This window comes from Chanodichthys erythropterus, chromosome 18 (genome assembly GCF_024489055.1).
Source record: "Chanodichthys erythropterus isolate Z2021 chromosome 18, ASM2448905v1, whole genome shotgun sequence".
Lineage (NCBI taxonomy): Eukaryota > Metazoa > Chordata > Actinopteri > Cypriniformes > Xenocyprididae > Chanodichthys > Chanodichthys erythropterus.
Genome location: NC_090238.1, coordinates 26787702 through 26931880, shown reverse-complemented (window position 1 = coordinate 26931880; position 144179 = coordinate 26787702). Strand labels below are relative to the sequence as shown.

Below are 144179 nucleotides of genomic sequence, written 5' to 3'. Positions count from 1 at the left end.
CCTGCTCACCAGGTTCTTGAAGAGTGCAGTGATCTCTCGTGTGAACACAGCCAGGTTCAGGAAGCCTGTGGAGATCTCGTTATTATCCTGCGTCAGGTGACTGTTCCCCAGATTCTCCAGAACCTCTATGTACTGCTCCTTATTCTCCACATGATCTGGGAACACAAAATCACACAATCAACATCTAGACAATCCTGTCACTGACCTTTATACAGATAGATAACAGAATACACAAGAAATCAATGTGAAAATATGTTTGCAGCCTACTTCTTTTCCATAATGTGACATTTTCATGTGAAACAGTATATTCATTAAAAAAACAAAAAACAAAAACAATTGTAGGGTGGGACTTGATTTTATCCATCAGGAATTGACTGGATTGGAAAAGTCTCTTTACCGTTGTCCAACACATGTACTGTCAAAGTATGTACTGCATCTTGACCATTAAAGATGTGCGTACACTACCTTTCAAAAGTTTGAGGTTGGTAAGAATTTTTAATGTTTTTGAAAGTCTCTTATTCTAACCAAGGCTGCATTTATTTGATCAAAAATACAGTCAAAACTATAACATTGTGAAATATTATTATACATTAAAGTAACTGCATAATTTGTTAATCACTTCTGGTCAATTTAATGCAAGCACAAACACTAATTCTGAACTCTGTCCTTTTTAGTCGTGAAATTTTAACCTTTATCCATGTTCTGAAACCGTGTGACCTCACCGCATGATCAAATGAATAGAGGAAAACAGGATTTTGAGATACAGAGCAGTGAAAATGATACCAGCTGAAGCACAGTGAGCTCCTGGCAAGAATACTAAAAACACCACAGTCAGACTCAGACTGCACTACAGATCAAGGAACTCTCAGCTCTACGGCTATAAAATAAATGGGTACATTAGATAAGAGCCAAAGCAAAGCCATCTTCACTTATGATGGTCACAAGCATTTGTGGGAACACTTACTGGTCTTTCCAAGGGAATCTCCCTGAAATTAGCATACATGATGTTCACATTTTTCCTAAATTGAAATTGTTGTTGCAGGAAAAACACTCCTATCAAACAATCATTGCCCTCTCATTCTAGGGGTTGGTTTAGGGCTTTAATTAGTTGATAGGGAAGTTGTTCCAGGAAAAACAAAAGATGTTGATCCAGGAACACATCCTACTTGTTTACATCACACTGTAGGAACAGTAAATTATACAGTGGCTTTGCAGTTAGTGCACATGCTCCAGACACAATGGTTCGATGCTAAAGTGGGAGATGCAGGTTCAATCAAGCTTGCATTGTATCCTGATCCCATTTGACCTGAATAATTTCCTTTCTACTGTTAAACGGACACCACAAAAAATAAACAGGACAAATCGGCATGCCAGCATATTGATTTTCTACATCAGGAAATCACTCTGAATAGTCTGGGAATGTAATATAAGTTCATTAATAAATAGACTTGCATAATCTGGTTTTGGGTTGAAGTAAAAATGTTTTTCAAAACTAGACAGGATGAATTTAGCAGCGCTTTCAGAAAAAATAACAAAAATCAAGGGGGGTTTTTGTAGTTGGTTAATCGAACATCTAGCTGACACTTCCTCTTCTGTGGACTTCAATCAGCAGTGTTTTTCCAGTGAGTCAGTCCGGCTCAAACAATACTGCACTTTACTTGCAGCCGCCAACTCTCAGAGAACCTACTTTCAGTTTTATCCTCTCCAAACAGTCATCTGTGAGCACTTTCAGACATACAATTTTCACTTGTATTGTTAATTCATTTCTTGACATGAATAAGACCCTGATCTATTCCAGAGACGGTAGGTGAAGCCCAAATTAACATTGAAGCAGATCCTGTTCCAGGTTTTTAAAGAAAATTGACCCCTAGATCAACACTTTAAAGTGCCTGCCACATCTTTGTTAGTGAGAGCGTGTTTTCAGCAACATTTAGTCCATGGCCAACGGCTCTGTTTTAAACTGTGACACTGTTAGGTTACACACAGCTGCACATATAGACTAAATATACAGCTTTCTAAAAAACCTACAGAGAGTCTCCTGTCATTCCTGCAGTGAATTCATTCAGAAAAATCACTACAAAAACCGGTAGAAATTTGTCAACCGGTAGAGATTTTGGACTATCGCCTCTATCGTGGTTATGCTCAAGTGAAGTTGCTGTGCTGTGTGTGTGGTCATGAAAGCTTATCGCCTCCTTGTGTTTTCAAGCATTGTGGTTTAAAAACAAGTGATTTTAAAGCGTTGAAGGGCAATAGCCAGCGAACTCATTTTGCTATATGCACACGCTGTCTGAGAGATGTGCGCATGTGAAGCCTCTGCTCAGTAAGCGCGCTGCGTAATTTCATTGCAAACAAAAGAAAGAAAAGCTATTAATGTGTTTAAAAATCTAGACCCATTGAGTAATGACATTAGGAGGATTATTAAGAGTCACTGGCACATCATTCAAAGTGATCCTCAGTTATTAAATGTATTTAATGACCCACCATTCTTTGTCTCTTCTAGGAGTTCTAGTCTGAGGGATAAGCTTGTTCATGCAGATACTCATGTCTCTTCTCCATCCACCCCAGTTGATGCCCAGGGTAATTTTTCATGCTATAATTGTACTTCTTGCACTAAATATGTCAAATGTCAATCATTTACACATCCTCGTACACAAAAAAACATACAAGATTAAACAATTGATAACCTGTAAGAGTACATATGTGATCTATATTATCATTTGTCCATGTTCACTGCTATATGTCGGTAAAACCACATGTGCATTACGCACAAGAATGGTTGAACACACAAGTGCAATTCGAAGACAGGATGATACATCTATCGTGTGCACAATTTACTTTTTTTTCCTGCATGTTATGTGCAGGGCTCCGTACTTGTCTTTCGTAAACTTGACTTTTTTTTTTATTTATTTAGTTAAGCTAGTATTCATTTTTTGTAATATTGACATTGGTGACAAGAATTATGAAATGTCTACGGATTTTGATATTATAAAAATTTATTTATAGCAAAAATGACGATATTGTGATATATGTCGTTATCGTGAAATGAAATTACTCCTATCATGATATAAGATTTTGGTCATATCGCCCACCCCTACAAGGAAATTCAAATTAAAACTTTGTTTAAAGGTGCTAAAGATGATGTTTTGTTTTATACATTTTTGCAATATTACTTGAAACTGTCTTTACTAACTGATAAAAGACTATTTATTAGATCCACACTCCACAGGAGACAGGAATAACAACTGCAGATTATGAGTTACCTGCGGTGAGTCCGATATAATGAATCCACGATACAGCGAATGCCGGTGGTAAACAAACACTCGTGTTCCAATACTCATGCACGAGTTTTGGGAGGCGTTCCCCCGAAATGAGCTGTGAAGGAGGGGGGCTGTTCTTACGCATTCCCTCATTTCAAAAACTCAGTAACAGTCTTTGGATTCTCAGTCGACGAAAAGATCCTCTTTAGCACCTTTAACAGGTTTATTCAAATCTTTGCAACATCACTAATAAAACAGATGTTTTCCTTGATATATCGACCCAAAAATCACCACAGATTCTGGACTCAAACACTGGTTTCTAACCGGGATGAGTAAAACCTGTTTGATGCTGCACAAATCTGATATATGCACTGAATAACTCTGAATCACTGATATGAAAACAACATTCACAACTTTTCACCCACAAACAACTATATCCTGGCAAAACGAGAGGTATGAGGTGAATCATGAGGTTCAGGTTAGGACTCATTCCAAAACTAGTAAGTTTAGCTCCACCACAAACATACAGGGGCAGGAAACTGAGGCCCCTCACTAGTAATGTTACCGGAATGAGACATCTGACTTCAGTTAAAAGAAAGAGAGAGAGAGAGAGAGAGAGAGAGAGAGAGAGAGAGAGAGAGAGAGAGAGAGCGAGAGAGAGAGAGAGAGACAATGAGGGGGAGATGAATGATAAAATGTGTGGGTCTCCTTTGCGTTTAACTGAACTGTGACTCACAGAATTGAGAAATGGGGCATGAGCCCTCAGAAATAAGAAGCAGGCAGATCTAAGACATGCTTCCCAGAAACCCAGAAACCATGATCATTCCAGTCAGGACTTTTGTAAGCACCACACAACATTATTAATTATGTACTGGCCAGGTTTGTGGAGCAATTTCTTATTTAAAAGAGGAGCAGCAGATGTAAACACACAGATATTCCCCTGTTATTTTAGTGGTAAAGACACTGGTCAAAACATGTGATATAGTTTCATTGTAAATGCAGCCAAACTGCTTACAGAGGTGTAACCAGTAAGCCACATGCATCATGCACGATGGACAGAATAAGGTACTGAAACTGTATGTGTTTAACACAGTGTAGGGTCATTAGGAGACCGTAGGAGAACTCTAAGGTTAAAAACTGTGAAGCAAGTTTCAATGGCTGTTATTTTCTATTTCTATTTGAACAAAAAACAGGAAAACAAACAATCTGATTTTTTTTGAGAGATTAGTGGTTGTGAAGACAATGCAAATCTGGGCCACAGTTTCTGTCATCTTTCATTTGTGTGACAGAGAGAGTGAGAGAGAGACTGAGAGAGAGACTAAGAATGAGCTCACTGCATTTTTTAGGCTTAATGTGTTTAAGAGTTTTTTTCCAAAATCTTGCTAGCTTTTAAACATACTTCAACATCTAATGTAATTTAATTAAAGGGTTAGTTCACCCAAAAATAAAAATTCTGTCATTAATTACTCACCATCATGTCATTCCAAATCAGTAAGACCTTCATTCATCTTCGGAACACAAACTAAGATATTTTTGATGAAATCTGAGGGGTTTTTTTTTATCCCCCATAGAAAGTAACAGATTCAAGGTCCAGAAAGGTATTAAAGACATCGTTAAAATAGTCAACGTGACTGCAGTGGTTCAACCTTAATGTTAAGGCAAAAACAAAACAAAAATTAGGACTTTATTCAACAATTGAAAATAAAAATTCTGTCATTTATTACTCACCATCATGTCGTTTCACACCCGTAAGACCTTCGTTAATCTTCAGAACACAAATTAAGATATTTTAGTTGAAATCCGATGGCTCAGTGAGGCCTAAAGGTACTAAAAACATATTTAAATCAGTTAATGTGAGTACAGTGGCTCAATATTAATATTATAAAGTGACGAGAATACTTTTGGTGCGGCAAAAAAACTAAATAACGACTTTAGTGATGGCCGATTTCAAAACTGCTTCAGGAAGCTTCGGAGCATTGTGAATCTGTGTGTCAAATCTGCTGTTCGGAGCGCCAAAGTCACGTGATTTCAGCAGTTTGGCAGTTTGACCCACGGTCCGATTCATGATTCGACACACTGATTTATTATGCTCCGATGCTTCATGAAGCAGTGTTTTGAAATCGGTCATCACTAAATAAGTCGTTATTTTGTTTTTTTGCTGCAGCAAAAATATTCTCGTCGCTTTATAATATTAATATTGAACCACTGTACTCACATGAACTGATTTAAATATGTTTTTAGTACCTTTATGGATCTTGACAGAGGAAGTGACATTGCTCCCTATGGAGGCCTCACGGAGCCATCGGATTTCAAATAAAATATCTTAACTTATCTTCCAAAGATTAACGGAGGTCTTACGGGTGTGGAACGACATGAGGGTAAGTAATAAATGACAGAATTTTCATTTTTGGGTGAACTAACCCTTTAAGGTTGAACCACTGTAGTCACGTTGACTATTTTAACAAATAATTTAGATTTTTTCTACTACTTGAATGTGGTATTTGCGATGCTTTCGATGTGGGCCTTACAGGTGTGGAACGACATGAGTGTGAGTAATGACAGAAATGTCATTTTTGGCTGAATTGATCCTTTATGCATGTTTATGCCATCATGAGCATGTTGAACAACTGGACAAATACAATAAATTTCCTTGAGTGGGATCCCTGAAGAATATTCAGCTCTGGAATCCTCAACTGAATTGACAGAAACTAGGAGTTTTGGGCCTTCACATATTGTTATGGGAGCCTTGGAGTCAAAAGGGTAAAGAACCACTGTACTAGACAAAACAATTAAACAAACAAAAGAAACGCCAAGAACATAAGAATGCACTCACTGATTCCAGAGCTGTGGATGGCCTTCACAATTTTCTTCATCCTCTGTAGGGACATCTGGTCCTGCTCTAAAGACTGGTGCAAGACAACAGAGAGATGAGAATAGACATTAGAATTACAAATTTATCACTGGCATCAACACCAACTACACTCTTCAAATTAATCATTAACAAAAACATAAACATGTTTATCTTGTTGCAGGGCAACACTTGACCGTTCTAACAGGACAAACATCAGAATAGTTGTCAAGCAGTCTTTCTATCACGACAGGCTGCTGTGATGATTCAGAACTGGTGAGTTGTGAAGCACAGGTGAATCAAGCCTTACGAAAGAGACAACAACATCTCTTAATGACTCAGAACAGACACTATTTACAGAAAAGAATTAGTGTAAGAGACAGAAAGAGACACACCTCCGTGGGAATCTATGTTGAGTTCAGATATCAGTGGTTTATTGAGATTTGATTACACCTGGTCACTGTTTTTACTGATGGGGTTGTTATCTGATTTGTTAAAACAGTTCCATTTACATTTGGCTACGTAATTGTGTCTCTGCAATATACGGATATAAAAATTGCATTTACAATTATTGTCCAGTTTAATTTGAAATGCATTTTAAACCACCTCCTGAAGTAGTTTGAGTGATCGGATTTTAATCTGGAAAGTGTTTCAGAGAGCATTTACACCTGGTCTTTTCACGATCGGATAGCCATCCGATCAGAGAAAATGCATGAAGTGACCAGGTGTAAACCCATAATGAAGGAGTTACAACCATCTTGAGTTTATGACCTTAAAACATACTGACGTCTGCTGCTGTCTGTAAGAGATTGTTTAGTCTGATCAATGTTTAATAAATCAGAGTCAAGACAAAACATTCTGCTGTTCTGTTCTGTTTTATTTCTTTCTGTAGTTTTTTGGGCAACATCCCAGACACATGGACTTATGGGATACAGTGATGTATAACAGAATCTCACAAGCTAAACACCAGACAGGTTCATGTTTTTAGACGCAGACAGACAGGTGGCACACACATGACTTCTTGTTTACATCAGTATCAGAATCTTTCCTCAATCTAAATTCTTATTTTTCTTTTTTCTTTTTTTTTTTAAGAAATAGAAAATGCTTGTTTGTACATGCACAAAGATGTCTGGACATGCAGGTTCTTCCAAAGAATCATCTTATGTCTTGCTATGCTTTTTTTACTTCCTTGTGTTATTTTTCCGTTTACTTGGAATTAGTTTCATTTTCCAGTTTTCCCTGGTATGAGGAAAAACCTGAGCAATGCTTCACCTTTCACCCCCAAAACTCTTTATCAGCTGTTCTTTAAACAACACTGATGAAACAGAGGGAGAACAAAACACTTAATCAAAGGACACTTCCCACGTACACACATCTAGTGCCATCCAAAAAGAAGCTATACATTTAGAGAACGTAGTAAACACATTTGAAAGTTCCCTATTGAACATGTTTGTGGTCATCTCAGGATAACAGTTTTCATCACCATTATATCTAAGACTTCAAAATATATAGAGGATATAAACACCACATGGCATGATAGATGTCAAATGAACATTAGAAGACTTCTTTCAACAGCTCATGAAACTAAATAATTAGCTTTGATTTACTGTCCGAACAAACTAAATCACTAAAACGATTCACTGGTTTCTTTAAGGCCCGGTGAAGCGTTTGCCTTTTTTTGCAGTTACATTTTTAGTAAATTTGTTGTAGAATTAGTATTTTTTGAGTTATTTATTTAAGGTTAATTTGTGTTCAGTTTAATGCTGCAAGTCAAATCAAGCTCTTATTAAACATCTGATCATAATGTAGTGTAATAATGTAATAACTTCAGAGTACTAGCTACTGTTCTTTAGTGTAGTGAAATAAGTTTTCAAAAAAGAAGTTTGATCATAATTTTGTCTTCTTCACCACTAATTCTAATGAATAATGGAATTATGAATGTCAGTACAAAAAATATTAAATGTCTGCATTAAATGAAGTCCCAAACGTAAGGACAATCATCGTCCTGTAAATCATCATTACAAGTATATATTAGAAGCAGTCACTACGCCATCCCAGCGACAATTCTTCCGGCATCCCTTCTCCTCCTTTATTTCTCTTATTCTTCCTCTGCGCAGTGCTGTTAAGGGGGTTTAGCTCAGAGTTTGAGCCTCCTTCAAGGACAGTAAGCCAAGTTTGTTTACCATTAACTATTAAGACTGAATGGACAGGTGAACTCCCTAGCCCAGGGGTGTCCAAACTTGGTCCAGGAGGGCAACTGCCCTGCATAGTTTAGCTCCAACTTGCCTTAAAGGGATAGTTCACCCCAAAATGAAAATTATCCCATGATTTACTCACCAGATCTTAGGTGTACATGACTTTCTTTCAGACAAACACAATCCATTCATCATAAAAATAATCCATACGGCCCTAGGGGATTAATAAAATCCTTCTGAAGCAAAACGATGGGTTATTGTAAGAAAAATATCCATATTTAAAACTTAACTATAATAACTAGCTTTCGGCAGATGGCTGTACGCATCAATTTGCGGCAGAAGAGTAGCACCTGACCCAACACATGACGTAATAATGAGCAAAGTAAAACACCGGTCACGAATTATAAGTCTAAAATGAGAATTTTTAAAGAGAAATATCAGATATTCAATATAATAGAAGAGGCGCTGAAGTTTGTTCAACAGCCCTATTTGTTTAAAACGCAAGAGGTGTCTAAGCTCACGATACTCCTACATAATACATCGCGTCACGGGTTACTCTTATGGCACAAGTCGACTTGCACAGTATGTGTATAGTCGTCTGCCGGAAGCTAGTTATTTTAGTTGATAAAGTTTTAAATATGGGTATTTCTCATACAAAAACCCATCACTTTGCTTCATAAGGCCTTTATTAACCCCCTTAATAAAGCCGTATAGACTATTTTTATGATAGATGGATGCATTTTTTGGGCTTCAAAACAGGCCCTCCATTCACTACCATTATAAACCTTTGAAGAACCAGGATAATTCTAAATATATCTCTGATTGTGTTTGTCTTACAAAAGATATACACACCTATAATGGCTTGAGAGTGAGTAAATCAAGGGATAATTTTCAATTATGGGTGAACTAACCCTTTTAAATACTTGCCTGTAAGTTTCTAGTATGCCTACTAAGACCATGATTAGCTGGTTCAGGTGTGTTTAATTGACCCTTCACCTTGAGTTTGATTGACAGGTGATCTAACCAATCATAACGCCGAATACGCCATTTTGTCCGACAAGGCAGTCAGGAGTTGGAAGACTAACCTCGGTGGATTTGAACTTGAAAAATTTTGCTTATGTACGTCTTTCCGTGTTTTAAACAACATTCATTCTCATGTTCATTCATGTTTATTTGATGCTATAAATGAACTAATAAGAGATGATCGATTTATGAGCCGCTTGAGCTGAGGCACTACAGCAATCTGTCACGACACATTAAAGAGCCACAAAACGTTTTTTAATTGTTCGAATTTCTTAAAAAATTACACAATTTGAAAGCTGGGACTTTGTTTAATATCATAAGTAACCTGCTCTGTCTTGTCTGTCGACGTGTTGTCAGTGTCCTCTTTGCTCCGCAATGTATTTTTCACTGTGTGTGGCGTGACAGCGCCATGGCTTGTCGGACAAAGCAACAGTAACTAAGGGGGGGCGGGTCTTTGCGAAGGGTCAATTGGGGTTGGAGCTGAACTCTGCAGGACAGTGACCCTCCAAGAGCAAGATTGGACACCCTGTGTCCTCGCCAAACCTCTGGTCACTGTAGCCTCAGTGAACTGATGACACTAGATATGTGATCCTGTTAGCAGCTGAGGACGTCATCTATACTATGCTCAAAGGGAGTGAGGATGGCCATAAATAAATGTATTAGTCACATCAAATCTGCTGACTGCTGGTATCACTGTTCATGTGGGTGTGCGCTTACAGCTGATGCATACTTGCAGTGTATGGCACCAAACAAACACACATGCACACACACATATAAATACAAACATAAACAAAGACAAAGAAAGTGTCATGTTTTAACCCAATAATTATTCTGTAATCAGAAGTGTGTGCTGCAAATTCATCTGTTCTTTTATGTTCCAGGGGTTTCTGTCTATCTGTGGCCTCCTCCTCCAGATCAATCAACATGCTGCCAGCCTTAGCCAGAGTTTCAGCAAATGGAAACATAAACAAACTTTGTCTCTCAAACCCAAACAAGCCTTCAAACGCTGACCTTGATGAAAACGCACTCAGTTACACACACATGTATTGCACCTAGGCGTTAAACACCACTTTGAAGCTGCAGAAAAGACTGTAATACACTCACAACTTGATACATTTGCACAAGTAATCTAGACATACACAGAATATCCGCACCAGAGGATGAGATGACTGAATTTATAATCCTGGGGAAAAATAAAAATACTACCAAACAAACATCTCTGACTCATTCAAGGAAAGATAGTGACTTCCCGTTATCACTTAGTGTGCTAATCATAAAGAATTGAACGAAGGATATTCCCACAATTAATTCCACTTAATTTGTTTCATAACTACATGTGTTGCTCAAGTGCTGCTTGAAGGCATAGTTCACTCCAAATTTTCATCATTTACATCCAAACGATATTAGTTTACTCATCCTTGTGTCATTCCAAACTCGTTTGACACAACTGGTTTCATCTAATAGGATGTCTAAGCTGCTTTTTTTCCCACACAATGAAAGTGAATGATGATCATGATTGTCCCTTGTCCCTACCTACTTTCACTGAATGAAAAAAAGCAGCTTGGACGTCCTGCTAAATATTTCCTTTTGTGTTCCACATAAGAAAGCAAGCCATGCGGGATTAAATCAAGGGGAGTGAGTAAAGTACATCATTTTCATTTTTAGGGGAACTACTCCATTAACCAACAGCCCTGGATGTGGATGGATGTCCTGCAAGACTTTCAGGACAAAGCAATCTCTCTAGACCAGTGCTTCCAAACTTTTTTGACTTGAAACCCCCTGTTGTGCAACACAATATTCAAAGGTACCCCACTATAAGATATCTTTTATTATCTGCTGTAATTATGTCAAAACGGCTTGTTTTCATTTTTCTTTATAAACAGAAACTAGGAGTTCTGACATTAAATGAATTAACCATGATTAATTTTGTAATTTCAGAAGTTTTAAGAACTTAATGTTCTACAATAAAAACAATAGTTATTGACTATTGACAAAATCAAGCTGTCAATTTACAGCTTGATTTTGTGATTTTTTTTTTAGCATTTTAATTTAGATTATTTTATATATATTAATAATAATTAGGGGTGTATCGATACCCTCATGTCACGATTCGATACATATCACAATACTGAACTCACAATACAATCTTATTGGGATACTCCAAGACATATGGTAAATGGTTAACAAAAAATTTACTTCTGATCAAAAGACTAAATTTGGTATTATACTGGAGGTGGATGCACAGGTCAGTGGCGACACCAGAATAAAAATATTCATGATTCTGAAGCTGAAAATACAGAATTATTTTAGACAGAGTATACTTGCACGATGTCACTGACTAGATATATTTAAAATAATGTAAACCACTGTTTGGCATTATCAGGACCCACAAATATTCTCCATTGCATTATTATACATTATATATAGTAGTTTAATGTAGCTAGTACTGACACTAAAACTCTATAAACTTGAATTTTTTCCTCACACACTAATTTTCATTTTGGGTGAGCTATACACAATACATATTGTCACTATCCACAAATGCTCTTGCATTTTTATATTGCGATATATTGTGACAATATATTGATACACCACTAATAATAATGTTTTAATTTAATAGTTTTTTAAGTCATCCAGTGGCCCACTGGTAGTTCCCTTTCATGGGAACTGTCGACGATATGTCATATGACTTAGCGTCTCGTTCCCTTATTCAGGGAACCAGGGTTACACAAGTAGCCCGAGATGTTCCCTTTCATGGGAACTATCGACGCTAAGTCATATGACGTAGCGTCTCGTTCCCTTATTCAGGGAACCAGGGTTACACAAGTAACCCGAGACGTTTTCTGAGGGCCCCTAGTGGGTCCAGGCCCCATGGTTGAGAACCACTGCTCTAGAGAACTGCAGCTCCAGAAAACTCCTTAAAATATTTCCAATGAAAAAGGCAGTAATAAATGAAAGGCTTCCACTGTACAGACATGCCCAGCATTATCACTTGCTGGCAGAGTTTCTCTATTCTCCATTAATATCCACACAAATGCCTATAGATGAGCTGGCAGCTAAAGACCCACATTAGGTTTATAAGACCTCATAACAAGTACTGAGTCTGTTATCGACTTCTCTTTAATTATCTATATTAACACTATTCCTCAATGAAATGTTGCAGCTGTGAAGAACAGTGGGGTTATTTTGTATTTGTGCCCCCATCATTCCAGTATTACTGCAACAACTCCTCATTATAAAAGCATCCTGAGTTTATAACCCTGAAAACTAGAAAACATCCTGTCTTTTCCTTGTTGTGACTCCTGTGCAGTCCCCACAGCTAACCACAACACGAACCCATAAAATGTGCAATGAGACATTCAAACCACTAGTGTTAAAAAAGATTCACTAGCAACAGTTCAATAAATGGCAAAAGATCAGTTCTGTTGTTCACACAGGTGTCCTAGAAGAGTAACCACAAGTATATGTATATGAACCAATAACTCAGTCTTACTTTCCTCAGGTAAATTATTGTTATTGATTCAAACGGTCGCCCTGACTGAAAACAACGTAATAATTAAAAGATGGACCATTTTATTGCCCTATACGTATCTGCAGACTACTATGTAACCAACATTTCAGTAAGTTTAGCTAAATTCAAAATAATACTATCTTTCTCATATTAGAAGAACTTGAAATCTGTGCAAGTAAAATGACTCTTGTGTCAGAGATTTTCACATATATTGAAGGACAGGGATTCACTCAGGTGTTGCCCACCTGCACACAGGTAAACACCCTTACCTCTTCGAGCGCGGCCACGGTGCTCCGACAGTCGCTCATTTTAGACTGAAATCCAGAGCTTCCCGGAGACGATAGGTCCTCTTTAGCCAAAGAAACGAAATCCGAAATACTTATCTTTTCCGGCATGTTTTTAACTGCACCAACAGAGGAGCTTAAAATCCCAGCAAACGTAGTGAAAACAAACACCTCAAGATCAAGCAAAGTGCATCTCCATAAAGTCCTTTAAATCCACAAGTAAGAGTGATTGCCGGGGAAATAAAGGTTGTTTCATATCTGCAACGAAGTGCGAATCGTCGGTCTTCTCTGTGTTCCGCCGTGAGAGAGAGTTGGTGAAGTTTCACTGCGCCTTCGGTCTACTTTCTTTCTCTTCTCTTGTGCCGCGCGAGCGTTCAATAGCGCGTGCCGCGTCCAGATTGTGAGCGAGAGGGGAGGGAGTCATTCCATCATCACGTGGGAATGTTTGTATTCACTGACGAAATGAAAAGAGCGCGGGGAGAAAGAATGGATTAGATTCATTTTGTGGCTGTTAGAATGAAACATAAATTCATGAATGCAATGCTTTTTGGTCAAAAAAGCACTCTTAGTAGAACTTAAGAGTGCTTTTTTTGACCCACTTAAGTAGGAGGTAAATACATCCCAGGTGAAAAAATACTGTAGTAGTAAATACTATAGTGTTTTTGAACCATACTATAGTCAATTGTAGTATGCTGTAGTATTTACAACACTTTGTTAATGAATGCTATGAATACCATTAACTATAGTGAACTGTAATAAATACTGTAGTATACTTTAGTATACTAATGTACCCTATAGGTGTAGAAAACTCAGTAATGGGTAAAGTACAGTACTGGGTAAAGTAATTTGTTTATATTACTATAGTTGTTATATTACCACAGCAATAGAATTACCACAACAAATTAATTCAAGTACTTTACTATAGTATGTTTCAAAAACACTTTATAAATTACTATAGTATTTTATGTCATTTAATAATTACTTCTGTTGTCTTTGAAAAATGGTTAGTGTACATATATATATTATCTGCAAGTATAGTTTTTTTTTTTTTTTTAAATATACCTTTAAAGGGTTAGTTCACCCAAAAATGAAAATTCTGTCATTTATTACTCACCCTCATGCCGTTTCACACCCGTAAGACCTTCGTTAATCTTCGGAACACAAATTAAGATGTTTTAGTTGAAATCCGATGGCTCTGTGAGGCCTGCATAGGGAGAAATGACACTTCCTCTCTCAAGATCCATAAAGGTACTAAAAACATATTTAAATCAGTTCATGTGAGTACAGTGGTTCAATATTAATATTATAAAGCGATGAGAATATTTCTGGTGCACCAAAAAAAAACAAAATAACGACTTATTTAGTGATGGCCGATTTCAAAACAATGCTTCAGGAAGATTCGGAGCACAAATGAATCAGAGTGTCAAATCGGCGGTTCGGAGCGCCAAAGTCACATGATTTCAGCAGTTTGACACGTGATCAGAATCATGATTCGACACGCTGATTCATAATGCTCCAATGCTTCCTGAAGCAGTGTTTTGAAATCAGCCATCACTAAATAAGTCGTTATTTTGTTTTTTTTTGGTGCACCATTATATTCTCATTGCTTTATAATATTAATATTGAGCCACTGTACTCACATGAACTGATTTAAATATGTTTTTAGTACCTTTATGGATCTTGAGAGAGGAAGTGTCATTGCTCCCTATGCAGGCCTCACAGAGCCATCGGATTTCAACTAAAATATCTTAATTTGTGTTCCGAAGATTAACGAAGGTCTTACGGGTGTGAAACGGCATGAGGGTGAGTAATAAATGACAGAATTTTCATTTTTGGGTGAACTGAGTGCACAATCAAGTGCACTTCTTTTTCACAAATATGACAGGTTTTTGGTGAATTACATAAATCTGAACATGTTTTATTTGCTTTCCGGTATGTAGGTTTTTGTCTTTTGTTTCTTTTTGTAATTTGGTTGTATAGACAGTTGTTTAGTGCATTGTGCACTTTTTAAAGCAGAACTTAAATGGTGTGTGGCACCACTGAAAAGGATTGTGCGTGTGCACTTTCCCCTCTTATTCAGGTGACAATGCAGATAAGCAATTTCCTTACACACTACATATGCATGAATGAACAAGCTTCATCTGTTTCATTCTAAAGTTTAAATGAAACCCACCCCTGAAGAGAAAAAGAAAAAAAAAAAAAAGAAAGAAATCAAAAGATTGCTTCACTAACACAATCGGCACCCTTTTCCCAATCAATTGCAGCCTTAATATTTGAAAAGACAGATTGAATAGTGCTACTTTGTTGCTTCAGAGGCTTTGTGCTTATGTTCCATGGTGTGCTAAATAACAGCCATTATTTATAAGACACACACTGAGAATTGTTTCATTCAGGTATCATAGAGGCATGCTGGTTCTTCTCTTAGCCTTTGAAAAGCTGCACACCTTAGCCTCTAACAATACAGTATACTATTACATTTGATCTAATGTGCTGGACAGGTATCAGCTCTGACTTTATCCCCCTAGGTATGTACAAAAATTCCACAGAGTATAATTTGATTATTGGCTTAAATAAATCAGTCTCTTTTGGACAGCATTTTGTTTATCATAGTTGCAAATCAAAGCATGAAAAGACACTTCAGACCATTTAAAGAGTCATAAGGCCTGTTACATCAGACTCCACATGAAAACAGAATTCCTATGTGTGTTTGTTTTCTGCTTTCTGTCTTATAAAAATAAGTAAAAATGTAAGGATTGAGTTGAAATAAAGTAAAGCTGATGAATCAGACAAAAATATCCATGTCTCCATCTAAAATGGAGTGATTTATACAATGAACAGGTAAAATTATCTCCTGGTCAAACTTGGTTCAGACTTACATGCAAGTAACTAAACATGCCATTAATCATTCAAAAGATAACTAAATCCAACTAAATTAAGTTAACTTGGTTTGGTGACCTTAATTTCTGCAGAGTACACCTCATCTCCCCAAATGCAATGCATTCCCTCACTCACACACAGTGTTTTCTTTATATTCTGTATAGCTTCATGAGTTATTGTTGATGTAATGGAGGTTTTGTGGCCAAACAATACTCTCTTTCTCCCCCTAGCTGTGGCCCCTCTTTGTGTGGCTGCTTCTGAAAGGGTTTGTGCAGAAATGTTGAATTTAACTGGGTGAATGTCATTCTGGGGGAGAAGAAGGAAAGTGGGTGAAAGAGTGAAAGGAAGTATGATGCAAAGTTTGAAAAAAAGCCTTTTTTAAAAGGCTTCCACAGCAGGTTCATCAGGCGAGGTCTAGTCTGGACCACCCTTTTTAATTATCCCATTTTTGTGTCCCGCATCTCCACCTCACTGCTATATTTTAAAATTGCAGTGGCCACAATGTGCTGCATGTTTACTAGCCTTTGTCTGTCCACCATTGTGATGTTTCTTCAACAACAGCCAATCGAATGAGTCTGGGGGCTGGATCTAGAAGGGGGCAGAATCTGTTGAACGAAAAATGAGGCGTGTTCCAGGAAAGGTTACGGCTCAGACCAGAAGGATTCCCAGCAGACAGCAGCCCCTCCCATCCACACTGCCAAGATCTGTTGATTCTAGAACAGGAGAAGGATCATTTATCCTGTCTTGTCAGCCCAGGGAGGCCACGTTTACAGTAAAACACTGCAAAAGAGAGAAGATATAGCGAATAGAGGAATAGAAAGCTAACAGTTCCAACAAAAATGGGATGAAGACATGAAAAAAACACTCCCTACACAGAATTACCACCCAGCCTAGTCATAAAATAAGACGCAGATCCTCCCTTAAAGTCCTGTTTCATCACAGTGTGTTTATAAACCAGTTTAGTAGCAATTCTTGTATTTAATGACAGACTGGTGTAAACAGTTACCGTTTTACTTCATGGTTATAAATGTGTTTTCTGTGAGGGTGTGACAGTCTATCTGGGGAAATTCAAAATCCTCCTCTGGAAACCTTGCTGTTTGATGCAGACTAGTTTTCCTTTTTAATTAGGGTTGTACTGACTTCACAGGAATTTTATTATTATAATAAATCGCAGCTAGGGATGGTAACTTTTTTTTTTTTTTTTTTTTTTGGATAAACTAAAGTAGAGATTACACTGGTTTTTGGGCCAAATGAAAAGAGGTGAACATCTAAGTAAAAAGTGAGCACAAAAATCAATTGTGTTAATATGAAATCTTAGTCAAAATCTTTGTGTGATCTCCCATGACACAGCTAAAGTGAATTGAAAAGCAGAAGCAGGACAGAACCTGCCTGAATGAAACCGACAAGAGATTTTATCATCGCCTCATAACACATATTACACGGCTTTAATGTAATGTGTGCTTAAGCGGCAGGCTGTGACGCATGAATACGTCCAAATGTGACAAAATTTAATTTTTCCTATAATGATTTCATTAAAACACTACCATTCAAGGCTTAATTCACACTACCACTAACCACTCACCAAGACTGCATTTATTTGAACAAATAATACAGCAAAACAGTAATATTCTTAAATATTATTTCAAAATAACCTTTTTCTATTTTAAAGGGTTAGTTCACCCAAAAATGAAAATAATGTCATTTATTACTTAGCTTCATGCCGTTCCACACCCGTAAGACCTTCGGAACACAAATTAAGATATTAGTTGAAATCCGGAGCAATGACACTTCCTCTCTCAAGATCCATTAATGTACTAAAAGCATATTTAAATCGGTTCATGAGAGTAAAGTGGTTCAATATTAATATTATAAAGCGACGAGAATATTTTTGGAGCGCCAAAAAACAAAAACAAAGTAACGACTTATTTAGTGATGGCCGATTTCAAAACAATGCTTCAGGAAGATTCGGAGCACAAATGAATCAGTGTATCGAATCTGCTGTTCGGAGCGCCAAAGTCACGTGATTTCAGCCGTTGGCAGTTTGCGATCTGAATCATGATTCGATACACTGATTCATTTGTGCTCTGAAATGAATCTTCCTGATTTAAATATGTTTTTAGCACCTTTATGGATCTTGAGAGAGGAAGTGTCATTGCTCCCTATGGAAGCCTCACGGAGCCATCAGATTTTAACTAAAATATATTAATTTGTGTTCCGAAGATTAACGAAGATCTTAGGGGTGTGGAACTTCAAAACTAAAACGAAACTTTTTTTTTAACCTAACAATTGAACTTACATCAGTGCTATAAAAACTGCATAAATTGACAGAAACCATCTTTGGGGAGAAAATATATTTGAAGTGTAATTTAATTGTTTAGTTTAGTCCCTTTAAATTACATGGAGAGGGTTTATGAGCTATACAGGGGGCGATCGAGACACTTTGGCTTCACTTTTCAGAACTTATTCTGATTTGGTGATCAAGAAACATTTCTTATCATAAATGTCCGAAACAGTTGTGCTGCTTTGTGAAAACTGTTTTTTCAGGATTCTTTAAAGTATAAAGTTCAAACGAAATTTGAAAATGAAATATTTTGTAACATTACAAACATCACATTCTTGCTGAATAAAAATTATTGATTTCTTTTATATGTATAGACCCTTTTCACAGACAGTGATGACACATACTCTTACTGATCCTAAACTTTTAAACTGTAGTATATGTTCTAAAAACTAACCATGTTTCCTGATGGAGTTGGTTGATAGCGACTGCGTAAGCATGTAACATTTTGTAACCATATAACATTTTCAGACAACTTGGAATGAAGACAGACTGCATGGTCATTTGTCAGTCAGATTTATCGGTCTGTTTTTTGTCAGTCTTGATGTTTGTGTCATTTTCACTGACTCATATTGTTAATGCACCTGCATAAATCCATTTGGAATTTTGTTTTGTGCAACACGTGCACAACCATAACTTTTAACAGAAAATGCTTGCACACAAAATACTACTTTGAGCTTTACACTAGGGCTTTATTCATTGAAACACCACAATATCACATATTAAGTGCTGACTGTTAAACAGACGGACTTTATATAAAAATGACACATCCTGAGACAACTGCCAATTTCCTTCAAATACAAAACCTATAAATACAAAATTATTATTCTGTACAATTTAAAACATAATGCTTATCTAAAAACATCTCAAACAACTATAAACTACAATCAAATGCACAAAACTGCCAACTTTTAGTACACACTTCAGCACTCATGCATATACAGATGCACATTTTTCAAGTTTAAGGACAGGACAGATGTCCACATTTGGGACAGTTGCAAACCCCAGGTAAAACTTTTGTACAGACTTCAAAAGGCATGTTCAAGTTAATCAAATATCAAATCTGTTTAACTGCTCTAAAACCCAACCCAACCCCTTGACAAATGCTGAACCAACTCAACTTATCAGTTTCTTGAATGCAGTCTCACTGAAAAATGTTTGCTGCAGAAGAATTATTTAAATGTAGAGCTGGGTGTGGGAATCTAGTTGTAAAATATTTAAGCTTTTCCATATTGTTTTCCCAACACATATGTGCTCTGCATTTAAGAAGGGTGTTTTCAATGAGTGTATTTCTACTCACACCAGACTGAAAAAGTTAACTTCAGCTTTGTCTCTGCAGCTATAAAACCTACCATTCAGGTGGGGCAAGAATCCCAACTCCTAAAGGAAAAAAAAAAAAAAAAAAAAACCTAGAAAACAAAGTTCACTTTGTATTTCCAGCAGTTCAGTGTTCAAACAGTATCAAAGGTTTCTGCCAGATCCCATTAAAAGGTCCCTAAACTACTCAGAGAGAACTCAATTACCATAATTTCAGGAAAAACTGATTCTACAGGCATCAAAAAGACTAGAAAAAGCACCAATTTAAATCGCTTTGAATTAATCATTTGGAAATGTAAAAATCAGCTGCCAAATCTGGACATTCCCTGAGGTTTTAATAAACAGACGTGTCAGCGGTACAACCTTCTTTCTTGAGGCATTATGTAGTACTACATAATCATTATTCAGTGCCATAGGAAAGCCCACTGTTACAATATCAAAATATTACCACACGGTGTCTAAAACTAAAAGATGGAGGTAGAATGAACAGACAAACACCCATTTCTTAAAATCTGAGGATCTAAATTGCTGTTTTAGAAGAGTTTTCAGATCTCTGGTTCAGTCCGATTATGAAGCTGATGCCCTCCACACAAGCTCTTAAATCTTCAGTCTAAAACAATGTCTACATTTTATCTGCAGAAGCACCTTTGTTTGCCAACACCTGAAAAAAATGGTCACACAGCCCTCTACTGGCAATGTTTGACAGTACTACAATAATTATAGCTCTGGAAAAGCTTTAAAATTACCTGAGTTCCATACATCTTATTCAAAAATTACTAATAAACAGTAAGTCCTAGCTCATATCTAGACAAGGCAAATACATAGGTCTGATTTTCTTTGGTCAGTACAAAAGTAATAATGACCAAAAACAATCCCAATGTGCGAACATTTAACTTATAAAATTGAAATAATTAAAATCACATGACAAATCAATTTTTGTTTTCTCAAAAACTAAACTATACAAGCAAAATACCTTACTGTAGGTAATATGGCTGACAGAAATAATTAAAAAAAAATATGGCTTCATAGTGTACTAAATCTAACACATGAATCTCCTCTAGAGGGCGCTTGGTGACAATATTGTCTGATTCTAATAACTATAGTAGTTAAAATATTATGACACTGCCTCATCCCAAATTGACTCGGTCTTCATCAGAAACAGATCCAATTAAGCCAATTCAGTAGTGCATTTTATACAAACTTCAATCTGTCATAATGTGAAGGAGTGTTTTAAAACTTCATAGGATCTGTGTCTGAATTAAACTAATTACAATTGAACTTGCACACTATCAATTATTGTTTTGTTACACTGTATGCCTCATGTTTTGAGCAGATCTCCCAGATCATATGTGTCAAAGAAGTCAGATACGCCTTCTCCATCCTCCAGACCCCAGAGGTAGTCGTCGTGGCTGAGCTGAGGTGAGAAACTAACAAAAGAGGTGTCGGATGTGAAGGCCATCCCAGGTAGCTGGTCTTCGGTGATCTGCAGAAGGCTGGGAGGAAGATCCAGAATCCCTTCTACATCGAGCAGGGAGGTGCCTGTCGTTGATGGCTGAGGCTTTGACGGCAAACCTATACAAAGAAATGGACTCCATTCAGCTTGTGATTTGATAGCTAGGATTTAGATACATAGCTCTTTATTGAAACAAACCCTTGTACACAATGTCCCCACTAGCACTTATTTAACTAGTTCCAAAACAATTTTCAAAGCTTTGCTTTGAAAGTGATAAGTAGTAGTAAGTTCCTGGTAACTGTCTCACCTTCAACTGGCTGAGGTTTGGCAGGTGGGAAGACAGAGGGTGTGGTGGCACTAGGGGTTTGTGGGTAATCTTTTCTGGGTGTGGCATTCTTGACGGGACTAGCATCCTCTAAACATTCTTCAGGACACAAGTACACCTCAATTGGGCCGTTCTTGCTTTTCAAATAAATCTGCAGCGAGCCCTAGTGAAGAAAAAAAGGCTGAAATTTTCCTGTAGCCAGTAATAACAATGTTTTAAACAGCTAGTGGGTAATACATAATCACAATTCTTTGTTACAACTTTTTAAATCTAATTCTGTCATGACAACCCAGAGTGTTTGGCATGGTAATGAGTATGACACCGTTTAATATTTGGTCTTGGTGGAATAGATCTGTTACGCTGCTGCTGCAGAGCAAGTACGGGACTTGCTACTGCCAATACATAAACGACACACTGCTGTGAGCAAGTAAGGTAATTAATGTATGCTACAATATAACATACATTAATTACCCATAGCAGATCTATACAGGTGGAGCTGGGGAAGGTGGAAGGTTTCTGAAAGTGTACTGCTAAGGCAAATATTGACCAAGTATTTGAAGGTTGAGCAGTGAACTCATTGGCTACTGATACAACAGAAACCAATCAGCTGTGCCCTATAGAGAATGATGTGATTGCAAGCAGGTTGAGTTAAGGACCTATTAGCAGAGCTGGGAAGTAATGGATTACATGTAATCTGGATACTCATAATTACATTAAATTACTTTTTAAAATACTCGTAATCAGACTACAGTTACTTTTTTATGGATTACATAATTACATATTATTTACACAAATGGCAGTAAGTTGTTCACAATTCATTGATTCTCCTAATTTTTCCTTTTTGTAACATTTATATTTTTTCATAATAAACCTGCCACTTATATACGTTCATGATTCTTAAGAGTTTTTCCAGCTGTGAGGGGGAAATATAGATGAAATTATATATATATATATATATATATATATATATATATATATATATATATATATATATATATATTTTTTTTTTTTTTTTTTTTCATCTATATTTCCCCCTCACAGCTGGAAAAACTAAGAATCATGAAATTATATTATATATATATATATATATATAAAATGAAATAATGATATATCATAATATAGATAAAATATTTGATGCAACAGTGATATTGTGATATAACAGTGATGTTTTTCAATATTTGTTTTTGTAATGTTGCCGTTTTCTAAATTTACTTAATTTTAAGTAAATATGTTTGAAATCATAAGATGTGATTTGTTTTATTCAGTGTTACTATCAGCAAAAACTATCAGGTACATTAGTGTTAGTATTTTGAAGTATTAACTGTCCATACATTGCACTTTAAAAAGAATCTGTTGAGGCTCTTGTTGGTGAATAGAATAAATGTTAACACTTTAATTAATGTTTTAATAATGTATTAGTAAACGTTGAAATTAACATTAACACAGATTAATAAATGCTGTATAAGAGCAACTCGTTATTAGTTCATGTTAACTAATGAACCTTATTGTAAAGTGTTACCAAATATATTTTTTGGAATATATATTTTCTTTGTATCTGTCAAAATAGTACAAGATTATCCTACAATATGTGACATCAAATAAGGGTTAGCACAAAAGTAATCTAAATATAATCCAAAAGTAGTCAGATTACATTACTAAACACGTGTAATCTAAGATTATATTACTGATTACAAATTTTGTCATGTAATTTGTAATCAGTAACTGATTACAATTCATAAGTAATCTGCCCAGCAGTGATGCGCGGGTCAATGTATAAACAACCCGCACCCGACCGACGTTTTCAACTAACCCGCCCGCAACTCGGACCACAAAAAAAAAAGAAGAAAATATTGTACCCGACCCGCTTCCTGACCCGCATTTTTTTAAAAGCAGTAAATGCTCATTGTAGCGTCATTGGGCCATAGACGTAAGAATCCCCCATCAGCCTCCCTGGCCAATAATACCCGGCCTGTGGAGGAGAGAAATATTTCAGGACCTGACGTGGTGCCCTCAGAGGTGCAGCGGCGAGAGCAGGCAGTTCTTGAGGCGGCCCATCATTTTCCATTTCAGCTGTCAGATGCATATTATTGATGAATGCGATGTTTATGTTTCGACCCTGCTTAAAGAATTAGCCTAATCAGCAGGTCAACTGAGAGAAGGCCCACTTTTGGAAAAGTGTGAAAGCCCTTAGGAGCGCAAACCGTTCTTTTTCTGAATGTTGTAGTGTTATGTAATAAAGGCTTGATTTATTCATTTATTTCGTTTCATTTTCTTAACAATTAAGATGCTGCATGTGTTTATCCAGTCTAATCGAAGTGCGCGTCTCTCCCCCGACTTTCCCAACAAAAACCCCGCCCCCTCTTAGAAAATACATAAAACTGACATTACTGAGCTATATGCGTTTAAAAGTAACGTAGCCTATTAAAATTGTACAATTTCATTGCTCAGTTCAACGTGTTGGGAAATCGGGCATTTTGTCCCGCGTCAGCATTTATTCAAAAGTTAATAACGCTCAACATTCAAAAGGTAAATAAGGATTTCTCACTTGTATTAGTAGGCTTGGCTATTTCGCCACGTGAATGCCCAATTGAAGCTCTCACAAGCACAAAATGCAGGGATAGAATATGTTAATAAAGTATTTATTAACGCATTTTAGACGAACAAAAACAGGTAGGCTAAGCCAAAGACTGAGGCTACAATAACCATAAATAAATGTTCACAAATACCCATGAAAGTAAAACTGAAACCTTTATTAAGTAAAACTGAAAATTACAAAGGTTTAATTGGCATTTTTATTTCAAACGACCCGACCGACCGCGACCCGAATATCATTAAAAATATTTTTGGATGACTCGTAACCGCGGGTGACCGCGGATGACCGCAGGCACCCGCTCATTTTGGATCAACCCGCGCATCACTGCTGCCCAGCTCTGCCTATTTGCATGCGCCATCTAGAGTTTCATGACAGAACTTTGTATTTCTAAGTTTAATTTAATAATTCAATATTAAATTATTCAGGTTTCGGTTATAACTAAAATCACATAGGCAGATAAATGAAAAATACTATCAAAAACAATTTACTAGCAGAAAAAAACAGCATTTGTTGGTTTGGATGCTTGTGTAACCAACATAAACAAGCTCAGAGCAGCACTGGAACTTTGCAACAACGTTAGGTTTGGACTAAGACGAATACTGACCTCGGATGCTTCTGGAACTTCCAGCTTGGTTTCAGTTGGTGCTTTCACAGCAATCACAGTTTGATCTTTCAGGCTGGTTATGGTGCGAATGTCCTGATAGGTCACATATCCTAATGTGAGCTTGAGTTAAGGACAAACTGCTTTGGCATCTAATACAGCTTTTAAAAATGACTGACAGTTCAGTCACAAAAACTTTATTGCATTTCAAATTAACAACTACAAAAGTCTGACAATTAAGAGAAATGCAAAAATGTTGATCATGGATATCTATTAGGGCTGGACGATTAATCGAAAAGTAACCGAAACCGAAATTCTGAACCTCTAACCGACGTACTTTTCCCATGTTGGTCATTTCGGTTTTTTCCAGTCCAGTCAGTGGCATAAAAGCAAAACACGGAGATAAACGCCGGTTCAACACAGTGATGGCGCGTGAGCGGTGAGCCTTGCGTCTTCACTAAACTTTGTCAGTTGTGTTTGTTTTAAGGTTTGTACATTCTAGCGATTAGACGAGATGTATTATTATTCCGAGATACCGTGCTCGCGCAGCTGCATAGTGGCAGGAACACTCATACAAATAGTAGCTGCGCAAAATGTGAAGATCGCGCGCATAGAGAGGAACACAAAAACTAGTCAGCGCTGTCCTGTGATTTATCACTAAAGGAGCTTAGAAACTCAACTTCTTATAGCATATATTTTCTACTATACCAGTAGAAGTAACCATTTACAACCCACAGCTTCACAATGAACAGAGACGGTATGACTAATTCACACGCAATCACTTGTACTGGTACTGTGCCAATTTATCTTTATCTGATTTACAACGAGCAGAAATCTGTAAGAAATGTTACGAACCATAGATAAAATAACTGCTGACGGTGAGCTGTTATGTAAGATCATTCTTTCAATAGGAAAAAATATCCCACCTTTTAATAGTCAATCATATTTACAGTACAAACCTTGTCAGTGAACTATGAGGGCAAAAAAAAAACAAAACAAGAAACAAAATAAATCATTCATTAATCGTAATCGAGGTAAAATGTTCAATTAATCAAGGTTTTGATTTTAGGCCATAATCGTACAGCCCTAATATCTATGCCACATAAGGTGTTTGGCTGCAGGTACGCATGCGGTTTAAACAGCATGTATGAGTAAGCTCACAAACATGAAGGAGACAAACCACTCCTCAGTTCTTCAGTGATATATATATATATATATATATATATATATATATATATACACACACACACACACACAATGAAAGGATATCTTTGGTTGTCCTTGTTCTCTGTCAGTTCTCGTAGCCGTGTTGAGCTGGACTGAATGAGGTCATCCAGAGCTTTCTCCTGCCTGTCCAGCTCAGAAAGCTCTTTCTTAAGAGCGCTGGTCTTCTCCGAATTGCAGGATGAGCCCTCAAACACACCACTGACCCTAAAGCACACAACATATAGAGAACATACTTTTTGAAACTATGATAAAACCATGACATTATATAAAAAGCAGCTTTCTATTTTAATTTATTTTAAAAGGTCATTTATTCCTGTGATGACAAAGCTGAATTTTCAGCAGTGTTCAGCATCACATGATCCTTCAGAAATCATTCTGATACTAGTTGGCGCTCAGGAAACATTTCTTATTATCAATGCTGAAAACATTGAAATTAAAATGTTGAAAACAGCTGGTTAATATTTTTGTACAAACCATAATTTAACATTTTCTGATGACTCGAATGTTCAAAAGAACAGCATTTATTTGAAATAGAAACTTTTTGTATCATTTTAAAAGTTGACAGCACGTTGTCAAAAAGGAAAAGGGGACCATTTAGAATGGAATACAACACCATCTTAGAGCTCATGTCAAACATTTAATCAGAGTCTAATCAAATATGTGCATTTATCACTCTGGTTTACAGAACATTCAGTCTAACACACTCACAGCCACTGGATGTTGTTTTTGGATTTCTTGCGGATGAGCTGGACACCCTCCAGGACATTGGTGATGTCGTAGATGCGTCTCTTCTGAACCTCCAGAACCTCTGTGGCCCAGTTCAGATCCAGAACCCCATCAGCCGATTCACTCAGCAAGCCCACAAATTTCTTAGTCAGCAGGCCGAGCGAAGTGTCATAACGGGTACGTTCCCCTGGAGACTTGGGAGCTATAGAGAGAAAGACACAAAAGAGCCATTCTTTTAATTATACTGTGAGTATTACCAGCTGCAGTTCCTACTAGAAGAGCAAGAGATGCTTAAACAGGTGTGTTTACTTTTCAAACCATTATGATGAGAGGCCATAAAACAGGTAGAAACTTCCGGCCCCTCAGTCAACATATGGAAACTGTGGTCTTGGAATCAACAAATGGATGGAATCAACAAAGGTCCATTTGTCCTAACAGTGAATGCATCTACATTAGATGCAGATCATTCTGCTGTACTCACTTTTGGGGCTTGGTGCACTTGCGCATGCAGAGTTTCCCTTCCCTTTTGGTGTGCGGAATTCTGGGAGATAAAGTGGCTCTTCCAGATCTAGTCTCCTCTTGGCCTGAGACAGACAGACAAGAGAATGTTCATTAGATCTGCCTTAAAACTGCCTGTAGAAGATGTAGTTTCACCAAGTCATCTAAATGAACAGCTCCTAGTTCAGCATTCTGTCCTTGGTATTGCATTTGCTAAACTAAACTTTCAGTTAACAGGCAGGAGTAGGCTATGTTGAAAAGAACAGAAGAAAAATTGCTCCTCTTTCCTTAAGTGTCCAAAAGGATATCTTTTCACTTTATATCTATCATACATCAGCAGAGACAAGTCTGTTCTTTCACCAAAAGATCAAGTTGACATTTTGATCAAAAATTAAAGTAAAAAAAAAAAATGAATAGGATTACAGTGAGATCAATAACATGCATGTACACTTTAAATGGTTATTTGACTATAATGGATGATTAACAGGCAAGTAGGCAGCCCTTTGTCTGGAACAGGTCAGAATGATTTAGTGTTTACACTAAAAAGAAGAAATGATCATGTTTTCAACCACTTTTGAATGTGGCTTCAATGATCATGTTGCAAAGTGTCTTGGACCATTGCCTGCATTTAGCACTGTCTATTTCTATTTAACAGAACTACATTAACTGAGAACCTGATATTGTAAACTTCTGGTCAGAGGGTTTTAAATGATCTTTGAGCCTGACATGACCATCTGTATTAATTAAAACCTTTTACCATTAAAAACTTTTTAAAAAAGGACATGACCTAAACGTTTACACATTTCTGAAATCTTTAGCATTCCACACCTGGCAGATGGGCTTGTTTTAGCAACCCAACTCCACAAAGAACTGGTTTAAAGAAGCCAACTGACATGGAAACCCGCACCCACACATTCCTGTTTGATTTCCAATGCCATTCAGGACATTGCAGTTCGCTCAACACTGAATACATCTGCTCTGAGAACAGTTCACTTATCCTGTGTGTCTGAGCGTCTGCAAAAATGCTTGCACTGTCCTGACCTGAACAACATCTACACCTGTCACGGACATCTGGAGCTGCTGAGCAGGTGGTTGGGGGAGAGAAGGAGCACAATCTTTCTGTTTTTTCGGTTTCCCCTTTCGTTCTTTTAGCTTTTTTCAAATTTTGTAATGATTGTCTCCTATTATATATGCGCATACACACACACACACACACACACACACACACACACACACACACACACACACACACACACACACACTATTTTAGAATTTCTGCATTTTTGTGCTAGGGCTGTCAAATTAAAATTTGCATTTCAAATAGTCATCGAATTTAAAATAAAAATCCACATTCTAATACAAAACTAATAGCACTTTATTTTACAGTCCTGTTCCGCATGTACATACTATGTACTTATTATTGCTGTTATGATTGGACGCTTTTCTTATGCTTTCTATAATAAATGCTTACCATTTTCTCATTTTTGTTGTGTTTATTTTGTTACTGAGAAGAAAGTGCACGGCACATATTTACATATACGAACTGTCGATCTCAGTGTGGACGGTTGTCAGATATTCGTTTACAGTATTTCACTGGTCACGCATTTCGAACTTCGTTTTACTCCTAAACGAAGAACGAAAAAGAAGTTTGTTTGAAGTATACCGGAGCCTTAAACCTAACCACTGTAGTTACCTTATATTACCAGTACTTTCTTGGGTCAGTATACTGTAAGTACATGTACTGTAAAATAAAGTGTAATTCAAAAAAAGGTGCATTCAAATTTTAGGTTTGCATTAGGCAGCCTTATCATTGGCACATGAGATTGTGATGATGTAAGAGTTGTAACATTTTTCATAGCCTGTCCAGTTGGACCCACTTGATGTGCTGTTGTTCATTCAAAACTTGGCAGAAATAGGCAAGCTCAATGCAGAGAAGATCTTGGTTGTCAAAACCGTACCAAGCTGTTTACACAGAACGCAATTTCTATTGTTTTCTATGTAAACAAGCGCTAGACGGACATATTTGACCGTTGCACTCTCGTCTCGCAACAGAGAGCTACTTTAAAAAAAAAAGACTGTCTCAACTTTGAGGGGGTTTTCCCATAGACTGTAAAAAATATGGACGTAGTGTCCGTGACGTCACCCACAGATTTCTGAACAGCAGTTTTGACGCGTAAATGAGGCCGCGGCCATCTTAGCTGCGCGTCACCGCACGTCACTCCCGGATAACTGAAAATGGGCAAAGAGGCGGGGAGGTGGTTTGAGCTGATGTGACTGGTTGCTGAAACCACGCCCGTCTAGCTTGACGTGACCATGTTAGCAAGCAAAGGAGCTATCTATCTACAGTACAGTCCAAAAGTTGGTACCACTAAGATTTTTAATGTTTTTAAAAGAAGTTTCGTCTGCTCAACAAGGCTACATTTATTTAATTAAAAATACAGTAAAAACAGTAATATTGTGAAATATTATTACAATTTAAAATAACTGTTTTCTATTTGAATATATTTCACAAAGTAATTTATTCCTGTGATGCAAAGCTGAATTTTCAGCATCATTACTCCAGTCTTCAGTGTCACATGATCCATCAGAAATCATTCTAATATGCTGATCTGCTGCTCAAGAAACATTTAATGTGTACAATATTTTTTTTTCAGGATTATTTGATGAATAGAAAGTTCAAAAGAACAGCGTTTATCTGAAATCTAATCTTTTGTAACATTATAAACAGGGGTGCACATAACTTTTTTGGTCTGGTTCTCAAAGGAGTACCTGGAGATTTTGCTTGGTACTCACACTTTACACGACACATCCTAAAAGCTGTCCTAATCACTTTCCTCCTGACTGCTCTCCTCACTATGTTCTTTTCTCTCGTACATGGTAGATGATGATAATGACTTTTTTTTTTTTTTTTTTACTAACATTAATGACAGCAAAGGCTGCTGCCACTTTAAGAAGGAAAGCACGGACCAAATAACTGACACACATCCGGTTTCTTTCACAACACTTCACTTATGACATAACCGAGAGAATACTTGCCGAGACAGGTATTTTGACATAATTTTGTGTGTATGTTTCCTTTCAAGCGCAAGTAAACGCGAAAGCGGAATTAATTCGGTGTTCGAGCGCTGTCTGACTCTCATCATGCATGCATTTCGGGGGGCTGTGCGCACAGTTCGCGAGTCCCCAATTTTTCCTCTTCTTCCGCTTTTAAAGTCGTTTGAATGTGTTAATTGGCGAGACAAAACACGTCCAAATTACAATCTTTCACTCTATGATGGTTAAATATAGCAGTTAATTCGCGAATCACATGCGTGCCGAACCGTTGGACCTTATCCGTATGGATCACGGATTAACTGCGATCCGTTGCACACCTAATAATTAAAGAACACACATATTATGATGATTGCTATCTTACCAGAGATGGAGAAAAATCCTACTCCAATAAGTAAACGTATCCATGTGAACCGGTACTCAAAAGCGCTTCCCTCCATGTTTTCTGGTACGCATAGTTTATTTTTACCGCGCATGCGTACCTGCGTACCTCTTATGTGCACCCCTGATTATAAATGTCTTTACTGCCACTTTTGATTGATTTAATGCATCTTTGCTGAATAAAAGTATTCATTTCTTTAATTTCTTTTCAAAAAAATAAAAATAAAAATTCTTACTGACCCCAAACTTTTGAACGGTAGTGTATAACGCTACAGAAGCTTTGTATTTCAGATAAATGCTGTTCTTTTGAACTTTCTATTCATCAAGGAATCCTGAAAAAAAAAGTACACAACTGTTTTCAACATTGAAAATAATCATAAATGTTTATTGAGCAGCAGATCAGCATATTAGAATGATTTCTGAAGGATCATGTGACACTGAAGACTGGAGTAATGATGCTGAAAATTCAGCTTTGCATCACAGGAATAAATTACTTTGTGAAATATATTCAAATAGAAAACAGTTATTTTAAATTGTAATAATATTTCACAATATTACTGTTTTTACTGTATTTTTAATTAAATAAATGTAGCCTTGGTGAGCAGACGAAACTTCTTTTAAAAACATTAAAAATCTTAGTGGTTCCAAACTTTTGGACTGTACTGTAGATACTATTATTAATGACGATAAGTTTTATCATCAGAAAGTTCTAAAGGTTTACTGTCAATCTACGGTGTTTTTTTAAGATATAGATGCTCCAACACCAGTAATTTGTGTTGGATGTGCAAATAACAACATGGAATATCGAAATGGTACTTCATACCTTTATAATAGAGATTGAGAGATGAATCCAATCTGTGGCACTTGGGCAAAATATAAATGTCCATTGCAAAACAAAAAACAGTACTTTTTGTCCATGAAATATTGAAATATTATCCATTGTTTGCATAACATTTCTTCTGAATGATCTGCTCGGTCATCGTTCAAGAAATAATGCAATCTGATTATGTTGTAAAACTGTATACGATCATATCTAACAAATGAGCCCGTGTCCAAAGTATATTTTTTCAAAATAGTGCAGCAGTTTTAGTTATAATATCCAAGCAGTGCTGTCAGAGTTGTATATCCTCCTGGTATTGTCATTGTAGTAAATCTCAGGAAAAAATGCCACGATCCAACAACATGTGTTCTGTTTCTTCCGCATGCATGCACATCTACACAGACACACATCAGTCTCGAATATTATGCAGCAAGCCATATTTTATAATTGTATAAAATAAATCAAGCACAAATACAGCTGAGGTGCCAAATTCAGCGGCTGGAATTAGCTGAGGTAAAGTGACGGCTCACAGACAGCAGCGGCATCTACCTGTCGCTCAAGTGACCACGCCCTTAATTATGCAGAACTTTAAGGCTTGATATAATTTAAAAGAATGAGTTAGAAAAAAAATTCACCCCCCTCACAGCAAAATTAGCAGTATAGACCAAAACCACAATTTGAACCAACTTGTAAACATGTTTTTTTCTGCTGTAAACTTGGCCAATTTAACATGGAACTCAATGAGATTCTGCTCTCTTTTGGAGCCTGTCCCTAGCGGCCAGTCGATGAATCGCAGTTTAAGTCACTTCCGTTTTGGCTTCACGAGAGACTGGAGGAGGTTGCCGCTTGGGTTTTCCCCATTCCACTGCAACTCAAGTTAAATGCAAAAAAAGAAAAAAAGTACTTTGTGATCGGCGCTTTGACTCTGTATTGAACGATGCATAAATACAAGATGTTGTTTTGTTCATATTTGTTTATGCAACTTACAAATTATAATTTGTAAAATTTTAACGTTATGCATTTTTGTACAGTGTTATTTCATTGCTTTGAATAAACATTTTATAATGCGATGTATTAATTTCTCATTGCGCCCTCTTGTGGCCTCAAGAGACAAGCCAAAAGCTTTCCCCCCTAATTAAAATTATGCCTTTCTAAATTCTAATATAATTCAAATATTAGTAATATTCAAGGATAAATTTCAGATTTGCCATTTTGAAAGCTCTAATTAGTGCTATGAAAACAACATAAATGTATTTACTATTTTATATAGTATAGCTGAATATTTGAACATGAAAATGTATGTAGCTGCATTTATATTTTAAGAATGTTAAAATCATAATTTGTGGGTCATTGGCAACAAGGTTTCAAAAACCAATACATGTCTCAACTACGAGTCGTTCTGGAGTCACCACTAGAAGTTTAAAAGTAGAGGCTTTTGGGTAAGACTTTGAGGAGCATCTCTGAGTCTTCAAATCTGTGTTAACGTCAGCTGTTACCATGCTTTAGCACAGCAGATTGGCTCATGATGAACACATCCCCACCTGGGTGTGAGAGGGGGACCTTTGTGTGGTTCTGTTTCTCAGAAGAGCAGCATCTCATATCTGTAAGGGTTTGTGGTTGGTTCTGCCCATTTCCTGTGTCAGTGGGAAATGAGAAGTGAGAAATGCTGGCTCAGAGCGGATGGGGTGGAAACTTAATCATTCACTTATAAAGCACTGATCTGGGAGCAGCCTTAATGTACCTTCTGAAATCCAAGCAATAACCACTACTAACTAATAAACAGATTTATATCATAAACTGGTGGGACCGCTCTAGGCTCAGGAGTTTCCTAAAGATATGCAAATCCACAGAGTTAAGCAAACATCACACACAGCAGTGGACATGCAGGATAGCACAAATGCCCATATGTGCATGTGTGTATGGTAAGCATACAGAATTTAATAATCAATATATTCCTGACCCTGCATCTGTGCCTTTGGATAAAAGTATCTGGCAAACACACAATGTAAATAACAACATGCGGTGACTTATGTGATAATTATGGTGTGAATGCGATCTTTGCAACTAAATGGGTTATTAATTTATTAAAATATTCATAAAGATTGTATTTAGTTATGTCAAAAATCCAACCATAAAAATTATTCTTCATATCAGCTATTGCTATCAGACACTTAAATATAAAAATATGACCAGTTAGCTAACGGTAACCGTTACAAGTCAGCAAACAATATTGGCTTGATCTCTCTTATACCCTACTCATTCCTAAACAGAATTAAATAACTTAATTAAAGACAGATCTGCACCATTTCTCATCTCACTCAAGAATAAAAAGAAATATTCACAGAGATCATGATGAAACCCTACGAAATTCTCAACATTGCCATGGCACAATGCCTGTATAGTCGGAAGTGTTTCACGAAGAGCTATTTCAATAGAAGTTACACAAAACCTGATCATTTCCAATAACTTTTAGAGGATGTTTCATCATTACAAAAACCACACTTATTGTTCTTTATTCATAGATGACATATTTACATTACTGTTCAAAAGTTTGGGATGATTCAATTTTTAATATTTTTGACAAGTTTATGCTCTCCAAGGCTGCATTTATGTGACCAAAAATACAGTAAAAACAGTAAGAGAGAAATATTACAATTTAACCGTTTTCTGCTGTACAATTTAACCATTCCTGTGATGGCAAAGCTGAATTTCTGAATTTTTGTGGAACATTATAAAATGTCTTTACTGTAGCTTTTGATCAATTTAATGCATCCTTGATGAATAAATGTATTAATTTCCTTAAAATAAATAAATAAAAAACTACTATCACTACTACTACTACAACAATAATACCTGACTAACCCCAGACTTTCGAATGGCAGTGTAATTGGGCACAAATTCTTATCAAATTACTCTGGTTGTGAAAGATGAAAAGTCTTTGTCTATTATTTCCTATGGTTTTTATACTGTGTGTGCTATAAGAGTCTTGGATATTTAACATGCAGCCGAGGACAATTTACTAATCTCTGCCTGATAAACATGGCTCTGTTCAAATATTTTGGCATTTCTAATACACGTTACATTTCTTGCGAGACATTTACAAGCTCGTTCTCTGAAGCCTATTGCACATTAGGTCACACCTCCCCCTTCTTCTCCCACACTAAATGGCTTAACTGTGAGTTTCTCACTGGAGGTGGGGAATGAAGAGTCCTAAACAGTGTTATTAAGTAACTTTCCAACTAATCTGAGGTGTTTTAACAATCTGCCTGAAAAAAACTGGTTTCTGTACGCCTACAGACACACGTGAGAGAATGACCTGCAAACTGTGCCACTCCCAAACACACACACACACACTATGCTCACAAACTGTAAGAGCGAGAAAAGTCATTCTGCACCACTGACGTATTTCGAGGTGTCAAAGTGAAAGGGAGACACAGGTAAAGGCTAAAGGGGAAGTCCAGATGAAAAGAGTGTAAAGGGAGGACACTTTGAAATGCAAAACGTGGCCAGACGGGTCTATGCATTGTGACCTGAATTACACAAGTTAAACTGCTTGAGTCCCATCACCCACCTTGTTGACGCAACACATGGTTACTGAAGGCCCCGCAGGGGGAAATAGGTAAATTAAGAGAATGAAATGAGGTAAAATGACCTGAGGGACTCAGGGATTGGGGGAGGGTATCACCAGGATCTCAGGAAACAAAGCCAAATCATGTGTTCCTCAACATGGTGATCACAGACCAGTGGTTGATCACTTGATCTCGGACACGTGAGATTTAGAGTGAACCAGAGACCTAGTAATCTCTATGACCTTTTCAATCCTCAAAGTTTGGTTCCATTGTATAGCTCTCTAGTCTTTATTTTCCTTCTATGGGCATTGTTAAAGGGTTAGTTCACCCAAAAATGAAATTTCTGTCATTAATTACTCGCCCTCATGTCGTTCCAAACCTGTAAGATCTTCGTTCATCTTTGGAACAAAGATATTTTTGATGAAATCCAAGAGCTTTCTGATCTCCCTTTTCACAGCATATCATAACAAATTTCAAGGCCCAGAAAGGCAGTGAAGACATTGTTTAAATTGTCATTATTTTTGCGCACAAAAAAAATTATTGTCGCTTCATAACATTAAGGTTGAACCACTGCAGTCACATGGACTATTTTAACGATGTCTTTACTACCTTTCTGGGCCTTGAAATTTGTTATGACATTGGGGAGGTCAGAAACCTCTCGGATTTCTTCAAAAAGATCTTAATTTTTGTTCCGAAGACGAACAAAGGTCATACGGGTGTGGAACAACAGGAGGGTGAGTAACAAATGACAGAATTTCATTTTTGGGTGAACTAACCCTTTAACTGCTGCATGTAGCCTGCAACTATTGTTGTACTTGTGCCTTTGATAAATAAATGTTGATTTGATAACATTAACCTAATCTATGATAACAAAATATGATCTGGGAAAATGAAAAGCTATCAAATATCCTGAACTGTCATTCATTACTGATGTTTACATGCAAACAAATACGCCGATAATTGTTTAAATATCCTGATTTACCTTTTTACATGCAAACCAATAACTTGGCAATGGATGGGGTGGGGGAAATAAAAATAATTGGTCATTTCCTGGTGTGACATCAAAATGTGAGCATCTATGTTTTAGATCCATAAGAGGTAAAGTGCAAATTTTACTAATAATGCATATTTTGTGACAATCCAGAGAAGCAGTCTGAGACAGGCTTATTATAATCTATGTCAGAGTTTATGAGGCATGTGCATCAGTCCTCCAATGCAGACGCCCAATCTGTTATCAGCCATGCCCCATATTTTGCAGCGTGAGTCTGTGATCATTGCTTTTGTTTATCAGCTGGAAGCAGCATGACACACAGAAAGAAGTTCTACATAGGCAGTTCCTGAAGAACATACTCTGACCTTTTTGACCTTTTCAACAGGTTGAGCTTCTGTGCGGACGAATGGTGAGACAGGTGTACAGTGGCACAGGAAAAAAGGGAGTGATGATTACAAATGCAGCTGCATAATTTAAAAGCTGCAAAATTCAAGAGTTTAAACATACAAATACAGGAATAACCAGTCTGATGATCAGTCTAATGAACCTGGGTCATTTAAACATGTGGCTTTATGGGAGCATGTTTTATAGTTTGCTAAATATAAAAGGTTCTGTATTGAGAGGACTCAACACAGGACCCCCACTTTACTATTTTACTATGAACCATATAATATAATGTCCAGTTCAGAAGCTGTAAAGCACCCTTCCCCCATCTATTAGCTTCAGCCACCTCCCCCCCTAAAATAACCCTCTTATGGCAAGCCACTTCAACATTCACTCCTTAAAATTAATTAGTTAAACTATTTTCATATTACTAGCACTTGTTTTTATTTTATTTTTAGTAATGCAAAAGGGAATAGCTTTTTTCTCAATTTCACTAGTAGCTATTCATTAGATACTGGTACTAGTATTTTCCAATGACTAGCCAGTTACCAGTAATGTCAAGGTAACTATGAATGATTTCCACTGCCAACAAATTGCACATTTTTGTCATTGAATTATATAGTAAACAGTGTTTCAGATATAAACAATTACCTTTTGGCATGTGTGCATTCTGATTGTTGCGGGCTCATATCTCATTAACACTACTGATTAATTACGTACCAGTACTGATTCTTTAGTTGCTAGTTACTAGCATTTATTCCGGTTATCATAGTTCTAATTGTACAGAGACTAGCGGTTTATTAAACAGTGGCGTGTATTCATAATATTGATACTTGAACCACAGATCCCTACAGAATTCAATTGCATTTCAATTTCATAAATCAATGCCATATTGAATTAGGCTATACAGGTCATTGACAAATAAGGTTTTTAAAGGTGTAAAAAACAATGGAGATAAAATTAATTTTGAAGTTTTATTAAGTGTTAACAATGAGATTGTTATAATCATTTAACACTGCTTTTATCATTTTTTTACAAGATGGACAAAATTTGTTTCCAAAAAAAGCCATTTGGTTTAAGCAAAATTTTGGTTTTACCGAATGACGATATTTTCAAACAATGCTAACAGTCTGATATCTAGCTAGCTAGCAAAAGGATAAGCAAACATTTTATATTTAGTACAAGTTTTTAAAATATTACAACATTTTCCATGTTTTATAGCAGTTGTACCGAATGACCTGGTGTTTCGGGACATGCGTATGAGCGACTGAAAACATGAATTTTTCAAATAGTTAAAAGAGAGTTAGTTACTTTGCTTCACAACCATGTCTGAATGAATGAATGAATCACATCCTGTCACATGATATTGACCCCATGACTTGGTCCAAAATGGTCTCTTTATATTGGTTACTCCGAATCACATCAACGACTTCTACACATTATTTTAATACCATTTTGCACTACGTTGATATATGATGTAATAAAATCATGCCAGAATAAAAAAAAAAAAAAACATTTATTACATTTTAAGATATTTTAATCACAAATTAAATGGCTGTATTGGCCTTTGGATGGTTAAACCGAATGACCTTTTGACACTTCAAAATCTTTGAAATACCTTTTTATGTAGCAAAATATTATTTAAACCTTTTGGATTCAATAAATGATATCTAGCTGTACTACCTTACACACTTTGGATGTCATATCTTTGTTTTTTATTATTACTAATGCCTTTGGACAAAACAAATTACCCATCATGTCATTGACCCATACACATTTGAACATGGGGTTGTGTGAGAGACAGATTTACAATGACATAAATGTTCTATATCACATGTAATTTTCAAAACTCACAACTTTATGGAGTTTTTTTCTACTGAACTTTTTTGTAAACATCAGCTAAACAAATGGTATGTTGTGAATCATTTGAACTCGCTGTACTTCCATTCATCCTCGTTTTCATTTCTGTCAAAAACTAAATATTTCTCTACCCTGATCCTGAGGTTTACATTGTGACTATAGCAAAATTATAAGAAATGTATTTGAATGTAAAACAGAAGGACGACTAGTTTGTTTTAAGAAATAAATTGCTTGCCACACTCTCTTATCTAAAGGTCCTATCCTAGTGCCATGACTGAAATATACATGCTGTCTTGTGGTCATACTCTCCAATTACTGGCCTGTTTTATTCATTCACGAAGAACTGACAGATTTTCATTACACCAGAAATGATGGTACAGATAAACCCCCTGCCAAGGCCAGAAATGGGAAGTTTTCATGTTGTAGAACGTGAGTTTCACATTGTGAGTGCAGTCATGTATTAACAATAGTCATTATTATTGCACTAAGACATGAAACAGGAAACATGAGCATTCATAACGTAATAGCAAGAATTGGAGTGGCGGTGGAAAGAGGCTTACCGGCAGCCGCCCGGAAGAGGTCCGCACCGGTTTAGGTTCCGGCCCGTGGGGGGTTGCGTACAAACAGTTGGGTCTCTGCTCCGCAGCTGTTGTGTTCCCGATTTGAGTGAAGTATCCAGCCGGTACCAAATTCATCGGTGGGCTTGCAAGTCCCGTGTTGAAAAACTCCGTCCTCATCGCGGAGAACATTTTCTTCTGTGGGCACGAGAGTCCAGATACTGCTCCTTTCCCAGAAGCAGGAGAAATCCCTCTGGGTATCCGCATCATTTTGCGCACGAAAACCCGCGAAAGTGACGCAAAAGAAACTCGTTTATTACTCAAATCGCGTCTATAATTTACTGAAGAACGAATCAACCGTCAAAATGAATATGTGTATCTTAAAAGAGTAAGACTGCAAATGCTACAGACGATATGCACTTTAGTTTAATAAATACTGTTAAAGTTGTAGATAAATTATGCGTGAAAATGACAAAAATATATAAACATCCGATATACACAAAACTCTCCCAGGGTCCTTTGTTGTAGTGGCACGAGAGAGGCTATTATGCCTTAATATAATGCAAATAACTTAAGTTAAACGTATATTAAACGCACCAGGGTCATTCAACTTGATAAATATACCTTTAAAATGTAAACAAAGCTTAGAAATGGTCCTTTCGTAGTTCTTTCGCAAAGCCAGAGATGGTGGGAATCGTTCCTGTGTGTCTGTAATCCCTCTCCGGCAGAGAAGCTTTGCTTTGACATCAGCTCAACAGAGGACTGCTATTTTAGCGCCAAATTACGTCCCGCGAAATTTGGATCTCCCGCGGTTGAAGACGCTCAGCGATTGGCTGCTGGCACGCCTCACTCGTTCGGATTCTGAATATATTTACATGTAACAGTTGGTGCCTGGCGTTCTTCCTCTTAAAGAGACAGCTCCCTTTTCATCTCTTTTGTGAACAGAATACTCTACAACAATAGCGTTATCAAACGTATCCTAATCATATTTAGATTTAGCATATAGATATAAATATATTTCATATTATACATACAACGAACAGTTTACTCACAAATTAACTCATATCACTTATAAAATACATTTGTTCTATAAAAAAAATGCATATAAAACAACCATCAAAGCATTTACACAGATAAAATACATCATAACGTTGATAGATGACTTTACAGCATGCCCATTGTGTTTCCATGGGTTGAAAATAAATCATTGTCATAGATTAATCTTAAATGTCAATGTTTTTCAACGGCAAAATGGAGAATAGTTGACTCTGGCGTGGCCTGATTCTGTGAAAAGAGACTTAAGGAGAAAACAAGAGCTTTAAAGCCCTAAACAACCCCACAGAAAAGAACCTTTACACTTGAAAAGATCTTATCATCTGGCACAAAAAGTGAACCCCCCACCATGCTTCAGATGATTGCTGAGACTCTCCCACCCAGCCATTTGCCCAATAATGGCTTTGTACTTTGTAGTGTTTAGAAGAAGCATAGTCCTTCCTTCCAAATAAACTACTGCAGTGGAGAAATCATTGCCAGCTTTTAAAACAACTACAAATAAATATGACATAATGAACCATCATATAATAAAACAGCACATACAAAAGTTAAATAGTGATTGTGATCGTATTAGGCCAACGGTTTGATTAGGAACGTCTTATCACACAGTAAAATCACTATAATTCTCCAGTTGCTCTTCCCACAAATGGGTTCTAGAAATGCAGTTGTTTAAAATTAACCAGGGCTGTGGCAAAATGCCCCACATAATTAAAATGTGGAGGCAGAAAAATGGCCTTCTCGTAAATTACTCTGTTTTGATGTAACAGGCATAGATGGGTTTAGTGCCTCTGCAGATAATGTGGTGACCTGTATAATTGTCAGATATCTCAGACAGGGCCATTTCAAGCATAGACGAACTAGGTGGTTGCCTTGGGTGCCACCAGCTGGAGGGGGCGGCCAAAAGAGCACCTCAACGCCACTGTAACAAAAATGCACCAGTACATTTAAGTAGCTGATTATTAACATAACAAAGATATATATTTTAAAATGTTATTGGAAAGATGGTTACAACTAAAGTTTTCACAAGTGGAAATAAAATGAAAAAAAGCTTAGTGATAGCCTATCATCTTATATGAAATATTGTAAAGGTAAACTATGTAACTTTTGGCCCTCTAGTGGTTAAAAAACAAAACTGCATGCACTTTGTGTAAGAACATTGTTTTGGTTTTGCTTGACTGTGCAGATGAATATGGCCCTTTACAATAGATAATGTTTTACAATGAACTCTGTTAGAGAGCTACATATGGCAATTTATTTGTTTAATGAAATACATTACTCACCTCTTGAATAATAATAATAAAAAAAAATCTTTGTGTAACTACAACATTTCAAATCCCTCAGTTCTCGCCATCTCCGAAAAGCCAAGCCAATGTTGATTCTTTTCTTTTTTTAATCCCTGGCCTGGAGGTTCAAGATTTTGTGGCTCCATGCCATCCTTTTATGCTCATTGTGAAGACTAACCACCATACATGCATCAAAGTAGCTAGAGAAACTTTGCTCTGTTTGCGGATATGACGAGGGGATGAGTGACGTATGTGTGCAATTTCCCATGAAAAAAATCCCACTAGGTCTAAAATAAAAATGTGTTTTGAAAGGATTGATTATGTATTGATTAGGCATGTGACGGTATCAGATTTTCATGTTGCGATTAATTGATGAAGCTTTTATCACGGTATACGGTATTATCACGATATTAAAATAAGTTGCAGAACCATTTTTGGCATAGTTTAACAGGTTTAAGAACTCTTTTTGTAATAAAACAAAAACAACTCTGACTGAAATTTTCAAACAGATTAAAATGCAAAAGAATTAGGCTATAAAGAACAACAGATAAAACTTTACTCTATTTAATGCATTAACTAAGACTGAGCAATAGCTACATATATTGAGCAATAGCTACAAGTGTTATTTTTTGTTAATGTTAGTTTAGAAACACAACTGATCATTGTTAGTTTTCAAAGTTTTACTGAACAATAACAAATAATCAGAACATTTCTAATCATTAGGGCATGTTGTAGTCCAGATTAAAATATAAAAATGTTTAGGTTTGAAAATAAATATCCTTTTAAGTCTTTTTTAAGTATTCAGTATTTGGTGCTGTGATAAACAACACTGAGATTACAAAAAAATGAATGGCTGTTTGAAGCATTTTAAAAACTTCACTAGCGCAGTTACTTTGTTTGCACGGTTTCCGTGGTAACCGCTGCACGCTTGCTGTTCCATCAGCGCCCTCTGCTGTCAGAGAGTGAACGCGCACTTTCATTCAGCTCGTCTCCTTCACTGTTTCCGCCATGTGCTTCTCGTGCACGTTGGGATTGTTTACGTCTGAGCGCGTGTCCTTTTGACGCAGAATACAGCGGTGTTGTGCATTTTATACGATTGATGGGTAAAGTATTCTTAATTGCCTTATAAAAAAATTAATAATTGGTAATAAATTATTATTTACGGTATTCAAGTCTAGTATTGATTCATTTTTTTTTTATCAAAAAAGTTACATGTCAGAAATGGTCCTATACTCACATCTGTGCTTTTAATGAAAATCTTTGGTTACACTTTATTTTACAGTGTCATTGTTACACACGTTATATGTAGTTACTGTAGCAATAACTAGAAATTATGCATATTATGCAATTAACCCTAAACCAAACACTCACCCTAAACCTATAGTAAGTTCATGCGGTTAATTATTATTACTCAATAGTCAAGTCAAGTCAAATTTATTTATATAGCGCTTTTACAATTGGTAATTGTTTCAAAGCAGCTTTACATATTAGAAGCACAGAAAAAAGGGAAGTGGTTAAAAATAAGCTGTACAAACAAGCGTGGTAATATGTAACATATACAAGATGGTGCTACATTAAGCCAATGTCGGCTGACTTCCAGGGGTGGAAAAAACCCCCTAGGAGAAAAACCCAGCGTGCTAACACTGGGAAAAAAAGTCCTAGGAGGGAAAAAACCCCTTGGAAGATATATATAATATATGTAAATGGATATGGAGATCAAAATCTGAATTATACATTTTTATTATAGAGATTAAAAATAGATTATATATAAATATATGTAAGCGGATACAGAGATTAAAAATCTGAATTATAGATGCAGCCAGAATTGGATCTGTAGGCCCATTGTCTCCTGGGCTACGTTGTAGTCAGGTCCAGACACAGGTTCTCCATCTGATCTGGGTACGGCCTGGATCCAGCACCCGGCAAACCTCAGGATAAGCAGAGAGACAGATATTAGCGTAGATGCCATTTTTATTCTGATGTACAGGTATATCTAGTGTTATAGGAAATGTTCTCGGTTCCGGCCGACCTAACTATTGCAGCGTAACAATCCTTTAACGAATTTGAAAAAATGTTAATGTATTGATAATGTGTTATGTGTATGCAAGAGCAAAGAGATGTGTTTTTAGTCTGGATTTAAACTGACAGAGTGTGTCTGCTTCCCGAACAATGCTAGGAAGATTGTTCCAGAGTTTAGGTGCTAAATAGGAAAAGGATCTGCCGCCTTCAGTTGATTTTGATATTCTGGGTATTATCAACTGGCCTGAATTCTGAGATCGCAATAGACGTGAAGGACTATAATGCACCAAGAGCTCGCTTAGATATTGGGGAGCTAAACCATTTAGAGCTTTATAAGTAAGTAGCAAGATTTTAAAATCTATACGATGTTTAATAGGGAGCCAATGTAATGTTGACAGAACTGGGCTAATATGGTCATACTTTCTGGTTCTAGTAAGAACTCTAGCTGCCGCATTTTGGACCGGCAGCTAGAGTTCAATACTTAAATGTAATACTGACACCTTGAAATAAAGTGTAACCAAATCTTTTAGCAGAGTATATATTGTGGTATAATATCTGGTGCATTATTTATTGTTACCTTTGTCAATGATTTTAAAGGTAACAGCAAGAATTGTTTAGACTGAGATTTATTTGACATAAATTAATGATATGGGTCAAATATTTGTGTGATAAATAAGAAAATGCTTTAATGATGTCTAAAAAAAAAAAAAAAAAAGACCTCACATAACCAAATCCAAAGGGCAAATTTTGTTATTTTTATGCAGATGCTGTATTACCAAACCAACTTTAAAGGGAGTGCACATTATTTACTCTGACAAAAGTTTCAAAAGTTTCTTCTAGGGATACAAGTCAAGTAAAAAGGTTAGACATAAGATGCCAAAGTGGATTTACAAAACGAATGTTTCAAACTAGTATGCTATGTCACGTGCTTTACTATGACTGAGAAGAAGTCAGTCATAGTAAAGCACGTGACATAGCATATAGGCCTGCGTGATAGCAACCAATGTACACAAAAATGTTGTGAGAAGGTTCGCGTCGTTTGCTCTAGTGCGCCCTCTTCTGGAGTGGCATGGATATGTATGGAATTTTATTTTATTTTTTTATTATTATTATTTCTTCCTTTTTTGAATGGGTCCTTTGGTTAAATGCCTGAAATAAGGTATGTGGTTAACACAGGCTCATGATATTTTAAGATATCAGTCAAGATATCAGTAATACCCCCTATTTTCTTGTCTTGAAAAAGGCGATTGCTAACGATTGTCGGGGTATTACACATCACACAGAATAGGTAAACTCATATAGGCCTACTCTAGACCGATTCACAGTCTCATTGTGATTAGAACTATTCTAAACTACTCAAACTTTTAGGAAAATAAAAGTTGGCGGAAGCTGAATGGTAGTCATGCGATGGTGGTTAGTTTATTGCTTACACGTTTAATGAAACAATTCATAAAAGTTGTGGTCATTTGTGAAGATTATCATAATGACGAACAAAACGTGTGAAAATCATAAATCAAAACCTTCTGCAGTAATCCAAAATCCAATGGAAAACAGGGATTCACTTCTGAAAGGAGAGACTGGATTAGGGTCACATTATACTTATTTGAACAACGGAAAACTGTCTAAAATATAAAATTATCATATTTATATATTATATTTCTGTTGAGTTCAAGCGAGCAATACATTCACATATGGGTAAATTATAATGACGGTAACAGAGAAAATTTAATATGGAAGTTTAAGCCTCTGTGATTGGGGCATGTGATGCTTTAAAATGGAGTAACACGTGAAATGTAGGTTTCTGTAGAATAATTTATTGTATGGAATTAAAAGTGCAACAACTAGCCAATATCTCCTCAATATAATAATTACATTTAATTCACACGCTGCCTACTTTTATTTACATACAAGCCGCCACATGATGGCGCCAGTTTATTGTTTGCGATGCAAACGAATATGTATGTATGTATGTGATTGTTACTTTGAACACTGGGTGTCGCTATATGACCTATTATGGTCCCACAGAACACCTCACGTTACTCAACACCCAAATCTTAAACCTTAAGTGTGGAGACGGTCAGCCCCTTAAGACCATAATCCCTCTTTTGGAGTCCATATGAGTTGAATGGAATGAATGCTGGTGCTTATCACAGTTTGACTACACGCCACTCTTTCTGAACTCTACTTCTGTGGGCAAAGGTCTTTTTGAGAGAGAGAGAGACAGACACTCAGAGGACAGTTGTGCTATATTTAAATACAAGTGACTCACATTTAAACATTGTTGTGTAGGCCTGTAACAGATCATATGCTAAACACAAAAAAGTACACGATGACTCTATCTGGAAAGATTTTTGGCAGATGCACTGTACTTTTACTTTTTTTTTAACCACTATTATTCACTTTATCCTGCTTTTACCTGTATGTAGTGTTTTATAAACACTTTCTCTTTAGAGGGAATCACTTTAACTCATTTTTTTTTTTTAAAGAGAAAACACATATCTATAAGATAAGGTTATACCTGAAGCTTGCAAAAAGAGTTGAGAGAAAAGATACAAAACAACATATTTGCTCACTTTCATTTATGATTTATTTTTTTGTGTGTAAAAAGAGTAAGTACAAAGCAAAAACAAAACTCTTAAAGGAGTTTATGAAACTCGTTGATCTGACAGTCTGTAGAAATAGACAATCCCCACAAACATATACAATCCACTCTATATTATAGAGTTCAAATTCTAATCCACGTCTGTATTCCCACTGCCCAAGGCCCCTATAAAACAAAAACTCCCATCAAGCATAATATGTACATCATCTCAGTGATCGAGAAGCTCACTGAGACCAAACTGCGGCCATGCTGAAATGTGGAAATGTTTTCAAGAAATGTTTTCAAGGATAGGGGGGGGGCTATCCAAGAATGGCCCTAGAATGGCTGGGAAGGAAGGGTGTGTGAAGAGAGATATTAGTTAATCCAAATAGTCAGGAATGTAGCCAGTACAAAATATACAATGCTTGATTGTTGGCACAAAAAACAGGAATGATTAAGGAAAAAAAATTGGAGGGCTTTTCTTTTTTTGTGATCTTAAAAACTCCTCGGCTTTGGTTTGTTCAAGTGTCCAGTGACCAAAGAATAGACAGCTTGAGAGGGGCGCAGATTGCTTTCCCACACTCTGAATAGAGCCTCACTCCTTCACCCGGCTCACCCCTTCACTCTCTTTTCTTCCATAAGTGGAGGAGAAAAGTTTCTATCCCGCACCTGCAGCATAGATGAGAGGGAGAAAAGTTAACTCAGAGCTCACACACACACACACACACACACACACACACTGATCCACAGGCAGACTGCAGACAGTCTGGCGCCAAATGAAAAACTTTCGTTTGCTAGAGCTGATAGGGGAATCCAAGCTTGTTTGCTGATTGGCACGATGACCAAATGAAATTAGGACACTGGACAGACTTTGTGTGAGCTGTCTGACATAATATTGTCCTTTATAACATTTACCAAAAACATGAGATTTAATGACTAATCAATTAACGACTTACTTCCACTTTAAAAATAAAGGTTCCATTTAAAACCAAAACTGATTTTCCAGTCGAATACCATAGGAGATGCAGTTAAGGTTCCACAAAGAACTTTTTATTCTTGTTTTTTTGTTTTTATGAATTAACTGGAACTTTAAAGAACTCAGAACTACGACACCGGTCTGAAAAAACTATAATAAAAACATTAAGGCCTTGTTCAATCTACAAAGAATCATTTTTGTTCTTCAAAAAGTTTCATTCTTGGTTCTTCAGGGCAAGAGAATGCTTCTTGTTTGAATTTTCCTTTCCTTTTTTTTTTTTTTTTTGGGGGGGGGGGGGGGATGGGGGGGATAACAACCGAACATTATCTGACTAATTTATAAAGTAAAATTATTTAAAATAAAGAAACTGAAGCGTACCATTGACTGTTGTCATTCCTCTGTCCTAATGGCACATAGCTCCATCCTCTTTGGAGAAATTACGGGTCATCTCTGAGTTCTACAGGGAGAAAAGACAGTTTATATGTATTCAAATGCACTTTATACTGATTAATATAAGGCATTAAGAGACAAAAAAATAACATAGCGCGCACCTTCATTGACATGAACATGTCAGGCGTGTTTTGTGAGTCCGTCTCGTTTTCCAGTGCTATCTGCAAGTCGAAGATGTAGTCTATTACATGCTGAAGAATCTCCACTTGGCTCACGGACTTGTTCTGAGGGATGCTGGGCACCAGTTCTTTGAGTTTAGAGTAACAGTCATTCATGTCGGACAGCTCCTCAGAGGGACTCTTGCAGCGGCTAATCGCGAGACTCTGCTCTGAGATACAGCACACAGCTTCATAACAGCTTCTGACTGAGCGAACGGGGCTGATAGCCTTCATTCTGGAATCTGGCGTCTGACTTGCTAGTAGAATCCAACCGTAGAGATGCCTGAAGAAGTCCTTCGTCTGGACAGTGAGATGAACTAGCTCTCCAGTTTGATAGATATCCAATATCTGACTCCTTTCGCGTCTCGTGGTCATTGAACGATGGCAGCACGAGCAGGCAGGCGGCCGCTTTTTAAGAGCTGCTTCGTGTAGCACCGCCCCCTTCAGAAATAAATAAACGCTCATGTGCCGCGCAGCCAATAGTAGGAGGTGTATGAGCGTGGAGACTCCGCCCTATGCAAAGTGATAACTCGTGATTGGAAGCGTTGACATGTCAGTCAGATAAAATGGTGGAATGAGGAAGAGCTGTCAGAATAACTAGAGATCGATGTATTTTCACTGATGGATTTGAGTGAAGATTACGCGTCAGTAAAGCGAAACGGAGCTGGGTCAGCTTGTATAGTAGATTAAATATAAACTTTGCTTAAAGTTCACATATATTTTCCCCTATTGAAATTGAAATGAGTTTCAGAATTCAATTTCGTTGTGAATTACGCCAATAACTTGCTTATTTATTAGTGGACACGACTTGAACTTTAACACAGAGGAAAAATGGGAGGAAAATACTTTCATCTGCTTATGAACATTTTGTCTCAGCTCAGACATGATATGGATAAACTCCATAAATCTGCTACTCCCGTGACCTGCAGACAAACTGGCGTCGGGAATGAATTCCCATAGGAGACACATGCAATGATATTAAATATCGATACAAGACACATTTTTTGGCTCTCTAAAATGTAAATCTTTTTAATCTTAAAATAAAAACTTTGTAAAATCAAAGTGGTGCCAAAGTTACAACAGAAACTAGTTTTCCAAGTAATGAATCGAGTTTGAAACGTTAATTCCTCTCTTGATTATCATGCCAATAGGGTAAATATAGATCTTGTTTATTAAAACATCTCCTTAATATTCTCACGATCATAGAATATTAATAACCAACTCAGGAAACTCTGAAACAAACTAGTGTGTGTGCGGTTTTTGTGCATACTAAAAGTGTTACTCGTTATCTATAAATAGATCATAACTATAACTGTCTCCCATGACTCTTTTTTTATATGAAAAGGAAGCTTCGCAAGTTTCAATAAAACTATAGCCTGACTCTCGTTCCAGTTTTAACCCAGCGCATTTTTAGTTTACATCAAGATGTGTCCCCTCTTTTCTCACAGTGCTGTTTTTGTGAAGGAATGCGCTGGCGGGCCAGCTGTGTGTCCTGTGCCGCTCCAGCTGTGTTGATCTAACGCGAGAGTCCCAGACAGCCTGGCGCCGGGCTCCCGACGTCATCCATTCACGCGCACCAGCGCGCACCCCATCTGCAAAAGACTGGAGCCGCTCTAATTGGTCAGCCCGGTTGTCAATCAAGCTATAAACCCCGCCCCAACCACTCGCACAAGACATGTAGACTTGCCCGCACAATTTATTTGCGCACACCTGGACTTACATTCAGTGAAGAGTTTTTCCGTGTGTAAAGCTCTTCAGTCTGGCTAGATTAGTTAAACTAATACAAAAAGCAGCTTTGTTTTCTCTGACTGAAATGGTATAATAGTTTTTAAATAAAACATTGTTTTGCTTAAATGGTACATATTTTGTCATGTTCAAACTAGTTTTAAATGTGAGTTGATCTTAGTCGAGTGAAACACCATATTTCATTTTACATATGAAAACAGGCTTTGAGGAACATATCAAAGTGAGGTTCAGCTGCAGTCCGATATCGGGCCTATAAAGTTGACTGCAAAAACCTGTCTATTAAACGTTTTGGTTTTGGCCTATTCACACCTTTTGTGCATGCAACCGGATGAATGCGCTTCTTTGCAGATTGTGCTAATTACCTGGTGCACAGAAACTGTCCCTTTATTTGATGTTGGCCTTTTCGCACGGCCACAACAAATTCAGCCCTTTCCTTTCTTGCAGTCTGACAGCATGGACGGCCTCTGCAGGTACGCTGTCAGAAAAAAAGGTATATGGTGCTTGTCACTGGGGCAGTATCCTATGGTACAAAGGTACTAATATGTACCTTTAAGGTACAAATATGCACTTTTAAAGTACTAATATATACCTTTAAGGTACTAATATGCACCATTTAGGGGTAAGTAAGGTACAAAGATGTACCTTTTCACTTTTGTACCTTAGGGTACTGCCCCAGTGACAGCGCTATACCTTTTTTTCTGATAGTGTACCCAGTTGGAATTAACAAATAGCAATAAAGAATAATATGTGGGTGTGAGAGCAAGAGGTGGAAGGATAACCCTCCCAAAAATTAAAATAAACATCTTTGAAAACAGATCATCATCATCTCTGCTGATACAGCACAACTCCCTAAATGTTTGATTGCGAGAAGCCACTGTTTTGTCTTGAGCATTATGTTACACTATAGTGCGATAAAATGTACAGTATGTCTCTGCCTATCACAATATGAAGGACAAGGACAGTGAGTGAACTGCCTTGGGTTGCCCATTTCACTGTCCTCCTCGTGCTTATTATAGCTGTTTACAACTAATAACGTATAAATAACATTAGGCTATAACTCATATTATAATATTATAACTACTGTTACTTATGTTTATCCATTTTATTAATTAGTTTATTTGATGTTACTTTAGTTAGAAGGCCTAATTTCACTCACATTCCAGATTGTCTTTCCGCAAACCTTGATACTTTAGCTTCTTTTGGAACTATTTTCATTGGCTCCTAATATGAACCAACTGGCCATTTTTTGTCTGAAATAATGTAGCCTACAATTAAATAGGCTATAATATTTCATTTGATTTCACACCACAATTTTATCTTATTTGTTGATATAGCAGCCCTAATTTTTACTCCATTTGCAATATAAATATGCAGTTATGTCATGCTAATAAAGCACATTGAACTGGAATGAATATGCCCCTTTTTATGCCCTAATCACGTGACGCACCACATACCTCGTGCACTGACCTGACGTGCCATTTGATCTCTTATAACAGTAGCATTTTGAACTGCATTAAGTACTTGTACTGAATGATTCAACAGGACACACGAGGACGTATTTCATTCTCATTCTGTTTAGTTATGTGTGACTGCGGTGTCTGTGGATCAGGTCCGGTACAATCGGGTCTGTTTTTCAGCGCATGGGAGAATGTGGCGACTGGCGTCAGTGAGTCTGCCCTGCTCCGCGTCCCCGCCCTCTGCTCGCCCCCGCGCCTCTGTGCAGCTGGACGCACACAATCAAGCCATCAACAATCGCCGTGCATAATTAGCACGGCCCTCCACCCCCTCCCGCCCTCATCACTCCTAAAGAAAATCTTTCAAGGCGTTTTTTCCTTCTTCGTCGACAAAGCCTCTCTTTTTGTCCAATGGCAATAAGGAATCGCAGAGGGAAGACGAAAACCGCAAAAATATAGCCTATTCCACAGAGAAAGGAGTGGCCACGTCTTTTGAGCATATCGAGAGTGTAAAACAGCAGAAGGGGTGACATATAGAACAGTGTTAATTGAGTTTTATTTGTGCAATTTCTATCTATCTATCTATCTATCTATCTATCTATCTATCTATCTATCTATCTATCTATCTATCTATCTATCTATCTATCTATCTATCTATCTATCTATCTATCTATCTATCTATCTATCTATCTATCTATCTATCTATCTATCTATCTATCTCGCTATAGCTAATTAGCTTGCCAGAGTTGTAGAAAAAAATGTTTTTTAATGTCATGCAGGACAGCCAGACAGATCAGTCTGTACCTAAATGTTTTGATGGAAATCTCTTGAAGAGAGAAAGAAGGAGTTCACGGATATTGGACAGTGTTTGAGCCATAAACCCAGTGAAAGAGTAGGCTATACCGGAGTGCTTAAATGACATAACTGGTAATGTTTGTAATTCCAAGGTTAAATAGGGCTACACAGTAGGTACTTATCCTGGGGTCAAACGCTCGAGTATCACACAGCATATGCACCGACTACAAAAACAGATTGAGACAGGAGTTGGATGTAGATGACAGGAACAAGGGAAAAAGAGAAGGGTTGAAAGAAGGATAAAAGAGGGCAAGACATTATATGAGACAGAACTAGTCAGAGCCAAAAGCCCTCTTGTCCTTTGCAGACATTTTTACAGCGAGTATCTGCATGTAAATTAGATCCAATATGCACTCATTTCTGGGTCAATGATTCTTTGACATCACTGAGTTTCTGAGGTCTCTCAACCTCAAAGTATGTGTAGACGCACATATATGTACGCATTCACACGTTCATTTGAGATCCATGAACAGATGATCTGAAAGAGTCATTGAGAAACAAACAGCTGATTTCTTGACACATGGTCTCCCTCCTTTTGCCGTTTCAATCCAGGTCACTGCCTCTTCTTCCTCAAGATGCTACATACACACACACACACAATAACTGACCTGATTTCTAGACCCATCCATCGTGGATAGACAGTCAACTAATCAGACATAACTAACCACTCATCCTCCGAGATGAAAGCGGAGATCATATAGGGGGCTATGATTTGTGAAAAAGATCAGTGATTAGGGTGTGTATACAGTAATAACATGATTCTTTCACAGCAAAGTTGCTCAGTTTTAACCTTCAAACCACTGATGTAGTATGATTAAACCCTTTAGATAAGAGAGCAGAAGACAAATGATATGATTATTCAAGGTCGTTGCATTAATCAGTTAATAATTGTGAGACAATAGAGCAGCTAGCACAAAAACAACAGTAAAGCTCAAGAGGTCATCAGCACTTGACATGGCTGTGTTCTAGCTAATGTCAGGGTGACCGGACGAGATTATGGGGGTTGTGGTAAAGCTAAGCTTACGTCGATTCAGCATTCCCTGTCTGATGGGGTGGTGGTGGTGGTGGGGTGCTTAAGATAGAGAGCTGATGACCTTTGACTCGCGAAGAGGCCATAAAGAGAGAAGCACAGAGTAATTAAGATAAGATTCACAGTGAGAAACGACTCCAGTAAACAAACTCTCCCGCAATGTCTCAGTGTGAAACGCTTCAAATAAACAAACAATCATTTGCATCATGAGTTTTTGATCGGCCAATTATGAGTGTTTTGGGATGTGAGAATGTGTAAATGCGATCATGTGTTCGGGTGTGTGGATTTAGTTTGTGTGATAAAGAGGCGTGTTTAATTGCAGGATTGTGTGTGTGTTGTTTGTTCTGTAATGGGTGTTAAATAACCACAGAGATGCTCACCTGTGTCAACGGATTGAGTTAATTATCAGCTTTCAGACGTCTACCAAGGTCTGACCATCAACAACGATGGAGAGAGAGCGATAAGCATGCAAACACTGAAATCATGTAGAAATGCTGTTTTATAAGAGAAGTCCGAATTTTGTGACAGGATTCTGTTTATAGAACTTCTCATTCATTTCTATGGTGTCTGCAAACAATGATTGACTGTCTTACAACTCTGACAGCAATTCAGTGATGTCAAGGATGTCATGTGATTGGTTATCAATTGGACAAATTTACTGTTACTCTCCAATGGTAGAGCCATGGAGGTTCTGGGATCACATTTTAGTTATAACAAAGCAAACCATGTCTTGAACATTGATTTTTATATATATATATATATATATATATATATATATATATAGAAAGCATTAAGCATAAAGAAACAAAAGAAAAATGTTGCTAACACAATGCTATATCAGATATGTCCATTAACAATTATAGAAAAAAAAAATAACATTACAATGTCCAGAAATCAATTTCAATAGTACACTGAGAACTTCAATAGTTACTGTGATAGTTTTATAAAGCAAAATATATTGTTAGTTCTGAGATTCTTCAATTTAGTGAATAAATACGTAGATTTGCAATTAATACTTAAATTCCCTAGTGGTCTGGTGGTGAAATTTTTGTTAACAGTATCAAAGGTTCCGTGTTCTAATCCGCCCTCGTATAGTTTTTTTCCCCCCTCATTAAAGGGTTAGTTCACCCAAAAATGAAAATTCTGTCATTTATTTCTTACCCTCATGCCGTTTAACACCCGTAAGTCCTTTGTTAATCTATATTTTAGTTGAAATCCGATGGCTCCGTGAGGCCTCCATAGGGAGCAATGACACTTCCTCTCAAGATCCATAAAGGTAGTAAAAACATATTTAAATCAGTTCATGTGAGTACAGTGGTTCAATATTAATATTATAAAGCGATGAGAATAACGGCTGAAATCACGTGACTTTGGGGCTCCGAACAGCAGATTCGACACACTGATTCATTATGCTCTGAAGCTTCCTGAAGCATTGTTTTGAAATCGGTCATCACTAAATGAGTCGTTATTTTGTTTTTTTTGGCGCTCCAAAAATATTCTCATCGCTTTATAATATTAATATTGAACCACTGTACTCACATGAACTGATTTAAATATGTTTTAGTACCTTTATGGATCTTGACAGAGGAAATGTCATTGCTCCCTATGGAGGCCTCACGGAGCCATCGGATTTCAACTAAAATATCTTAATTTGTGTTCCGAAGATTAATGAAGGTCTTACGGGTGTGAAACGGCATGAGGGTGAGTAATACATGACAGAATTTTCATTTTTGGGTGAACTAACCCTTTAAAATCAAATATGTCCATTAATGGTTGTATATCAAGAGCAGGGACATGTTTGTGCGCATTTGTTTGTGATTTTAACGGAAAGAATAGAACCTCCGCAACGGCATTAAGCGATCGATTGATGCACTCGTCAGTACTGTGAAGATTATGCACAAGCAAAATGAGAACATAAACCCTGCCTGCTTTGATTGGCCATCTCAATCATTTTGACATTAAGAGCGCTCGTCAAACTGATGAGGCAGAACAGACTAAAAATGTAACTTTTAAACCTTTTGTGTCATCCTAACAACATACAGAGTGCTGCGTAATGAGTGCAGCAGAGTAGTGCAAGAATTTCAAATATTGGGGGGATGATTTGGCCATTTATAATTATTGAGGGGGACTTATCCCCCTCAATGTCTATGGTGGTTACGGACCTGTAACAAGGTATTTTAGGCAGCATAATTAAGAACATGTATGATCTATGAAGATCTGAACATCTATCATGCCTTAAAATGTTGCCTCTGTAGGAGGCACAGTAGATTTTGGAAAAGGATAAATGTTTAATTGAATTCAAGGGCCTCTAAACATTCTGAAATCTTAAGGGTTAGTTCACCCAAAAATGAAGTTTCTGTCATTAATTACTCACCCTCATGTCGTTCCACACCCGTAAGACCTTCGTTCATCTTTGGAACACAAAATAAGATATTTTTGATAAGGCTTTTTATCCTGAAATTACCACATTCAAGGTCCAGAAAAGTAGTAAAAACATAATTAAAATAGTCAACATGACTACAGTGGTTCAACCTTAATGTTATGAAGCGATGAGAATACATAATTTAAAAAAAAAAACCTTTATTCAACAAATTTGTCTCTCCACTGTCATTCTCCTATGCCGTTTACTTTGCAGGTAAATATAGTTATTTTCTTTTTGCGCACAAAAAGTATTTTGTCGCTTCATAACGTTAAGGTTGAACCACTGTAGTCACGTTGACTATTTTAACAATGTTTTTACAACTTTTCTGGACCTTGAATGTGGTAATTTCGTGCTTTCTATGGAGGATAAAAAACCTTCATCAAAAACATCTTAATTTGTGTTCTGAAGATGAACGAAGGTCTTACGGGTTTGGAATGACATGAGGGTGAGTACTTAATGACAGAAAGTTCATTTTTGCATGAACTAATACTAGTCCTGTGAAACGTGAGTCACGAGAAAATCCCATGGTTGCTTCAGAAAATGCATTTTTCTCAGACTTTATAACACTATTGTTTAAGTTTAGGGTAGCGTAACATGTAGGTGGTACATTCTTATCAAGCGCAATAGAGCATTAACCTCTTAGCGTACTCATCAGACATTTAATTTTAATTTTTGGCAGATTCACATTCGTCTGTTTTGGACAAAACTGAACCTACTTTCAGTGCCACCCACAGGACATTTCACTGTCGCAAAACATTCAAAACATTCTTTTCCAAGAAAAAATGGTGGATGTTGTAGAGACATGATTAAACAGTTGAATACAGCTAAATTTTCTTAAACTACAACATATGAGAACAGTCATTTATTTCAGACATTTATGGAGTTTTGCACCTGCACATGAAGCAATAAGTGTGTGAGAATAGCCGTGACTGCATACTCCATACTCCAGCAGCACCTGCCCAGCCCTCAGGAGTTGTTGGTTATAGATGTGAGGGTTGCCGTAATCTCAGCTGTGGTCTCTGGAAAGGTGGGTGGTAGAGGAAAGATTGTTTAAGGTTAAAGACAGTGAATAAGACACCCACTTTCACCCCATAAAACACCACCATATGATTTGTGATTCTTATGCCTCGCTGCAGCTTCTGTATTACCGTAACCTTTAAATGACATCTAACTAACATCTGGAAGAGGTTATCCATCACCTGGCCCAGGCTTTGTGCCGTAATTTGAGCTGAAGTCATGCTGTCTCAGAGTCGGGTGCGTTGCTCTCGATGGAACCATAAGAGCAGCGCTCTCGCGCAGCAGGGACCTTAATGCGGCATGTACACACAATGGCCCAGATATGGTATTTTGTATGTTGTGGTGTTATTGTGTCTCTGTCTCTCATAATGGCCCATAATAAGCACAGAAGCACAGCTGGCGTGTTTTGGAGATGGCACTTCCTGAGGGAGTGTTCCGCCGAGAAATAATGATGGCTTTGATTGGACGGTGGGGAGAGAGTGGCAGTTCCTGCTCTTTTGTTCCATTGTACAGGAGATGGAATGGGAAGAGTGTGAGCAAGTGTGTTGGGAGATTATACACAGCTGTTGGAGATGTCATATTAAAGACACACTTCACACACACATGCATATCTTTCTGCCCTTCCTCGGCAAGACAACACCCAAAAAATGTCACTTAAATCAGACAAAAATAAGTACAAAAAACAAACACACAGGACAGATGTGCGCATATAATTTTGCGTAATTCCAAGTAAACGCATTATCATTAATATATCATCTCTATCAGCCTGTTAATTGCTGCGATTACGAAATGCATGATTTTATGAACCGCAAAAGCAGATATAAACATCACAAGACACCAGAAAAAAGCAAAACTGCAAGAAGCGTTAATGAATGGCTTTTAAATAGAACGCTAGCATCTTTTACAGTCAAACAAATAAATAACACCTTTATTTTTAGGTGACAGCAGCATATGTTCTCACTCTTCGTCACACACAGACAAACATACACACTTTTTTTTCTGTTTGAGTGAATTTTCCATTAGAGTCTGCAAAGATCACAGGTTGGGTTGTTTCCTGCCACTGCAAGAGCGCAACCACAGCAGCTAACCAGTATCTGCTCTCACTGCAGCACCCAGGGCATTAATAACACACTCATCCGCACACACACACACTTCTTTTAACCTCAGCTGCAAGTTCTGTCTCTCTAAGATTTTCCATCTTTGCTTTACAGGCAACTGCATTACCCAAAAGTCACACCACACACGCACATTTGCAGGCATATATGTTCCTATATAGGCTTAGTATAAAGCTCTTTGAATTTTTCCTGGTATTTTTTTTTTTTTCAGGTTTTGTGCGCTACAAGCTGAACAAAATTAACATAAAATGTAAGTATGATTCCCGTATAAAGTCAAATATATAAGCCTAATATAGGTAAAAAACAAACATTTTCTTTTCAGATCTTTTCTTTTGTATTGTGACATACATTTGAGTAAGAGGTTACCAAAAAAAAAAAAAAAAAAAAAAAAAATGTAGGGTGGGGACTTGTTGCATTAGTTGTTGATTAAATTTTGAGATTTGGGTGTTGCACTCAAATGGAAGCGTTTTTTTTTTTTTTCAACAGAAGATCCAGTTTTGACATTTTGTTTAAACATTATGAGCTCAAAACATTTTTAAGAATTGTTCAGAATAAGATATACACTTCCTGGTCACTGTTTGTATTTAAATAGGCATTGTCAATACACGTTCTTGACCAAAAATTGATATAAAAAAAATGGAAATAAATGTTGTGATGCTATTTCCATCCATCAAGAGGTGCATAAGTTTTTGGTCAAGATCTTGTATTGACAATGCAAGAGGTGAGCAATCTGTAAAATCTAATCCAGCACATCCCAAAGACTTTCAATGAATTTAAGAGGAGCCAATTCATGTGTGAAAATGATTCTTCATGCTCCCTCCCAATAATTCTTTCACAATTTGAGCCTGATGAATCTTGGCATTGTCATCCTGGAATACGATCATGATGTGTCTTCCTACATGTTTTTTTAAGAAATTAAAATCTACACACTCCACCAATTAGGGTTAGAAGCAGGGACGTGCACAGGGGGGTTGCTCAGGTTGCCCGGGCAACTGCCCATATGCCCTTCTTGACTCACGTTGCCCTTCCGAGGTGGAAAAAAATAAATAAAAAAATCGTACAATGGATGCAGAATTTCACGTAGGCCTAGATTAAAAAAAAAAAAATCGCAAAGCCTCATTCACTTCCATATTCGGGCACCCGTCCGAAAGTGAAAGTCAGTAGGGGAAGGGCAAACTCTGTTTACGTGGCTGCAGCGCTGCACGCGACCGGCACCTGAGCTGAGCCTGCATGAGCGGCACTAGAAGGAGATTGTCGCGGTTGTCGGGTGGGACGACTTAACGTTGTCGGAAAGGTGAGTAAGGTCGTTAACGAAAAAACGAAAACTAGGTGGGGAAAAACATCGTCGTTAACTGAAATAAAAATAAAAACGAGGCATTACAAAAAAACGATAACTAACCAAAACTGTAATGTGTGTTTGGCAAAACTAACTAAAATAAAATTATAGATTAAATGTCCTTAGTTTTCGTCTTTGTCAATGTCTTTCATAGAGCAAACGTTCAGCTGCATTTCATTTCCCTGCGTCTCTCACTCACGCGTCTCTCTCACATACTCGCGCGCGCATAGCCCCTCCCCTCCGTGCACACCGCGCCTCCATGAGAACAAGTGTTGGAAGCAAGTTCGCGAAAGGTTGGTATCGTGAAAACCTTTACACAATCTCACACATTAAAAAGTGGTATAAAAATATTTTTAATTCTGAATATAATTTTGTCAGTGTGTTAATGTCGACCCGAGAAGCGATTGCTACTTTAGAAAGTTAACTAGACGCAAGTTTGAGGTAAAATGCACTTGGGTTGTCGATGTCAAAACACTATTTAAGATGTTTGGTAGGGGAGTGCCCTTTTTTTAGGTCAGAGCAACTGCCCCTCAAAATTTCTGTGCACGTCCCTGGTTAGAAGAACTGTTGCAAACATACAACATGCTAGAAACAATGCTAGTAATAATCACTGCAATAATGATCCAGTGGTGACACTTTATAATAAGGCTCATTTGTTAACATTAGTTCATCTACTAACTAACATGAACTAACCATAAGCAATACATTTGTTACTGTATTTGTTAATCTTTGTTAATGTTAGTTAGTAAAAATCCAGCTGTTCATTGTTTGTTCATGTTAGTTCACAGTGTACATTAACTGTTAACAAATACAACCCTAGATTTTAATAATGTATTAGTAAATGTTGAAATTAACATGAACAAAGATTCATGAATGCTGAAGAACTGCAGTTCATTATTAGTTATGTAGTTAACTAATGTAGTTAACTGATGTTAACTAACAAAACTTATTGTAAAGTATTACTGATCCAATCATAGACTCTTGGGCATTTGTCAAACAGTGACTTTTTTGGGGGATGAGCAGTGTATAACATGTATATTATATATATATATATATATATATATATATATATATATATATATATATATATATATATATATATATATATATATATGTGGAATGGAATTTTTATACATGTGACTGGAATTTTTTCTTTCTCATGCTCCAAGTGAGGCCCAAAACTACCACCCAATGTACTTGTTCATGTTAATGTGAATGAACAGAATTAGTTGTAGAACTTCACAAGATGTGAGTGAGAGAGAAAATGAGACTTGTATAGTGTTTGTTTGACTGAATGACTCTCTGATCCTGACGGGACATCCAGATGTAAGAGTAGACAGACTGTAGCTGTAAGGGTGCTTTATGCCCTCAGTTTACTATCATAGTTTCCTTTTCCCCTGTTATCTGTCTGTTTCTCAAAACATGTGCAGGCACATGTGTGTGCTTTTTATATAAGACAATGTTTAGACCTGAGGTCTAAACTAGAAACTAGAAGTGAGAAATGAGGTCAAAATGAGATGCTGAGATACAGACATGTATAGTTTGTTCCTTTGGCAACGACTCAACAAAAGGTCAAAATTTGTTGTGTCAGGCATACACTAACATCTAAATACCACAACCATCATCGTAATCCCACAGTCCTGCCTTCCTCCATGTCTCACTTCATCTGCTCCCACTGAAGAGATCAGATGATGACTGGAGACATTCGGTCGTTGTGATCGCCCGCCGTGAAATTGGCCCTTGGGCATGGATGATCGGACACAAGTCACAAACGGCAGTTGGTGAGCTGAGGTGTTGGATTTCTGCGTTTCTTACTGATAAGGAAGGAGTGGGAGGGGAAACCGGACCCAGCCATGAAATCTCAGACTTGTGTCTGTTAGAAATCACAGGATGGAATTCAGTCCATTTTAGTTTTTTCCTCTCACTGAAGACACTTTTTTTAATGTGTAACTAGTAAAAGGGAGTTTGTCAAGACAAATTCTGAATGTTGGCCAAAAGTCTTTGAGGATGTTGCAGCAGAAACAAGCAGAAAGCTTTTAAGTTTAAAAGTTCAGCCAGACAGACAGATAGATAGTTTGGTTGATATAGCTTTTGAAAAAAACAACAACAAACAAAAAACTCTAACCTGAGTTAAAGTTGTCCTGCACTGAACTAAGCTCGAATTTGAACTGATGTTCTCCTGAAATGTCAGTTTATCTTGTGTTCGGGAATTCTCTCTCCCTCCCTCTCTCCTCCCGTCAGGTCATTCATTAGGTAGAGATGAGACCTTATCTTGTTTGTTTGACACGCTACACTACTTTTTTTTTGACAAATTAATCGCCTTTTCTGTTCAAAATTGGTAAATCTACTGAAAGAGCAAGCAGCAGGTAAAGCTTGCAAATCTGGTTTTCACGAAAGTCACTACCCAGCAATTAAAACACTTGGACTCTCATACATAAACCCACAGTTCTCCCTCCACTGACAGGATATTGTAAACAACATAAATGGAAGATTATTTTACACATAAGGCAGTCCCGGTGCTAATAACTGTAAGGATTGTATTATATCAGCCTGGTCTCATTGTTAATACGTAGTTATTAATACGTAACTTTAAAAGACACAAAACGTACATATTTGTACGTTTTGAATGGTGCTAAAACGTACAAATACTGACGTAATTATGGCACCAAAACGTAAACATACTTACGTTTTTACTGCGAATAAAACGTAAAATATTTACGAATCTTTCATGTCATAAAAATATATGTATAAAATATATATAAATGTTCCCTTTTTAATATTTTTAAATGAATGTAATATCCCTAAACCCCACCCCACCCCGAACCTAAACCTACCCATTTTATACATAATGTTAAAAGAATAAATCATAATGGACAGAAATGTGTAGGAAAATTAATTTTAGTAAAAATATGACATTAAAACGATATTTTGAGCCACTTATCCTACACCTACCCCTAAACCTACCCATAACAATTTCTTAAAACTAACGTTACATACTGTTAATAAATGAAAAAAAGACAAACAAGCGTAACGTTAATCACAATCATTTATTTTTTGCAAATATGTCAAAAGTGGTACCAAAAGTTAAAATGATGATGAGTTCCAGTCGCAGTCCTCTCTGGCTGTAACGTAAAAGTTTTTATAGGGTACAGAGCAGAATACAATTTATTAATCCGTGAAATTATGAATCTGTTCTTCTCTCCGTCAAGGTGCGCACTAATTTCAAATGTAAATCCACTGAAACACGGCATATCGCAATCTGCGACGAAGCAGGTGAGAACCAATGAGCATTCGATATCAGTGCCGTAAACCATGTCGTAACGCTTCTCGAGGGTGGCGCAGGCGCACTGGCGCTATTTTTTTTATTTGAATCATAACGTGCGCGGGCTTTGACTGTGACGGTCGCTGTTGCTGAGAATGAAGGTGAAGATCGACAGATAAAGGGCTGAATTTGAATCTGTTCCTCGCAAACATATGGATTCTAAAGATATGGAGTACAGCAAACAAATAAAATGGGTGTGATTTGTTAATTTATGTGTTGCTTTGGTGTATCTTATGGTTGTATTGTCAGTCACTGCATAGGAAAAAAAAAATCGCACAGCAAAATATTACAAAACGATTATAGAAATGTTATTCATTTTAAGGTTTCAAAGTGTAGTCTCGTTTAACATTATGTAACGTTAATGACAATTGAACACAACATATTTGAATCATTAAAGCCACGATTTTAATATTAATACATGGTAATTCATATACATTCACACTTTACGTTAGATGTTTTACGTTTTTTAAGCTGCTAATACGTAAGTATTTGTACGCTTTAGTGCTATAAATACGTCAATGTTGTACGTTTTTGTGTGTATGAAAACGTTAGTAAATGTACGTGTGGTAGAACCACACTTCACGTAAAAATACACACGTATTCTCATGAGATCACGTTGATTATATATAGTCCAAAGTCCAATTTACACAAATGCTTGTTTTCTCTATGAGTTCTGCATGTTGATTTCAAACAGTTCAAAAGCTTCCCAGCTGAAAGGGAACATTCTCAGAATATTCTAGAAGTTATGAACAAACATTATTCAAGTAACATTAATAGAACATTTGTTGAAAATTATTCTCTTTAAGAAAGTCCTTAAAGGTGCAGAAGAACATGTTTTTAAAAAATGTAATATAAGTTTAAGGTGTCCCCTGAATGTATCTGTGAAGTTTCAGCTCAAAATACCCCATAGTTTTTTTTAATTAATTTTTTAACTGCCTATTTTGGGGCATTATTATAAATGCGCCGATTCAGGCTGCGCGGCCCCTTTAATTCTCGTGCTCCACGCCCGCACTTGCCTTAAACAACATAAAAAAAGTTCACACAGCTAATATAACCCTCAAAATGGATCTTTACAAAGTGTTCGTCATGCAACATGTCTAATCGCATAAGTATAGTATTTATTTGGATGTTTACATTTGATTCTGAATGAGTTTGATAGTGCTCCGTGGCTAAAGCTAACGTTACACACTGTCGGAGAGATTTATAAAGAATGAAGTTGTGTTTATGAATTATACAGACTGCAAGTGTTTAAAAAATGAAAATAACGAGTCTTGTCTCCGTGAATACAGTAAGAAACAATGGTAACTTTAACCACATTTAACAGTACATTAGCAACATGCTAACGAAACATTTAGAAAGACAATTTACAAACACCACTAAAAATATCATGTTATCATGGATCATGTCAGTTATTATCGTTCCATCTGCCATTTTTCGCTGTTGTTCTTGCTTGCTTACCTAGTCTGATGATTCAGCTGTGCACATCCAGACGTTAATACTGGCTGCCCTTGTGTAATGCTTTGAACATGAGCTGGCATATGCAAATATTGTGGGCGTACATATTAATGATCCTGACTGTTACGTAACAGTCGGTGTTATGTTGAGATTCGCCTGTTCTTCTGAGGTCTTTTAAACAAATGAGATTTATATAAAAAGGAGGAAACAATGGAGTTTGAGACTCACTGTATGTCATTTCCATGTACTGAACTCTTGTTATTCAACTATGCTGAAATAAAATTTCTGTCATTAAGTACTCACACTCATGTCGTCCTAAATCCTAAGTCCTTTGTTCATTTTCGGAACACAAATTAAGATATTTTGATGAAATCTGAGAGGTTTCTGAACCACACATAGGCAGCAATGTCATTGCACCTTTTGAGCTCCAGAAAGGTTCTGAAGACATCGTTAAAGTAGTCCATGTGACTACAGTCTAGACTATTTTTGTGCGCCAAAAAAAACCAAAACAAAAATAACGACTTTATTCAACAATCTCTTCACTTTTACGCCGTTCACGTGAGCAGCACGACGCATGCGTGTGATGCTGACTCAGAAAGCGGTTCAGAACCCCTTGGATTTCATCAAAAATAAGTTAATTTGTGTTCTGAAGATGAATAAAGGTCTTATAGGTTTGGGATGACACGGGGGTGAGTAATTATTAATGACAGAATTTTCATTTTTGGGTGAAATAACCCTTTAAATGTTTGCATATAAGAAAAAAACATTTAAAAAATGGGCTTTTTAACATTCAGAAAACACTAAGAAACAACATTTTCATATCATTATAGCAAAACATATAGAACATATTTTTGTTAGCTGGGTGGTATTTGATCAACTGAACGTAATAAACCTGTTTAATGAACTGAATCTTTTTTTGTAGCAAAGACTGGTTAAAATATTTCTGCATCTACAAAATTCTAAAATGCATTCAGAAAATATATTTCAATTAATTTTTGATGCAGAGAGCGATACAATGCTAAAAAAGCTGATTGGCTAAATCACTGTTTACCACTTAAGACACATTGTGAGGTAATGCAAATATGCCTTGACTGGAAACATAGCTGTTTCCCCATAGTTTACACAATGGCCTTAATCTTTAACTTCTGGTTCTGTTTTTGTGTAATCTCATTTTACATGCTAGGTCCGTCACAGGTTCCAGACTATCCCGAGGCCACAGTCGTGATGTATGTGTGACCTCTTTACTCTACTGGTAAAACCCAACCTCTCACCTTTAACCTGCCATGTGACCTGCTCCTGATGGATTTTTGTAGCTGCTCCTCTGAGCTGTGAAATATAAACTAAACAGAAGAAAGGCGACAAGACAACACCATTCTGACACCGCACTCTGATATGCTATAACTATAAAAGTCACTTCCACTGGGAAACACTTCTTGAGATTGGTGTGTTTGCAAATGATTGATGACAAATGATTCATCACTTCGGTTTTCATATTTAACTGATTGATCCATTTGCAAGATATATTAGTAAAACGGGGTTCCACTTTCTACAAACCATTTAAATAAACTCAGCCTTTGGTTATTGAAGCAACCAACCAACAAATCCCTCCGAATATTTCAACACTGATTGGTTTGCACGTACCAAAAGAGAGATCATGATCTCTGCTCTCCGCAGCATTCCAAAGAACTTTTCCAAGATCCAAAGTGCCCCCTACAGGATTTTATTTGCAGTCCCACACTGATGTCAAGCTGAAACAAATATGTGTCATACAAATTACATTTGAAGATAGATGATTAAAGGCAGTTCATAAATAATAATTATGTAAAAAAAAAAAAAAAAAAACAGTGAAAGAGAATCAGACTATTTTTAAAAGCTCAAGGCACTTGTTGGGAGATGTTCTGAGTCAAGGACACTGAACAGATGCTCACTGTCTCAGTCAAGGTTGTTGCACTCCTACAGACTCATACAGAGAGGGAACAAATACAGCTTCTCTTGTGACTTCATGCCAACATTGAGCTCAAAACAGTCAATGACAAATCACTTTCCCTGTCTGTGCAGCCCATAGCTTCTAACATGGATCTGTGAACAAGAAACCGTTTAAATCCCCACCTAGCACACTTGGGAAATGCCTGTAGAGATGTGCACAGCTCAACAAATTCTCTGGTGATGAAATAACGTCTTTTCTTTCCTAAAGAGGAACCAAAGGGGGATGTAGCACACTGAGGGAACACAAAATACCATCATAATCTCATTTTGTCTGTCTTTAAAACCAAGCATCTCTATAACACCTGGGGAAAGCTATCAGTTAGCATTCCCATTCATCTAAATATAGATGCACAGCCTTCACTACCAACTAGCTGAGAGACAAACAGGGAAAAACATGAGACCATTTAATGATTTTAAGAGACCTCCAAAAACTAATTATAGGAAATATGAAATACTTATATATTGCTCAAAATGCCAGTATTTGAATGGCCGTCAATGGAGTAAGGTGCTTTTTGCTTGCAGATTGTGTAATTACTGCATCTACCAGCAGGGGCAAACTGGATCACACTAACCAGCTAAACTTTGACCCCTTGAAAGTAACAACTAACTAAATAACACGTTTGCTGTTTTATTGTGTTGATCAAGGTCAAGAGCAACAAAGCAAAAACATTTTTTGATGTTCAAGATGTCGAAATAGATCCTTCAGGTTTATTTTACAATTAACTCAGCCCTTGGCAACTGATATAGAATTGAGCAGATGCACATATGAAACACACAAACAGTTTTTGACAGTGCAGGACCTCATTCCCCTCCTCCTGCTCCCCCCTAGTAGGAGACCCACAGCTGCGCAAGCCAGGTGCTATCTACTCTAACACACTCACACACACACTCACACACTTCCACCCGCCAACGAACCCAGCAGGAAATGCCTAATACCAGTTTTAGAATGATGCCACTATGCCAGCAGGAGAGGGTGCTGCACTTACTCACGTTCCCTTGTGGGCAACAGCGTCTGGAGACCTTCAGCAGAAAGTCTGATATGAATATCTTGAACACATGGGTATTGATGAAATTTCGACTTGGGGGTAAAGATGCAAAACAATATTCAAAAGTGGGGATGAAGATTGAAGGATCGGACACTGAAAAACCAATATTGATCAAGCACTCATCGTCTATGTTGGTTGTGACCCTAATGTTCAGTGAACTTTACTTTTCATTTCTCTTGGGTGTTAAATCTCATACTATTCTGGCAGACCAGTTGGATTAGATCAATGAGCTCATCTTTTACCTGACAGGCTAGACATGTAGATGATGTTCAAATTTACACAATATTTACATTGTTAGAGAGGATATTAAATTAATAAATGAGTTCTTAGCAGTCTAACTGGGGAACTTTCCCATGTGCGTTGCCCTTTGTCACTTGTAAATGCCAGATTTTAATGTATAAATACACATTTAAACAAATAAATGTCAAATTTTTCACTTTACCCACAGATATCGCATTTGGTTACATGTCAAGATCTATATATTTTAGTGTTGTGCTAAAAAAGGCATTTACCTATGAATACATGTTAGTATCTAGCTTCATTTGGCAACTTTCTCCATGATAGGACTATTTTCTTTAACTAAACTCGAAATATGACGGGGTTATTTTATGATAAAGTACTGTATTACAATGTTATTTTAATATAATTAAAGAATTAGTTTAATTTAAAACGAAAATTAGTCCAAGATTTACTCACCCTCAAGCCATCCTAGGTGTATATGACTGTCTTCTTTTCTGAACACAATCGGAGATATATTAATAAATATCCTGACGCATCCAAGCTTTATAATGGCAGTGAATGGGACCAATGAGTATGAGCTGAAGAAAGTGCATCCATCCAAAGCAAAATGTATTCCACATGGCTTCAGAGAGTTAATAAAGACCTTCTGAAGTGAAGCGATGCGTTTGTGTAAAAAATAATAATAATCCACATTAAAATAGCTTCCGCCATACCGCCATCCATATTCAACTTACGAAGAAAGTGTAACACCTCTTGCAGTTCAAAACGCTTACGCTACGTCCTAAGCCTTCCGTATTAAACTTACAAAAAAAGTTGTATATGGAAGGCGGTCTGGCGAAAGCTAGATATTTTACTTTATAACTTGTTAAATATGGGTATTTTTCTTACACAAATGCATCGCTTCGCTTCAGAAGGCCTTTAGTAACCCCCCAGAGTACGTTTATGATGGATGGATGCACTTCCTTGAGCTTCAAACTCGTTCCCATTCACTGCCATTATAAATATCGGATGCGTCAGGATATTTATTAATATAACTCCGATTTAGGGCTGTTCAACGATAACCGTGGTTATCGTGTACAAAATAAGAGTCTGTGTGTACGTAATATATGTGGGTTTGTTTTGTGTATAATTATTATGTATATATAAATATACACACACATACATGTATATATTTAAGAAAAATCTCTTATATTTCTATACAAATATTTACATTTATAGATAATTTAAATATATAAAAATATAAATATATTTATACATACATGCTTATATTTCTTAAATATATGTATGTGTGTGTATTTATAAAAAAAAAAAAACAGCAAATCTTGGGCTTATTTTCATTTTAAAGTGAACTAATACTTTAATATAATTAATCCAGTTTTCATTTTATTTTTTAGTTGAAGTTTTTGTAATTTTGTGTTTTTTTATTTTTATCAGTTTTATATAGTTTTATTAATTTTTATTTTATTTTTAGTGTTTAAAGTTAAACAAAATGAAAATGAGAAATTTTGCCTTGGGAACTAGCTAAAATAAAATACAAAAAAAAAAAATAAATAAATAAAACAAAACATTTTATTTCAAGTAATAAAACGGTTTTTTATGGTTTTAGTTAACTATAACAACCCTTATATGAAATAGGTACTTGGTAAGTGTCACCCTCCATCTTTTAAAGATGTTCTCTCTCATCCACAGGTGAGACCCAGGCCAGAGTACACCAAAAAAGTACATCAGCTATTTCTGTCTGTGGCTTACCACACTATTGACGCTGTACCGCTCATACATACTCAGTCATCACGTAGGAGTTAAGCAGACATAAGCATGTACAAACACACACCAGCACATACTGTACACAAGCACACACGCATATAGGAAGGGTTCGATGTTCGAAACTGAACTGCAAGCAAAAAACTTTGCTGATGTCTGCTGGTATCATATCTCCTCAAGACTTTTCAAGCAAAGGTTACAGGTGTTCAGAAAATCAACCCGTAGTCAATCGGACGCGATGGATCACGTGGTCGGAAGAGTCGTTGTCCAGGAAATGATGCTTCATCGGAATGGAAACTTTAGTGCGGCCCACCACAACAGAGACACCCTGTGAGTGTGTGTGTAAACAGCATGATGCCTTCTCAAAACCTCACATTGAGTGCGGTCACACACTCACCTCTAAGTTTTCCATCCACAAGATGTCAGACCAGTATTTTGTCACCGGATGTTTTTCAAGGTCAGGGGTAAAAAAAATAGATTCTCAGCCTCTGATCTGTCTGTCTTTCCATCTCGATGTGCACCTGCAGACCTGGGGAGCCAGTCCAGGAGAATCGTGTGGCCTACTGGTATACTGCTATTTGCGACTGTGGTTTTAATGTTGCTTTTTCGATGTTAGTTAACTTTAGGGTTTGATTATACAAATGAATGTATTAAGAGGCTTCATTCATAATTATCTGGTCTAGTGATGTCATTTCTAGTTTTAAAGAATTGTTTATAAATCACATTTACAATGTATTAGATAATGCTTAAAGGTGAACTCAAAATCAGAGTTTTATGACTGCTATGTCGACCGGTGCACTTTTGAAGTACCATGCGCTTACTACTCTTACTGTTTCTGCCACATCTTTATACATATATAGTGACACCCAGTGGTATGGATGTATATGTAATTCTTTCAACAGTGTCATTGCCATACGCTATGATTCATTTATCCGGTGAGCTAAAGAGTTCAGTAACAAGCAAGTTAACAAGAATAAACTAGAAATAATGACTTGGTCATGTGATCTCAACATTGTGGCCTACATGAGATGACACGATCAATGTAAAATAAAACAGCTTTTAAGCTACACTCTAAAAAACGCTGGGTTAAAAATGGACAAACCCAGCAACTGTGATGTTTTAACCCAGCTGTTGGGTTAAATTTTTGCCCAACATGCTGGGAACTTTTATTTAACCCAACTATTGTTTAAAAATTAGGTAACAAAGGAACACATATAAATGATTAACTATGACTTTTCCCTCAATAAACTCCTAATTTACTGCTTATTAATAGTTAGTAAGGTAGTTGATAAGTTTAGGGATTAAGAATGTAGAGTAAGGTCATGCAGAATAAGGCATTAATATGTGCTTAATAAGCACTAATAAATAGCCAATATTCTAGTAATATGCATGCTAATAAGCAACCAGTTAACAGAACCTAAAATAAAGTGTTACCAAAAATTACTATATGGCTGGCTTAAAATGAACTTAAAATAGGTTGGAAATTAATTATCAGACACATAATTATAGAGACAACCAATAATAATAAAAAGGTGAACATTTATTAATAAGTAATTTAATAAATGTTTATTGTTTAATTATTATTCATTAAACTTATTAATAAATATTTATTTATTAAACATATTAATAAATGTTAATTTACAACATATTTTGGGTTCATTTTAAAGGGTTACTTCACCCAAAAATGAAAATTCTGTCATTAATTACTTACCCTCATGTCGACCTTTGTTCATCTTTGGAACACAAATTAAGATATTTTTGATAAAATCCAATGGCTCAGTGAGGCCTGCATTACCAGCAAGTTAATTTACACTTTCAAACGGCCAAAAAACTAATAAAGACATATTCAAAACAGTTCATGTGACTACAGTGGTTCAACCTTAATGTTATGAAGCGACGAGAATAATTTTTGTGCGCCAAAAAAACAAAATAAAGACTTTATTCAACAATATCTAGTGATGGTTAATTTCAAAACACTGCTTCATGAAGCTTCGAAGCTTTACGAATCTTTTGTTTCGAATCAGTGGTTCAGAGCGCCTATCAAACTGCCAAAGTCACGCCCCCCAGTGGTGAACCATTGAAATTTCAAAACCCCTTAAGATGCAAAGAAGCCTCATTTACTGAAATCACGTGACTTTGGCAGTTTTATACACACTCCAAACCACTGATTTGTCAATTTTCAACCCAACTTGGGTTGTTTTTAACCTAGCATTTTTTAGAGTGTAAATGTCTTAATCATGTAAATGTACATTATGTACCACATATTTTTAAAAGAAATTTCTCAATAATATTAATATTCTTTGTAAAATTTTAATAAGGAAATAATTACTGAGTGCACCTTTAAATTTCTATAATACTGTAAGAAAATTGTTCTGATGGCATGAACACTGCTTATTTATTTATTTTTTTAGTGAAATGGGCTTTAAGGGACAACATTTTAGACTTTTTTAAAGTCTAAATTTAAAAATTTAGACTTACTCTTTGTTGAAGACAGACATGCACTCCTGCAGGAAGAGTGGGTGTCTGGGAGCAGCTGCATGGGAGAGATGTCGAATGTGGTTTCCTCCCAATGAACCTATCCTCCTTGTGTCTTATCAGTCAAAAAGAGAGGCGATCATTCTGTAAAAGTAACCAGGTTGGTAACATTCATCAGTGAGATCTCTGCCTAAAAAAATAAACACAGCTGAGCTGCATAGGTGAGCTCCTAGAAAGAAACAGAGGGAGAGAAAGACAGACAGTAAGATTTTAGGAGAATAATTATTTATCATACCCCCGGTTTCACATACAAGGCTTAAGCTAGTCCTAGACTAAAATGCATGTTTGAACTGTTGTAACTGAAAGTAACTTAAAATCTAATATCTTATCTTAGTATCTTATCTTAGTATCTTAAAATATGTCAGTGCTATTGTTTTGTCTCAAGATGCACACCAGTGTATGTTTATTAAAATATCCTAATTGAACTAAAGCCTAATCCTGATTTAAGCTAAGCCCTGTCTGTGAAGCCGGGCCATTATATATCACGTAATATATTATATATGAGCAAAAACCACGAGAATCAGACAGACCCTATAGCCAGCTTCAACTCCTCCTCCCTTCAAATGCTTAGTTGTGGACACTTCATATTCAGCAGTATTATTGTTTTTACTGCACTGACACTATTGAATGAGAGCCGGAAGATGATATCATCTGTACATTATTTTATGTAATATATAATTAGCATTACAGTTTTCAGTTCTGAGATATTTATATCCTTCATTCAAACCCTAGATGACCTCTTTCATAAGAGAAGTTGCAACGGTTGTGTGGAACAGGTCATGGCTGGGTTTTCCCTGCAAGCATCGGATGACACAATAAGAAAGGTCCCTCACACATGTTCACATACTTGTCATTCACAAAGTTCAACACATCCCCAGCAAATGTTCGTTTATTACATATTTTGGCTAATTTGATAATGCTTTCAGACGTTTTAGGAGCATAAACAATTCTGTTGTTAATTTTTATTTTTTTTTTACTGTTAAATATGTTATAAATAAATAAATTCCTATACTGTAAAAAATTATTTTCATGATTTATGTTTTTTTTTCTTTTGTCAAATCAACTTAGATAATTAATGTGGTTCAGATCACATAATATTTTGAGTTTCTATATATTAAACCAGTCTTCATTGTATAAACTCAAATTTTTAATTTCAATGAACTCAAAATTTTAAGGAAACCTGGTGACTTACTTTTTTAAGTTAAACCACTAATCATTTTTTTAAGACTGTAGCAAATAATAGCAGAAAAAAACTCCACATATTTCATCTTGGCTAGTTCATCAATGACTAATCAAGTGTATTACAGTAGATGAAACTAGACCTGGATTCTTGTGATTCTTTCCCATGTGTAATTGCTTGCGTTTACACATACAAAATGAATGTGAGACACTTTACAATGAGCTTCTATAAGTTAATGTTTCTTTAACATTTCAAATTGTATAAATTAACATTAGTTCATGTATTATTAATGAACATAACTTAACAATAAACAACAGTCTATTTATAAACTAACATTAGCCTAGAATAAGTACTGTAAAAAATGTATCCATTGTTAGTTTATGTTACATAAAGGCATAATATAAACTGAAGCTTATGGTAAAGCGTTATCAATGACTGAAGGGTGTGATTTTTTCAGAAATGAAATGGCTATTATTAGAAGTGTGTGTGGGAACTAGTGATCAAAAAGTTACCTTACATGATTGTGGGTTTAATGAAATATAACAAAATCATTTGGGGACTGATATTTGGAAAAACAATTATTTAAGGATAAAGATTAGCATTTAGGGATGGGTTAATCTAAAGTAATTTTATGTAAAACAATAGAAGTCAGTACATGCTCATTGGCTATGTAAATGTGTGCGTGTGTATGTGTGTGTGCATAAAGGCGGCAAGGTGCAGAGCAAAAGCAACTGGAAATGAGTCACTGTGGGGCAAAGTAAGATGCTGTTTTGGAGAAATACACTTTCTGCACCCGTCCTCAACCTGTCCTTCGCACAGAAACACGCACGCACGCACACACACACACACACCTATACATGTACACGTACAGATACAGATGCATTTGTCTGTCCCACGCAGTTAAAAGCTACAGTGAGGTTCGCCCACGCAGTATTGCATACTGCGCTCTGCGGCCTGCTGCAGTGAGTGTGTGTGCATTGAAAGAGCCCTGTTTAACCGCAGTAAAAACAACATCTCTTCTTTGTACTGATATTAACTTCTTGATACCTTTTGCTGGGCTACAGCAGATCGCACAACAACAGGATGCCCAAGTTTGAGATCTGCTGAAAAACAATCTTCTTTTCGGCTCGAGCACAACACAAAACAACACCTACAGATCGTCACACACCTGAAGATCTGCAGTCTCATATAAGCACCACCCACAGGAAAGACAAATCACAAATGAGGCCTATTTAATATCGCAAGCGTTTTTCCTAGTAACAATGAGATTAGGGAGAGCAAATAGAGATTACTTACGTTTCTTGTTTTTTCTTCTGAGAAGAGGACATCAGTAATGTCACATTTGTGTCTTCTGGAGATTTAGAAGAGATCAACAACTCAGAAACTCAAATCAGACTTGCCAATTTACTAAGATCAAAATAAGGTTAATAAAGATTTATTGAACAACAACTGTTTCTTTCAAGGTAGTGCTATTCAGAACAAGAATGTCTTTTATTTTAATGCAAGACAGTGGAATTATAATGAAATGAACATCATATAACTGTAATGTTTAATTTTTCTAAGAAAATCTGACAAGACAAACCTTGAATACTGGCTTGCTTAAACGTTTTTAACAAGTCTTGAAGTTTGATAAATCAACTTCCTCTTCCTGTCCATTTCAACTTCCTGTCAGGTGTGGCCAATTGAAGTCAACTGGGGGTTATGTGCAACAAACTTAGTATTCTGGGGGAAAAAAAAAAGAAAAGAAAAAAAGGTCACATTGCATCTGCATGGTTCTTGTATATGCGCTTTAAATATAGAGTTGTTTTCCTCAAGATGCCTTCAAAGGAGCGAGCAAAAATGAGCATAACCAATGTCCATCGCATATGCAGATTGAAATTTTTTTTTTCTTCTCACTAACATTTATATATTTCAATTGAATAAAACACCAACAATAAAAGGAACTAGCTAAATTAGTCAGTTCGTACCACTGTTAACACTTTCTATGACAAGCAGATGCAGTGAGAACTGTTTTCCTGTTTGTTCATGTGACATTCAGCTTATTCAAGGCCTATTTACACTCATGAATTGAAAGGGAGCCACTCATGAAAAAAAAATACAAGAACTTCTATTAAAGAGATATTTTCATTTTCATTTTAGGAGACACATCGAAGACAAAGTTCATACTCAAGTGAAACTGAATGACTGTTTTACCTTCTGATTGAACATCTTTCTCTGGAAAGATCTGACAGTTTGAACATGTAGGCTACATGAATCAGTCACCAGAACAGTGGAGGGGGTTTATGGCAAAGGATATTACACTATCACTGAATAAACATGTTGAATTCATTTTTGTCTTCACTTTCGAGCAATAAAACTTTCAGTGGTTCTCAACCTTTTTGACTCCAAGGCCCCCCATTGTCCACAAAAATATTCAAAGGCCCCAATACTTTTCCAGTGGCTCATGATTTTCTGGATAAGAATTAAAGGTGCCCTAGATTCAAAAATTGAATTTACCTTGGCATAGTTAAATAAGAGTTCAGTACATGGAAAAGACATACAGTGAGTCTTAAACTCCATTGTTTCCTCCTTCTTATATAAATCTCATTTGTTTAAAAGGCCTCTGAAGAACAGGCGAATCTCAACATAACACCGACTGTTACGTAACAGTCGGGGTGTACGCCCCCAATATTTGCATATGCCAGCCCATGTTCCCAACATTATGAAAGGCATTAGACAAGGGCAGCCAGTATTAATGTCTGGATGTGCACAGCTGAATCATCAGACTAGGTAAGCAAGCAAAGACTATAGCAAAAAATGGCAGATGGAGCAATAATAACTGACATGATCCATGATATCATGATATTTTTAGTGATATTTGTAAATTGTCTTTCTAAATGTTTCGTTAGCATGTTGCTAATGTACTGTTAAATGTGGTTAAAGTTACCATCGTTTCTTACTGTATTCACGGAGACAAGAGCCGTCGCTATATTCATTTTTAAACACTTGCAGTCTGTATAATTCATAAACACAACTTCATTCTTTATAAATCACTCCAAAAGTATAGCATTAGCCGTTAGCCAAGGAGCATAGCCTCAAACTCATTCAGAATCAAATGTAAACATCAAAATAAATACTTTACTTACGCGATTAGACATGCTGCATGACGAACACTTTGTAAAGATCCATTTTGAGGGTTATATTATCTGTGTGAACTTTTTTTATGTTGTTTAAGGCAAGCGTGAGCTCTTGGGGCGTGGAGCACCAGATTTAAAGGGCCACACACCCTGAATCGGCTCATTTCTAATTATGCCCCAAAATAGGCAGTTAAAAAAATGAATTAAAAAAAATCTATGGGGTATTTTGAGCTGAAACTTCACAGACACATTCAGGGGACACCTTAGACTTATATTACAACTTTTGAAAAAAAAGTTCTAGGGCACCTTTAAAGGGTTAGTTCACCCAAAAATGAAAATTCTGTTATTAATTACTCACCTTCATGTTGTTCAACACAAATAAGACCTTCATTCATCTTTATAACACAAACTAAGATATTTTTGATAAAATCTGATGGCTCAGTGAGGCCTGCATTGCCAGCAAGATAATTAACACTTTCAATGCCCAGAAAGCTGCTAAAGACAAATTTAAAACTGTTCATGTGACTACAGTGGTTCAACCTTAACGTTATGAAGTGATGAGAATACTTTTTGCACGCCAAAAACACTATCACGTGAACCATTAAAATTTCGAAACACTTATGACGTAACAAAGCCTCGTTTACTGAAATCACATGACTTTGGCAGTTTGATACACGCTCCGAACCACTGATTCGAAACAAAAGTTTCGTAAAGCTTTGAAGTTTCATGAAGCGGTGTCATGAATCGCCCATCACTAGATATTGTTGAATAAAGTCGTTATTTTGTTTTTTGCTGCATAAAAAGTATTCTCATCGCTTCATAACATTAAGGTTGAACCACTGTAGTCGCATGAACTGTTTTAAATACGTCTTTAGTAGCTTTCTGACCGTTTGAAAGTGTAAATTAACTTGCTGTCAATGGAGGCCTCACTGAGCCATCGGATTTTATCAAAAATATCTTAATTTGTGTTCCGAAGATGAACAAAGTTCTTACGGTGTGGAATGACATGAGGGTGAGAAATAAATGACAGAATTTTCATTTTTGGGTGAACTAACCCTTTAAGGAACAATTCTTACTCACAATTTCTACATGATAAAAAAATTTTGAACTAGAAAAATGTATATTCATAAAATTTATACCAATGCCTATGGAGTTTTTTTATTTACATTTCAAGATACATGATTTAGATTGTTATTAATTTTTTAATAACAATTGATTGCTGAGGAGGTGAATTAAAAAATAAATATCTTGATTTTTATTTGCTCTTTATTTGAAAATTTAATGTCATCTTGAGGCCCTGTGGTTGAATCACTGGTCTAAGCAGTTAAATTTCTCTTCTGCAAAGAGCATTATTGCAACTAAATAGATGAAGACTCTCTAACTGAATACTCTATTCCTTTCAGAAGTCAGGTGAAAAGTCCAGAACTGAGTTTTATCTGAGATCTGAAGAGTTTGCTGATGTCCTAATGAGATTAAGTGAACCAGAACACACTGATATCTATCACACACATTTCTTCTTCCTGTTTACTCATCAGTTGATGGGTGATAGCAGTGGACAGAGTGTTTGGTTGACCTAAATGAGCTACAAAAAGCTTTATACGTGCCTGTGGCCTCTCTCAAAATACTCAGGGGTCTGATGGGGATGTGAACTATAGACTCAAAGGTGCGTCTGTGCGTAACTGAGCGAGCGTCTGTGCGTGAGGGTCAAAGTAGGCTATAATTGTGTGTTCGCAGCTGTATGTGAGTGTGTGAGAAACGGCCACAGCTGAGAAACCTCCTAATGGAGCAATCACGCCTGGTCGCGAGAGCGCGTATGTGTGTGTGTTGAGGGCACACTGCTGTCTCTGTGCTGCCCAGTAAGCTTCACTGTTCTCCGGGCAGCACATCTGCGGGATGTGGGCGGTGTGGAGCACCGGTGTCTCTCCCTCTCTCACATTCTCTCCGCCTTTATTTTTTTCTTCTGTTCTACACATCTCCCCTTATAGGGATTTCTGACCTCTGCCCCTGTAGTAACAGCACCACCCACCCTTCTCTATCTCGGTCTCTCTCACACACACATCCACACACACACACACACTCTCTCTGGGGGTGGGAGGGGAATATCAAAGTGTGTCATCGTGTCCGGTCGCAACACATGTGCATGTGACTGGCTGGTGGCCTCATCACTGAGTGACTCTCCACTGCACCTGTGTGTGTGTGAGAGAGACCCAAGACAGGAAACACAGAAATAACTGCCGAGTGTCTTCATCCTGTGCCGAAGTGTGTGTGCAAGTGAGAGGGAGGAGTCAGACACTTGCACCTGGACAGTTTGGCTCTGTCACACTCACTGCCTTCATACTGTTGCACAAAGTCACCAATATGATCAGAGACAGAAAGAGAGACAGAGGGAGGAATAATACAGACATAGAGAAGAGAAAGAGTAGCTGATCTTTTGTAAGCAAGGTCCAAAATTAACTTTTGGCCTCACCTGCCAATATATTTTTAGGATATATTATTAGTCCTTATATGTATGTATGTGTGTGTGTGTGTGTGTGTGTGTGTGTGTGTATATTAGGGCTGTTCAACGATAATCGTGATTATTGTGTACAAAATAAGAGTCTGTGTTTACGTAATATATGTGTGTTTGTTCTGTGTATAATTATTATGTATATAAATAATATATTTAAGAAAAATATCTTATATTTCTATAAACAAATATTTACATTTATATATTATAAATATATAAATTATATTTATATATAACACATTATGAAACTCACTCTCTCAGAATCATTTAGGCCTAGCATTATGTAAAACGTGACCACAAAAACATAAAGATGTTCATTTTAGGAATATGTCACCACATCAAGTTCTGGAGTTCTTAAAAAAAAAGACTTTTAGTTGGTTTTAGAAGGTGTGTAACAGTCACTGAGCTTTTTGAAACAGTGGACGTCTTATAAAACATCAACATAATTTAAAAATTAATAATAATTATAGGGTGAACTGATTATTTAGGCGACTTTCTGACATGGATATGCCTCACACAACGGCCTACTTTACTATCACATATAACGCATATAATACATATAACACAACACATAACATAAAACATAAGTTATATGTTATAACATATAACATAAAACAAAACATAAAACAAATGTTATAACATAACATATAGCATAAAACATATATGTTATATGATGTTTTATGTTATAACATGTTATATGTTATAACATATAACTTATGTTTTATGTTATATGTTATAACATATATCTTATGTTTTAAGTTATATGTTATAACATATGTTATAACATATAACATCTGTTTTAACATAAAACATCATATAACAAATGTTTTATGTTATATGTTTTATGTTATAACATTTATGTTTTATGTTTTGTTTTATGTTTTATGTTATAACATATAACATAAAACAAAACATAAAACATAAATGTTATAACATAAAACATATAACATAAAACGTATAACAACGTATAACGTATAACATAAAACATAACACCTAGAACATAACACCTAGAACATAACACCTAGAACATAACACCTAGAACATAACACCTAGAACATAACACCTAGAACATAACACCTAGAACATAACACCTAGAACATAACACCTAGAACATAACACCTAGAACATAACACCTAGAACATAAAATAGAACATAACACATATAACATAACACATATAACATAACACATATAACATAACACATAGAACATAACACATATAACATAACACATATAACATAACACATAGAACATAACACATAGAACATAACACATAGAACATAACACATATAACATAACACATAGAACATAACACATATAACATAACACATATAACATAACAAATATAACATAACACATATAACATAACACATATAACATAACACATATAACATAACACATACGTTATATATTATATATATATAACATAACATAGAACATAACACAGAACATAACATAGAACATAACAGAACATAACATATAACATAACATAACATAAAACAACATATAACATAACACATATAACATATATAACATATAACATAACATAAAACATAACATATAACATAACATATAACATAACACATATAACATATATAACATAACATATGTTATATATTATATATATATAACATAACATATAACAACATATAACATAACATGTAATGTAAAATAACATAACATAACATATATAATATATAACAACATATCACATAACACAATATATAACATATAACATCACATAACATATAACACAACATAACATCATATATCATAACATAACACAACATATCATAACATATAACAACATAACATAACATATCAAGTAATATATAACATAACATAACATATAACAACATAACATCACAAAACATGTAACATAATATAACACATCACAATATGTAACATACCACAACAAATCACAACACACAGTATACCAAAACATAGCACATTATAACACAACAAAGTAAATAACATAACAACATAAAACAAAACACAACAAATAGCAACACATAAACTAGCATAACAACATATAACCTATCATAACACAAAATAATACAACACAGCATATAACATAACAGATAACATCACAAAACATATAACATACTGTATAACATAACACATCACAGCATATAACCAAACACAACAGAATAACAACATACAGCACCAAAACACACAACATAACACATCACAATATAAAATATTAACATATAACATATAAACATATAACATCACGAAAACAGAACAACATATATCACAGTGTATAACCAAACATAACATTACACAACACATCACAACACAACACATAATGTAATGCCAATTTTCTTAATTTTGGACCCTGTCTGCACACTATCAGCCTCATAAAGAGATAAAGAGAGCTAAACTGCTGTCCCATATAGTTCATTTCACTGATATGCAAGTGAGGCCATTTTTTCCAGCAACAACTTTTTCAGTTTGAAGAAACAGCCGCTGATCAATCTGATAGGCAGGCAGCAGTAACCACAAGGGGACATACCCAGAGTCAAGCTGATTTTTATAGCGATGTGGCATTTACAAGCCAGAGAGAAACATGTGCATAAATGCAAAAAATATCTCCATCATACCAAAATAACCTCATAAAGGGGGGAAAGGGGAGGAAGACACAGAGAGAGAGAGAGAGACAGACAGACAGAGAAAGCAAAAGAGAGAGAGAGAGCACCTGCAGCACGGTCCACACCTACACACAGGTGTCAGGAAGAGATAGACACAAAGAGAAAAAAGAAAAGAAAAGAGAAAATAGAGCAGAGGAAATCAGACTGCGGTCAACAAAAAAGCTTTTTCTAGATTTGTCAGTGTGTCAGGGTGTGTGCGTACATGCGTGTGTGTGTCTGGTTCAATGAACATGCCACCACACCTGTGTGTGTATGTTGGTATATTTGCGGCTGTACTGGACATAGTATTTCAATACACGTTAAGCTCATTGACAACATTTGTGGCATTATGTTGATAACCACAAAAAAGAAATTGGATTTCTTAAATTAAAGCGAATAGGGCCAATTGTTTGGGCATTTTAAAGAGAAATGTGAAGTGAATTTTCACTTGAATTATTCTGTTAAACTTGTGCATTATTTGAGCTGTAAAGTTGTTCACATTTCTATTTTTTTATGATTATCAGGGTTTCTGTTATCATGCCAATGATGTTGTAAAATTGGATACAACTTTACAGAAATGCTAAGTAAGCGATTTTGTCACACTCAAATCATGTTAACGCACAAATTACTTCTTGTGAGTATACTTTTGAAACATATTTTAACATTTATGGATTGACCCCATTCACTTCCATTACAAGTACCTCACCATTACTTCAAATTTAGCTTTTTTTAAGAAAAAGAGGGACAAGTTAAAATGCATATATGATATGTATAATAGAAAATATACAAAAAGTATAGTATAAAAACCACAAAAACTGACAATATAGTATAAAAATACTATATAGTGATATATACAAGTCTATCATAATTCAGACATTGTTAAGTGTGACTTAAGAGTAAAAATTAGGGGGGAAAAAATTAAAGAAGTTGTAAAAAAAAATCTTGTTAATCTGACCTTCGCCAATGTTTGTGTATAACATACATAGCAGAAATGTGTTTATGTAACCCCTATGCATGTCTGGCGGTGAAAACACAGGTAGGTGCATATAGCACACATGTGGGAGTGTGAAGATGAATGTATCATTTCCCAGAAATCTGTCTGCTCATACAGGTGCTGTGTGAATCATGTACGCGTCTCATCCCAGAGACACAGCCAGAGATGACAGATAACAGTGACATCATCAGCTGAGGAGCAGACAACAACACACCACATGAGACTTCCAGAATCCTCCATTCTGACGGTTCTGCAACCCCTCAAACCAGTTTTAGAGCACACAGTCTTTGCTTTAGAACTGAAGAACTTGCCACGAGTCCATGTCAGAGATAACACTCAAACTTTACTCAAAGTCTGGCCCAGTCCATTAGTACTTCAAATTCAACTTAAAGGGCCCTATTTTAACGATCTAAACGCAAAGTGTAAAGCACACGGCGCAGGTGCACTCAGGGCGTGTCCAAATCCACTTTTGCTATTTTAACGACGGTCCGTGCGACGGGGCGCATTTTTGAAATGGGTTGTCCCTATTCTCTTAATGAGTAATGGGCGTAACGTTCAATAAACCAATCAGAGTGTCATCTCCCATTCCCTTTAAGAGCGAGATGCGCTCGTGCCATGGCGGATAGCTATTTACATGGCGGAATTTGTTGGCGGAAAAGCTGAACGCTTTTCAAGCGAATAAACTGATCTGCTCGTGCGCGAAGTTAAAGCGGGCTTGCAAATGCAGGCTTTCAAATAGCTCCGCGCGATGAGTCAGTTAATATATGTTTGTGTACTGGCACGATTGTTCAATTAATTAGCCAATTTCGTTCATCATTATAAGTAGTAATAGGCTGAATTGAAAATATGTAGCCTAATTCTAATACACGCAATGACTATTCATCATTACACTTTTATATTTATGTAGCCTACACAATAATATTCTTTTACACTGTAATCCTTTTGTTTTTATTATTTGGCATGTTTGTGTGATGCGCATCCCTGTGTGTAATAAGCAAAGTCAACGCGCACTGTGGACGCGCACTGTGGACGCGCCCAGAGCCGCGGTTTCTACCAACACGCTCTAACAAAAAAATATTGCGCCATTGACTTTAGACCAGGTTTGAGTTGGTCTATGGCGCAGTCTATTTACAGCTCCTTAAAATAACAATGCGCCGGCAATCCGCCTGAACACACCTCTTTTTTAGACCAGCACGCCCATGGGCGCACTAACTGGCGCAAATGCATTTACTAATTTAAGGATGTGGCGCTAAACGGGAAAACGCAAACGGCGCTGGACGCAAACTAACTCACTGCGCCTTGCGTCGCATTGCGCCGGGTGTATTATAGGGCCAAAGGGTTAATTCGCCCAAAAATTAAAATTCTGTCATTAATTACTCACCCTCATGTCACTCCAAACCCGTGAGACTTTCATTCATCTTCAGAACACAAAACAAGATCTTTTCAATGAAATCTGAGTGATTTCTGTCCTTACGCAACTACCACTTTGACGCTTCAAAAAGTTCAAAAAGAGATCGCAAAACTAATTCATTTGAATTGAGCGGTTTCATCCAAATTTTCTGAAGAGACTCGATCGCTTTATATGATGAACAGTTTGAATTTAGGCTTTCATTCACTTATAAACATTCATCAACTCACACATCAGTTGTGGTAAACAGAAGCTCAAGCATGTTTGCTTAACATGTGAGAACCAATGAGGCTCATTCTTGTGTGTTACGCAGAACAATTGAGCTTCCGCAAGAGGTTTGTTCTCATGCATGAAGCAGGTTCGGTTGAGCTTTTGTTTATGTTCGCTGATCAATGTTTATATGTGAATAAAAACCTAAATTAAATCTGTTCATCATATAAAGTGATCGAGTCTCCTCAGAATATTTGGACTAAAACACTTGATTCATATGGATTAGTTTAACAATCTCCGTATAAAGCTCCGTATAAAGCATCAAAATGTCAGTTGCGTAGTTGTCAACGGAGGGACAGAAAGCTCTCAGATTTCATCTAAAAAGATCTTAATTTGTATTCCTAATATGAACGAGAGTCTTACGGGTGTGGAACGACATGAGGGTGAGTAATTAATGACAGAATTTTCATTTTTGGGTGAACTAACCCTTTAACGTGGAGGTAAACAAGGGCAGTTACCGCTGCTTAAGTCGGATAGATCAACAAATAATTATCTGGCGGCTCTAGTCAGGCCAGTCAGCAGATTTAGATTATTGTCAAGCTCTTTTTCATTTTCTAAAATGAGCAGCTGACTCATGTGTAGCACGTAATAAAGCTGAGGTGTGAAACCAGCATATTTACAATAACCCACTAAAAGCACGTACGTATAGCCCACATCAAAATGAGAATTCTGTCATCATTTATTCACCATCAACTTGTGCCAAACCTGTATGACTTTCTGTTTTGTGGAACACAAAAAATATATATCTTTTCTTTTTTAATTTTTTTTTTTGTTATAGTACAAAACTTGTTTTTGTCTTTAAACACAAGATATAATCTAACTCCTCCTAAAGGTTTCAGGCTACATCACCTAAAATGCCCCCACAACCACCCAAAAAAACATACCATCTAGAAACCAACTGCCTACCAACGCCCTAGCGACCACATATTTTCCAGCTTTCAAGTCTCTATTCAAACTACCCATGTATTCAAACTAAGGCCTAAATGACCTTTACAAGCCTTTGGAAAGCAATGTCAAATCTTCCTTTTCTAGTCATTTCCGCAGTTCTGTTTGGTGATGCCAGTGGCACAGAAATTACACACTTAACCTATAGATTTATTCAGAGGTATGCTTTTAACATTTACATGTGCTGCCTCCTAGTGGTACACAGACATTACATGTGCAACTTGATAAAGAAAAAAAATATTGTTGAATTTTTCCTGAATAATGGACATTGGGATAAGCTACAAGCTAAATTGTTAGGTCTTATGTACGCCTTCCTGAATGGTCATGAAAACTCCAGATTTAACAAAGCAAGCGTTGTAATGCATGTTACCATAAGGCAGAATTTGTAATTAGTATTTTAAATCAGGGGGTGATGTATTAGAATGCTGCAGAACTATAATGTCCATAGAGATCAGCGATTGGCCAGAGCACAAGGCAGCCAAAGACAGTGTGACAGATTTAGCTTCAGGAAATATCACTGGAAGAAGGTTGCTGCTAGCTTTAGAGCTCCAACTTAAACCATCAACATTTTGTCAGGAAAATCCATTTTTTTACATACACATATATGTGCCATTTTATACATGGATCACATAGAACTCTAGCAAAACAGCACTCCCCAATGTAAAAGGTAATTCAGCTGAAAATGAAAAAGGTTTGAATTTCAGTCATGACACAAAAAGGAAGCTTTCAAACTTTACAAAAAGGACTCAAAAGCACAGTGAAAGAGTCCATATGATTAGTGCAAAATATTCTTCTGAAGTCATACCATACAATAGTTTTGGGTGAGAAACTGTATCCTTCTTTTTAAAGCTTTAAATCTATAGTCCCAATTTATTGTAAATGCATGAAAATAAGTGACCATCACTTTACAGCAGTGTTATTTTAGTATCATTGATATGCTATTATAGTCTAATATTCTATATTCTAATAAAACTCATCTTTAATAATCAAAATGGTATATTTAAATGTTTTTCCTGTGAAAATAATTTCTTCATGCCTTAAAATAGCTTGAATGTACTCTACACCTTGCTTCATTTAGTATACCTGGACCCATGAATATGCAAATTGGTCCCTGCCCCACACTACACAATGGCAAATGGAAACATTGGTTTAATTCATCCATTCCTTTATGTTTGAACCAGAAACTGATTCAGAAGAAGAGAAGGAACGAATTAAACGGGCTCGTCTACAAGTCAATGTATCATGATGGTAATGCGTTTTATGTATCACACTCTATAATGTCGGACACATAATGGTAATTAATATGATTAGCCTTTGGCTTGACTACATTATCAAACATCTAATAATGCGTTGCTAATGTTACACAAACTATGTTCCCGTTCGTCATCTCAGAGTCAGACAGCTGCCTTCTAACAATCAGTATCCTTAGAAACGCTTTGAGCATCATAGAAAGTCAGTGGGGATACATGTTTTAGATTGTAAGAAACAGGTGCGGTTTCAAATCACATTTTTGAGTCTGTCTTTGGTTCAGCAATTGACTTAGGAATTTGCACATGGTTTGTCTTAAAGCATATTAAAAATCACCACATAGACAAAAACATTTGGATTTTTAAGGTTAAATTTCAGTTTTAGCTTATTTTCGTTTTTTAAAAATAATTTAGTACTTATAAGTTAACTAAATGAAGTAAATGAAGGTTTTTAATATTTTATTAAAATTCAGTTCTAGATTAATTTATTTCAAGTGATGAACTTTGTTATGGTTTTAGTTTAGATAATGATAACCCTGCTATAAATATGACTCTCTCAGAAAGAAAGTCATACAGTTTGGAACGACATGAGGGTGAGTAAATTATGACAATAATTATGTTCATTTTTGGGTGAACTATCCCTTTAAATCAGAAGACAAGTATGTCTGTGTGTCCTTAGTCAGAGTTCATCTTTCTTTTCTCCAAAAGAACAGGTGACACCAGTGCCCTTTAACCCACAGTATCCTTTAGGCACCTTGTGCAGATATTGCTGGTGGTAGTCTTCAGCATAGTAAAAATCAGTGTGCTCCCGGATCTCTGTGGTGATCTCACCCAGGCCTTTCCTAGTCAGGGCCTAGCAGAAGAAGAGCAGAGAAAGAGATGGTAAATGATGACGCATTCTTGATATCAAGAGGGTAAATGTGATGGCTGACTAGGGAGAAGCAACTCTTTCTTGTGTGTCCAAAGCTCTTTAAAAGGGACATGAATGAAGTTCTGTCTCCCTCTAGGGGTCACATCTGAACTTCAACAGCAGAAAATTGCTTTAGGTAGTACTAGCACAAACATAGAGAACAAAAGACCTTTGAACATCAATCACAGTATTTCTAAAGCTCACATGTCTCTATAACAGAAAGAAAGAGAGGAAAGAATTATTGTGCTGGCTTTGAGCCATTACAACTGTCCTTTTTAAATTGTATGTAGTTTCAGATCTCAGTCACTAGATGGTGACAGAAGTCTGCTGCATTTACTCCGCTTCTGATTTAATTTCTAACAAAAGATGCATGTGCACCATAACATCCTGATATCCTAATAGCCTGGACATAAACAAAAATAATTATAACTGTACAACAAGATAAAGCCAACATTCCCCATATGCTTTGTATTTAAAAATCTCCGTGAAATCAATATTTTCGAAAGGCAAATTGATCTTACTATGGATTATTACATGATTATAATAAATAAAATTGCTGTTAATTTGGGTGAAGAAAACTTTTTGTAATTTTTTTTAATTAAATAAATAAATTCTGTTAATTTAGGATGGTTATTAATAGATTTATGATTATTAAACTGCCCTTTTAATTAACAAAATTCACTGACATGGCAAAAATGATTAAAAGCTACATTTTTCTGTGGTTCTATAGAGCACATCCGTTTTCCCTATTCTTAAATAAATTAATGCCTCTGACACAAATATCAACATTTTTCTAAAAATACCCCAAAAATTCTTAATTAACTATTAAATTCTTTGGGCTAGGCCCATATTGGAAGGTCAAGTACAAATCTAAAATACAGAAAAAAATCTTTATTTTTGGGCCCTGTTTATTAACCTTTAAATTGTGCAAATTATTTGAAATAGTGTACATTAAAAGCAGAAAAAGTGTAAATTCTGGAAATGGTATGTGTGTGTGTGGATATGGTGTCAGAAAGTTGCCGCTGTCAAAGCTCAGTGGTCTGTGTCTCTCCGGTGGAGGGGAACATTTCTGTGGACAGTCAAGAAAAGAAAGAGAAAGAGAGAGAGAGAGAAAAAAGGCAAGGAGAGAGAGATATACATAATCATTTGCATATCTGAATATGCTTCATGTGACGCTGATGATTCAAATAATGTCAACTAATGTTTCTGCATCCTCAAACACACTCATGCTCATGTTATTATTAGTCCAGCTCTATGAACTAAAAAGCTATGCTGCAAAAAAACAGAATATAGAAACCGTGACAGTGTTTTAGCTTAGCTAGGAAGCTTATCATTTCTCTGCTAAAAGCTACAGCATCTTCCATATATCAGAAGCTATGAAGTTCTGCTGCAAAAACAGAAAAGCATGTGTAGGTGTATATACACATCTATATATACATGTGTGATTCACTTTAGGCTAAAACATACAAGAGGACAACAGTCTAATGTAAAAAAAAAATCAAAAAAATCACAGTGTACAGGCCAAGGCTGTTCTTCGAATGTTCTCCACGCATGTTTAGTTTGCATGTGAGCATGAGTGTGTGTGTGTGTCTATGTGCATGAGATATAGTCAGGAATCCATTTTGTCATACTTGGCTGTTCCTGCATTTTGTGAGAGGGAATAAGACAGCGGAGGGTCATGTGACCTGTGAGAGGAGACAGATCAAAGTGTGAGAGCATGAGCATCTATGTGTTTGAGATTACATGACATGGAACAGAGAGAGAGAGATTTTGTTTTTAGATGGAGCGCTTTTGGGAAGCTGATCTAGGAAACAGCATTTTGGAAGAAAACGCTGTCTATTTAGGCCAGTTATTACAACATTTATGATTATTACATGGCCCTTTTCATTATCAGAATCTGCTCATTTTCATTATCAGAATCTGCTAACATGGTTGAAATGATAAAAAGCTACATTTACAAGCTACAAGTAGCCAAACACCGTTCATAACCCATTTAATTTTTCATAAACTGATGTATTTCACAATAAAATCCCATCCAATTTTTTTCTCCTGGTGGAATATGCTGTTTTATTCATCGGATATGGATTGGATTGTGAAAACTGGATCGGTTGATGTCAGCTAAAAAGCATTTTACTTAAGACTTTTTGTTTTTTGTTTATTCATGGGTTAAAAAGGGACAAACAAAAACAAGACTTAAGAAAATAATAATGAATTAAAAGAAGACGCAAGTGGGTTTTACATCAATATGATCTATTAATTTCATAAAAAATGAATTTTTACCTACACAATGTTACATTTTACAATTTTTTTTTTATAAAAAAAAAAAAGTGGGAATAACAATAGCATTAAATTGTAAAAAAGACAAAAAATTTAGATATTATAATACATAATGCAAATTTTTCATCCCATTTGTGCACTGACTTTTTCTTTAAAAAACTAATCTCTCCACATTATTTAATATGGGCCATGAAAAAAACATAACATATCCATAAAAAAATAAAAAATAAATAAAATGTTGATGTCTGCAGCATAACACAAGCAGATGAACAAAGAAAATTCATAAACTTCCATTCAAATCCCCGAAATAACTCCTCTGAGAAAGTGCTTCACTGCAGCACAATTGTACCTCCACTCTATCTTCCTGCGTCTCGCTCTCTTTCACTACTGAATAAAAACTCTTTGATGTTCTGCAAATTCCTACATTTTATCACAGCACCCCTCCCCTCCTCAGCTACAGCGTTTAAAAGAGTGTTTTCGTCCTTTTCCTTCTCCCTGACTGCCCTCACTGATGGCAGAGTTTTGGGAGATTCTGATGGAGTGCAACTCTCAAAGGGTGCTAATAATTCATTTCCTGTCTGCATGCGATGTCTGATTCATCACCTGAATTTGACCTAATGGAAGAGTCCTCAAAAAGGGCTCATCAATCTCTTCACACTCATCATGTCTATCTTTCATTTCAGTGTCCCTCTTCAAATTTGAGACAATCAGCTGTGCTTTTCCATAGTATGACGGATGCAAACACGCACGCGCATTTCTCAATATTTTAACAAGACTCTGGGCTAACATGTCTAATCTCATCACCACTGCTTATGTAACCAAGCCGTTCTTCGAAACCACTTCAGATATGCTCTGCCCTCAGAGAGAGAAAGATGAGGAGAGAAGCATAAGCACAAGCATCAACTGCAAGGAAAAGCTATAAAGTCTAGGAGATGTGGTGGCCTTTTAATAAACATATTTAAAATAGATTTCATGCAATCTGGAGCCATTCGTTCCATACAAAAGCCTTCAGGTTTCAGGTCATATCACCAACTGTACAACATTCGTATGCCATATAGAATTTCTAGTGAAGTGAAGTGAAAGTGAGGTGAAGGCCAAGTATGGAAACCCATTTAACAGTTAGTGCACACACGTTAAGAGCAGTGAGTAGTGAACACACACACACACACACACTGCAAACCATAACTTGTAATACTGATCATTATTTATAATGCAACTTGTAATACTGATCATTATTTATAATGCAACTTGTAATACTGATCATTATTTATAATGCAACTTGTAATACTGATCATTATTTAGACAACTCAATAGTCTGTTTTATTTTTATTATACTTTTATTCATCAAGGATGTATTAAATGTATCAAAAGTGACAGAAAAACAATGTTACAAAAGATTTTGGTTTCAAATAAATGCTGTTCTTTTGAACTCTCTGTTCAAAACATCCTGAAAAAAAGCATCACTGTTTCCACAAAACTATTAAGCAGCACAACAGTTCTCTACATAGATAATAAGAAATGTTTCTTGAGCACCAAATCAGCATATTAGCAAAATTCAGCTTTGTCACCATAGGAATAAACTATTAATAAAATATTACTATTTTTTTCCTGTGTTTGAACAAATAATTGCAAGCTTGGTGAGCATGAGACTTCTTTAAAAATCATAATAAAATAATGTGTTTTAAAGTGTTGGATGAATTAGACAGACATGCAGTAATATATATATATATATACATACAGGGAGTGCAGAATTATTAGGCAAGTTGATTTTCTGATCATATTTTTTTTCCAAGCACATTTTACCAATTCCAATCCACATCAATCTTAATAACTACTATTAATATTGTTTTTAATCATTTATAAGTGATATATAATTGTTCATGAAGGCTGGAAATGAAAAATGCCCTATATTCAGGTGTGCAGAACTATTAGGCAGGGTTTCTTTTACAGATAAAATGAGCCAAAAAAGAGATTTAACTCAGACATAAAAGTAAAAAATTATTAAATACTCATGAGAAGGATGCAATACTAATGTAATACTAGAAATTGCAAAGTTAAAGCATGACCATTGGACAGTGAAATGCTCATTGGGTCAGCGGGGTCATACAAAAACAGCTGGAGAAGAAAAGACACGTTAACTGCAAAATAATTAAGAATTAAGGTGAAGAATTAAGTGTGAAACCATCAGGAACCCTTTAGTCTCCAGCGCCACCATTTCCCAGTACTGAAACCTACCTGGAGTCTTCAGAAGTGTGAGGTGTCAGGATCTCAGAGACTTAGGTTAGGTGAAGAATCCTAAAAAATGACCCGCTCTTAATAAGAATCACAAGCTGAAGTGTTATAAAATACATGAAGACTGGGTTTTTATAGGCCTTATAGACAGACAGCTTGAGAGTGACTCCTGAAGGACCAGCACCACATCCTCTTGTACCACTGTTTGAAGAATTTATCTTCCAGAATCTGGCAATATTAATAGTAGTTATTAAGATTGATGTGGATTGGAATTGGTAAAATGTGCTTGGAAAAAAAATATGATCAGAAAATCAACTTGCCTAATAATTCTGCACTCCCTGTATATATATATATTTTTTTTTTTTTTTTTTTTTTTATTTTATCGTATTAGTATCAGTATCACTGATACTGGTACTAATGTCTCTATGAAACTGAAATTTTGAAACATTAAATAATTGACATTCAACATTGCAGTATAAATCACATAAACACATTACAATAAATATCATATTTACCTATACGACATTCGACATTCACAGACAGCGCGTTCGTCTTGTGGTGCTTGAATGGTTTAAAATCATTTGCGTGAATAAGACAAATTACGACGGAAAGAATGGATGCTGTGTTAATTATGCAAAAAAACTTTAACGCGTTAAACTGAAAAAAATTAATCGCCTGCGTTAATGCACTAATTTTGACAGCACTAATATTATATATGTATATATATATATATATATATATATATATATATATATATATATATATATATATATATATATATATGCACACAATTTAGTTTAGGGTGCATCTGCAGCGTTTTGGTCCAGTTTAACCCCTGCTGACATGCAGGTTGTGGGGTGCAACCCCCTCATCTTCACCACATCTGTGTGTGTGTGTTCATTTCAGCTTGTGGGGTCACTGGGGCAATCAACAGCACGTCCGTTTCGGTCCCCTGATCTGATTGCGTCCCTTTAACCACAGCTGCCTCCCGCACGCCTGACCTTTCACCCCTGATGCGCACAAGGCCAAGGCCAAGAGGGGTCATCCAACCTCCCTGCCACCGCCTCATTCCCCTCACACCCAAATTACATCTGAGCCCTAGAAGCAAGACCGATGACATGAGGAGCAAAGGGTACCACGGTAATGCTTTACCCAAGCTCCTGCATCTCACAAAACAAAGCATCATCACACTAGTTCGACAGGCCTAACAGTCCACACATTCAGATGAGCAGCATTCATGAGCATCTACAAACACATCTTTCTGACAGGTGTGGGCGGTCAGTGTTTGACAGTGGACAGTTTGAGAGAGGCAAAGAATAGAAAAGAGAGCTTGGAAATAGAGCAGAAGGGCTTCTGGAGATGTGATAGGGAAGAAAATCATTTTTGTTATATTTTCTGAATTAAATTTAATTATGCATTCATGTACACTACTATTTGGGGTTGGTCAATTTTTTTTTTTTTGAAAGAAGTCTCAACAAGGCTGCATTTATTTGATCAAAATACAGCAATATTGTGAAATATTATTACAATTTAATTAGCTGTTTTCTATTTTAGTATATTTTAAAAAGAAATTTATTTCTCTGGTACAAAGCTGAATTTTCATCATCAATACTCCAGTCTTCAGTGTCACATGATCCTTCAGATTTCTTATTCTTATCAATGTTGAAAGCAGTTGTGCTGTTTAAAATTGTGGGAACTATGACATTTTTTTTCAGGATTCTTTGATAAATAGAAAGTTTAAAAGAGCAGCATTGCATTTATCTGAAATAGAAATCTTTTGTAACATTACAAATGTCTTTTCTGTCACTTTTGAACAATTTAATTCATCCTTGCTTGAATGTACATACAAAGAAATAAAAATCTTAGTGGCCACCAAAGTTTTTAACAATAATCTATCTTTATTTCTCATGTCTGCTCCCTCAAACACATCATTTAGAAAAATGACATAAACCATGAATGAGCACAGTACAAAACTGTCCCCTGGTTCATCTGTATGAGCAGTTGGGGCAGTGCCCCACCAAAATATTCATCCAAACATAGGAGGTCTATATAAGCTGAAGTCTATATAAGCTGAAACGATAATAAATTGTAAAGGTGTTCAGCATTCTGCAACAAATATTTTTCGGATTTTCTAGACTATTTTAAGTGAGCAGGATATTTTAAAATTCAACGTATGGCTTCGGCAGGCATGCGTGTATCATGATACTAAAAGCTGATTTATACTTCTGCGTCAAACTATACCGTAGCTACATCGTAGGCTGTGTGTAGGACGCGTAGCCTACGGCGTAGCATGACGTGCGCCTTTCCAAAAATGTAACAATGCTTCAAATCCATGCAGACCACAAGCGCTATGATTGGTCTTCTAGAACCTCTCCCTGTATTTGTAATTACACGTCGACGCGGACAATGACGCAGAAGTATATATGAAAACTGATGCGTAGCCTTACAGCAAAGAGGCTACTGCACAGTTCCGACGTTTTCCAATGTAAATCTGTGGTGAAAAATGGAACTGCAGCGCGCTCATTTTCACGTTAGCTTGTGTGAATCTCGCTCCAGACCAAGACGATATCAATCCGCTTCAGCTATGTGTATATTAGTCTGCATCAGGTCAGTAACTAGTTGGCATGTCTGTTCATATGTGGACTAGCGTATCAAATTAATGAAAGTATAAATCCTTTAGTTTAAACATTCTCATGTGAATAGCTTTTATATAGTTCTGTTGTGTTTGTTTTATGTTTGTTATGAGAATAGACATTCAATTCAATTCACATTTATTTGTATAGTGCTTTTCACAACACATCGTTTCAAAGCAGCTTTGCAGAGAATGCACGTCAACATTACAACTTAGAGAATGCAGTTAGCAATCAATGTAATAATTTAGGCAGTTTAATTTACAATCACTGTTAGCAGTTTAATTGAAGGTAGAAGCAATGAGCTCCTGGAAAACATGCTCATGTGAATAGCATGATTTTCTTTTCCACACTGTATTTCCTCCACAACTTGTAATATTCTAAAACATCATTCGGAGGCAATAAATACTACATTAAGGCAATTCTAAGATTGCATTCTATGTGTGTGTAGTGTGAACTTAAAGCCTGTCAATCATCATTAGAGCGCCACCCTCAGGCTGAATAATGCAACGTCTGCCAAAAGTGTTCTGCGTGTGTTCAGCAAAAAGCTTGCAAAAACTGCTTATCATAAACTAGTGCTAAGACCCAAAATCTGCCCTACCTAAATTTACAGTCAGGAGCTGCAACTGCCCCTTAAGATAGCAAAATCTCATAAAATCTCCCTTTGGGGACATATGTCCTCATATTAGCTAAATAAAAATACTTAAACAGTAAAAAATAATGATATCTTAATGAAGAGTTTGAGAGGCTAGTGTTAGGAGTTATAAAATAGCATTAACTCATTATAAAAGCAACAGAATGCAATGTAAAGTTTGTGTGTGTTTCAAGATACTGCACCTCCTGGTACATATGCTTGCTCCTCATGGCCAGCTCTTGCTGTTCTGGGCTGTAGGTGTAGATGGCAGAACGGTACTGTGTGCCATGGTCATTCCCCTGTGCCATTCCTAAAAAATAAATACACATATACATGCTTTAGACCCCTTTAAAAACTCACACCTCAAGAATTTGCAGTCATGTCAGACACACTGGATATGTCAGTCATTCCAATTATGTTATTAACATTAGCAAGCAACATTCAATTCTGATCTGATGTTACTTAAAGAATAAGATTAATATATATATAAATATGTCTTGGAATCATTTGCTGCTTGTCAATATATGGAAACTTATTTGTGTTTCAGTATATTGCTGTTATTTAACCTCCTCAGTGAATTTTCTCTCTCATCTATCTTTCCGCAGAACTGGATGTCGGCCATCTTCCTGTACACTCTCTACTGTGTGGTGCCTTCTGTAGCTCTCTCTCTCTCTCTTCAAAGGCCAAAACACTGTGTTCTGATTGGCTGATTCTACAAAGCCAAAGCGACAGTCGCTGACCTTCCTTGTGACCCTGAGGCCTGTGTGTCATCACAGCCACCAAACACATCATACAGCCAAATTATAGAAAATGTTTCTAGAAAGAAGTATTGAGACACTTAATTAACACTCACAAATGTCTGAATGCCACAGACCACACCATCAAATCAAACATTTATCATCTGAAACAAATGATTTTTTTTTAGACATTTCTGCATTGACTTTTAAACATTTAGTGGATCTACAAAGTCAGTCTCCCACAAGTTAATACTGGTGTACACTGTATATCAAAACTATTTTTAAAAATCTATTTTTTCTCATAAAAAGGAGTTAAAAAGAAAAAGGAAACCGGAGCACTCAATGTACTCCACCCGAGACAGTGGAGCACTTCTTTTTACAGCCTCCATCACAGTGCTTAGTTATTATTGATGATCCTCCCTGTTCAAGCTGAATAATATACAGAATCTCTCCTCTCAAGACACACACACCGCACATGAACCGTGAGTGGAGAACACCGCAGATGTGTTGTCAGCGCACAAACCGGGTGAGAGCGGAGAGCTGGGCAGAAGCTGACTCCATAAATGTCACACGCAGTCCCTCTCTCCCCATAACATGGCTCTCCGGCAGGAAAACTATTTCTGTTAATGCAGAGGTCAAGAAACTTCACCCTTTGCTTTAGAAAGAGGGAAGAAAAGAAAAATGTGTACTTGTGAGTGAATAAGCTGTACACACACGTGAAATCATGCACACACACACACACACACACACACACACACACACACACACACACACACACACACACACACACACACACACACACACACACACACACACACACACAGTGGCATCCTGATAGATACCACTAAGGCTGCTTTGACCAATCCAGAAATGTCAAATATCAGCACTTATGTGGCTCTCCTGGTGAAATGACAAGGAATGAGGGGGGAAAAAAGATTTGGAAGGGTGGATGAAAAGGAAAAGATGAAAAGTATATATTTATTAGTGCACACTTTTGCTGAAAAGGGCTTAAAAACATTAGTTCACAAGCAACAAGAAACACAGATTTTATTTAAAGTGACAGCGAAAGTGAAAAAAAAAAATTGTGTCATTGCCAAACCTGCATGACTTTCTTTTTTCTGTTTGAAAAATGTGTTTTTTTGTCCCTATGTTAATATAAAAACATATTCTTTTGTGTTCCAAAGAAGAAAGTCGTACAGGTTTGGAACAACATGAGGGTGAGAAAATGATGACAGAAGCAGGTTCACCTAAAAAATTTTTTTATAATTCTCATCAAATCGTATCATCAACGCCTACCATAAAATTAAATTTTAAAAGCAATCATCACATAGATCTTTTCCATAGAATGACAGTTAATTTGAGTTCACAGCCATTATCTTAAAGTATTTAAAATATAATCCTTAAATGGATTATCAGCCTCTATTTTTTTTTTTTTTTTTTTGAAGATTTTTATTTCACTTTTGGTTGAAAATATTTAATTATATTACTTTAAAAAAAGTATAATTTAAAGGTGCCATCGAACATTTTTTTACAAGATGTAATATAAGTCTAAGGTGTCCCCTGAATGTGTCTGAAGTTTCAGCTCAAAATACCCCATAGATTTTTTTTAAATTCATTTTTTAACTGCCTATTTTGGGGCATAATTAGAAATGCGCCGATTCACGTTGCGGCCCCTTTAAATGCTCACGCTCCCCTCCCACGGAGCTCGCGCTTGTCTTAAACAGTGCATAAACCAAGTTTACACTGCTAATATAACCCCCAAAATGGATCTTTACAAAGTGTTCGTCATGCATACTGCATGCATGCGTCCGATTATGTGAGTATTGTATTTATTTGGATGTTTACATTTGATTCTGAATGAATTTGAGGCTGTGCTCCGTGGCTAACGGCTAATGCTACACTGCTGGACAGATTTATAAAGAATGAAGTTGTGTTTATGAATTATACAGACTGCAAGTGTTTAATAATGAAAATAACGATGGCTCTTGTCTCCGTGAATACAGTAAGAAACGATGGTAACTTTTACCACATTTAACAGTACATTAGCAACATGCTAACGAAACATTTAGAAAGACAGTTCACAAATATCACTAAAATATCATGTTATCATGGATCATGTTAGTTATTATCGCTCCATCTGCCATTTTTCGCTGTTGTTCTTGCTTGCTTACCTAGTCTGATGATTCACATCCAGACATTCTGCCCTTGTGTAATGCGTTGAACATGAGCTGGCATATGCAAATATTGGGGGCGTACACCCCGACTGTTACGTAACAGTCGGTGTTATGTTGAGATTCACCTGTTTTCCGGAGGTTTTTTAAACAAATGAGATTTATATAAGAAGGAGGAAACAATGGAGTTTGAGACTCACTGTATGTCATTTCCATGTACTGAACTCTTGTTATTTAACTATACCAATACAAATTCAATTTTTAATTCTAGGGCACCTTTAATAATACAGTTAAATATATTCTTTACTAAGTCTCAAAACAAATATCTACTTTTCATACTGTGCTTTATAATGCTGTAATCTCTAAAAAACATATGGATCACGTTTATGGTGAATCTTGTTGTGACAGCATAGAGGTTTGAAACAACAAGGTGGGTAAATAATGACAGATTTTTATTTTATTAATTATTTATTTTGAACTATCTTTTAAAATTAAAACGGTGAACATTAGCAGTGTGGCTGCATTGTGAAGCCCGTGGACGGACTCCAGAGATCTCTCCACATCTTTCAAAAGCAAAATTTTCACTGTCACACAAAATGTCAATCATGTGTCATACTGATAGCTCCGAATCTCAGTCTGATGGGTTTATTGCTTTACGGACTCTGTGGCTCGCGTTTCCTCAACCGAAGTGCTTTTCAGTGTCTATGGATAAAACAACTTATTCTAACCACTGAGGAAGCTCAAACGTATACCAGCACGAAGACACACAAACTCACACGTGTAAGGTATTTGTATTTTTTAAGGAGAGTTTGGCTATTGTGTGTTTGTTTACTAAGCTGATGGAGTATGTCTACCTTTTTGTGTGTGTGAAGGTGCATGTGTGATGCTTTAGCGGGGTTTTGGCGAGTATGTGTATGTTTGTGCATTTGAGTGTGTATGATGCAGGCTTATATGTGAGTGTATGTGTGAGGGGTTGTTCAGAGCACTGTTGTGTGTGCCCTGTGGGTACGGTGAAGCAGTGTGCGTGCGAGAGCAGCCAACTAAGAGGAATGGTGCAGAGCTGGGTCTATTTTTACTCCTCTTATGTAACACACATACACACACAACCTTGTTCTCGCACACACACACAAATTCTCTTTACGAATAAAAATACATGTTTAAAATGTGTAGTAAATGTAATATGGTCTGTATACATGTGCGTTTGTTATTTTTTAGTATGTAGCTGCTAGTATTTGACTGATGAAAAAAAAGAGATCAATTATACACCACAAATAATGCTCTCTCGCTTTCATTTGTCTTACAGAAAAGAATAATCTAGAAATGAAACACTAGATCCATAATTGTAAAATACTCTGTGGCAAATGTACACTGTTTCTGTTTGTATTCAAGGCCTAATGGTGAAAAATTAAAACCAAACCAAACTGAAGTGTAGAAGCCATGGCACAGTGGGTAGTGCACATGCTCATGACAGTGAGAGCGATTGTGCTCGCAGGGATGCAGGTTTGAATTCAGGCTGTCATATTCTGATCTCAGTCCTGTTCTCTTTCCCTTTCCCTGTTTTGCTTTCACCATTGTGCCATACTTTTAAAGGCAAATAAATAGGCTGTAACATAAAATAAAATAGCAATGCTATGGTTTTAAAGGTGCGCTTATTAATTTGTTTATGTTATGTTGAGCTGGGCGTGTGGAACTATTAAATACTTGCAAAATTGATAATTTATTAGAAATTCATTATTTCATGAGTGGCCAAAAGCAGGTGGGTAACAGAGATAAAGTGAGTAATTTTTGTCTCAATATGTCAGCCCCCATGAGGTGACCCAGATTTCAGAAAAATGTATTTAATGTATTTGAAAAAAAACTCTTAGGTTCACCAAGGCTGCCTTTTTTCTTTTTTTTTTGATAAATATATATATTAAATAATTAATTACTGTGATGACAAAGCTGAATTTTATATATATATATATATATATATATATATATATATATATATATATATATATATATATATATATATATATATATATATATATATTTGTGTGTGTGTGTGTGTGTGTGTGTGTGTGTGTGTGTGTGTGTGTGTGTGTGTGTGTGTGTGTGTATATATATGTATATTATATACTACATTTATAATATTAATAATTATTATTTTTATTAAATATAAAAATTATTATTATTACTTAAATATACGTTTTTAACATTTTTATACACACACACGGATATAATTCTTTTAAAACATATTTATATTTATTTAAAAAAAACTAATATCCAAGTTTATAGTTACTGAGTAATATATATATATATATATATATATATATATATATATATATATATATATATATATATATATATATATATATATATATATATACACACACACACACACACACACACACACACACACACACACACACACACACACACACACACACACACACACACACACACACACACACACACACACACACACACACACACACACACACACACATATTAAATAATTAATTACTGTGATAACAATGCTGATTTTTCAGCATCATTGCTCCAGTCTTCAGTGTCACATGATCCTTCAAAAATCACAATATGCAGATTTGGTGCTCAAGAAACATTTCTTATTATCAGTGCATAACCGTTGTGCTGGAAACATGATACTTTTTTTAAAAATTTCTTTTAATTTTTTTAAATATTTTTTCAGTACTCGATGAATGGAAAGTTTAAAGAAACAGCATTTATTTGTAACAAATAGATTTTTATGCGCAATATTGCACGCAACACCAACAAAGCAACAACAACAGAAAACAAATCTGTCTAATATGCCTGAAAAATAAGCTCAGTTTCTTTATTTCAAGAAAACAATGTTTTCTTCCAGCAAATTCTAACCTTTTTTATCCAACAGAAGCATCTCTTCAACCGTTTCTCATCTACTCTCCATAAATGACCTCTGTCAGCCCCTCCCCCTATAGCTGATTGACAAACTGTAATGAGCCCCCCTCATCAGGGAGGGGCAGGGGTCGAGGTCGCCCCCCGAGAGGCACGTGCCCGTTGCAGACTGAACCCCAAAAAGAAGGAGGGGGGATCCTAATTTAGAAACAGTCTTTTCTTTTTCTCCCATTTGGTGGCTTGTGCACAAAATGGTATTTGTGAACCCAATAACCTTTGCTTTCAACAACAAATCAAGAGTGTTGCTCAGGGATTATGGAGATCCAAACAGTTTCAGCACATAATTAGCTTGTGCATTGATGTTTCGCTCTTCAAGGTTCAATATACACAGCAAACGTGTCAGTCACAGGTTACACACTGAAGGCAGGTGGAAAACAGGATTTAACGTTTACAGGCCTGGAAGACTGTAGATCAGCCTTTACATTTGAGAGCCATCTTGTCTCTCCCTCGTGAAGCGGGCATTAATGCATCTCTCTGACGCAGCAGCTACATAAATACTGCAAATCAAGAAAAAAACATGACACGATAAAAGATGAAAGTGGTAAGACAGAAAAACGAGGACAAAGGAGGAGAGAAACACGCCCTCTTGCCTTTCACTGTTAGCGAAACGAGGGAGCGCGGGATGGCGGAACGAAGAAAGTGACTAAGAGATAAAAGCGGAGGGTAAGAATGAGGAGTCACTGCGGAAATGCTGATGGGATGATGGTGAGGGGGAACGAAAGATGGAGAAGAGAAGGAGCTGGGGATGGGGGAGGAGAGAAGAGGAGAAGAGAGAAGATAAGATTTTGTTATCCTGTAGACAGACTGAGAGCCCTAGGGTCCGCTGGGAATGGGGAAGGAGGGAGGGGGGGGGTCTTTCTTAAACAAGGAAGTAAACTGCTGAGGCGATCATGCGTGCGTGTGCGTGTTTCTCTTGCGTGTGTGTGTGTGTCCGCACTGCACTTCTCCATTCTACGGTTTGCCACAGGCGATAGAGTTGTTACACTGGCTTCAGTCATTTCCTGTTCGTCAAATCCATCCAGGAACCCAATTTTCCTGACTCGCCTCTCCCCACCCTCGGCTTCCTGTACTATCTTTGTCAGCACAGCCAGAGATGTAGCATGACGGCATGAAATACAGTCTATATTTTTAGAAAATGAGCGTAGGGTATAGAGAAGCTAACGCATGTTTACAATACCATGACCTAAAGACTTTGCCAGAGCAAGTGTTGCTGGGTATGAGATGGGGGTACGAAGAAGAGCGTGCTGGGAGCATTTGATTGGCTGTGGATGTTGCTATCCCAGCCGTGATTGGACGATTCCAAATCATGCTGCTGAAAGCAGAACCCTTTGAACTGTGAGACAGCAGCTGAATACACAGGTCTCCTGTGCATGACGGAAACAACCGTGTACGTATGCAGCCTATGAAACCTCACACACTTGCGGTTTGACAGTGTACATACATGTCTACCCCTGATTCAAAGTAATGACGGACACACACGTGTGCACAGATTCATAGTTGATTCTGTGTGAGCGTTCGGGTACAGACAAATGGAGAGTGCGTTAAGCATGCATGGATGAACAGCCTACAGAGACGTTTCCGATTCTCGGCAGCCAATCACAGTGCAGCGGTCTGCGCCAAAAAACACAATCTGACGCTTCTGTCACGCACATGGGCCATGTTCTTCATCCCGCTTCCCTACCCAAACTCCTGCAGGGTCATGAAACATGGCCTAAAAATGCCAACGGGGACACAAGTTTTGCTTTACTAAAGCGTGAAATACTGCTTAAAATTTACCAAGTGCACATTTAAATGCCAATACAGGTGAGCAAGTTTCATACAAGCATGATTGTGAATGTGTGTTTATTACCGACGGGTCACGATGATCAACTAGTCTATCTAGATGCTCAACTAGGGGGACAGGGATCACTTGGGATGTATGAGGGATTTAAAAAGGACATTGAAAATACATGAAAATTAATAAAATCCTAAAAAGTCATGATGCATTTTTATAATGAATATACATTTTTGTAGTTATGTCAAGCTCTGAAGTTTTTATTGGGTAGAAATTGCTATTCATGAGTAGAAAAAATGTAATAAACCCTGTAATCATAAATGACTATACAAGTATAAATCCTTTTGGAACATTATTTGGAATGTAATTATTTTAACTGTTTTTATTTTTATTTTTATTTTTTGGGGGGGTGGGGGGGTGGGGGTGTTAATTATTTAATTAATTTATTGAATTATTTTAATAAACTGCCACTCCTAGCTTCTATAAATAAAGTTGGAAAATGAGTAGCTTTGTCATTACAGCACAAGTAGCAGGAAAACATCTCGTATAGGGCCTTCAAATATTGTCTTTGACAATGGAGGGATTGGAGAGAAAAGGGTTAAGAATCGCTGATTTAAATGTTCTGCTTACATTTTAGTTGTAATATTTTTTAGCAGCAGGGCCTTAAAAGTGATACATTTAGAGACTCCACTTCTCGAGAGAGTTTTAGCATGAGAAGCTGCATGCCGTTAGCATGCTAAAACCCTCTCAGAGATGGTGCATTTGATCCACCGTTTCACTCACCAAAGCAACACTTCAACAACACAGGCAATTACAGTCATACTTCAAATTGTTTTGAGCAATGTTTCTGTTAATATACATAATTCATAGGCTTTTTGGGAGGACTATGATAGTTTTGTGCATTTAAAGGTTATAGTTATTTAGACTGTTTCCTGGTTGAGCATCTGTAGTTTATCACAATAAAAGGCTGCAAGTTCTTGTTTTCGGTCTACAGACTCTACACTATTTTTTAAAAGCTTGTCTGTATACAATACCTTTTTAAGACAAAGTGTTGAGTCAAAAACAGTTCAGCTTTAAAAAAGAAAATGCACCTTGAGACCTCTTCTCTGTGTTGTATTCTGTTGCACTCTGTCTACCTGTTTTCTTATGCAAGAATGGATCTTATGTAAACACTGCATAAGAAACACATCAGATCAAGTTGGGTAGATATTTTCCTAAGCTAGTCAAATTATACAAGACATCCTTAAAGGGACAGTTCATGCTAAAATGAAAAGTCTTTCATCATTTAGTCACTCTTATGACGTATGACGTTCTTTGCTTTGTGGAACACACAAAAAAAGATATTTTGAAAAGTTTTTATTGTCCACACAATGAAAAGTCAATCGGGTCGAATGTTGGTTGGGGCTCCAGTGTTCTTCAAAATATCTTATTTTGTGTTCTGCACAAGAGAGTCATACAGGTTTGGAATCACGTGAGGGTGAGTATGATTTGTAAGTGAATTTTTGGTGGACTTTAAGACCAGCTAGTCATTTAGTTGTTTGGACAACCCACAGACTACTCAATTTTGAAATTATGTATCTGAACATCCTACATATTCTCATAGGTAAAGGAAAACAGAGCAAGGTAGATGTTTAATCACATTTGAAGGCCATTTCTGACAACTGACCCTGGCTTCAAGGAGTCATTTTCTGTGCTCTACTTTCTGGGGCATTCTGGCTGACAGGGTGATGGTGTTCTAGGTGACTTTTTAAAGTTCAGACACCTTCAGAACATGATGTACATTAGAGAGCTGGCGCAGAACCAAACACAGGGTAATCATGTCAGCTCAAACTGATGATTTGACATGAAAGATTCAGAGATGAAAACCACTTCATGGTCCTTAAAACCACACTCCGACTCTGGTTTTTGAGGGTGTGCCTTCAACTGGCAGATATATAGACATGAATTACTGGTCTCCAAATGGAATTTGTGCACCTTCCAGGAAGAAAAAATAAAAACAAGAAAGTTATTACAGGGTCTGACTGAAGGAAGCACAGACGTCATATAAACTATTCAAGCAAAGACTGCAGTCCCACAGTCCAGCTGATGAAGGAGAGCCGAGGAGTTGTGTGTGTGCGCTTCAGGTCCTCAGGGTCAGGCTTTATGAATGTTTCAGAGGAGTGTCTCTTCCTCTCTTCTCTCTCTGTTTCAGGGTGACTGAACACAGAGAGCCAAACAACAGCTTCATGCTGCAGCCACACTGTTACATCAGACAGACAGACAGAGAGATGTGTGTGAACTTAAATCTGTTTATGTGTCTGTTTGGGATCAGATACACACTAAGTCTCTCTGCATAACTAATTAACTGAATGAAGTGAATTCATTTTTATGTAATTATATTCTGGGGTTTTGGAGTCTCATCTTAAGCGCTGGATCACTGGCAGACAGCAAGGCTGATTTACTCTCAAATGAGGACCTGAAGGACAACACAGAGTGCAAATATCAGCTGTGTGTTCAGGATTGGGTCTGCTTCCAGTGGATTGGAGGAATAGGTAACGCTTGCACTAATGCACACATGCACGATGCCTCTTTTCCTCTCATGGCTGAATTGGTCTCAGACACATTAACATAGCCAGTCTGAGGCTGTTCCAATTCCCGCAAGATCATCCTGACCATCCAGCACACACATATGCACAGGGCAGTGTGAACAGACAGATGCAGCCATGTTTTAACCTCATGAGGCCGTTTGCTTTTGGACCACTGCATCTCGCACCCAGGGGTCTTTCTATGGACATCTGTGTGAGTAAATGTGTGTAGATGTGAGGGAATAAGTGTGTTTGTTTACCTTGAGTGGGGTCATGGCTCTCCCAGAAGAATTTGAGAAGTTTCTCTAAGCTGATATCTTTAGGAGAGAAGACCACTCGCACTACTTCTGTGTGCCCCGTTAAACCTGGAGAAAATGGCAGAAAAAAGAAATCAGATCACGCACAAATAGAGCTGTGCAAATGATGAGTGAATTTGCTGTCTTTATTAAATAGAGGGTATGCATGTGACGTCACTGTCGGCTGTTGTGACCTTGGTTATGGCCACTGAGTGGCAACATTGGTTTTCAGTGTGAATACCGCAAAAGACACATAAAACACATCCAAAACGGGAAAGAGCTTTGCGATTGACTGTACAAACAGATTTGACAAGAAATCTGAGGGGTATTTTTACAGACTGCCGCAAGCTACAGAAAAACGAAGAAAATGGATCACTACAATTCACAGAACTGGACTCCAGGCAGAGAAACATGGATTTGCTGCTATCATTTTGTGTCAAAATGTTGGATTTTGGGGTAAAATCATACCCCATATATTGTACTGTTATATATTGTATTGACAATTCGTCAATTAAATAATATTTACCATCTTATATTCTGCATTAATTTTTTTTTTTTTTATTAACACTAACAACAACTACACAATTTTTAGGGCTGGATGATATGACAATATATATATAACATTGATAGAAGTGATCACTTGGATTTAGACCTACCTATATTATATTTATATAAAGTATTCACAGGCAAATTTGCTTTGTGTATTTCCCCATTTCCGAAATCAGGCACATCTAAATGTCAGGAAACACGATTCTTGGCTGCATGTCAATATCCATGGATTAGGTTTCTTTGATAAGTTGTAAGGAACACTACCGAGCCCAACTTTTAGCATAATCATTTGTTTTACTCGCGTTTTAGCAGTTTCCCCAATCAAATCCAGTCATGCAGCAAGCTCTTTTGCCACTCAGTCTGGCTGAAGGAGTGTGTACCGGCGGGAAAGTGACATCAATGCATACCATCTATTCAGGCTATAGAAAAGGAACATTAAGGATTTCAATGAATCTTTTATTGTCCATTAAGTTACAGAACATGTTAAATGAAATTATCAAATATCATTATTACTTTTGTTTATTTAGTTTACCAGATTTAATATATATATATATATATATATATATATATATATATATATATATATATATATATATATATATATATATATATATATATATATATACACATACATACATACAGTAGTCAACATTTGAAGTGGATCAAAACCTTTCATCAAAGTTGTCCTAAAAACTTCTTCTTAGGACAACTTTGCTGTTAAACTGTACTGAAAGAGTTCTCACAAAAACAATGACATTTTAAACATTTAAAATGTTTTTTTTTTTTCACCCAGCAATGATGCATTAAAGGGTTAGTTCCATATGATGTCTATGGTTAGTTCACCCAAAAATGAAAATTCTGTCATTTATTACTTACCCTCATGTCGCTCCACACCCGTAAGACCTTCAGTAATCTTCGGAACACAAATTAAGATATTTTAGTTCAAATCCGATCCGTGAGGCCTTCATAGGGAGTAATGTCACTTCCTCTGTCAAGATCCATAAAGGTACTAAAAACACATCTAAATCAGTTTATGTGAGTACAGTTGTTCAATATTAATATTATAAACCGACGAGAATATTTTTGGTGCGCCAAAAAACAAAACAAAAAAACGACTTATTTAGTGATGACCGATTTCAAAACACTGCTTCAGAAATCATCGAGCGTTATGAATCAGTGTATCGAATCATGAATCGGATCGTGATTCAAACCCTCCAAACGGCTGAAATCACGTGACTTTGGCGCTCCGAACTGCAGATTCGATTAGATACACAGATTCACTGTGCTCCGATGCTTCATGAAGCAGTGTTTTGAAATCGGCCATCACTTAATAAGTCGTTATTTTGTTTTTTTTGGCACACCAAAATATTCTCGTCGCTTTATAATATTAATATTGAACCACTGTACTCACATAAACTGATTTAGATGTTTTTAGTAACATTACCTTTATGGATCTTGACAGAGGAAGTGACATTACTCCCTATGGAGGCCTCACGGATCGGATTTGAACTAAAATATCTTAATTTGTGTTCCGAAGATTAATGAAGGTCTTACGGGTGTGGAACGTCATGAGGGTAAGTAATAAATGACAGAATTTTCATTTTTGGGTAAACTTAGTTACCCTTTAAACTGAGCAAAATTTACAGTAAAGTAAAATAACTTCATTATAGATTCCTGAAAAAAAATATTATGGCTTCCATATTTCAATATTACTGTTTTTACTGTAATTTTTCGAATAACAAATTCGAAAAATGTACTGACTTGGTTCAGTAGTGTAAGTGTATTTGACTGTATTTCTTGTGGTTATGATAATGATGAACTTCTTTCATCCAACTTCATGAAGTGAATCCTGGGATGCTGTTAAACTGTACTGAAGGAGATCTCACAAAGGCTTAAACATTTAAATTGGTTTTGTAAACAAATTCAGAAACAGATTTAGTCACAAAAAATAGGCACAATGATCACGTTTAATAATTTCATGAAATAATAATTTCTAGCAATTATGCGCATAAACCGATCAGGAGAACCATTCTGTCAAAAGTGTCCAAACTTCTGACTGGTACTCAAAGACCAGGCATGTACTGTGCAAAACCGTATCTGCATATGGGTTTGCTACTCTTACAAATAACAAAGACTGTCAACATATTAACCTAAACACCCAACACAGTTCTGACGGCCACACGTCTTCCCCAAACTACACACTTAAAAGAGAATGTGTTTGTGTGTGGAGCCAACCCTCTGCAGAGCTGCAGTCAGAACCTTCTCACTGGGACCAGTTCAGAAACTGCAACATCACAGCTGCATCCCTCCCTCCATTTCATCTCTTCTGAACTGTCTGGCTACAAGTAGGTCATACAGAGGAAGGGGGAAGGGCTGCGGATCTAGGAGAGAGCAGTGCACTCTGGGTAGTTCACTGCAGATGAAGGGAATGTTTTGGTGAAGGCTGCAGCAAAGCATTAATTTGGGTACAGTGAAGCTGCTGCTAGCGTAGTGCTTGTGGCTTACGTTTGGCAAAAGTGTCATCAGAGACATCTTTGATATGGGAGGTGAATGAACAGTTACACTCACCTGAGCACACCTCATGGTAGGTGGGGTTAGGTGTAAAGCCTCCAGCATAGCCGACTTGTGTAGAGAACACACCAGGAATCCTCCAGAAGCGCCTCTCTGCTCCCCAAAAACAGCCCATACCTGAATAGAAATGGGACATTAAATAGCAATAATTATAGGAATTACTTAAAAAGAGACAAAATTGTCTTTTTGGTTCCACTAAAAAGCCCTTCCTAACTACAGCTGTCTGACGTCAAACAAAAATAAAATTCAGACACTGTTGATAGCCACAAAAATTAGATAAATAAAAAAAAAAACTAAAAGCCTTCAAACTAACTGGCATTTTATTCTTTATTTTTAAATATTATTTTCATCTAATTTTATCCAATATAAATGAAAGCTTATTAAGGTATCACCTTTTAGCATAGTGACATGCTTACATCCATCTCAACTGGAATCAACTGCAAGCTTTAGATGCTTTCTGTGAAAAGCACCTATTCATGTGTGTGACCATTGAGAAAGTTATGGCCTATGTACAGCACTAACACTACTATTCAAAAGTTGGGGTCTGTATGATTTTGAAACAATAAAATAATACATTTATTTAGCAAGGATGCATTAAATTGATCAGATGTGACAGCAAAGACACTTATAATGTTACAAAACATTTATATTTCAAATAAATGCTCTTCTTTTGAACTTTCTATTCATCAAAGAATCCTGAAAAAAATGTGTTTCCACAAAAATATTAAACAGCAACTGTTTTCAACATTGATATTAATAAGAAATGTTTCTTGAGCACCAAATCAGCATATTAGAATGATTTCTGAAGGACACTGAAGACTGGAGTAATGATGCTGAAAAGTGAGCTTTGCCATCACAAGAATTGCATTTTATATTAAAATAGAAATTGTAATAACTTAGGAATTCCTTTTTGAATGGTAGTGTTTAAGGTTCCATTTCTGTTAGGATGCTGTCTTCAATGCTGTCTATGTAGGCAGCTCACTAGCTCTTGGAACAGAACTACTGTTCTGTATCAACTGATTCTGTTAATTTAAGCTGGCTGTTAGCCACATTTTTTATTGGCACAGGAAAACAGGAAATCAAGAGGAGAGAGAGGGAGAAATTAGATGGGAACATGACCCAGGCTGTACTCAAACCCAGGTCTCCCAAGAGCCACCACTCTGACACAAGTGGTACTTTAAGAAGCAATGTATTAATTGCATCCAAGGATGTCTGGAATATGATCTTCTCTAAACTCACCAAACATGATCATCTCCATGCCATTAGGAAATGGCTCCACTGTGGGGTTCCCATTGGCGGAGTGCTTTACTGCAGAAACACAGGCAAGAGAAACACAACAATATAAACGTTTTGTTATCAATGGGGTGTACGTGTGCACAAGGTGGCGCTGTTCCAGATGGTGGGACTTTCAGACTGGGTTCTGTGGCGAGGATTACTGCAGATTTGCCTGGTCTGCTCAGGCTAAGCTGAATCAGTGCTGCTGTTTCTGCAGTGGGAGACACTTAGCAGATTACACTCCTGAACCTCCCCCACCCAACACACACACACACACACACACACACCTCTAAACCATCCAGAGAAGGTCACAAACCACAAGCGACGTGAACGCATCAGAAGGAGACAACACCAGCTCTATGAAAGCCCTGCAGAACGACCTGCAGTGGATTAGGCCACAGGGAGAAAAAAGAGGGTGGACAAACAAAATGTTTCCTGAGTTGGATGGATGAGGCCAACTGTGCCATACTGGAATTAGAGCAGTAAAGAGGAAGAGAAAAGGGGCACAGATGTGGGGAGGATTAGAGCTAAGAAGACTGAAGTGATTTACCACCTAAATCTCCAGGCAGCAAAGGATAGTGGTTTACACACAGTGCACTAATATTAGCATATGGATGAAGAAATGTGTCATGGCCCTACAAACAAACACACACACACACACACACACACACACACACACACACACACACACACACACACACACACACACACACACACACACACACACACACACACACACACACACACACACACACACACACACACACACACGTGCATTTAGGGCAACATGCACCCCATTCCCACTTTAATCTCCCTAACGTTTAGACTATATATGATAATGACCTGAATGCTGAAAATCTGTCTATTACTGATTGCAAAAGCTTGGTATGAAAGTTAGCCTATAGCGTAGGGTTGCTCTAAATCCCTAAAAGTATTAAACTTTGGCTGCGGACATGAATTATGCCTTAAATTTTGTGGCTTGGTAAGGAAAGATGTGCTATTAGTTTTCGAAGACTTCAGATTTTTTCCTGACAGACAAAAATGTGTGAAACAAACCCTTATAGACTTGAATTGAAGAAGGGATGCAAGCCATATCTAGAAACCAGAACGTAATAGAGACTGAGGGATGGGTACATTTGATTTAGGGCAGTAAACAACCAGCTAGCAATGGCATTTTGCAGGGGCAAGCACATCTCACATTTTGTTCAGAAAATGTAAAAGTCTAAAATCTATAGAGGTACAAACCTATATATTCTCAAAATGGGGTGTATGAATGACTTATTGGAAGCCCGGAACAATTAAAGTTTTAGGTTCATCTTTCCCCAATCAGACACTTTATTTATAGTTTTTTGCATACAAAAACAGCTAGATGTAGTGCAAAGGAATGTCACATTTTCACACTTTGAGCTTGTCCACTTTTGACAATTTCCAGAGGTAGAAGAAAATGCATTAGAACGAAAGATTACTCTTTGCCTACTGACCTAATACGTAATCATTGTGGGACATGTTGTAAGATAGCCCACCAAAACAAGAAATTTGAATTTCACTGCTTTGTACCAAAACACAGCTTCCTTTTCCTTTTTGTTCGCTTCCATTCCTGATCGCATGTAAATCCATGTAACATGGGACTACTATTCATACAATGTGTAATCCAAGTGACACGGGACTACCATTCCATCTATAGTAGTCCAGTGAAAGTGGATCACTGAGAATACATCTTAATATCAGGTGGAAACAGCACCACAGTGTCTTAAAAATGTGACACTTGTGACAAGTAAAAAAAGTGCTGCAAAACATGATGCAACGGCCAAAGACATATTGCGGTCTGTTACACCAGTGCTTTAAGGGGACTTTAAAGTAGCAAAAACTCCCTCAGAGGGTTTTCCTGTGCAGCTAAAGCACAGCATGCTAATAATTAAACCATAGAATTTTTTTTTATCCCCAAACCAGTTCAATGCAAACTGATTCCAAAGATTTCATTGGTCATGTCAATTACAGTGCTGATTGCCTACACAATTCTACAACAAATACTAACCCCTAACCTTAAATGGATAGTTCACCCAAAAATTAAAAACTTTTTCCAACATAAGGGTGTTGTGTTGAACTCAACCCATGTTGTGTTGAAAACAAAAAAAGGTATTCTGAAGAATGCTGCCAGTAGCCAAACAGTTCATGGTAGCCATTGCTTTCCATAGTATGAAAAAAAATAAAAAATACTATGGCAGTCAATGGCTACCGTCAAATGTTTGCTTACCGGCATTCTTCAAAATATCTTCTTTTGTGTTCAACATAAAAAAGAAACTTGTATAGATTCAGAACAACATGGAGGGTGAGTAAATGATGACAGAATTTTTTATTTTGGGTGAATCAATCCCTTTAAAACCCTCGCCCTAAAAATAAAATAAATAAAATAAAATAAACCCATATTAACTAGACAGCTTTTAGATGACAAGTTGACACTGAATTCTATTATTCACAGGCACTGTGAATAACATGCAGGCCAGAATTAAAGCACAAAGTGCTTGGTTTCCTTTGCGAAACTTTAACCTGTTTTGCACATTGAGGACATTTAACAACAAAGAATGCTGTTTAACATACAAGGAAATGAGATGACAAGCAAACAACCGAGAGACAAAGACAACCAGGCAGGCAAAAGCCATGCTACCAAATCAAGATAAAAAGAGCAGCTTGTTTTGTCACCTTGACAAGCAAAGCTTTCTTTTCTTCTAGTCGAGGTGAGGACACACACACACACACCTCTGCAGTCACATTTGCCAAATCTCACTATGTTCGAACAGACCACCTGGCACTGACCTGCCAGCCAAGCGTACAATTATGCCATTTCTAATTTCTGCGAGGGAGGAATTGAAAAGGAAAAGAAGAAGAAAAAAACATATTTCCAAATAAAGAAGGTAAGAACTGGAGGACAAATGAATTTCAGAGTGAGTGATGAAGACAGGAATGGGCAAAGGAATAAAAGCGAGGGATGCGCAACAGATTAGAGAAGCGGAAATATGGAGCTACACGTTTTTTGTCTTTCATTCCTTCGTGCCTTCTGGCAGCAGATGAACACACAGCCGCTCAATCTAGTGAAGAGTGAAAAAAATAATGTAACAAACAAACTGGAATAAAGTGAACCTAGCCAAGAACACGCCAACATAACCAACATCCACAAAAGCTCTGGCACCGCAAACCTGGTGTTTTCTCTCTCTACCACTCTCCAACCTCCTCCCTTCACCTTCCCATAATGCCTTTCTCTCTCTCTCCCTGTTCTATCTATCTCTCACTTACACACTCATACACCAACCACAGCAGTGGGTATTTCTCCCGAGGAGCTCTGGCATGGCTCCAGGAGGTGCCAGTCTGCCTCCTTTAACAGTGCCCTGTGACTGTGCCAAAAGACGCCTTCGCCAACACCACAACACCTTACCAACCGCTCTGCCGAAAAAAGGACAGCGAAGACAAAAGGGAAAAAAGAGGAAAAAAGAAAGTGAGGCAAAGGAAGGCGGGTGAGCTTGACAAAAGAACCAGAAGAGGACTTTTTTATTGGAGCGGCGAGATTGGAAAAAGGACTTTTCTTCTCCGAAACTTTTGCTAGAATGGACCTAATTTGGGGTGAATTGTGTTCCGGCAAACAGAAGACATAGCAATAGCCTCGTCAAATATCAGAAATCATGCAGAATCGCAACACTATTTCTCAGGGTATTGCATGTTTTTCCAGCAAAATCTGCCCATCCATTATCATCACATTGGAATAACTCTTCACAATCCCTCCACACAACAACTTTCTCATGATCCATGGACCTGATGTTAATCTGGACTATTACAGCACGTTTCATTTGTTACCGGTGCCGACGCTTTTGCAAGGAATACTTGTCCTCTGTAACATTGGCATATGGATCAATTGTGATTGGTTGGATGCATATCACTGGTGTTGGGACTAGGAGTCCATGTTTACTTTGTGGCGCCTAAGTCTTGAGCATTTGCTCAAATGTTGCTAACATTCAAGACATAATGCAAACTTTATCATAAAAGAATCAACAGAATATAGTAAAACAAGGTTTTCAAGCAATTGGAAATGATTTTGTAACCCCACTGAAATCCTATTATAAATGCCAGTAGTTGATTTACCTGATTCCATGTCCAAACTTTCTCGATGGTAAAACATGTCTCCTGCTTCAAGTATGACTACATAAACAAATCTACTGTGGAGAAAAGGTCTATATTGAGTGTGTAGGCCTACCTGCTGAGTTTATGACTCTGAATTTGAAGGAAAAAATCAAAGCAATCTCACTCTAAAAGTGTCTTAACCAACTGGTCTTCACATTCTTGTTAAACATGGCATATTCAAGACCATTTCTTTTGGAACGCAGCAATACCACCTCATGCTGGGTCAACTTCAATCAGCTGAGACACTGGAGTCACCGACAAGTTCAAGTGCCTGTATGTCCCCTGGAGGCGACTGCTGATGCATTCATACCATACTTTCTATTCAAACCTGTATCCAAGCAACCATTTCCGGTTGCTATGGTGAAGGATGGCCCCCCTCATTGCTACAGTTTGCAAGATAGTGCACTTAATCTGTGGAACACCTCCAGCATTCTGATGCCCGAAACAAAACATAAGCTAACACGTATAGTTGTAGAAACACAGTATTTTCAGAACCCAAGCAAACAAATGTCAACTGTCTGAATGACTTGATGATGCTAAATCGAAGTATTGGGTTTTTATACAATGCCTGTATAAAAAAATGTTCACAGATGAACATGGCTTTTTAAGGCCCAAATAATATAGCCCATAATATAGATGTGTTTTCAAAAAGACAAAAAGCTCACAATTTATACTGAAAGGCCAGTATATTGTAAACTAGGGGTTTGGAATCTCAGTCACTAACACAAAGGTTACAGTTTAAATATTAAGAATGGAAAGCTCAGGATCTGGAGAGATACTTTTATTACAGTTTTACTCCTTTCACCACTGTGCCCTTGAGCAAAGCTCTTAACTACAGCCTGCTCACGGTGGACTGAGCTTCCTATTTGTGTATTCTATGTTGCTTTGGATAAAAAGCACCTGCTAAATACTTCTGTGTGGGGGGTGATGGAAAACCAATAACAGTCACCCAGACACTCTTTACAGAAATTGTTTCGTCGCCAAGGTCGCATGAAATTGCTCTTTAATGGAACTGATGTTGAATGCGCATTATTTCAGAGGATATACATACAATAAAGGAATAATTTCCCCAAATAAGGCCTATTTGAATAACAAATAATTATGGATGCACTGATTTTTGGGCCTGATACGGATACTGATTTTAACAAACAATTATTGGCCGATTCCGATGTTTGTCACTTGCTCTCTTATTTGAAGTTTTGTCGTTAAAATAGAAAGTGTTTTGATCGTGTTTTAAATTAAATACATTATTACAACAGAACAAAATTACATATGAAATAAGCTATGCTTTTTAGGTAGGTTTAACAGTAGTTTTCAGGTAAACTAATGTAAAATAACACTGCATATTCTTCAATGCATATTAATTACGAAGTTACGAAACTTATTTAGTCAAGAATAGTGAGCAATTTGTCTTTTGTTGTTTGATTAACATTAAAACACAGACAGCAGTGCAGCAGGAATATTAGGCTGCTGTCACTTTAAGAGAAGTATGGATCCAATATACTGTTACACAATTGTTTTCTTTCTCAGCTGTTTACGTTCATTTAAAACATAACTGACTATATTTACAAGTATACTCACCAAGATGTGCACATTTTGATATAATTTTGTGTGAATAAGAAGAAACGAAAAACAACTCTATTCAGTATTCACACGCTGACTGACACCGTGTCCATATTTAATGTTAAAAGTGTCTAATGCGAGTATGAATATCATTCTGTGTTCCCAGCTTTTTAGCTGTAATGAAAACAACACTGGCTAATTCACCTCTGATCTTGTAAATAAATAAATGGGCACAAAAGCGTTCAAACTGTCAACTCAATGCGAACAAACAAGTGTATTCTATGACAAAGATTGTTTCAGTCACTCCGTATGTGTGAACTTTTCACACAGTGAGTAGAACTGAATTCACTTTCATGTCTTCATGCGCTTCAGTATTTAAATTTGCAAGGCTTAAAACCACATGCAAAGAATAAACTTTCACGAAGATGCAGCACTGGCCCAATCGGGACAGTAACAGTGTTGCACAGTTCAATTGTCCCAAGTGTTATTCACGCCGCCCACAGGCAGTTCTTATTGACGAACATTGCTGTATTTTGTACAGATTTCATTTTGTTTTGGCAAGTATTTAATTATTTTACCAAGAGAAAGACATTGGATTATAGACCAGATTATACAGCTCAGGGCCTTCACATAGTTAATTAATAAACCATCAGTTTGTTATATCTGCCCTTTTCATGCTATATAGCCCATGTGCCGATGGTTGTAAACTGATCAAAAATCATCCAATAAATATAAAAGTAGTGCTAGTAAAGTGACTGCATACTACAATACTAAAAATACGTTTTATTTTTTTTTTAAGAGATTTCATTTGATAATATCAAATAAATTCCATATTTTTTCATCACATTTAAATACACTGCTAATAAAGACATTTAAATAGAGAGGCGTGACTGTGGTGATGACATCAGTACATTTTCTCAGGCAGTTCTGGGCCGAAACTGTGCCAGCATGGCAACAGCAGGTAAGGTTTGATCATCCTCCCCAAAACCCTGTTCCACCCCCCATGGATGCAGAGGCCCGGAAGCTTCCGCCATGCCGTGACAGCGAGCTGCTTCGACAGAAGGGCCGGGAACGCGTGACGGGGGCGGAGCTTTCATGCGCATAATGCACAGATGGGCCCCTGGACACTGCTAGGGCACCAGAACTCCCAGGATGCACCAGGCCAGCAAAAACTGTCATGGTTATATCTGAAGGCACAAAGTCACCCGATTTATTGTTTGTTTGGTGATTACATAGTTTCGTAATTTATTTACAGTAGGGAACTCCACAACCATTTTTGGAGTAAGAGCAGAGAATGCCTAGTAGTCAACTGTGCCGAGTTTTACTCTACCAAGACAAGAACTCAGTCCTGCCAAGTAAGCCAAGGACTGATGCATTTTTTATGACCCTTTTCATCTAACCATAGCAGAGTAGCAAACATGTAAAAGAAGTGAATGTGGGCTTCACTAACACACTAAATGTTTAGTTCTGAACAGTTTTAATGCTTTTTCTCATCAGAGCATCCCAGCCTAATGAGAAAAACGTTTGACGTCACTGAGAATCAATCACATTTTCTCATTATTCTGTTTTTAGTCACTATGCTATTGCTAACAAAAAGAAAAACATATTTGCTGTTTGCCTTTAAATCTTTCCTATGGTAACCATAGTTTTGACCTTATTTACTACAGGTTGGCTATTGTTTCTGGATCATTTTTACAATTTACTACTTTTTATGTGCTCAAAAAACAAATTTTGACATTTATGATATAAAATTACAATAGATTATCATTTTAAAGGGTAAAAATGAATAAAGACTTTTTTATATTGCACACTTTTGGCCAAAACTCATTTTTTATCTATATAAATCATTAAAAATGTAGTTATTTGTAATATTAACATAGTGAAGCAGTTTTGAGTTACTTTCCATCTTTCTATGTCAACATAAATACAAGTAAATAAATAAATAAATAAATAAATAGATAGATACATTGATTTTGGTGCTACGTAGATTTTACTTGGTTTACTTCCCCCTTCCAAGCAATATCATATAAGACAATGGCATTAATGTGACGAAAGTAGGGCTGTCAAACGATTAAGGGGTTAGTTCACCCAAAAATTTAAATAATGTAATTTATTACTCACCCATAAGACCTTCATTAATCTTCAGAACGCAAATTAAGATATTTTTGTTGAAATCTGATGACTCAGTGAGGCCTACGTAGGGAGCAATGACACTTCCTCACTCAAGATCCATAAAGGTACTAAAAACATAGTTAAATCAGTTCATGTGAGTCCAGTGGTTCAATATTAATATTATAAAGCGACGAGAATATTTTTGGTACGCCAAAATAACGACTTATATAGTGATGGCCGATTTCAAAACACTGCTTCATGAAGCTTTGGAGCACAATGAATCAGTGTATCGAATCATGATTCGGATCGCATGTCAAACCCTCCAAACGGCTAAAATCACTTGACTTTGGCACTCCGAACTGCTGATTCGACACACTGATTCATAACGCTCCGAAGCTTCATAAAGCAGTGTTTTAAAATCGGCCATCACTATATAAGTCGTTGTTTTTTGGTGCACCAAAAATATTCTCATCGCTTTATAATATTAATATTGAACCACTGTACTCACATGAACTGATTAAAATATGTTTTTAGTACATTAATGGATCTAGAGGAAATGTCATTGCTGTCTATGTAGGCCTCACTGAGCCATCGGATTTCAACAAAAATATCTTAATTTGCGTTCTGAAGATTAACAAAGGACTAACGGGTGTGGAACAGCATGAAGGTGAGTAATAAATTACATTATTTTCAATTTTGAGTGAACTAACCCTTTAATCGCGATTAATCGCATATAAAATAAAAGTTTGAGTCTGCCTAATATATGTGTGAGTACTGTGTGTAATTAATATGTATATATAAATACACACAAATGAATGTATATATTTAAGAGAACGTACAAAATATTTTTATTTATATATATAATATAAATTATATAAAAATATAAATACATATACTTGTAAATATTTCTCAAATATATACATGAATGTGTTTGTATTTATATATCCATAATAATTACACACAGTACACCCACATATATTAGGCAAACTCAAACTTTTATTATGTATGCGATGAATTGTGAATAATCGTTTGACAGCCTTAGACGAAAATAATAATAACTTTAAATACCATATATTACTGTTAATTTGGGATTTTTTCTACCCAGTTATGGTATGGAGTTTGTAAGAAATACAGACATTTTATATGAAGTAACACTTATATTTAAAAAATATAGTATAAAATTAGTTCAAAGAACACAATCTCTCGATTATTAAAAAAGGTACTGAGAAATAACCTATAGTCTATTAAGTCTATTAGGGTAGGCCCATATGTAGTTTTTTCCAAAAAAATAAAAAAATAACATGCTATTGATGATTACAAATTAAGATGAAAGCTTCAAAACCCAAAAGGCACCGAACTGAAGAAATTTCAATAAAAATGTGATAACTTGCTATCTCTACCTTCAGAAAAAGATGAACATGGAATAACTCTTACACAGCATAAAGGAAATTTTGGTTTATATTAAGTGGCCTTGACTACTATGTACTTACATCAAAAAATAAGAACAATGTACTTATTGGGTTCATATTGAATTGCAAAACACGTTTGCTGCTATTGAGGTGGATAAGGGTAAGGTTAGGGAAAGCTTTGGTGGTATGGGTAGGTTTATGGGTAGGGGTAAGGTGTAAAGGATGGGTCAACAGTGTAATTATAAATGTAATTATCGAAATTAATTACATATGTAATTACATGCAGGTGTTTTAAAAATATAAGTACAATGTAAAAACATGCATGCACACAATAAGTGCATTGTATCAAATGATTCATTTAAATGTAAGTACATAGTAAGGCCACTTAATATAAAGAGGGACCGACATTTTATATAAATTTATAGTGAAGTAAATAAATTTGGGGCGTCTTTCGGATTTTCGTTTACTATGGATTTTGTTTGCATGCGGAAGTTGTCGTCTATATAACTGGCTTGATGTCCCGGATGTACTGTGTCACAGGAGAGCTTATTCTATGAGAAACGCACGAGTGTCACATCCACAAGCTTTTACATAAGTGTCCCTTCACATGACCTGCTGCGTGGCAGCCGAATTTCACGAGAGGCGGAATTTACCTGCCACGACCATTTTCTCCTCCCTGCCCTTCAGTGAGCGCTCTTTGGCGGGCAAAACGCTCTTGTTTGCCATATTGAGCTGAGCGACTGTCACGCGCAGATCGAGCTGCAGGACGATGAGGATGATGATGGCCGCGTGCGCTCTCGCTTGCAGAAATAAACATATCCGCGCGGGAGCCATGGAGCTGGGGGAGGAGTGAGGGGACAGCCGCGCCCACCTCATGAATATTCATCAAGTGCTGGGGGACTTCGCCAGATGAATATTAACTAGCCAGAGGTTAATGTGACTTTGCCACAAAAGCCTCCCGTGCGGTATGTGCGGGTAAGAAATTGAATTAAAATAAATATCCACATTAAGATAGCAGTTCGGCATGCAAATGAGCTTCCAGCACCCCCGTCACTACGTCTGCCGGCATAGCAAAACTGAGCATCTGTGTGCTGTCGTAGAGGAGCGCGGCTGCATACATTAAAATTAGCATCTGGAATCCATTCATCATGATTATTGCTATTTCTGTGCATGTAAATACTTGCATTATTCGCTTCCATTGCAGTGGCGGCTTTATTCAGTGACAAGTGTCAAAATAAAGAGACTGCCTCTGTACCCTGGCTGCTTTGCCTTCCTTAAACATTGAATTCCTCGTTTAATTCAAGATGGTGCCATTAAAAAGCAGTATAACACGAAATTGTCAATTTAGGTCATATTTCAAACTTTAAAATCACTGTACTGATGCTATGCTTAACCTTCTCTCCAAATATATTCCCTGTATTAAAATATTAAACAAGGATAACACATAGACCACCAGTGATCCACAAAGTCCCATAAGCTCAAGATTTGTAGCTGTGATGTCTGCAATTGTGTCATTTCTTTTCTGTGAGTTTGAATTACAGATACTCATCGACAGGTTCATTTTAACCACATTTTGTCTATAGGTAGATATATACATGTATTGCATCAAGGACATTTGTAAAAGATGTGGAATTATTCAGGCTTTTGGATGTAAATAAACATTACATCATATATTTGTCAAACTGGACGGATGAATCAAAGACAAAAAGGGGCATTTTTGCTTATTATTTTCACTTTTAAAATTGCAGCCTCTTATCTAAGCAGAGGAGAGGTTTGGTGTCACCTGAGGTGTTAAGGTTAGAAAAAGAGGCTTTGAAATCGCCTTGCAAATTAGATATAATTACCAAATGCAGGCAGGCAACAGCAGCAGCGCTAAAATAAAACCTGAGGAGGAAATCACTGATTCATGTAAGCCGTGAAATGGATACTGATAGTTAAATACCTAGAGACACTGCTGAAAACTTCTGTTCCGGTCAGATTTCCATACAGATTCAGTGAAGTCTATCACTTTCTTTTCTTATTATGTAATGTACATATTTTTTTTAATGTTTGAGCTTTTCTCAGCAAATATTAAAGGAGACCCATTTTACAAGATGTAATGTAAGTCTCTGGTTTCCCCAGAATGTGTCTGAAGTTTCAGCTCAAAATACCCCACAGATCATTTATTATAGCTTGTCAAATTTATTTGGGTGTGAGCAAAAACAACCCATTTTTGTGTGTTTCCTTTAAATGCAAATGAGCTGCTGCTCCCGACCCCTTTCCAGAGGGGGTGGAGCTTTAACAGCTCGAGCTTCATTTACTCAACAATAACAAAGCTGGAGAATCTCACTCAGCCAAAATGAAGATCGTCAGGAACGGTGTTCAGCCTTACATTGTTCAAACTGGAATTGGACACACTGATGGAGAGACTCAGGAAGATGTTACAACTTTTAGAGTATGGACATTTCTGAACGGTTAGTGGATAAATTTATGTAGTTGCTGTGGAGTTGATTCAACTCATCGACTAACATGTGCCATCATGTTAATATTTTGTGCAAATCCAGTGTTGAATTGACCCTCATTGTGAAGCAGCCCGGCGTAAAATGACGGCATAGTAACAACACTCTACTACAACAACTCTTCCTCTTCTCTAAAGCAGCTAGTGATGTGTCGTTCTTGAACGATTCGTTCATTTTGAACAAATCTTTAATGTGACTCGGGAAGAACGAGTCGTCTCGGGGGTGATTCGTTCAGTCGCGCATGCACAATATTCTATAGGTTCTAGTAGTTCACCTGTTTCAGTCAATGCAGTCTGAGCCGGAAAGAGAATTGATTAGTTCTTTTCGTGAGTCTTTCGGGTTTTTGAGTCATTCCTTAATCACGTGACAGACCAATACGCTAAACCAATGCAGTCAATACAGTCAGGCTGTGTGACCCAAGCACATTATATTTCTAAGTAAATAACTTTAACTCTCCAGTTTTATTTCAGTTTGGGTTACAACTGTTAAAGCTGAAGCAATCATAACCTTAATGTTTTAAACTAACATTAATAATTCAAATTCAAAATGTTATTTGCTTTTAATTTATATCATTATGTCCTTTTTGAGCAATCTTCTTATACATATATTAGACCAATATGTCAAGTCTGCCTAGGAAAAGCAATTATTATACCAGCAAACCAGTGGCGGCTGGTGCAAAAAATATTTGGGGGGGCACAAAAAAAAAAAAATAAAATTTAGAAATGCAGGAATGAATAGGCTAATTGTTAAATATCCATTTAACAACTGATATAATAATGTATCTATCTAAAACATGGAAAATTCAGTATTTAAAGCATGCCATAGGGCTGAGATCTAAAAAAAAAAATCTGTATTTAATTAAAAAAATATAATATTTAAGATCCTGCCCAATATTGTCTTAGAGACAATTTTCATATTAAAGGCTATAAAAACAAACATGAATGTAACTGTACTATATGCTATAAATCATGTGCAAAAAAGGGGTCAAATCACATTAGGCCTAGGCTACATTCTAAAATTGTACCTTTATAATCTAAAACAAAATGTTTTTTGAAGCAGAAATTAAATACACTAAACTAAAAATGAAAATAAATAAAAACAAAAGAGCAGACTAATAATTATTATTATTTTGATTACCCTAGAATAGTCATTTTACACAGTTACTTCTATCGTACAAATACACTTCGAAATTCTACATATGACATAATTATGTTCGCCAACAGAAACAAATTTTCAACAAATATTTTGAGCAAAATGTATTTTACTCAGAATGAACTCTGTCTGTTCGGCGCGTGGCGGCGCTCGTTCACGGAAGTTTGTGCTTGCTGAAACTCGTCCACGCCTGACTGCAAAATGGAAATATTTTCTCGACTTTCTAAATTTTACAGATGGAGAATTTGTCTGTGAAATGTAAATTATGCACTGAGGAAATTATTAAATGTCACTTCAGCTTAAAACAAATTATTAACAGAGGTATGGTTGTTTCCACCAATCGCTTGCCCAAAGTTAAGGTTACGTATGATGACGAAAGCACGTTAGTGCGAGCCCTCCCGGAACCCATAGAGATTGTATTGCAGTGCCTGCAGTTCGAAAAAAAGTTATTTGAATGGAAGTCTATGGGAGCACTCGGGGCAAATCTCCGCCAGACTGAAATGCCCAATAAGAGGCGGTACTCCACAGAGTGTGACTCGACGCTGATTGGACTATATAAGGACATAAGTGACGTATGTTGAACTTGTACTTAAACTTTTGCCGAATCCCGTTGGAAGGACGGCAAACACATCTTTCCCATCGACAAATGCCTTGATTGTGGTTCTTTGTTCGACTTTTAAAATGAATGCGCTGTCGATTTCTTTTATTACAGACGTGATAGCAGAATCTAAACATCTTACTTCTCCAGCTGCAGTCATTGTTGGTGAAAACCAATTCAACCCAAGCGCTCTTTGATGACGTGGGTGGTTACGTAACCGCAGATAGCCTGTCCATCATCGATTAAAGCCCGCCCTAGCAATTTGATTGGCTCGGCCTTCTGGGAGCCAAGCATAATTACTCCACAATGGATCGAGTCCAGACTGAACTTCCCATCCAAAAAATGTTGTGGGCGGGGTTCGGGCTGGCACCCAGGCTAAGCTAGCATAACTCTGTGGTTGAATGTGGTTGAAAAATCCGTCCCTTTCTCACTTTGGTGGAGCGTTGCCCAATTGCCCTAATGAAGAAACCGCCCCTGCAGCAAACTCAAAATTGGAGTAAAAATGAACAAACTAGGCTTTAAATACTTTGTATTGTAGGCTTGTATTATTATATAGCCTAGTGTTTATGTACAGATAGACAGTCAAAAGATAAATTAATCAATATTTGAAACTTTAAAAACTTTATTTATTTATAAGATAATAACACAAGATAATCAGATCCTCAAGAAACAGTAACAAAAACATAGTGACAGAAATGTCAGAAATAGCGTATGGGTCTGTCACGTGATTAAGGAATGACTCAAAAACCCGAAAGACTCATGAAATGAACTAATCAATTCTCTTTGATGCTCAGAATGCATTGGTTTAGCATATGGGGCTGCCTGTCACGTCATTAAGGAATGACTTAAACCCGAAGACTTGTCAGACAAGAGGTGAGGTGAGCTTAATCAGCTTAAACTGAAGACCAAGGTAAAGAATGAATTAGTAATTTCTGAATCTTATAGCATTGTAGTTTTGTATTGTTTGTAGTGTGATCAACGTTTGCATAAGTAATAGATGTGTTGGGGAAGTAACACGTAATTACATTTTTTAATTCAAATTACATTTTGCTAAAATGAACTAAATGACTCGAAAAAAGATTCGTTCATTTTGCTGAACGAGACTCAAAAGTCTGAGTCGGTAAAATGATCCGAACTTCCCATCACGAAAAGCAGCCCAACATGGCCTCACCCCCTGTGTTGCATGTTCTCGGGGGCAGGGTTTATGGATATTTTAGGGTTAGTGATGTCACTAACCCAGGGAGAAGCTTGTCCCTATCAGCTGTTTGTTGTAGTCTTTAAAAAGCGATTTCTATAAAAGAAAATATCTGCCTTTGAATTGAACTTGAAGCGTTGTAACTTTGCAGATGTTGTTTATGCTCAAACAGCAACATTACACACTAAATAAAGTTAAGAAAGTGAAATCATAATCAACCAGCCCTTTAATATGTGCACCAAATTTGGTTTTCATTATAGGTAGAGTTTTGGTGCAAAACAGATTGTACTAACTTTATTTTCAAGAAATGTCTCTTTCTGTGGTTCGGTATTTGCGATTCTTATCCCGAGGTCTGTGAATTCTGAGTGGGTGGCGGGATGCTGAACTGGTGTTTCTGTAAATGGTAATAAATGGCAACAAAACTGTTGTTAGATGCTCATGGACTGAGCAACAAAAAAATGAAAAGCAAAGAAAAAAAGGAGGTCTCTCAAAAAGAATGAGGGGGTAGATCTGCAGTTATCTCCTTGTTACCGTTAGAGGGCCATTTATAACTGTTCGTTTACATTTATGCTCTTGGCAGATGCTTCTCGTACCAGCTGGAGGTTCAGATCCAAGGAGCCTGATCATGCAGGAGGGCTGAATATATGGATTTTGTTAATGATTACTGTAGGTTGAGAACTGAGAGAAAAGGTGAAATAGGTAGATATTCAAAGAGAGAAAAGGAGAGCGCAAGTGATAAATGGATTAGTGGGATGAGTTAATCAGAGATTAATTAAGGCCATTTCTGAAGGGATTGGCCTATAGTGTTTTTGGCGGCAGGTTTCATGGGTTAGTTTTAAACATTGATTTGTTTCATGAAGGCATCTACAACACAGTTGAGAGTGTTTTTAAGCTTTGACTGCTTACAGGATACACACACACATCTATTTCTGATTAACATGAAAAAGAAAAGAGGCAGTCGACTGTTGGGTGTTTTAGCATAATTGTGGCTTTGCTGGTCTCACTCGAGTGAGATGCTTAATTAAAATAATAAATCACGCTTCTGCGTCACCACTAAAGAAATCCTTTTTTCTTTGCCCCCTCACTCACTCAAAACGTATCATCAGTGTGTCCGTGAAGGTCACACTGCAACCACTGTGTCCAATCCAGGGCCACATCCACCCAATCCCACTTCAGGATTAGCTGGTGAACTCGTTAACTGGTTAGCAGATATCATCCTCCCCTCCCCCACTACCCTTGCTGTTTTTACCCCGGAGCAGCCTTGAGTAAGACATTCTTACCCCACATGGGATGGTCAGATTACAGCTTCCCCATAATCCTGCATGCACAGACTACATCTCTTTCTCTCTCTGTTTCGTTCTCTGGATAGGTTTGTATCACTCAGAAATGTCTTATGTAGTGGACAGAGGGTTTTGGCCATATTAAGTGATATTTCAATTTGCATGGTGTGAATATTTAGAAAGGCATTGGAAAAAAGTGTGCACTAATTTGTCATGTCACAGAAAGTGGACAGGGAAATGTACCTTATTATGTGCACTACTTCAGTACTACACAAAGTTTATCTAAAATAGATGTGATAAAAAGGGTCCAGCATTCAGTTAAATTTATCTCAGGTGTTTGTGGGTATGAAGTGCATGATATTACAATAATGCCATAATCAAGAGCAGTTTTGAAGACACATACGAAATAACCAAATCATTTTATTTAGGGGTTTGGTGTATCACTACTGATATTAAATTTATAATAATATGTTTTTAATGTAATATTTTAGTCAGCAAGTCATTTTTTTTTAATATTTAGAATAAATATTGTTCTTTTAAACTTTCTATTTATCATAGAATCCTGAACAAATGAACCATGGTTTCCACAAAAATATTAAGCAATACATCCATTTTCAGCTGTTATAATATTATTAAATGTTTCTTGAGCACCAAATCAGCATATTAGAATGATTCCTGAAGGATCATGTGACACTTAAGACTGGAGAAATGGCTGCTGAAAATTCAGCTTTGACATCACAAGAATAAATTACATTTGTATTAATATATATTCAAATTTACATTGTACATTAATAAATCAAAATATTACTGTTTTTACAGTATTTTGATTAAAAAAATGCAACCAGCATAAGAATTTCTTTTAAATATTAAAAACATTTACAGACCCAACCCCTATTATAATTAATACTAATATTATAATATTTTACACATATATATTATGTAAAATCCCTAACCAAGTGTCTGTCTTGATAAAATGAAGTTGTACAGATATCCGGAGCTCAGTGTTTATAGTGAACACTGCTTAGGGACCTTCAGAACACTGGCTTTCGCTCTTTTATTGTTCTGTGTTTCTTCCCTTCTTGTATTCATTTGATTTTTTGCATGCCCATTTTTTCCCATATTGCTCATTTTAAAATGACATATTACGTATACAGATTCTCACTCCCTCAGTCATACGCAATAACAATTCTAGTGGACATTATTATATTGTATGGTAAATTCATGCACACAGCTCCCTCTCTTCTTCTTCTCTTGTCTTCCCGGCCACCTGTCTTTCCTCCCACCCCTCACTCGTCCCGTTGGAGCTCTTCTCTCACCTGAAGCCTTGTTTGGCATCCTGTGCTGGGATTACGATTAATCTGGACACGTGCCACTGGCCTCCCTCCCCCCCTTCTCAGTCATTCTTTTCCACCCCGCTCTTGTGCAGAAATCTGTGGCTGTAGGCTTTTAATGTCTCTTAGAGGCCTTTCACTCTGTGCAAAATTCACAATGAAAAAAGGGGAAGTGCTCTGTGGGCACAATGAAATGCGTAAATAATATTTATAAAAATACAGCCAAATTCACAGAAGCAGCATCTGCTCTCTTACACTGAACACGATATATGTATGTAGCCTATTGTACATTTCATATGTTTTTGAGAAAAAAAGTCTTATGCTCACAAAGGCTGCATTTAATCAAAAATACAGTAAAAAGGGCAAAATCCTGAACAAATTAATCATGGTTTCCACAAAAAAAAAAATATATATATCAAGCAATACAACCATTTGCAACTGTTTTAATATTATTAAATGTTTCTTGAGCACCAAATCAGCATATTGGAATGATTTCTGATGGATCATGTGACACTGAAGATTGGAGTAATGATGTTGAAGATTCAGCTTTGACATCACAAGAATAAATTATATTTATATTAATATATTATATATTAAAATGTACATTAACAAATCACAATATTACAGTTTTTACAGTATTTTTGATAGAAAAATTGCATATTAAAAAATCTTATTGACCCAACCCCTATATTATAATTAATACTAATATTATACATTTTCATTACTCAAATACATTATGTAGCTAACCAAGTGTCCGTATGGCACTTTGGAATGAATAAATAATATTTATAAAAATAGAGCCAAATTCACACAAGCTTCTACTCTTACACTGAACACAATATATTTATGTAGCCTATTGTACATTACATATGTTGAATTTGTTTGATCAAAAATACAGTAAAAACAGCAATATTTTGAAAAATGATTACTATTTAAAATAACTGTCTTCGATTTTAATTAATTTTTTTTTTTTAATGGTGCTGACTGTTTGTATTATTGAATATGTTTTCTTTTTGTATGTACAGCACTTTGATAAACACTTGTTGTTTTAAAAAAGTGCTTTATAAATAAACTTTGACTTGACTTGACTTATTATATTTTAAAATGTAATTTATTGCTGTGATAGCAAAGCTGAATTTTCAGCAGTGTCACATGATCCTTCAGAAATCATTCTGATTTGCTGATTTGGTGAAACATTATTTCTAAATATTATTATCAATGTTGAATGTTTTGCTTAGTATTTTTGTGGATAATTAAAAAAAAATACATTTTATAATTCATATAACTTCTGTATTTTGTATGTAAATTTATTAAATATAAACACAAATATAAAAAAAATTGTATAAAGTGGAGTTTGACTAAATACATTTAAAAAAAGAAATCCACCCTTCTTCAATCCCAGAATCCACCTGCAACTCCCTGAGTGAATGCATTGAGCTCAGAAAGAGATTATAAACTAAGCCAAAACAATAGACGCAGTATTTTTGCCTCATCTGTGCTGTAATGTGATTGTGTCATGGGAGATTTACCCTTCAGCTCAGGCTAAAAAGCAGGAAAGGCCGATTCTAGTGCATATGATGGGATGGAATAAAAATGATTTATTTGGGTCATTTATAATTTTGGTAAATTATTATTTAATAAACTTCTACCATAGTAGCTATAACAGCTTGTATTTAGCTGATAAAATGAAAAAATTTGATTACTGATATTTAAGTCAGTAAACATGCCTGCATCTACTAGTTGCCAGATGTACAGTAAATTGATATTTTTTTCCTGAAGTACCAAAGATATCAGAAGAAAAAGAAAGAGAGAGGGGTCGAGGAAGTTAACTAAGGAAAATTAATTGCTGTAATGTGGATCCTGTCACCAGTCAATCAGGGTCAATTTGACTGCCTGCCTTTCATTTACCGCAGCACACACACATACACACTTACGCAGCTGCATTAATTAATAATGCACATTTTCCATGTTTTTTTCTAAATGATGCACCTTTGAGTCTGAGATTGTAAGGATGACCGTGGCCCACTGCTCATTAAAAATAAACCTGAATCAATTCTACTCAAGAGTCTGACAGCATGCAGCCGTCTTTACAGAAAAACACTACAATTAAATATTACAAATATTTACCTATTAATCACTATAAACTGAGTTTGTTTGTATGTGTGACCTGTCGTCTAAGCGTAGCTGATTATTAAAAATTACCATTCGTCTCTCTGCTTAAATAGGCCGCAAAATTGATTTGCCTTCCTGTTGCTGCCTCCGACAGTCTCGCTGACATGTTCTTATTATCAGCAGTACGAGCATTATCACATACATTAATCAGAAAAGAATTCAGCCGTTGATGGCGTACTTTAATTACAAATCACGCACTTATCCAAAGATGAACCACAAAAAAGCAGCAGATTAAAATAATTGTGATTGCAATAAAATCCTGTTTAGAGATGTTCAGGACAGGAGGCAATGCTGACCTTGAAGGACTGTCTTAACATAATCACACATACTGATGCTACATACAGAAGGCAGAAAAATCTCCAGTCTTCAGTGCGTTTATTATTAATGTAGGGGATTTTATACTGCCAGCAGTATTTTTCTGTAACCAAACGCACAGATGAAATGCCTCTGAACCTCAGAGCGAAGACAGATGCATAATTTTGCGAAGCACATGCGCACGCTAAAGTGGTGCGAAATGAAGAAGTGGGTCATGGAGTGATTTGTTTTAGAGAGGGGGTGGAAACTGGGTCACTGGATGCAGAGGCGGTGAGAGGGGGGTTGCTTTTGGGAGCTTCTGTGTGCTGTTGCTGGGCTGACTATTGGGGCGTATTGAGAAAAGAGGGAGGGAGAGAGAGACAGAAGAAAAGTTCCCATCCTTTTTTATTTTTTGGAATTAGTCATATTGTAGGGTCTAGGAGCATCATTATTTCAAGAAGCATCCGAAGACGCCAGATCCTGTTCCAAATGCAGAATTCCAGAGCTTTGACTACAAAGAGAACGAATAATGATCTAAGGTATGAAAAAAACTGCAAAATGGAGCACCATTGGATGTCATTTCAATGGGACAAAAAACAATTCTGCACTTCTACTTAATCAGCCGCCCTCTCTATCAGAGGGATATGGTCAGAGCTAATGAAATTGCCACTAATATTAAGGGCACTGGAGGACACTGGTGACCCAGGGGGAGAGCAGGGCATCGATCCATCCACAATGAAGCGCTCATGACCGAGAGCTCATGCTTTCAGCTGTACACTGGAGACCGCACTGCGCACTGCCATAACCAGTATCACCTCCTGTACAGTATGCCTTTCGAATGTGTTTACCTTTAGTGCTACATTAATGTGCTATATGACAAATTAAAGCGGCATATCCCTTTTGCATAGTGGGATAGTACGTAATAGAGGAAATAATTTAGCATCATCTGACTGTGATATACTAGCAATTGTGTTAAAGGCACAGTTCACCCAAAAATGAAAATTCTTTGACCATCATGTCGTTTTAAAGTCCCCCTGTAGTCAATAATTTTATCTCTTAAAACTTATCTTTGATCACCAAAATAACATATTTGAGCTTTTTTTTTCACCTTAAAATTGCTTGAATGTAACTCTTTGCTTTATTTAGTATACGGGGATCTATGAATATGATAATTAGCACCGCCTCCACTCACTCGCACAAGCTCAGAGATCCACTCGGTCAACTTACTGATGTAAACACTGCACAATGGTAACGCTTTTTACAATGTCGGACACGTAACGGTAGTTGATATGATTAGCCTTTTATCTAACAGCTAAAAATGTGTCATAATTAATGAAATGCTAAAGCCCGCCAGCATGTTGATGTGATTGGTTACAAGGTAGTTTGTGACGTAAGAAAAAAACATTGATTTCAAACCGTGTTTTTGAAACGGTCTTTAGATCACCGCAGTTTTATGGAGAAAATACTCAGCAATGGAGCTGACATGAATTTGCACATGGTTTGTCTTAAAGCATATTAAAAACACCACATAGATATATACACAACATTAAAAACTTGATTTTTACCACATGGGGGACTTTAAAAATATATGATGATTTTGAAAAATGATTTTGAAAAATGCCTTTTGAAAAAAACAGTTGCAACATTCTTCATTATGTTTTTTTTTTTGTGGACTGCGGAAAAACGAAAGTCATACAGGTTTGGAACAAGATGAGGGTGAATAAATGCCAACAGGATTTTTACATTTTTATGTGAACTATCTAGTGTTATTTTTGTGCTGATTTAACAACAAATTGTATATTTTTTTAGAAAAATCCCAGTTTTTCAGAAAATATTCTTTTGTGGTCCACAGAAGAACGAAAACCATAAAGGTTTGGAACAACATGGGAGTAAATAAATGGTGACAAGATTTTCATTTTCAGGTGAACTATCCCTTTAATGTGTTGATTTAACAACAAATTGTACTTTTTGCTCCATTTATCTGTGCATTTCATGCTTACTTTTTATATGCATTTTAGTGCAGCGATGAACACAATAGCACATGCTGCCGGATATACCAAACGTCTTACCAAGCATTCTCTTCAGACACACATGCATCAGTGCTCGCTCACATACACATCTGTGCATTGCCCACAGGCACACACACTCCTGAGACACACATATAATGGCCAACTCAGCATTATAACCATATACCTATACCTAAAGCAGAGACACACAAAAATGAAGAAACACAACACACACATCTCAACATGCACCGCTCTCCTTTTCCCTACTTGCACGCTGCAGCTCGCATTCGTTTAAAATAATGATCTTTCACCCTTAAATACTGCAGGTTTAGGTTTTAAACTCATTTAGCTTTAGTCTTTGTAATCTTGTAAATGTCCCGTTTCGGCTCATCGGTGAGGACGTTTTAGCGACCCATCTGTTATGTGACCTCTTTAAAATGATGCAGCGCAAAGACCGACCGCTTCAATGGAACATCTGGTTGCTTTGTTTTTGTTTATTTATTTTTTGATGGAAATTTTAATCTGATGCTGACATACAAGATATGAACTCTGGGATTAAAGTAAAAAAAGAAGAAAAAAAAAATCAGTGAAGGATGAAAATTAGACATTTTTAAAGAACAGGAAAAAATATTAATATTACAAAAAATGAATTCTGTTCAGAAAAAAAATATTGTTTTTTAAAAAAAAAAACATTTACCATTCAGATTTGAACATAACGCAATGAATGTGGAGTCCCTTTTAAAGAAACACCATCATGGAAGTGTATTTAAATTAAGATCTCGCTGCACAAAAGCACTCACACACAGACACAAAACACAAAAAATACAGAATATACCAACACAGACACACACACACACACAGAAGGAGCAGGTCCTGGGATGCTCGTCATTTGTAATGAGGTGATAATCCAGCTCAAACGCTCCTATTTGCTAATCTGTCAGATTACAGATTAAAGTGCACTCAGAGGACGCTATTGCTAGGTGGAATGCAGGCTAGGCTAGTGCTGACACACACACACACACACACACACACACACACACTCTTACACATACACACACACACACACACACACACACACACACACACACAGGTTCTAATCTTTTCCATTTACATACACTTCATTTCTGTTTGATTTGCCTTGGGCATAAACACACATATAATGTGAAAATATACAATAATGATCTCACGCAGGAATATTCATGCATTGACAAAGACATAAATAGAGCAAGGACACACTTTCAGCGTACTACACGCAAACACAGTTTAAAAGACGGTTGTGGATGTTAACGTGCCCACAATATTCCCTTTTATGTTTTAGCTCCATTAAAAAAGACATTCTGTCTATAATTATTACAAATATGTATAGGTTTATATACATAGATTTAAATGAAATTATTTCTATTCAGAAAAAATAGGGAATTAAAACAAGACAATGACTGTCTGTTAAATAGCTGTGCATATTTAATTTGAAAATAATCTTTTATCAAAGAACAGAATGTTTTTGCAGCTTTCCACAACAGAAAATGCTGAAGCATAGAATTGATTTAAATGTCAGATATAGTTCAAACGCTGCTCAAAATCCAAGACTAAACAGTATTGATCTCCTCTGTATAGCTCGTACACTGGGGTTTCACGCTTTGAAACGCTTCCAGATTTAACACCAAGTGTGATGCGGACGAACGAAGAAAAAAACGATTGAAAATGAAAATTTCTTTCACATCTGAAACTCTCGTCCTGCTGATTTGCAGTGATATTGCGCATTAGCGAAGAAGCGGCTTGTGTTATATCACGCATGATGTATCGTCTGCGTGTGTGCGTGTCAGGGGAGCATATTGGGTTGCCTCCCCACAGCCCCCCTTTTGCAATCAGCTGATCACCCTGAAAAGATGGAGTGGTCCAGGGTCAAAGGTCAACTGCGTCACCCCGCCACCCCCTAGCAGTCAGTATGTATTACCATACATTAACCCACAACGTCTAGATGCGTGCTATTTGTGCACCTCGCATTCAGTTTATGTGTGTGTGCTCACCTATTTCCAAATATAGCAGCCATTTATGTGATATTAGTATATTTTTAGGTAAACATGATGCTGCACACTTTCTTACTGCAATTTATTGTGTGTTGATGTATGTGTGTGTATATATCTTGGTCAGAGAGGGTCTCCCCTCCCCTGCTCAGTCAACCCCCTGCGTGTGTAATCCCTGCCAGCTGTCCCCACAATCTAATCTCTCTACCACGATCAGCTGGGACGTTACACGCACGTGTGTGTGTGTGTGTGTGTGTGTGTGTGTGCGCGTATGTATGTGCCCAGGGAGGTGGGGGTGGTGTCAAACGGAGAGCATAAATTGTAGCCCGAGCGTGTGCGCAGCGCAGTGTGTGTGTGTCCATGTGTGTGAACCGCTCATCCCTTGCATACCTGCTCCTTCCCTCTTCCTCTGGATATGTATACATATATGATGTTTATATATGTATATGCGCATTTTCAGCTTTTCTTTTCTTTTTAAAAAAAAAAAAAAGATTTTTTTTTTTTAGTGGCGCGCACTGCTGGATTTTCTCAGGCTGATGGCACGGGGGAGAATACTCCTCTATTTTTTTTGTTTTTGTTTTTAAACAGCTGCAGCATCCCAGCACCTGATTTTCCCTTCCTGCATGCGTGAAAACCTTCCTACCTGCCTACCTCTTCCCTAACCCCCTCCACCCCACCCTCAGAACATCTCCCATTGCTACCTTGCTCTCCAGCCCCCAGAAAAAGGAGCCTCAGCTGGGGCAGAGAGCTTCGGCAGGACCCCCTGTTCACCCTTGGATGGAGAATAGCGAGAACTGACGGAACTAAGAGAACGGGGAAAAACCAGGATATACGCTTCTGTTTTCTCCGCTAGAGCGAGAACGCGAGGAAAAAAGAACGAATCTAAAGATAATTTGCTGCTTAATGTCAGTAGTTTTGATGGTGCTTCTGGGTAATTCTTGTATGTGATCTGATGCTTGTGGCTGTAACCGATGTGTTTTGGAATATTGTTATTTTCCTAAATACATGTACATCTTCTGTTATCTGTATGCATATGTATGCTTTTATTTCAACTGTCATCGTCAGCTTCAACTCATTTATGTGATGTGATTTTAACCGTACTTGTTTTTACTTGCCGTATAGGTGTGCGTATGATGGGAGAGAGTGAGAGAAATAAAAGAGAGAGAAAGAGAGAGAGAGAGAGAGAGAGAGAGGTGGGGGGAGAGAGGGAGAGAACAGACTGTCATAGGGAAGCGCTAGCTTTACATTGCGATGCTGGCAGCCGTCTCATCATGGCGGTGGACGTGCTGAATGGACGAGGGGGAGAGCAGTGCATAGCTTTGCATCTTCGCACATCCCTCTCGCACAGCTTTGCTGGTCCTCTTTGTTTGGCCGAGAGAGGAAAAAGGTCTGCTGGAATGAAACAGAAAGCAGGTGCCAAGGCTTCATGCAGAATGGGTACAACAAAAGGTAGATCCTCTTTATCTCCCCTCTATCTCTTCCACTGTCTCCTCTCTCTCCCTCTCTTGTAAATCCTCAGGGCATGCATTCGGTTATACAGCATAGCTAGAATTGTGGAGGTCTGAATGTATCTGAATGGAATGTTTTTTGTGTATATGTGTGTAAAATATGACCATGAGAAACACTGTGTTGCATTATCATGTATGTTTTGTTCTTACCACACATCTAGGCCGATCGAAGACGGGAATTATGCGAATTAAAACCGCGCGCACGGGGAGAATCCTCGGAAAGATGTGCGATGGTGCGTTTGTAAGTGACTGTGAGTGTGTGTGTGTTTGAGATTAGGACTTCTGGTTTGGACTGCACTAACACCAGCAAAGCCCATATCAGATGCAGGAGGAGGAGGAGGACAGGTGAGAAGAAATATATTTTAGATGAGTACAGAAACGTGGTATTGTACTGAAGGACAAGAACAGGATGTGCAGACCGCATAGGGACCAAATACAGACAGCGAGTTGATGCTGAAGTGCACGACTGAACCGTTAGACATAGACTGCAGGGATGAAGAGGAACAAGAGAGAGTTTGTACGGAAACGACAAAGTGGACGGCGTTCGGAAACTTGGGTTTTTGCTCTTTGTGTTCACAGTGGACCTTGATTTAATTTCAATACAATTAAGGCACGCGGTGAATGCCAAGAGAGAAGCCAACAGCAGCACTCACCTGAGCGAGCGAGCGATCGACGTGACTGAGTCATGTTTAGTACGGTCACTACAACTGTGGTTTTATATTAGACATCATATGTACACAATAAAATAACACACTGCACCATCCCACTGCCATCCCCTACCTGATTTACAGCAATATCATGGAAGCAGCTCCCCTTATACAGCGCAAACAGCTAATATTCATCAGAATGAGAAAAAACAAAACAAAAAAACACACATTAACACAGGGCCTAATACGCATTACTAAAGGCATGGCTGTATCTCTGCCAAACCATGAGATTATATTTAGTGACAATGCTCTGAAAAAGGCTCGGAGGCAAAAACTGCAAAGGTTGCGTTATGACCTACATTTCACAACACAAGCAATCATTACAAGCACTGGAGTGCAATATGCAAATGCAGTGTAGTTAGCATGGGATTAAGGACTTTAAATATTACCCATACATTCTGAGCAATTTTCTTTTAAATAACAATTCTCTCATTTCTGAAAGCTTTGTCCAAATCTGTGACGCAGTGAATTTAGAGTAAGCTCAAGGGCCTGTTGCAAAGAAAACACTTAGTACGGTATTTTTAGGGTTTGTTGCTGCCTGCTACTTAGCCTAAACAGTAGAAGAGCACAAACATCACCAACACATAAGGCCCACCATAAAGCTTCTGCCATTCAAATCGTGTCCCTTCAAACTGACAGTAATAAATCACCTATCTGCTCTTGGCACGTGGCGCAGATGTTTCAAGGGGTCAAAGTTTACGTATTTATTTATGACTAATGATGAATTTTACTCACAAAAGAAAGGCAAACAGGGTCTGGGATGAGGCTCTTCCCCTCAGGCTAGATTTCTGTCGGAAGAACAGACAACTGTGAAGACAATAAAAGCAAATATTAATCACTCTGACAGTCATTCAGACTATACGTGACGTTGCTGGTGTTGCATTTTACGCTTTTATACATTTACACGGAATATATTTTTGTTCGTACAACTTACAAACCTTGGAGACGCATTTTTTTTTTGTTTTTTTCCACACTTCACATTTGTCCTCTTGACGACTCCAGATAAAGAACAATTGCGCGATCACGACCAAAAGACGCTTTTGCAAATCTGTAGGCCTATATCATTTTTGTTTCTTTTTTTTTTTTTTTAGAATCATATAAATATTTTAAAATTGCAGTTTTGAACCTAGATTGGGAGGAACGTTAACTTGCACTTTAATCATGTTGAGGTTATGTGTCACACTCTTGAATTCCAATAACGACCACAACAACGAATAAGTAAAATAAATTAAAAGTCAAATAATTTTGTTTTGGATCAAAGAATAATTTAGACTAATTATGAATTAAAATGTTTCAACTAAATTTTAAATTTTATAGCCTATAGGCTATCTAATATTCGGTCTCTGCACAAAGATATCATCAAAGATATCAGCTAATGTAATTTTTAAGATTTTTTTTTTTTAATTATTTGTAGATTTTTTATTTAGGCCTAGTCTTTCAAAATACCCTACAGGGGGGAAAACACAGATACGTAAGATTTCTACTTATCTTAACGTCGTTTTGAAAAATTAAGAGCAAATTACAATTAATTAATATTTTGAATAAATTAATTTGGATAATTTCTTTGTCACATAAATAAATATAAAAAATGACCGATGCTTATAAAGTAATTGATCATTTAAATACAGAAAAACAGACATCATTAAACGTGCAAGGCTTTGCATAGCCTATATATAGTCTAATAAATTATCCTAAATTCAGATTGTTGTTCATTTTTAAATTAAAATCTTGCTATTTATCTGTTTTATTTTTAACTTGTGTTAAAATACATTTTATGGAATTGAAAGGACATTTAAATGGCCCCTTTCATATTTTCTTTCGACCTCCATATATACATATTCGTTTGAAATAAATATGTCCCTCAGTGTAGTACAGAAATGATTTTATTATGTAAATTGCATCTTTTGCAGACATGGCCAGGCGTTACTAATGGCAAAAATACACGCGCGCGCTCTTGATAATGCGCTGAACGCATGCGGTTGCTCGACTGTCAACACACTGATAAACGCAGCGCGCGCTCCTCGCCCCTCACCCCGCACACAATCCGGACGGCAACGGCAGCAGGATAAAAAGCGATAATACTGTCTGGGATACAAGAAGAACCCAAATCGGAAATTCACAACATCTATTGCTCTTAAAACCGAGACTGATTGAGTTCAGGCCTGCATCTCTTTGTTATTCAGGTGCAGCCTGTTATCAGCGGCTACACGGATATGATCTAAAAGCATGAAAATCGCTGCAGACTTTGCTGTGGCCTGCACTGTTATAGCGATTGAGCCAAAAGTATGCAAGATAAACCTATATATTAGCCTTTTCGTGCACAAGTTAAATAGTTTATTAAGAATTTTCCCAAGAAATATATTTGAGGTTGTGATTTTCTTCAAAATCTAAGGCAGTTTTTATTACAGAAAATGTAAATAATAATGTAAACATGATTTGCTATGAAGCTAAGCAGAATTTCCTTTCATGGAACATAAGACACAGGGACAGACTAGACTGCATCTGTCTTAAACACACACCGCATCAACGGTCTCGGAGACACGTGCCGCCCCCCTCCCCACCTTTATGTTGTCTGGGGATCCCAAGAGGTTTTGGTGTCCCTGGGGAAAGAGAGGCCGAGGTCAGAGAAGGGCCCCTCAGGCGGCATGATATAGACAGACGGGAGGTTGAGCCATGTGCTGCATCTTATTCCCCCCTCATACGTAAAACACCCCCAATATCATCCATGCACTCGCACACACCTTTATTTCACTATATTAGTGAGGACATTGCATGGACTTCCACTGATTTTAGCTATATTATTTGAATTGCCTAACCCAACCCAACCACTACAATCATGTTCCAACACATTTATAAGCCTTTTTAACTAGTGCTGACCGGTAAAAGTGTTATAACATTTGGCCTTCACACACACACAAAGCACCCACATAGACAGGCTAATATTTTAATGCACTAAAGACTCAAAATACACACTATGCCCAATCTGATTCAGACGCACATAAGGCTTCTTGTAAACACAGGCAGAGCTCTACTGTGCTGTCATCAATTAAAAGGTTTAATTGATTGATGGCTGTGACCACACTGACACTGCGGCCTTTGACAAATTACCCAAGCTCAAAACCGTTGGGATAGTTCAATTTTAAATGGTCTCATATTCAGTGTGAAATGTCTCTGGTAATTTTACCCCATGAAACAGAGTGAAATGTTTGGTGATGCTGTGCACAATGAAATACAATACAAACAAGGGTCACAAAACCTTCAAAATATAGGCTGTATTTGATACTTTTGTTAGTATGTATGGCCAATGTGTTATTTTGTTCAACTAGAAATAAATGCTTAATACAACAAACATTTTGCATCTTTCTTTACATGCATCTGTAATATTAAATGTGTCTGTTCTGAGAATTCATTCAGAACTGGGGATTTTTTTTAAAGGGACAGTTCACCCAAAAATGAAAATTCTGGCATTTTTTTTTTCTAAACCCTAATGTTTTATTTCTACTGTTGAACACAAAAAAAGATGTTTTGAAGAATGAAACAGTTTTGGTTAACACTGACTTATCACTGTATGGACAAAACGTTTTATCAAATTATGTTCGAGAGAGAGAGAGAGAGAGAGAGAGAGAGAGAGAGAGAGAGAGAGAGAGAGAGAGAGAGAGAGAAAAAAAAAAAGGAAGAGTCAGGTTTGGAAAATGAGGGTGAGAAAATGGCATTTTTAATTTTTGAATGAACTATGCTTTTTAAGAGTTAGTGATCTAGGTTAATTTGGATAGTAACCTAGATATATTGTTCAAATACGTAGATAGATTAATGGAATAAAATAAATACATTATTTGAAACATCAAATTGAACAATCAGCGTAAAAAGTGCGATCTTTTTTTCAGTCAAACGGGTCGTTCTCTCACCAGTTTAGGGAGGAGCATGAAAAATGAAGTTTTAACGCCCCCTGTCGGACAAGCATGTTCAATTCTACATGGTGCCGCCATTTTAGGATTAACCCGTCGGCCTGACCAACAATATAGACGCAGTCCACTGATTTTAGCATACTGGCGTGAAACTTAAAATACTCTATTTTCAGAAAAAAATGGTTATCCAAGATTTGAGTGATTTTCTAAACCACAGCTTTGTTTACACACTCGAAACATCCACGTTCAGGTTGGATGTGGAAACGGCGCCATCGAAAGGACGATTAAGAAAGTGCTTCTATCTAGCAAAAATGTAAAACAATATCGCTTATAAAGCCATACAATCACTCATTATATAAAGAAAATAAAGCGTATTTCTTATTACATTGTTTAAAATAATGGAAAAAAGCTGGTCAATCCACAGAGAAACAAAACAAAATAAAAAAAAAAATTTCAGCCCTTGTGAGAAATCTCATCACCAGAGCTTTTTAATGTCAAAGAAAGCATTTTCTTCGTTGATACCTGACTCAACCACTGAGCTTTAGTGGGGTATTGGTGATTTCATTTAAATTTAAAGTGAATAAATATGTTCACCATACTATTGATTCATTATTAAGGTGGCAAATACTCGTTTGACATTGCTTCCTGACAAGAAATGCATTGTGTTTATAACAAATGACATTTAAGCATATGGCCATGGATACAGGTAAAACAATCCTTCAGTGTGCCAATGAGAAAAGGTATCATTACACAATTTCGATCATATCCACTTCTTTAGACATCAAACACACTTGAAGTTTTGTGCAGCATCTTTATTCTGACACTGCTAAATGCCAGCAGTTTTGCAGGAGTCGTTTAATGCACTGACATGAACAAAGTAGAAGAAGGGGTGAAGTGCGCAGGCAGCTAGTGTAGGACAGGAGTGTGGGTGCTGGGTGGAGGGCGGACCAGGCTGTTTGGGACATAGGTTAGTGCATGACGTAGTATTTAGTCAAACAAGGGGAAAATGCAACACACAAGTTCTGCAGAGTATACCACATTTATTTTTAATGAACTGATTATGAGAAAGAGAGGGTGCAAGGCCCACCTCAATGCAGACTTAAGAAACGGAAGAGAAAGACTAGAAAAAAAAAAAAAAGATGGGAGGAGAGCAGCCCATAGCAACAATTTTTCTTTAACTTGCAGAAGAAAAAGGAGTAAATGGAAAAATAAGCTGACAACTCTCAAACACGGCCCCCTTTGTACACTATAAAACTGATCCAATGAGCAAAAGCCTTAACAAAATTGGCTTGTCCATTTACCGTCTCCTGCCAAACACCCTCTATTACCAACACAATAAAAAAAACAAAACCAAAAAGGAACAGAAAAACTCAGGACATTCCTGAACATTCGTTAGAATTTTTTTTTTTTTTAATTACAATTTTCCATTTTATTATCTTGGTAAACTTTTTTTCTTCCTCAGAAGGTAATGAGACTTGTACTGACTAGTGGCCAATTAACAAACAAACAATGGAACATCCACTGAGAAGGCGACGATCATTGCACATCCTGACTGGATGGTTTCAGCTCCAATAAAGAGGAGGAGTTAGAGAAATGAGGGGAGGGGGAAACCTGCTTAAACAGGATCCGGGCACACTAGAACTCAATGTTTGCTTAAAAGAAAAAGAAAAAACCTCAAGATTGTAAGAGAGACGCAAAGCCATGTGCTTGGACTGTAAAAACAGATGTTTTTCTTAAACAAAACAAAAACAAAAAAAGAACAGGCGAAAGGAAGAGGCAGCAGAACAAAAATGGGACCAAAAAAAGTGGGAAGTACTGGGTTCACTATTAGAATCCTATAGAATTAAGTTGTAGTCCTATGAATAATCGTGTCATTTTCTTTTACTACAAGTTCGAAGTAAGTCTTTTAGGTCAACAGAAATCAGTCTTCATTTAGTTTCTTTTTTTTCCTCTTTTTGAATCCTTGGTTAAATCTTCCCCAAAATAATTTCTGAAAATATCTGGTTGTAAGATTGGGGAGAGAAAATAGGGCCTGTCAGTCTTTTGCCCAAAGCGGTGTCTGTTACTTCACACGTCCTTGACGATCCTGGAAAAAAAAAAAAGAATAAAAAAAAACAACTGTAAACAATGGATGTTGAGGTGTCAATCTGACAGCAAATTTTAAATTTAGGGCTTATAGGGCTGGGTACTGACACAAATATCATGATTCAATTATATTTCTAATCATTTAAAAAAATTAAAGTTAAGTGGTTGACAAAAACATGATTTATTCAAACAATACTGAAGAACAGGTTAAGTAAAATGCAATAGTGCATACATTTAGCAAAAATGCTCCTCCTTGAGTTCATTTTTCTAGTTGACTAACAAGTTTATATACAGACGAACAAAATTGTTGGTACCCTTGATAAATACAATCAAAGATGACTAAAAATAAATCTGCATTGTTCATTCTTTTGGTCTTTAATTCATAAAATTAGGTTAGATTTTTGCTTTCATTGAAGGAAAAGAATTGAAAGTGGGGGGAAACCTCACATTATGAAATAAATGTTTTTCTCCAAAACATGTTGGCCATAATTATTGGCACCCCTGGAATTGAGTAAAATATCTCAAGTATATTCCCATTCATATTTACTTTTTTTTTTAGCACACCAGGGTGATCATGAACATGAAATTATCCAGCCGAGACTTCCTGTTCCACAGGAATATAAACACGAGGAAACACAAATGCAAAAAATTCACTTATTCATTAATCACAGTGAGAAAAAACAAAGAATATAGTTCTGATGTGTAGCAAAAGATCGTTGAGCTTCACAAAATAGAAAGTGGCTGTAAAAAAACAACAAAAAAAAAAACAACCTAAAAACATTGAAAATCCCCATTTCCACCATCAGGGCAATAATTGAGAAGTTCCAATAAACTAAAATGTTACAAATCTGCCTGGAAGAGGATGTGTGTCTAAATCATCCTATTGCACGGTGAGGAGGAAAGTTTGAGTGGACAAAGACTCTCCACGGATCACAGCTGGAGAATTGCAGAGATTAGTTGAGTCTTGAGTCTCAGAAAGCCTTTTTAAAAAAACAAAAAAAAAAAACAAAAAAAAAACCCAAAAACAAACAGAACCTACATCCCCACAAATTGTTCGGGAGGGTTAAGGAAACAATCTCAAAACAATCCCAAAACAAACATCAAATCCAACACAAAAATGTGTCACTGAGCACAAAAGGAAGCTTCCGCCATGGCCATCTCAGTCCTCTGACCTGAACCCTAAAGAAAATGAGTGGAGTGAACTGAAAAGCACCACCATCATGGAGCTGGAATCTGAAGGATCTGGAGAGATTCTGTAAGAAGGAATGGTCTCTGATCTCTTGTCAGGTGTTCTCCAAACTCATCAGGCATTATAGGTGAAGACTCAGAGCTGGTATCTTGGCAAAAGGAGGTTGCAAAAAGTTTTGAATAAAAGGGTGCCAATAATTGTGGCCAATGTTTTGGTGAAAAACATTTTTCATAATGTGATTTACCCCCCACTTTCAATTCTTTTCCTTCAATGAAAGGTTGGATTTTTGCTAATTTTATGAATTAAAGATCAAAAGTATAAACAATGCAGATTTATTTTTACAGTCATCTTTGATCATATTTATCAAGGGTACCAACAATTTTGTCCACGTCTGTACATTGAATAGTTTTTCTGATGTAAATGCAACATTGTAACATTGTTTACAAGCTGCTTTACTGACGCCTTTCCAAGGATTAATCACTGATTGAGCGATTACATGAAACAGATTTCAGCAAGTAGTACTGATTCTTTAAACAAACCTTTTGATGTTCATTCATGTTTATTTCAGGCAATAATTAGTAGTAAAGTGGAAGAGATGACCAATTCATGCATTTTGCATTTCGTAAAAGCTGAGACCGTTTCATAACAGAAGTAACAAAGCACAAAACTCGTAGCGATTGTTTGATGGGAGGTATGCTACAAAACTTTGATCATTCATCAGCTGAAAACTGCATAGACTAAAAGATTGATTCTTGGAATTTAAGAATCGATATCCGTTTTTCAATATAAGAATCAATTGAAATCAAGAAATCAATTTGTAACCAAGCCCTACCATCTTATTAGAAAAATAACGTTAAAAAGTATAAAAGAGAGATCACATTAAATTATACATTTTACTTACAGATCAAATGTCTTTTTTTAAAGTACACTTGAAAAGTTTGAGGTCGGTAATATTTTGAAAATTATGCTCGAGTTATATTATATTATATATTATATTATATAAATTAAAAGTAATCACTTTATATTAAATAAAGAGGTAATATTTTTAAAATGTAATTCCTGTGATGGCAAAGCTGAACTTTTCAGCAGCCTTAACTCATGTCATCAGTGTCACATGATCCTTCAGAAATCATTCTAATATGCTGGTTTGGTACTCAAGAAATATTCCTAATTATCAATGTTGAAAACAGTTGTGCTACTTAATACCATTTAAAGAAACAGCATTTTTTGTAGGATTCTTTGAATAAAACATTCAAAAGAATAGCATTTATCTAAAACAGAAATCTTTCTGTTTTGTAAATGTCTTTACTGTAACTTTGAATCAATTTAAAACATCTTTGCTGAAAAGTATTACATAAAGTCTGACCCTAAACTTAAATGGCCAACACTGCTTAGAGAACAGGTAAATAATAATAATAATAATAATAATAATAATAATAATAATAATAATAATAATAATAATAAATAAAACAAGAAATGACAATTAATGCCATTAAACCATTTAACAATGTTATCAGAACATATTTTTACTAATTTGTCTACTGACAAGCTCAAAAGGACATGTTAAAACACAAACATGTCTAATGGCAGGGCCTGCTGCCAAAATATATGAAATCTATTATTTACAAGCTTACAAACTAATTTACAAGCATGCTGACAGATAGAGGACATTATGAATGATGAGCGAATCTGCAAGATGCATCACCTGCATTCTGTAGTGGCTCCGACTGGAGTTACTGGAGTACGGGTCACTTCCCTGAACCTCCACCTGCCCAAGAGACAAAGAGTTGAGTCAAATCCTTTTGGAATGCCAAACATCTTTCAAATGCAAATTACGAAGAACAACAACATTTGTATACTAGGCTTAATATTAATAATATTAACAATATGATGATGATGATGATGATGATCATCATGATCATTCCTTATACATCAACCCTTTTGGACCAAAGAATTTGAATGTCCTCTTGAATGAATGATTCAAAGACATTTTTTAAGTCACTAGTCAACATCTAGTGACGTAACAATGTAATTGATGCAATCGTTATTTGAAGCGTCATGTAACTTTCAACATAGAGCTGAACGATTAATCGTTAAAAGATTGCGATTCAAACACCCACGTGATCTCATTCTTAAATGACATGTCTATTAAACCTTTGACAAAAGCACACAGGAACATTCAAACCTGCATTGGCGCTGCCACTGAGCCAGAGAAAGCAGTTGTATAGGTATGATACGGCGTCACAAACAGTTTTTCAACCACACTTCAACACTGACGTCTACAATATTGGTCAAAATAGAGCAAATCACCTTTTGAAAGTAACTTGATGCTTCAAATAACGATTGCACACAACGTACAGATCAAGCGATTACATTGTAACGCAACAAGGTGGCAACAAGTGCCTTAAATGTATGTCAATGAATCATTCAAGAGATGTTCAAACACTGATTCATCCATTACTGAAACAAGTATTGATAAGCAAGTCATTGAATTATTTATTCAAACAGATTAGTAAAAATTACACTTTTTTTAATTAGACAGCAGCATTTAACATTTATTTTCAGAACCTCTAGTAAATTACATGCCATTTTGTTTGTCTGCTG

The 144179-nt window shown here is 36.7% G+C and overlaps 5 protein-coding genes across 9 annotated transcripts in view; all 5 read right to left on the bottom strand.

The window, feature by feature from the left end:
• Nucleotides 1-13502, bottom strand: part of asap3 (ArfGAP with SH3 domain, ankyrin repeat and PH domain 3) — a 32085-nt gene extending 18583 nt beyond the window's left edge. For all 3 annotated transcript variants that reach the window (XM_067367238.1, XM_067367237.1, XM_067367236.1), the window contains exons 1-3: nucleotides 13104-13502; nucleotides 6091-6163; nucleotides 10-155 (exon numbers count right to left, since the gene is read on the bottom strand). In XM_067367238.1, the coding sequence (XP_067223339.1) occupies nucleotides 10-155; nucleotides 6091-6163; nucleotides 13104-13229 (345 nt within the window). In that variant the 5' untranslated portion in view covers nucleotides 13230-13502. The remainder of the gene's footprint in view (nucleotides 1-9; nucleotides 156-6090; nucleotides 6164-13103) is intronic.
• Nucleotides 13503-19028: 5526 nt separating this feature from the next.
• On the bottom strand, nucleotides 19029-39395 carry e2f2 (E2F transcription factor 2). Its single transcript, XM_067367459.1, has 7 exons — nucleotides 38690-39395; nucleotides 27057-27159; nucleotides 26558-26777; nucleotides 25892-26053; nucleotides 24626-24740; nucleotides 21411-21591; nucleotides 19029-21222 (listed from the first exon to the last, which is right to left on the bottom strand). Exons 1-7 carry the CDS (start codon nucleotides 38954-38956, stop codon nucleotides 20969-20971), a joined length of 1302 nt encoding a protein of 433 aa, XP_067223560.1. The 5' UTR covers nucleotides 38957-39395; the 3' UTR covers nucleotides 19029-20968.
• Nucleotides 39396-45588: 6193 nt separating this feature from the next.
• Nucleotides 45589-47613, bottom strand: id3 (inhibitor of DNA binding 3). Its single transcript, XM_067367049.1, has 3 exons — nucleotides 47150-47613; nucleotides 46977-47055; nucleotides 45589-46291 (listed from the first exon to the last, which is right to left on the bottom strand). Exons 1-2 carry the CDS (start codon nucleotides 47579-47581, stop codon nucleotides 47002-47004), a joined length of 486 nt encoding a protein of 161 aa, XP_067223150.1. The 5' UTR covers nucleotides 47582-47613; the 3' UTR covers nucleotides 45589-46291; nucleotides 46977-47001.
• A 7625-nt stretch (nucleotides 47614-55238) lies between these two features.
• On the bottom strand, nucleotides 55239-118679 carry msrab (methionine sulfoxide reductase Ab). Of its 3 annotated transcripts, XR_010892518.1 has the most exons (10): nucleotides 118285-118679; nucleotides 108342-108410; nucleotides 107100-107219; nucleotides 103947-104051; nucleotides 93707-93813; nucleotides 85575-85673; nucleotides 73289-73428; nucleotides 73003-73057; nucleotides 70470-70610; nucleotides 55239-55732 (listed from the first exon to the last, which is right to left on the bottom strand). XR_010892518.1 is itself a non-coding variant. In XM_067367305.1 (6 exons), exons 1-6 carry the CDS (start codon nucleotides 118505-118507, stop codon nucleotides 85500-85502), a joined length of 798 nt encoding a protein of 265 aa, XP_067223406.1. In that variant the 5' UTR covers nucleotides 118508-118679; the 3' UTR covers nucleotides 83042-85499. The 3 variants fall into 3 exon arrangements, 1 of the variants encoding a protein (XP_067223406.1); XR_010892517.1 differs by lacking the exon at nucleotides 55239-55732 and having other exon boundaries at nucleotides 70560-70695; XM_067367305.1 differs by lacking the exons at nucleotides 55239-55732; nucleotides 70470-70610; nucleotides 73003-73057; nucleotides 73289-73428 and having other exon boundaries at nucleotides 83042-85673.
• A 19342-nt stretch (nucleotides 118680-138021) lies between these two features.
• ythdf2 (YTH N6-methyladenosine RNA binding protein F2) overlaps nucleotides 138022-144179 on the bottom strand; it is a 15335-nt gene continuing 9177 nt past the window's right edge. The window contains exons 5-6 of the mRNA XM_067367222.1: nucleotides 143281-143343; nucleotides 138022-140387 (exon numbers count right to left, since the gene is read on the bottom strand). Coding sequence (XP_067223323.1) covers nucleotides 140364-140387; nucleotides 143281-143343 — 87 coding nt within the window. The 3' untranslated portion in view covers nucleotides 138022-140363. The remainder of the gene's footprint in view (nucleotides 140388-143280; nucleotides 143344-144179) is intronic.

What these genes read in the sequence shown, in the direction of transcription:
- id3 (XM_067367049.1), bottom strand. Translation starts at nt 47,581, where the DNA reads ATGACCACGAGACGCGAAAGGAGTCAGATATTGGATATCTATCAAACT. An exon ending in ACATGTTCATGTCAATGAAG is followed by an intron (nt 47,056 to 47,149) that starts GTGCGCGCTATG and finishes TTCTCCCTGTAG; the next exon opens with AACTCAGAGATGACCCGTAA.
- e2f2 (XM_067367459.1), bottom strand. Translation starts at nt 38,956, where the DNA reads ATGATGCGGATACCCAGAGGGATTTCTCCTGCTTCTGGGAAAGGAGCA. An exon ending in AAGTGCACCAAGCCCCAAAA is followed by an intron (nt 26,778 to 27,056) that starts GTGAGTACAGCA and finishes TTCTCTCTATAG; the next exon opens with CTCCCAAGTCTCCAGGGGAA. An exon ending in AAGTTCCAGAAGCATCCGAG is followed by an intron (nt 21,592 to 24,625) that starts GTCAGTATTCGT and finishes TTTCTTCACTAG; the next exon opens with GGCTCGCTGCAGATTTATTT.
- msrab (XM_067367305.1), bottom strand. Translation starts at nt 118,507, where the DNA reads ATGAGGTGGGCGCGGCTGTCCCCTCACTCCTCCCCCAGCTCCATGGCT. An exon ending in CATGGAGATGATCATGTTTG is followed by an intron (nt 107,220 to 108,341) that starts GTGAGTTTAGAG and finishes ATTTCTATTCAG; the next exon opens with GTATGGGCTGTTTTTGGGGA. An exon ending in GAGCCATGACCCCACTCAAG is followed by an intron (nt 93,814 to 103,946) that starts GTAAACAAACAC and finishes TTTATTTTTTAG; the next exon opens with GAATGGCACAGGGGAATGAC.